The sequence below is a fragment of the Magnolia sinica genome, chromosome 1 (assembly GCF_029962835.1).
Source record: "Magnolia sinica isolate HGM2019 chromosome 1, MsV1, whole genome shotgun sequence".
In the NCBI taxonomy this organism is placed as follows: Eukaryota; Viridiplantae; Streptophyta; class Magnoliopsida; order Magnoliales; family Magnoliaceae; genus Magnolia; species Magnolia sinica.
The window spans coordinates 10,747,796-10,856,999 of NC_080573.1; the positions used below are offsets into that span (position 1 = coordinate 10,747,796).

Here is a 109,204-nt window from a genome sequence, read left to right on the forward strand (position 1 = left end):
TATATTATTTATTAAAATATTTACACTAATTTATTTTCCGATTAAGCTGATCATAATACTCAGATTCTAGTTGTGTTATCCAAGTCATCATGATTTTGGAACATTAACCTATGTGTGGAATTTTGAAGCTTGGGTGTTATTTTAATTCAGTTGAATTATATCCATTCAAAAATCTCAAAATTAAATCATCAGTTTAGTTTTTTATTACTTAGTTTTACATTTGATTTTTTCTATATCGCAATTCATCTCCATGTGATATCGACCCTATATTCACAGTATATTACTTATGAACCTCTATACTTATTGGCAAGCAATCAATCAATCCAAGCCAAAACGAACTCAGACCGAGTTAGGCATGCTGGACTCAGTATTGAGTCGGATCAAGTTGAATAATCCCTAACTCGGTTCGACTCGACTCGATGCCCAGCTCTAATCACACACACACACACAACGAAGTTGGATTCGGTGTTCGTGGTGGTAGATCGTTTCTCCAAGATGACGCACTTTATCCCATGCAAGAAGACTTCGATGCAACACATGTCACGAATCTATTTTTCAGGGAGGTCGTACGGGTACATGGGGTCCCCAAGACCATTACTTTCGATCGTGACACGAGCTTCGTTAGTCACTTTTGGCGGACTTTATGGAATCGATTCGATACACGACTTCAATTCAGCAGTGCTTACCATCCACAGACTGATGGGCAAACCGAAGTTGTGAATCGCACGTTGGGAAACCTCCCTCGCTGTATTTTAGGAGAAAAACCGAAGCAGTGGGATTTGGCCTTGTCTTAAGCAGAGTTTGCATTCAATAACATGGTGAACCGCTTGGCCTTGTCTTAAGCAGAGTTTGCATTCAATAACATGGTGAACCGCTCGACAGGGAGATCACCGTTCTAGATTATTTACGGATAGGTACCCTCGCTATACACTTGACTTGGTCCCTCTGTACAACATCCAACCCGTCTAAAAGATCGATCCCATCACAAAGAACCACTGGCGCAAAAATCATCCCAATCCACTCATCAAGTGTGCTACACCAATAGAAAACAATGGACAACCGCACATTTAGTCCAGAGTACACGTCCGGCCCACCTAGGTAATCTTCACGGAGGGACCAACCCATTGAACGGTATGGATTTCACACGTAAAAACATATAACACGTGGGTAACTATGCGACCGTTGGATAATAATCGCTACCGTCCAAGTGAAATGCATTTTTAGTCAACCATATTATTTTTCAATTATAACAACGAATTAAAAGGTACGGATTCAATAATATCTGTTGGTACAGCAATAGGCCCACTCCACGTGTCACATCATCCAACCTAGTGCAAAGAGCTGTCTAATAAACGTTGATCGCCACTTCGTACACCGTGTATTCTTAAGTGCCCTATCTGGGCCGTTCATTAGTTAGTACCTAATGTGAATATGTCATGCCCCAAAAATCAAGCCAATCCACACTTCATGTGGGCCACACACGTGAAAAGAAAAAAAAAAAAAAGAAAAAAAAAAAAGACGGTTTCAAACTGATGCCCGACAATCACATTGGACTTTCATGGAAACGGATTGGCTACTCCCCCTGACACCAGCCAATGGCTGATGGTCGGTGCTCTTTGGGGCCCACCATGATGTATGTGTTTCATCCATGCCGTCCATCACTTTTTACAGATCATTTTACTAATTGAGACCAAAAATGAATATATCCCAATCTCAATTGGACCACATTACGGGAAACAGTGTTGAATGAGCGTCGACAATTAAAAACATTTTGAGGGCCATAAAAGTTTTGGATCAAGCTGATTTATGTTTTTTCCCTTCATCTAGGCCTGTATGACCTAATCAACAGATTGGATGTCAAATAAACAGTACACTGGGCCTTAGGAGTATTTTAATGGTGGATATCCAATCACTATTTTTTTCATGTGGTGTGGTCCACCTGAGATTTATATACCTCTCATTTTTGCGATCAAACCCTACAATGATCTTTAAAAATGGATTAACGGAATGGATGAAACACATACATCATGGTGGGGCCCACAGAGCATCGACCATCAGCGACGGGGGAGTAGCCAATCCGTTTCCGACTTTCATGTGCGGCTATTATGCGTGTACGGCACATGTACGCCACGTGTATGCCCTATGTATGCCACGTGTCACTTAGGGAATGAATCCGTACAGAACTTTAACCTTGGTGGTGCACTGCGCGGGAGCGGATTAGGTGAGAACCGGCCTCACCCAAGACGGTGCGGCCCTTATGGTGGGGCCCACCTTAATGTATCTATTCTGTATCCACACCGTCCATCCTGTTTATCAAATAATTTTAATATGTTATTCCAAAAATTAAGAAGATCCAATTATCAGGTGGACCAAACCATAACAAAAATTATTAATTGGATATTAATGAGCCACGAAAGTATTGGATAAGCTGATATTTGGTTTTTCCCTTCATCCAAGCTTATGTGACCTTATCAACGGATTAGATGGAAATTAAACACCACGGAAACATTAAGATGCACCTTAAGAATCTTTTAATGGTAGGGCATTAAATCACCACTGTTTCCTAGATTATGGTACACCTGAGATTTGGATCTTCTTCATTTTTGGGTTCATGCACTAAAATAATCTATAAAAACGGATGGACGGAATGGATATAGAATAAATATATCAAAGTGGGCCCCACAGTAAGGATCGCACCGTCTCCAAACTCTCTCTCCGTTTTTCTTCCATCAAGTGCACATATACGGATCCCCTGCAACGACTGTAGGAAAAGCTCAACGTACAAATCTGCTTGTGGGGCCCACTGTAGTGTGTGTACGGAATCCAACCGTCCACAACAGTCACCCTAGCAAAAGGAAAGGACGGCTCGAATATAAGTCCAATCCAACCATCACGTTCACGTGGGCCACCACACCCAAAGCCCATATAATGATTTTATTCTTATTTGATGGGATTTTACTCATCATGGTGGAGCCCACACAGATGACTGAATGACATTTACGACCGAATAAGTTCAACACATGTTCATAACTTTTACGGGATGGTGAATAACTTTTACATGTACCTTAATTAGTTTAGCACCATTTCCAAGAAATGGGATTGCCCAACTCAGTGTGCTTTTATCGTACCAAGTGAACTCTGTTGGGCCCACTGTAAATGTATGTGGTTTATCCACGCCTTTTATCCGTTTTTCAGCTCATTTTAATGGGTGAGCCCAAAATTAAAGGGTCTATTCAAATCTCAAGTGGATTGTATCACATAAAGTAGTAGGAATAATGATTTCCACCGTTGAAACATTGCTAAGGCTCACAATGGTGCTTATTTGTCATCCAACCTGTTCATAATATCACATGGATGTGGATGAATGAAAAACACAAATATCATCTTGATCTAAAACTTATGCACCCTAAGAATTTTTCAATTATAGAAGTTCAATTCACACTGTTTCCTGCGTTGTAGTTCACTTGAGTTATAGATACGCTTTATTTTTAAGTTCAAGCCTTGAAATTAGGTGGTAAAATGGGTGAACTGAAGTGGATAAAATACATATATTACAGTGGACCCAACAGAGTTTACTCCGTACTCTTAAGCTAACTGTCAGGGGTTCGAGTACCCATAGGTAGTGAAATCCCACTACGCCGTGAGTGTGTAGGGGGTGTGCGTGTGCTTAAATAAATAAATTAATTAATTAATAATAATTTTAAAAAAAGACTCATCCTCTCCACGCACCGACATACAGCCATCCAAACCCTCTAAATGTAAGTAGATAAAGCATATCTTCAAAATCAAGCTGATCAGGAAATTTTAACAATTTAATTAATTGCTATGAAGTACATGGTTCATAGTAAAATATTGAGCAGTCCAAATTCTAAGAGAGAGAGAGGTTGAAAACTAATGTGGTCAATTTTATATTCATTAGATAGCATGTTTTGTGTCCAATTCTTTCTTTATGACAAGTTTTTAATATCTTTAAAATTTTAAGAATGTGAAATAAATTATGAGGCCCAACTTATTAAGTTCATTAAAAATATTGTATATCATGACCAATGAATAAGTTAGTACAATTAACTCCTGAGCCATTATACATGATATCACTTTTGTATGCGCATGCTTACTCTATACCATTGTGCGTAGTCCCACACATGTAAGTGTGTGCATATGTATGAATTAGGGCCTGTTTGGGAGCGTGGATTTGGAACCCCTGGATTTAAAATCCTCCTACTGTGTTTGGCACCATGGATTGGGAATCAACCTTAATCTGAAAGTAGCTATGCATGGTATATTTACCGGGCTTTGAATTTTATTAATAAAACAATTTTAGTATCTCTAGTTAGTTACATATATAATGTTTGACACATATTGGACGGTTTAGATTTCATACACATATAACACGTGGGTAAATATGAGCTAGTTGTATAATAACACTATCGCCCAACTAGTTTTGTCGTGATAGGCATTTTAGTCAACTATATATTTTAAGGATTTTTACATGAACGTGTTTTGTGAAGAATGAAATTATAAAAATGCCCTCATCCAACTGTCTCTCAAAGGTAGTGAAAATCAAGATTTGTGAGCCATGTTGTATGTGTATAACATCCAAGCCATCCAACATATGCATCCCATCATGTTGATCACAAGGACAAAAATTCAGAACAATCAAATCATCATATGGGCTACACTTAAATTTGGATGTTTTGAATGATGTATATTATTTTTTACAAATTGGTCCCATCTTATAATTGTATCCACCATATATTTGGTTTGCTAATAATCATGTTGGTTTTGAGTTGTTGCATGGGTTGGATGTGGGCCCCACAATTTTGGATTCTCTAGTGTAGACTGACACATACCATGTGGGCACCAGGCCTTAAACTATTCTTCATTTTCCTAAATAAAGTAATTAGGTAATACTTGAATATGAAAGAAAGTAATAAAATAAAGAAAAATCTAAAACTACCTACATAATATAAAATTTACATTTAAGTACCTTTTAAAAAATATTTAATAAGCTACTTCATTAATCTAAGTAATGAGGGGTGGGCCATGCAGGGTTGCTGGCTTGGGTGGGCTCCATCCTGATATTTATGTGAAATCCACCCTGACCACTAGGTGTATCACCCCCCTTTTAGGCTTAGGGCCAAAACTTAGTTCCATCCATTATTCAGGTGGACCAAATGATTAAAAATAGTATATGGGACAATATTTACTCTCTAAATTATTTCCCTTGGTGTGGCCCACCTTAATCACGGATGAGCCTCGCCTAAATTTTGATGTGGCATCTGATGGTTGGAGTGGATTTCATATGATCATCATGATAAGCCGCGTAGAAATTAAGAATGGACTTCTTTTTCCCAAATATTTCCTTTAGTATAATCCACCTAAATCATAAGTGAGCCTTTTTTTATTATTATTGTTAAATATATTATAGAAATATTATTTTTAAGTAAGGAGGAGGAGTCACCTTTATTTTTAACAAGCCCACCAATACCATGATGTATATATGAAATCCACTCGAGTATTAGATGGTTCAAGGGCCAAAAAAAATAAGGTTGGCCTGTGATTCAAGTGGGCCATACATGGAAAGAAACACTTGGTAAAGACATCCTTATTTTTTACAATGCTCATCTTGATGATTATATGAAATCCACTCCAACTAATGCCACATCAATTTTCAACCGTGGGGCCCAAAAATCAGGTCCATCCATGATTCAGGTGGGCCACACAAAGGAAAATAGTTTGAGAGGTGAACGTTGCCCAATACACTGTCACCAATCTTGTGGTTCACTAGAATCACTGATGGAGCTAAGTTTTGGACCCTAGGTCTAACATAGGGTGGTGAACCTGTTGGTCGGGGTGGATTTCACACAAACATCATGTTGGGGACCACCCAAGCCACCTCGTTTCCCCACATCACCTTTAAGAAATCCGAGGGAAGGTATTCTAACAACGATTATTTACATCAATGAGATAGATGATTGAAAACCTTTTGAAAAAGGTACCGAAATGTAAATTCTCTATTAATCAATTGGATTTCCCTAAATAAATAGACCCTCAAAGAGTGGGCCGTAGCATCTGAAGTAAGATGTGAAGCCGCAAAGCATCGGACGTGGATTGGCTACTAGCGAGTCGCTACTTGACCTTGCTCTGTGGGCCCCTCAATGATGTATGTGTTTTATCCACGCCGTCCATCCATTTTGGATTATTATTTTAGGGCATGATTCCAAAAATGAGGCAGATCTAAATCTTAGGTAGACCACACCACAGGAAAACAGTGGTGATTGAATGCCCACCATTAATGAGGAAGATCCATTAAAAACTTCTCAAGAGAATAATAGTTCATACTGTTCCTACTTGCATAAGTCATTTGGACACTCCCATTGATTAATCTTAACCGTTTATTAAGTTGAGGACACATTTGATGGACTAACATGTAAAAAATCACATTGATCAGATGATCTAAACCATCCTTGATTTGGCCTTATTTTATATATCCATCACATTTAGGGTATGAACCCAAAAATGAGGCAGATCCAATGCTCAAGTGAACCACAATGGCAATTGAACACCTACCAAGAAAAAGCTCATTGGAATCCACCGCAGTTTTGGATCAAGCTGGTATTTGTGTTTTCCCTTCTCACAAGTCTATATGACCTTATGAACAGGCCTGGAAAGGTTTCAACAGTGGGTGTCATTATCACTGCTGCTTCCTGTGGTGTGATCCACTTGAGCTTTGGATCTTCCTCATTTTTGGGCTCATACCTTGTAATGACATGGAAAAATGGATGGATGGCGTGGATAAAACCCATACATCATGATGGGCCTGTGGAGCCCCTGCCTGGATGGATTACCGCCCACGTGATGTGGGTCCCTATTTTAAGGCTGTTTGGGTGGCCTAAGTATCATATAATTCCACCTAAGCTCTGTGAGACCCACCGCGATGTCCGTGGGATATTCACTCCATCGTCAATTTCACTAGCTCATATTAGGATGTTAGCCCAAAAATCAGGTAAAATCAGGCAGACACAAAACTCAAGGTGGGTCACAAAGAAAACACAAATATCAGCCTCATCTAAAACTTTCATGGGTCCCACAAGATCTCAATGGTATGCACATAACCACAAATTCATGGACACATGAGATGTGGGTCCCAATAAAAACCAATGGACACAACATATGGGGCATCCCTCAATCTACATTGGCACTTGGGTTATGTCATGTGGGGTTGGGAAGAGAAGTGTGTTATTTTAGCAACCATCTCATATGGGAAATGGAAATTGCGCAATGAGTCAATGAAAAAAAGGGCAGATGGGTTGGAAAAAGGTTCTCTCATGGTTTTAAATGTGCAGCTACTCTTATTTGGAACTTGTGGACAGCATTAAAACAATTACTAATACCTAACATGGCATCTGCTATCATTATAATGTCATTAAATGCATAGGACATGTACGCTAACGCTCATTTACCACATGCGTCCTGCCCCATCAGTAACAGGTGGGCCACACATCCTAGTCAAGAGAGACGAGCATTAGCGTACATGTCCTACGTATGGGAATACAAAGGGGTCATCCACAGTTAAAAAACCCAAAAACTCAACTCGACTTGATGTCCATCATAGCCGGGTTTGACCCGAAGAGTCGGACCAAGCCTTTACTTGAATTGACTCGGTATTTAGATAACTAAAGCACGAGTATTTATGGAATAAATATTTGAGAGAGTAATGGTTAGTGTAAAATATATAAAATAGCTAAAATAGCCAATGATGTGTTGATTAAAGACCTCATGAGTAAGTCTCTTTTCGACTCAGCGCGAAATCTCATCGAGTTGAGTTCTTTGAGCCAACTCACCAAGTTTTAGGACCAAGGTGTTGTCTAACCATGCTCCCATGCATGAGATGTAAATAACAGTTCGCGTGCGGGTGCGAAGAACCCTTTCGAACCCTTAATGTAAGTCTCCACCTTGGTGAACCTAGAACATGGCTGTGAGAAATGGAGGGTTTTATATGGGTGGTTTCTTTCCTTTCATTTTCATAAGAGTTCTTGAGAAATGAAAATTTCATTTATATAAGGAATCTTTCAGAACACCAAAGCATGTTTCAAAACAACTAGGAAAAGTAGGCCCACATTTTGATAGATAAACTCCAAAACATGTTTTCATTTCAAAAATTCCCAACATTAGGGAAGGTAAATACATCCATGAGAAATCATCAGACGAAAGTAGATTTGACAAAGACAATTCATTTTTGAGCCAGCAATGACATAAAATCACCAGCATCAACCAGCCACAAGCCGTGGGTTGATGAAGGGACGTGACAATTAACCAAGACTCAGTGCAGCCATCTAACCACAAGATGTGAGATGACATGTCCCACATGTTTCGGGTGATGTCAACATCAAATTCTAGCTTATTGGTTCTTAATCCACCAATCAGATGATTAGAAACTGGCCTAAGGGATAGAACCCAAAAGCCCATCGACAATGGACCATGGTCCAATCCGTCTCCAAAAACAAAAAAAAAAAAGAGGCAATGGGCCAAAATCACCCCATCTAGATAAATCCTAAATAGTCAGCAGTGGACAGTTAAAAACAAAGATGGCCAGTAATTTATATTAAAGGGGAAATTTTCCATTGATTGAATGGTTATGATCACTCAATCTCTAAAACATGCAACAGAGCAAGAATCTTGGAAGAGAATTAAAAAATAAATAAATAAATAAAGACTTCATGCACCATCACATGCGAAAGATATTTTACATGCTTCATTTATGACAGCAAGAACATGTGCATCAACACACACACACACACACACACACACACACACACACACACACACACACATATATATATATATATATATATCAGTTCATATTCTACATGATCTTCTAAAGACAATCTCGATCTGATAATTTATGACAAAATACTCTTCAGATAATGAAACTTTGTATGTACACTTAAAGAAAAAAGCTGACCAAAGCCATGGACAGAGAGATCATACTATCGATCAGCTTACCTGAGGCTCAGTACTCTCGTGCTGCTTGAACATGTTCTTTATAGCTTCTTCTTTCTCGTCAATGAAGTCAAAGAAGCGGTAGATGACCTGTGAAAAGCTAGCCCTTGTCGATACTTCCGGCATGTTAGAGTGAACTCTTTCTTTCCGTCTGTAGCGAGCAAATTGACGGACCGATCGTAGTAGAAACACGAAAAACGCGATGAGGGTGGCGACCCCACAGAGGAGAAAGAGTCCCCAGAAGCTGTTTATATGGAGCTGGTTGGGGTCAGATCCTCGACGGTTTTGTTGGATTTCGCAGCTCATCCCATTACAAAACCACTTCTCGTGCAACTCCTGAAGCTTCCCGTTCTCAGACAGTCTCAGGATTGCACTAGACATGTCTACAGCAAGGGGAGAATCTCGCTGGAAAGCCTGTTTTAGTTTCAAGAAGAGAGAACAAGGCAGAAGTCAATATGTGAAAAAGACGGGATGGGATTGAAATTCTACCAACCTATAAGAACAACAAAACAAGTATAGAATTCATTGCTAGAAAGAGATTCAATCTTCAAGTATTTGTTTATCATTTTATCGATGGTAATTTCGATTATCTCGTTCTTAAGTATTCGTTTATCATTTTATCAATGGTAATTTTGATTATTTCGTTCTTCAAGTATTCGTTTATCATTTTATCAATGGTAATTTTGATTATCTCGTTCTTCAAGTATTCGTTTATCGTTTTATCAATGGTAATTTTGATTATCTTGTCGAGAGGTACATTGTACTATGTGGGGTCCAAATCACTCACATTTTTTTCCAGCTTGCATTACGTACAAAAGGGCCTGGCCCACCTTCCAGACTGTTCATCTAGTGAACCCCACACGTGGATGTGAGATGGACCAAGAAACTTTATTCAATAATCATATCCGTCAACTGGGGTTCTTTTCCATTGCGTATGGGTTATTGGATATGTTTTATTTTTATCATCCCTTTGCTGGCTGACATTGAACGGCTAGGATTGTGCACAAGTTCTTTTTTTTTTTAATCCTTTTTTCATTCCAGCGCTGCCCATTCATGGAGGACTAACCAGATGAACTGTCTAAATCACTGGAAGGTGGCCCCACATGTATAGAATGTTGGCCCAAACCAAAATGCTGCCAGTTTGTGGCAAGGAATCTATATTTCTGCCTTCTTCAATGGACAGGGTATGATCAGGGCCGTTGGATCCAGAGATCACTTAAGAGTTGCATGGATCTGACCAACACAATGCTGTTTGCATGCATGACTTCCAGTGAGCCCATCATCCCCAGACCAATACTCCAACAGTTCAACTTCATAGTCAGATGATAAATCCACATGACTATGGAATGAGTTAGAAGACTCCAATGATAGACTGATATCACTAAAAACTATGTTACTCTTTTTGTAATTGAAGAAAGAAAATCATCATACATGGTTATCCAAATAGTCATGGTATTTGCAATTTTCAAATTTACCCGTACATGTATGCATGCGTATACATAAAAAATATACATGTACAAGGAGTGCTACAGTGACGGTCCCACATGGTGTGTGGATGACATCCAGCAAATTCGCTGCACCATGATGGTCAAACACCCTGAAAATCATGCCAATCCAATCATCGACAGGCCAAACCTTAGAAAACAATGTAAAATCACCCAAAAACCAAAATCACGTGGTGAGGCCCACCTGATGATTTGATTGGCGTATTTTCGGGGCATCTCATAATCATGGTTAGGCGATACTGTTTGTGGGTTGGATGCCATACGCATACCAAGCAGGCCCCACAACTTGAATTTGAAGGTTTGTTCATGGTTGTACCTGTTCTATGGTGTGGGCCTCCTGATGATTGGATTTGCAGCTGGGTGCACATCGTTGTGGAGTGAACCTGTTGGATGGATTGGATGTCATCCACACACCATGTGGGCCCCACAATAGTCCCCTACCACCATTACTTATGGTGCTATGGTACCACTAGAGCATTCCTCCTACAAATATGTGGCCCATGTGCATGTGGATAGTACGTATGTCATGTATGTAGTATATGCATGTGAATGTGTGTATTTATGTGTTTATTCAAAATATGTTCATGCAACTAACTTACAAATCCCCATCCGCTCTTGGTGAACATATCCCCAATGATGCCAAAACCATCCCTCTTCGACAGAAAGAGTTCTACATATGGAAGCTCGTCTACAATTGCAGCTACACCCCCTTCAACCTTTGGTCCAAGCCGCAGTGCTCTTTCATATTCTTCTGGGTTGTCAAGTACCACGAGCCTTGATTGAGGTATGTTAAGACTCTCTATCATATAACTCCGAGCAAAAGATCCCACTTGATATCCAATGCGCTCGTTGCTTGCTATCAAACTATCAATCCCTGTGATCGGCGATGACAGCTGTTGGATTGTAAGGATCGAAGTCAAGCTGGCCGTGTAGCTCGACGTGATCACCATCAACAGGAAAAGCCATACCATCATCACCATGCGTGCAAGAGTGGTCAAAGTTTCTTCTTCTGCAATGTTTTTTTCACACCATGAAACAAAGATGTCATACTCATCAATCCACTGGACAGTGGTTTTAGATCTTTATTTGTACATTCTTCATCAATATGGGTGGTCCTACAAGTGAAAATGTAATGTCTACTGGTCAAAGTATGAATCTTAATCCTTCTCTCCCACACATGCCAGAGCTAGAACCAGGATGTTGATCTGGTGGGGCCCAAAAGAAAGCCGATCTGGTCATGTCATATACGTCCATGAAAAAAGTTGGCCAGTGATCTCATTCAGTTTGTCCCACCCGACGACCGTACCAGCCTGATTTTTGGGCCGGCCCATATGATGGATGACCCAGATCACAGATGGGAGAGTAGGATTTGAGATCCTGCAATTAGCCATAGCAGTGCTCCCAAGCGAATACAAATATGCTTGTTGGTTCAGTAGGAATTTAGAGATGAAGAGTTTGCTAAGTATACAAGGGTTGCAGTTTCTCTTACGGTTTGTCTTAAACAGCGTTGAGAAGCTAAACCTGCAATAAAAAATAATGGGCTGAAATTACATTTTAAAAGTGACACAAAACATAATTTGGTATTAGAGAAATGTAATGGAGAGGCTTTATTGGTTTTTTGCATCTGGACCAAGATATTTTGTAACGGTAATGGTGGCCATAACGGCCACGACCGTCATTCATCTCTTCCTCCTCCGTACACTCCAAACTCTTCTGGTCTAACCACCTTTCCTAAAATTCCAAAAAACCAAAAAATGGGTATTAGCCCCACAATGGACCATTATGGGGCCGTTATGGCCTTTACGAGGGGCGTAACGGGCCGTTACAGGGGCTATAACGGCCGTTATAGGTCATTTTTTCCATAACGGCCGTTACGGCTGTTACGACCCCGTAACATGTAACGGTAAAGGCCTTTAGGCCCCATAACAGCCATTACGGCTGTTACAACCCCGTAACATGTAACGGTAAAGGCCTTTAGGCCCCATAACTGCTGTTAGGGCACACCATGATCTGGACATAAGCAATGCCCCGTTGCACCAAAAGTGTACAAACAGGACCCACAATTTGGAAATCCAGATAGATGATCTGATTGAGCCCACTGTCAATGGGAGATGCAACAAATTTCCCGGATTGGAACATCCTAAAGATTCCCTCATTGGCTCCCAAATAACCGGGTTAGAAAGAAATTATAACAATGATTGGGAGAAAAACCAAATATTGGATGGCCAGAATCTTATAATCTGAATAATCTTTTGGGCATTTCCCGTCGACAATAACGTCTATCCAATCCTTTCATTGAATGTACTAATAAGGGCAAGTTTTTCACCCTTCTAGCAAAAAATTCAAGATTCTAAATCATCAGATTTTGCTTCCGTTATTCTAACAAATAGAACTATTCCAAATGGAAAACAAATATCAATACAAATTAAAAATTGGGTATCCAAAAATAATTGATCGATTTCATCACAAATAACCCACATCAGCGACACAATGCATACAAACTTACAGGAGCATGGTTATGAACTGTTGCCTTGGTGGGCCACGGAAATCATCGTTTGTCCGATGCTCAAGAAGCCAAATAACAAATCCGATTAGGAAGAAGAATGCTCCAGTGACACACCACATTTCCACTGTAAATGGTTGGAGAAAAACCCAAGCACTTGACTTTGAACTTTTGATGGGAGCCACGATCACGAGACCAGTAGCAATATAAGGCTGAGTGAAATCCACAATTTTCGTACGGTTCGTAACAATTGTAATGTCTCCAACAGCTGCTTCAAATTCCTAAGAAGAAAATCATTGTAAGAAGAATACCTCAATACCATACACAAAGAAAAGGTGATGAAATTCTCTTTCTAAACTCTTTAAGGAAATTCAATTTCTCTTTTGGAAGTGACTATAAATTTGGGTACGTTTGGATGCTCAATTGAGATGGATTGCAAAATAACTCAATTAAATAATGCACATGTAAAACCCAACTGCATCCATTACGAATGACACGCCCCAAAATTACAGTTACTATCATTTCAAAGTTCAAATTGAAATACATGGAATTGCAATTTGATGTGCCTTTGTCGTAATGGATTGAAGTGGCAATAGCCCCATTTCGGTTATTGAGTAATTATCTCTCAAACAAATCTAGTGGGCTAAGTGCACTGAAACCTTCCCATGCACATAGCTCCATTTGAACTTATTGGCATTCACATCATCAATCTGAACCGTCCATTAGGTCCAGTCCCCTTTTTTTTCCGCTACTGGGTAAAAACAACTGCAATCAGATAGTTCTAAATATCCATGACTGGGCCTATCTTCCATGAACAAGCTTTCATGCCCATTTTACATGCCATGATTTGGACTGTTAGGATCATCCAATCAGTGTGAATTTTTAAAGGCAGCCTATGAAGAGTGCAGCGGACCTAATGGGCGGCCCACATAGATGATGTGTATGCCATCAAATCCAAATGAAACCATATGCATGGAAAGGTTCCCATACACTTATCCTTGGTTGTGTCCTCTTTATTGATTTGATTTCTTGCGTTTAAAATCAACTGAGCATCCAAATGCACCCTTAAAGAGGTCAGTGGTGTGTATTTACCTCTGTTTGAACCCTATGCACGAGCTCATCATAACTGGGATTGGTCCGGCCATCCCCGAAAGGCACGAACTTGTATGGGAGAGGATAAGGAAGTAATTTCTGCGCCTCCTTAAACACATCAATACAGTATCCTTCGATGTCACCGGTGTCATTTCTTACTATCACAAATTCGACAAAACTGGCTCTTTTCGGCACTCCAATGATCAATGGTCTTTCATTGGTTGCAAGCACCCAACCCCGTGGCTTCTCTGTCTTTCCACCAGGCCATGTAACCTGCCCAAGCTGCTGATCCGAGCTAACACTGTTCTGTGGTTTGCCATTCAATCTCTCGGGAGGTAAAACCGACAGACCCGAAAAATTAGACCAGTAACCAACCCTACGGATCACTGTGCGATCGACATTAACGACCTCATAAGAACCATTCATGAGGTTATGATCATGATCAAAATGAACGGGACCCGTCAAACCTGTGAAACTCGTTTGGAGTAATTTCTCAAATAGCAGTTTCCCACCATCAAAGACTTTGAGCTTTTCTAGATGCAGCTTCGTGCCTTGAAAAATGTCTAACTTATCGTTATATGAGAAAGAAATATTCCCATTCTCGTTGAGGAACTTGTCAATAGCATGAGCAACCACCCAAACCGTGTCATATGCATAAAACCCATATGCATTCAATGTCGAACTTACGGTACCTTTTCCAATCAATTCCCTCCACCTCGACACAAAAGCAGTTTTGCGGGATGATTCTGGAAAATGTTGGCGAAAGCCTACTACTCCTTGCAGAAGATTACGATCAAAAGCTTGGGAAGAATCTAAAGCAGTACAAAGCCAATCAGTCACCAGCCATGCATAGTCAACGGTCACCATTTCAAGTTGATGAGCTACCGATAAAATCTCAAGCCCCATATTAGGATTCACATGGACGACATAAACGCGTGGGCCAATCAATTTGGATTCCTTCAGTTTATTCATGAGATAACTACGAGGTGCATGAACTGGCAAAGCTATCTTAGAATGGATCCTTGCCATTCTCTTCGCAAGTATGTCTTCTAGAAAGGCTATCCCGTTCCTCCCGTGATCATCATCCACAAAAATGGCAATTACTTCCCGCCAGTTATAGTGAGCAATCAAATCGGCCATGGCGGTCATTTGGTAAGAGTCGCTCAGTGCTGTGCGGAGGAAGAAGGGGAATTGAAGCGCAGACAGAGTTGGGTCAGTGGCCGCAAAGGATACGAGTGGTACTTGGAGTCCATCAGCTATAAAAGAAATCATATGAGCAATTGAGGAGGACTGCGGCCCAAGTACCGCCACAGCACCATTCTCCAGTACCTGTAAAGCTGCAAAAAGAAATGTGAAGCAATCAAAATCATCTCTATCTATCTATCTATCTATCTATTTCACACCAAAAACTGCTGATGTTAACCTGATTAGTTTTAGCAGCTCAAAATGACCCAGAGTGCTGTTGAATTTTTTTAAAATGATGGGTGCAATTTGCACAACTCTCGGCACTAGGATTTTGATTCTGGACTACTGCTACGTGTGTACATGTGTTAAGGGTGCAACTAGGGTGGGTTGGGTTGAGGGTCAGCACAGCCCGACCTGCTGAATTCCAACCCAAGGTGCCCAACCCAAACCCAACAAATCTTCTATATTCGACCCTACACCGACCCAACCCGACCTGAATACACGTGATTATTCCCAAGCCGACATAACTAAACCAAATTGCTCAACCAGAACCCAACCCGATCTCAAATCGGGTTGGAGTTTTCCAACCCTACGAGCCTAACAACCTGACCCGAACTTGGGTTGGGTCAGTAAGGTTCTGGTTGACCCAAACACAAGTTGCAGTCCTAATATGCATATGCATATATATCCGCTCTCTCCCAACTAACATGTGCACATGCACAAACACTAATAGACATGGAAATATTATTACTATGATGAATGAATGATATGATGCACAGTATAAGGATATCTATCCTTGTCTTGGGACCATGAGTCAAAAAAAAAAAAAAAGAAGAAGAAGAAGAAGCAACAAAAGGCTCCATTCAACGAAAAGAATGCTGACTAAGAATTTTGAAACCACAACACATTCCTAGTGTTGAGATAAATTAAAAGAATTGTGATCAGATACAAGACCCTTATGTGGGTCAAAAATAATTTCATCATCTAAGCCTTATTCCAACTAAGGGGCCGTTTGAATTTTGATCAAACTTGTTTTCAGCACTTATCACCAAATTTTGATATTTTCAGTGATTTCCACTGATTACGATCATTTGGAAAATCAAAAGTATTGAGTGCTTAAATTAATTTTCACTGAAAATATGGGTCTTTTTTTCAGCTCCCCTCCCTTCACTTAATGTTGACGGTTGAATGCTGAAAGTGCTGGTGGATTAAAATTTCCTTTCAATTTTGACTAAAATATCTCTAAAATTACTACAAAATTACAATTCAGCACTTAAATTAATTTTCAGAGCTTATTTTTCAATTTATCGAATGGCACCTAATTGGGGTCAGCTACATGAATCCTTTTCTACCATTCCACTCTATCAAGGGCCATACTTCAATTAGACCATAGGTTGTCTTTTCTTACTTCCTCCATCCATGTCCTTTTATCTTCGTCAAATGGGTCAAAAATAATTTATAATGTACAAATTCATCCAATATAACATCATACCAGCATATGAGGATGGGACTTCGTAAGCATCTTGAGCATATTCCCAAATACCTAGTTAATTATCGAATAATTCATGAATTTATATGAGCATTTTAGTAGTCTAAAGAAATTCAATGGCTTTCTTCAAAAAACCTTTTCTTTAAAAGAAAAAAGAAACAAAAGATTTTCCCAACGCATGACCAATTCCTGGTTGAATCATTCATGAATCTGAACTTCATAACAATGGTTTTGGATACAAAGTTAGCATAACAATACAGAGTATTAAGAAAATCCCCAAAATAGAGATTCAAGAACTTCACTAGAATTCAGGTTCACATGGCAACAAATTGTCAGATGAATTGAAGTAGAGAACAATAAAAAATCAAACCCAAATCATATCATAATCATCAGAAACTTCATAACTCATCCACAACCCCAAACCATTTATCTGCAAAATCCTGAATATTTGTTTGATGGATGACTACACCGGATTCTTTCTCATCACTTCTACCGTTGTGTTTTGATTGTTGTGATAAACCAAAACATAAAACTGTAATTCAACAAACCAAATTTTAAATGAAGGTTCAACGAGATTTCCATCCTAACCGCAAGAAAATAAAAGGACAGAAGTCAGATATGCATATAAGAAAATGAGTACCTCCAACAGCTCCAGTGAAAACGTTACAATTTGAATCCTCCATGGTCAAATTCAGTTTGGTCCCACTGAGAATGCTTGAATCTGCATTGACATCGGCCACGGCTGCTTCAATGGCCACCTTCGCAACCATCCCAATCGTTGAATTGTAAGTAAAAACGGCACCAATGTTCACAACATCAGGTCTTCGGGAATCAACACAACCGATAAGGGCCCAGATCAAAACGGAAACTGATACAAACAGAGTAACTCCCATAACTGAAGCTTCAACAGATCCAGAAACAAAAGCCCAATCAGTTCATCCAAACACCCATTCCATTTTCCATGGATTTACAGCCTCCTTTCTGCAACTGAAGGCGAAAAAGGAAAAACTTGTATTATCTGCAACTCCACAAAAAAGACTGAAATGGAAGAAGATACCAAACATGCCAACATCAAAATAGCATAGAAAAAGAACGTGGCAGACATGGATTTTCCAATGGAAAGTTGCACCTAACCTTATAAGGCCTTTGCTTCATGAACAGGCAACTACCCATTTGAAATTGCAGCTTTCTTTTGCAACTGCCCACAACAACAGAAAACGTGATAAGCAAAAACCCAATTCAAATTGCATCTCTACTTGCAAATTCTTTCGGGGAAAAAAAAAATACATTTAAGGCCTTTGAATGATAATCAGAAAAAAAACCCACCCCAATTAAAACTACCAAAAATACTAATAATAATAATCTGTTTTGCAGCCTTCTTTTGCAACAATCCAAAAAACCACAAAAAGAAAAATAGGCAAAAACACAAATGAAATTGCTTCTCTACTAACAAGCTCTTAAACAAGTACCTTTTCAAGGACTGTATTGATGATTAGACAAAAAACCAAATTCAAACTACCAAGAGAGAGAGAGAGAGAGAGAGAGAGAACTTTGTTTGGCAGCCTTCTTTTGCAACTACTCAAATAAAAGATCCCTTAAGGCCTCTGATTCATGATCAGACAAAAACCCAATTGAAATTGCAGCTTTCTTCTCTAACTACAAGATTTTTTTTAAATTTATAATGCATAAAATATAAATAAAAATAAAACCTCAAAGCCTCGTGGTAACCACAGCAAATTGCATCTTTCTTTTGCAACTAACCAATATAAAAATGCCATCTTTTCATTTGTTTATACAAAAGAGAGAGACAGAAAATGAACCTGACCTCTGCATTAAAGTGGGCCATGTGGGCCATGTGATCAAAGACCAGCAAACCACCCAATTCCCACTCAGTCCCGTTTTTGTACATGGTATCCAAAAAAACCCAAAATGGAGGGTCAGATTTTCTCCAATTGGGTAGCATTGATGAAGGAGACTGGATTCTCTGGTAAAAAATTCCATGGAAGTAGGTGACTTTTTTTTACTCTTTGTTAGGTTGCAGTATAACAGAAAAAATGAGAGTCTGGAAAGCGTCCCTTCCATCCACAGGAGTAGATACTCACACCCATTTTTTGATAGATACACCCTTTATTTTCTCCCTTTGCACCCTGTAATGCTAGGAGATATCGTGGATGGCACGAGGTTCAAAAACCACTTGTGTTGGAGAATCCTAGCCATCTCTTTTAGCCATGTTTTTTTCACCGTCTAAATGACAATGATCAAATATGCATGATTCAATAGTTTCATTTTTTTTCCATTTATACATAAAAAAGTATATTTACACTAGATGAACGGTACAGATCAACGATATCCCATATCCACATGTAAGATGGAAGAAGATTTCTATGATACTTCAGTATTCCCTTCTCTATCATATTATTTCGGTAAAAAAGGTGTTTCTACCCTGCTGACGTGATTTTTCCACGAGAGTGGTTGTAGACAAACCGTGCAATAAAAAGATCAGTGGGGTCCACTATGATGTTTATATTAAATCTACTCCGTCCATTAATCTTAAAATATGATTTCAGTATAAGAAGAAAAAATCATAGTAGAGATGGGAACTTACCATTGAAACCGTACTAATCTTAAATCAGTACGGTCCATAACATCAAAAAACAAAGAGAATGGTAGAGATGGGAACTTACCATTGAAACCTTCTTGAGGCCCACCTAAGTTTTGGAGAAAACTTATGTTAGGTTTTCCCCTCCATCATGGTGTGATAATAACCTTTTGAACGGGTTGGATGGCATATAAGATCATAGTGGGTTAGTGGGCCTTCCCACTCCCAATGTCTCATCTGGTGTGGTCTAATTGATTTTTAGATTGAAATTATTTTTTGGATCAAAGCATAACATTATCTTTCTCAAATGATATACGGATATGATTTTATAAAAACATCACTACAGGGCCCACAAAGGTTTTCGTTGCACGGGCCATGTACAACCATTGTTGTAGAAAATCCTCGTAGTGCCTCCGTAGCGGGGACGCGGATTGCGTCCTACCGTCCGGGCAGGGCTCTGTGGGGCCCACCTCGATGGAAGTATTTTATCCCGCCGTTCATCGCATCTATCAGACTGTTTTAAAATATTATTTTAAAATTGAGGTAGGTCCACAACTCCAGTGGACCACACCAAAGGAAGCTGCAGCCTGCAGTGATAATGACACTCACCGTTGAAGCCATTCTAAGGGGCACTGTAATGTTTTTTTTACCATCCAACCTATTAATAAGTTCACGTAGACGTGGATGAAGTGAAAACAAAAATATAAGCTTGATCCGAAACTTCTCCACCTCCCAATAACTTTTTAATGGTGGATGTTCATTCCCCATTTTGTGGTCCATTGGAGGTGTAGTCCTGCCTCATTTTTGGAACTTTTTAATGGTGGATGTTCAATCCCCACTTTTTCTGATAGTGTGGTCCACCTGATATAAATCCACCTCATTTTTTGAAATCAGGCCCTAGAATGAGCTCTCAAATTGTACGGACATCAGGGTGCTCCATGGTCAGGCCCTCACCAACTAAGCGGAAGCGGATTGCGCGGTGTACTTTCTGAGTAACCCACCTAATCCCTTCTAATCCCACCGCTATCAAATTTCGGTGACTCGATTACCGTCTGAGTAAACTCTTTGAGGTCCACCGTGATTTGTGTACTTTATCCGTTCGGTCCATCCATTCTAACAGATAATTTTAGATCTTTATCCCAAACATTAAGCATATACAATATTCAAATGGACAACACATAAGAAACAGTTGAATTGAACGTCTACTGTTGAAAATTTCGTGGGGGTTATAGAAGTTTTGGATAAGCTTATATTTGTGATTTCCCTTCATCAATGTCTGTATGATCTTGTAAACAGGTTGGATAACAAATAAACATCACTATGGGGCCTAGCTAGCTTTCAACGGTGGAAATCATTATCCTCATTGTTTCTTATGTTATGATCCAATTGATCTTTGGATATGCTTAAAATTTGGGCTCAACCTCTTAAATTAGATAGAAAAAAAGGATGGACAGTATGGATAGACCATATACATTCAGGTGAGCCCAACTAAGTTTACTCGGTACAATAAGAGTACGCAGTCCAATTTTGCCACTACTACCTCACCTAGTACGCATAGGGGTATACATCGAGTCGAACCGAGTCAAGCTGGGCTCAGCTTGAACTCGGCTCGGCCTAGTCCTCGAGCTTGACTGGCCAACTCGGCACAATTCGGTCAGCAGCTTGGCACGATTCGAGCCGAGTTCGCTTATGCAGCATTTTCACAAATAATTGAACTATACTTTCAAAATCTCACCATATTTAAGATAACAACAATAGATATACAAGTATTTTATCAAATACCTTCTAACCAACATAAAAATCAACAAAAAAAAGTATTGATTTCATATACATAGCTTCCTTGCCTCCCACCACACTTCGTTGAGTCATTTCATTAAACACTTGGAGAGCAACATCAATATTAAAGTAACCGAGTCACCCAATTGATTTGATTCGAGTCAATTTGAGCTGGCTTTGATTCGAGACGGGTCGAGCTGGGGCAGCTCAAACTTAACTCCAACTCATTTTCGAGCTAAAAAATCAGTTCAATCAGCTCGAACTCAACTTCAAATCGAGTCGAATTAAACTTTTTCGAGTCTAGTTGAGCAAACTAACCGACGGTTCATGTACACCTATTGATACGCGCCCATACGCATGCACATACTATGTACACGTGGCACCCACGTACATAGATGAAATCATTCAATACGTGGGATCCACCATGGATAGAACATAGCCGGATATCAGACTGATTTAATAATCCTTCGCATGCACATACTATGGACATTGGTTGTATTCATCTTTTGAACCGATCGCGACTGGACATTGGATGATGTAATGGAACCCGACTATTCATCTTTTGATCCGATCGCCACTTGGCTGCCTGGGGTGCGACGCTGACCGTAGGGCCCACATAGATACATGCAATGTATATCCACGCCGTCCATCTGTTTTCCCAGATTATTTGAGTACATGATCCCAAAAATGAAGTAGGTATAAATTTTAGCTGAAATACACCACAGGAAACAGTAGCGTTGAACGCCCACCATTAAAAACATCCAAGGGTCCGCTGTAATGTTTTTTGACCATCCAAAGTCACACAGACCTTGATGAAATGAAAAAATAAGTACCACTTTGATACAAAAATTTGGTGGCCCACAAAATGTTTTTAATGGTCAATAGCTTCTGTTTCTTGTGATGAGGTCCACCTGAAATTTTTATCTGGTTCGCTTTTTGGAATGTATTTTAAAATATTCCAGAAAAATAGATGGACGGCGTGGATATATATTGTATAAATTGAAATGGCCCCTACAGTGAAGGTTGCAACTAGGGTTGCACATGTAACCGGAACAACCGGTGAATCAATTGGACTAGAACCGACCAAACCGATCTTGGCTCCGATGTTGTTGGTTCGGTTCCGGTTCCAAAAAAAAATCAACTGGTTACTCCGATTTGATTCTTAGTTTGGGTCCGAGTATAGTTGAAGTGAACTGAATTGAATTGAGACCCTGTAACGGAACTTAGAACCGAATTTGAAACCGAACCATCCAGTGAATGAACATTTAAAATTTTATATATATATATATATATATATATATATATATATATATATATATATATATATAAAATTTTAAATGTAAAATAAATAAAAACAATAATTTCTCATGCACCTCACGCTGCCCAACTTCATTCTCATCATTCTAAAAAATTAGCATGGTTTTAATTTTGTTTTTTTAATTTAATTTTATTTTTTATTTAATAGCTGACAACTTATGTCATTAAAGTAAAATTTTAAAGTATGGAAAGAAGGTTTTAACAAAAATATTTTTAGTTTTAAGGTAAAGTAGCTAGAAAAAATAAAGGTATTTTTATTTTTATTAGTTTGTTTATATGGATAGATGTCTAGATTGGTAAAATAAATTTTATTCGGGTTAAGAAAAAAAATGGATAGCAGGTGAGGTATATGGTAAAAGAAAAAAAAAAAAAAAAATACCCTCATCTTTCTCATGGGCTAGACATGATATCTAGACCATTTATCATATGGATCACAACATGAATGCACGTAGGCTTAGATTATTAATATTTATAAAACCATGCAATTAGGTCGGAATATAAAAAGCCTATGATCTAAAACCGAATCGCTTTTACGGCGAGGTTTATAGGTGCAAACAGTCTACTTCTGAGTTCCAATTTTCTTGGAACTGGTAGGAGTGGTTTGGTTCCAATTTCACCCCAGAATCGGACCAGCATGCACCCCTGGTTGAAACTACATCACTGGTTCCGGGGTGGCAGCCAAGTCACGCTCTTATGAACCGTTTATTTATAACCACCAACTAGACGGTTGAGATCATAACTTAGTATACTCCTTGTGTGGCCACCAAGTGAAACCCATATGCTTAGATTTTTCCTATGATTTGAAACCGTCCGTATTTTATCTACTGCCATAGATAAGATAATTTCCATAATCACGCTTCATATATGATCATCCTAGCGTTTGATTTTTAAAGTTGAATGGAAGCCATTGAAATATTCTCATCATTGTTCTAAATTCATCTATTGATGGATATGGTCACAATCATCCATTCCATACGAATTTCATATAGTGGCCTGTAGAGGATACATTCCACAGAATGTTCGGTTCAGATCTTCAGATCACTCAGCATGTGGGCCCAGTGAGTGGCGACAAACGCAGGATTCCAGTCCGACAGAGGCAAAAGGAACTGATGTTGACTTCAGTGGACTCGCCCACCCACTAAAGACGGCAAGTTGGATTGACGAAGAATAGGGACTGAACTTTGAAAATTCCACACGTGATTTGCATTGGGGTGGGCCCCACCAATATGATGATAGGAACGTACCTGAATTGAGTGGGGCCCACCTCGTAGATTTTATGTTTGGCGTGGATGAGTTGAATTCCCTGATGGTGGGACAAGTGATTTACACGAGATACCATCCAATGCTTGGCCGAGTGATTGTACAGTGTCTTTGGGCTTTAATTTTTGTACAGTCGAGTCAATGGTTGAGTGGGTGAGTCACTGACCATGGGGCCCACCTTGATGTATGTGTTTTATATCTACTCTTTTCATCAGTTTTTCTAGCTTACTTTAGGGCATGATCCAAAAACAATGACAGAGATCAAAATCTTAAGTGGACCACGCTACAGAAATGGTGATTATTGAAGGCCCACCATTACAAAATTCTAAGGGACCACCGTAATGTTTATTTGCCATCTAACATGTTGATAAGGTTAGATAGGCTTGAATGAGAGTAAAACTCAAATTTTTATCTGTTTCAAAACTTTCATGACCCACGAGGAGTTTTTAATAATCAATGGCTATTGTTTCCTGTGTTTTGGTCTACTTGAGATTTATATCTTCTTCATTCGTCATAAAATAAGTGAAAAGAATAGCTGATGGAGTGGCTATATATCAAGGTCCGTCCCATGGTCCGGTGATCCCAAATGTTGGCATGATGGGGCATGCATGGACAGCCAGTGGACCAAAATCACTAAGATTAGAAAATCCCAGTTGTTGAAAATAGTATTTTTATTGGATGAATGGGATATGCTCAGGGGCGGCTCTAAGGGGTAGGTAGGTGAGGCAATTGCCTAAGGCTCCCTAATTATGAAGGTCCTATGTCATAGCAAAATTAAAATTTTTTAATTATAAAGGTCCTATGTTATAGTAAAATTAAAATTAAGAAGAAAAAAAAAGTTTAAAATTTTTGAAATAAAATTTGTTAAAAGGCTACAAAATAAGAACATCTAAAAATTAATTTACAAATTTGAAATTGAAAATAAAAAACAAATCCTAAAAACTAGTATTATCAATAACAACAGTCTAACTTTATCGTCTCTTTTAAAAATAAGATCATCATTTTCAATAAATTCTTCTCCTAAAACCTAGGACTACAACTACCTACTTTATTGCTAATTAAGTTCTCAAAAAATTATTTTTAAAAAAACTAAACCTCATTTTTATGACTCGCCTAAAGCCCCCCAAAATATTGAGCTGCCTCTGGATATGCTTTGTTGGCCACATATTCAGAATCACAGGATTTATCCTCTCTCGAGAATTATGGTGAATGAATGATGTTTACGGAGAATTGTGGTGCGTTGATGTTTACAGTGGCATGAAATTTCAACGGCTCTCTCGCGTTCTGACTTCTGATAAGATGATAAAGGACATGATAAATAATATGTGAGTGCACTTAATTAATTTACTCATTTGTTCATGCACTTTACGAAATTGTGTATTGTGAGACACCTGCTATGCATGTGGAAACTTGGCAGAGTTACGCAACGAATGCTATGTCTTAAAATTGAGTAATTAGTATCAAATAAAATTTATACCTTTTAACACACAATTATTTATTTAAATTAATTTCTAATTAAATCTAAGTAAGATAATTAAGTCTTTACATCAGTGATAGAATATGAGGAGTTTCATCTTGGGTTTGAAGCGCCTGGTACATGTGTAAAAAAAATTGCACTTATTTAATTATATCTTTGTCAGATTGGTGGACATTGATCGATCATTTTAAATGAAAAGCATCCAATGGTCCAAATTCAATATTTTTTTTCCAAAAAGGGCAATTAATTTGGTTTAATTTGAGTTAATATATGTCACATGTACAATTCTGATTGCCAGAATATCAAGCTTCTTACTTTACCAGAGTATCAAATAACTCGACTTTCTTAAATGGCGGTGATCCACCATCCATGCACATTCCATACATGGAACGTCAATCCAAACCCTTAACCATTCTCAAAGAGTGGAACTCCTGCCCTCCCAATTGGTGGCAACAAGATGGATGTCTCCAAATAGCAGAAATCATGGGAATCCTACTCAAAAGTCCCACGGAGAGAATGACCCTGCTCACCCATTTGGTAGCCACAAGTCAAATGCTTCAAAAGGAAAATCATCAGTGGTCCAGAGAGAGAGTATCAACAAATAACTAAATATATATATAATCCAGCTACCTAGTCCAAGTTTGCGGACAGTTGTACTGTATCCATACACCACTCTATTTACTAATGCTAGAAAATATCATTATTAATATTTCTTATATCAAGTGATCATACGGATACCAAAATGGTAGTAACTTCAACTACCATCACCACCAAAAGCAAAGACATGAACCTAAAAAAGAGAAACATTCACACACAACTAGTTGTGCATTAATATCACCCGTCCAACAAAATTGGTGTGTGGGGCCCACCACGGTAATTGCATGATATCTCACCCATCCGACAAAATTACCTAGCATACCTCAAGACATCTATTTATAAGAAAAAAGGGATAGAAGCTTACCCACACTTCTTTCCTTTAGGGTCTTCATACCGTAGGTTTCCATATATAGGTTAATAACCGAGTATAGGGACTACGGTTCAAGCGTCCCTCCCCAAACCTATCTACAATGATCACAACTGAAGTGGGGCCCACTGAATTGCTCAATCTGAATAATCCAACGGTCAGATCTGAACCAATGATCATGTGTGACCCACCTAATAGAAGTCTTACATATCTCACCCGTCCGACAAAATTACTTGGCATACCCCAAAAATTAAGTGGAACATACTATAGAAAACAATGAACGAAAAAAATAATAATAAATAAATAAATCATAATTATGTGGGTATCATCCAATAGCTGGATTGACCTGATTTTTGCGGCATTCCCTTGTCATTGTGGAACAACCTTATTGATATAGGTGAGAAGTCATCCAAACACCATGGTGGATCTCACACGCTGACTAGTTAGTCATATAAATAGTGTTGGAGCATTTCTCCCCAAAAATTGACCTGACAAAAGTGAAGCACTTATCATTGCAATATCATTTCCAAATACAGCTTAATGCACTTTCATTGAGTGGTTTAAAGTGAGGTATATATGATATATCCATCAGATAAGGCTAAACTAGTGTCACGTCCAAATTCAACTTATGCAATTTTAAGGTACAAAAGTGAGCGCAAAAGTAGAGCATTTCTCACTTTTAAATTTGTCCACTACATGATTTGGCAACTTGTTCTTGGCAATGTCTTAGTCCATAAATTTCTTGGGAGGTTTTCAAATCTTATTATGAAAATCTCAACGGTTTTTAAAATATTTATTATGTATTGTTGATTTATTAATATAACAATTTTTTAATGGTTTTAGTATTTTTGAATTCATAATATGATAATATGTGATAAAAATGTAACATTTTAAAATTTACCAAGACTTTGAAGATCTCGCTATAATATCATTTAATATTTTTTTACAATATTATCACAAAATTTTCAAAATCGAAGCAATATTTCTTACATTATTATACATTGGTATTCAATCTTAGCTATTGGGTTTTTCTTCAAAATAAATAAAGGGAATGTTATGGCTTTTAGTGATTCTTGGTAACCATTGGTTATGAAGCATGCATGATGACCCTTAGGAGTAACTTTTAAATTTGAAATGTGGTGAAAGTTATCATTAATAAAAAGGCATCATAAAAGATTATGTCATTTTATGAAAGTGATTTAAAGTGTTCCTTATATGTTTATAAATTTCTTCTTGGATCATTAAAAAAAAAAAAAAAAAATCATAATCAACATCAATCTCCTCTCTTCATTTGATTATTTGAGAGATTTGAAAATCTACAAAAATTCCAATGGTGTAAATTACAAAAAAGAAATAAAATAAGTAGACACAAAAAATTAAAAAAAAAAACAAAAATAAAAGTATATACTCTAAAGTATGTGTAGAGTGTTGTTTTTCAATTTTGTTGGTTGAAGCCCACATTTATTTGTTTCAAGAGAAGAAGGCTTAATCTTAAAAGTAGATTTGTTATAACTTTTTTATAAATTGGTTTAAACCCAAGAAAAGTGCAAATATTGCCTTAAAGATGATGACACTCGCTTTAAAGATAAGGACAAGTTATGGTAAGGACAATGTGATTTACATTAAACAGATTTTCAAGTGTGTTTTCTTTTATCTCCACCTCTTTCATAGGCCTTTCCACTTTTACTAGCTAACAAGAAGTGTCGTTGTGCAATACTTTGGAGGAGTCATATGTTGTGTCGGACAATGAATTTACATACTCTAAAAGCATCACGCATTGTAAGATTCTTTGGACCGATCAAGAGTTTTTTTTTTTTAATAGAATCTATACCTTTGTTGTATTCTGTTCTTAACCATTTATAAGTGGGCAATAAACGAACAAGATTGACCAATTGAGGAGATTTTTCTTTTATTGTCAATTCATGATACAAGGTAATATATTGATGGCCTAGGTTATTAAAACATGGTCCCCATTTATCATACTTGAAAACAAGTGTGCAATACACAAAGATGTTGTGGGTCCACCTTTGCATATGCATGTGAGGGAGGTAAAAGCTTAAAAGATGATTTACCTTAGTAGTCTGAAAGGTTACCTAAAGTTGTTGGTTCATCTAGTGGACCCCTATCGACTACAATGGAAGAAATTGAGTGGATCATAAATTCTCAACCACATAAATAATAGACTTTTACTTTTTGAGTGAGTCATTATTTCTTCATTTTCATCAATTTCAGGTTCTTGTGGGGCTAACCGATCCATCAATGGGTTTTAAACACTATGATCCAATCCTTATAAGTGAGGTCTATTAAATGAATAATTCTCATTACTTCATATGGCCCATGTGTAGAGGATGTGGATTGTATAGTGAGGAGCTCACCACGTGTGGCCACCATGAAGTTTGTTTTCCACATTGTTCACTAATTTTTTTAACTCATTTTAGGACATGATCCTAAAATTGAAACATATCTAAAACTCAAGTGGACCACACCATAAAAATAATAGGAATTGAACAACTGTCATTTAAACTTATTGGAGAACACAGAAGTTTTAGATTAAGCTGATATTTTGTTTTCCCTTCATCAAAGTGTGTGTGACCCTATGAATAGTTTTAGATAACAAATAAACATCGTTGGGCCCTATCAAGGTTTTAATAGTCGTTTTCTGTGGTGTGATTCACTTGAACTTTAGATATGCTTCAATTTTGGGATTATACCCTAAAATGAGCTGGAAAAATGAATGAATTGCGTGCTAAAAACACACACATCATAGTGGGCCCCACATCGTTATATGGGAGCCTTATGTAGCCACACGATGGTGCATTTCTTACGAGTGCCATATACTGTTTAGGGCCTAATTGTTTTGTCAATTTCTATGGTAAATATAAACAAGTAATCATCAACATCTAATAATATTTGTTTAAGCAAGTATTACAACACATAATTTAAGAGTCATATTCAGATATAATAGAAGATGAGTAAAGAAATTTGTAATTATTATAATTTTACATTATAAAATTACAATCTTTATAATTTTACTTAAATAAAATAAATAAATAAATAATACCATACTACATTTAAATGTTATTGATGTGATCGGATAAGTAAAGTAATTTATAATTATTATTCATTTCTTTTACTTTGGTGATTCAGTAAGTAAAACAAACACATCCCTATGTCTATTGGCTTGAAACTCAATTCATCCATAATTGAAATGGGCCCACCATATAAAAATAAATGAACGGGTAGAAAAAGAATTTTACCATCAATTTACTTTACACGTTATGCGTTATGTCTCACATGAAAGTGAAATGATATGGCTTTGCAAGTATCATTTCCAACCTGATGGAAATCTCATATTTCACACACGTGTTTCATATTTGCATGTGTGCTTGCATGAAAGCAAACATGTATTACCTTGTAGCGTGTGGAATAAAAGCGGATTGCGTCGACCTGAGTAAACTCTGTGGGGTCCACCTTGATTTAAACATTTTATCTACTCCGTCCATCCATTTTAACAGATAATTGTATAGCTTGAGCCCCAAAATGAAATATATCCAAATCTCAAGTGGACCTCACCACGCGAAACAGTGTGAATTGAAATTATGCCGTTGAAAATTTCTTGGGGCCCACAGAAGTTTTGGATCAAACTGATATTTGTTTTTTTCCCTTCATCAATGTCTGTGTTATCTTATGAACAGGTTGGATGAAAAATAAATATCATTGTGAGCCCTAGAAAGGTTTCAATAGTGGAAGTCATGATTCCCACTGTTTCCTTTGGTGTTGTCCATTTGAGCTTCAGGCCTACTTATATTTTGAACTCGACCACTAAAATGATCTGGAAAAACGAATGGACGGTATGGATAACACACATACATTCATAGTAGTCCTAAGTCAGCTTTATCAGTACGATAAAAACGTGCTGAGTAACTCAGTAGGCAATCCTATTTTGCGTGGAATCAGTAAACCTCTCTTTCATGGCGGCTTCTTTTTCATGCAGTGTGTTTTCTACGGTCTAGCGAGTAAGAACACCGAACCTTTGTGGGCCCACCAAATTGCGTATGTAACATCCACTCCCTCAATCAGGTTAGAACCATAATCTTAATAGTATACAAAAGATCGGATGGATAAAATTCTTATATATATGGGCCAAACCAATGGAATTACACTGTAAAATTGGTGTGGCCCACCTGAGTTTTGGTACACTCTGACTTTTCTATTTTCCTTCATCCTGTTGAGCTACACATGGTTAAAAGGTTTTATGAAAGATAAATTCCATTGTTAGCTCTACACACAAAGCTATCATGGACATCAAATCCTTATTATTCCCGGTGGTGTGGTCCACCTGAGCTGTTTCTCTAGCTGATTTTTGGGCCCAGAGCTCAGCATCGAGGAGATCACCCGATGAACGGAGTGGATGTTACGTACACAATATAGTGGGCCCCACAGAGTTCGGGTGTTTTATGCGCGTGTTAAACAGGTGGGTGGAGGATTATGGTCCCAATCAGAGCTGAGTCAGCCGGATTTGCCCGAGTCGGGGGAAACGGATTGGCTACTCCCCTGCCACCAGCCCGGTGGATGATGCTCGGTGCTCTGTGGGCCCCACCTTGATTAATGTGTTTCATCCAATCCGTTCATCCATTTTTACAGATCATTTTAGGTTTGACACAAAAAATGAGAGGGAAATAAATCTCAGGTGGACCACACATCAGGAAAACAATAGTGATTGGAAATCCACCATTAAAATCCTCCTAAGGCGTACCGTACTGTATATTTGACATCCAATCTGTTGGTCAGGTCATACAGACCCCGTTGAAAAACAAAGATCATCTTGATCCAAAACTTTTATGGCCCCCAAAAAGTTTTTAATGGCCAATGTTCATTCAAAACTGTTTCCTGTAATGTGGCCCACTTGAGATTGGGATATATCTCATTTTTGGTCTCATAGAACAAAATGATCTAGAAAAATAGATGGACAGCGTGGATGAAACACATACATAATGGTGGGGCCCACAGAGCACCGACCACCAGCCATTGGCTGGTGGCAGGGGAAGTAGCCAATCCGTTTCCCAGAGCCTCGGACCGGATGATCGTACAGAATCCGAGTCGACTCGGAGAGTCGTGTTGGACACGTCCGACTCTTAAAATCGTGGATCTAATAACATCCACGTCCCAGAAAAGAAGTCTAATCACATCGCACGATCCCAAGATAAGGGTCAATCCATTACGTGGGGCCCACCATAAACATGTCCTGCACGCAGATAAGAATGGTCTTACGGTCATTGGGGGCAGCTTTACATGGGATGTAGAAAGTTGGTTCTTTTTCTTATAACCGTCCATTTTTCTTTTTATACACAGGCGGTCCCCTGATGAGTCGACTAATCTGATTTTTGGGTAGAGGCATTTTCACGTTGGTTCCCACCTGATGAATGGTCCAGATGTCACAGAAATTGCCACGTGGACATGGATATGGTACTCGCCAACACGTCCATTGGGGAACTCTTTCTTAAAGTCGAGTACGAAAAGCTGGAATGTCCTTTTTCTTACGTAAAACGCTTGCGTCACCTGTCTTGTCACACATGGGGCGTGACTTTCGCTGACGTGGATTAATGAGTTGATGTGCGTGAGATCTACCCCGTCCATCACGTGAGAGACACTCTGTTCGTTCAGTGGCTAAAAATCAGGCCGACTCAGAACTCATGTGGGCCACACCATTGGAAACAGATGGCATGGAATCCTACCGTTAAAATTTTCCAGATTTGTGTGTGGGATCCAAGATAGAGCGTATATTCCATCCAATCCACTCATCTGACGTGAAAAACTAATGTAAAGGAATTGGAAAAGAATCAGAACATTCAAACACTCAAGTGGGGCATAGCTCGTGGCTTTAGAGTATTTACTAATGATTTTTCACGATGCCCTATTTTGTGGTCCAAGTAAATAATAAATTGAAACGATTAATGTAATCCATGGTCAAAATGTGACGGTTCACCTGATGGACGGAGTGGATCTGCTGTATATTTCTTCCACGTGGCAATCAGTCAGTGCAAGTCGCGGCCTCGATATACTGCGCGTAGGCAGTCTCGCGAAGTGCACGTCCATCAGTCGTTGCAGGCCGGTACACATGACCAGATGGCCAGCTTCCAGCGTCCGTAGATTTTTGTCATTTGATAATTGATTTGCCAGGGATTTGAAAAGTCATCCATGCGAAATGGGACGTTGATCGCCTGCAAAAGGCTTTTCGGAAAGGCGAATTATAATGTTTGATAAATCTACTCCTGTTTCCGTCGGCCAGATTGAATGGGATTAGGAGGCTTTTCGGTAATTACGTTGTTATGGCTTTCTATATCCAGGGATTGCTATATCGAGTCTGTTTGGCGGATTGTCTTAAGATTGTCCTAAGGTAAGGATGGTGGTGCCAGCGGATTGGTTTAAGATCCATGGGACTGCTATATCCTGGGACAAGTTCACTGTGTCTATTTAGCACGTTTGGCATGTCCCGAGATTTTACCTTTCAATGCCTTCCGGTTCATCCATCCAAACACGCCCTAGGCCCCGATTGATAGGAGGGGTGGGATCAATTTTAAGGTATTGATGGTGATGTCAGTGGAGTGGTTTAAGATCCATGGGTTTGCTCTATCCCGGGACAAGTTCATCGGGTGTGTTCGGCTCATTTGGCATATCTCGGGATTTTATTATCCAATCACTTCCAATCCGTATGTCCAAACACTCCCTTACGATGCGTTTGGCACATGGTAATATATGAGATTAGGTGAGATAGAATTGCATTTGGTCCCATGGAATTACATTTGTCCTGGATTTTTGTGGATTTTGAAATCCACTTCACATGCTTGACTTACATTGATGAACATGCTTATGCAAGCCGTCTATCCATACACACCGCTTACAAGCGACATTTTGGTTATATATGTGTACCAGTGAACGAATTTTATTGTGAATTGGGCTTGTAGATTACAAGTCTATGGTCCACCAAACATGATTTTGCTTAATCTTGTATTATTAATAGCAAAAATTTTATCCTAAACATGAAATTGGATGGACACGATATCATGATATTTCTAGACATGCAATCATTATATAGTTACAAAGTTAATCCCATCTAATACAATTCAATACCATTTAAGTCCATTGACCAAACACACCCAACTTTCCCATAGTCCACCTTGATGTTTATATGCCATCCAAACCATCTATAAGGTCATCTCCGCTACCATGGATTAAAATAAAAAAAAAAAAAAAAAAAAACACTAATACAGGGCTTTTGTGGTTGTACATATGTTTCAATGATGGACCGCACCGCAAGAATTTCCCTCGGTGTGATTTTTAAGCCATGACACATCTATAGTAGGCCTACTGTTTGGACAGTTAAACCACATGTGTAGAATTTATGTGCACGTGGATGGATCATCACACCTATGTCCAACGGTCCCTATTCAACACACTTATATGTGCATCTGACGAGTGAGCCATCTTGATTTTAGGTTATGGAATGTTGGTAGAGGGACCCAGCTGATGACTGGCTCAAATCTTGCATGTTAGGGATACACTGGGTGTGCCGCAATGGACGGCTTGGATCCCTTTTGGCTAAAGGTGAAAGCAGGTCGAGCTGTCCTCGGCAAGGAGACCCAGCCCTCTTCCCATTTTAATTAAGGGAAGCAATAGGTAGCGGGCCAACCCTGTAGAGCCAGTGTTTCCATGTGAAACCTGGCCTGAGGGTCGCCTAGGCTTGAAATTAGCCTGGTGCCTGGGCCAAGTTGGGTCTAGCCCAATGATGCATGGCCCTGCCTAGTCTGTTGGCAATGTCCATTCGTCAAACAGGCCACAGTTGCATAAAAAATTGTACAGTTTAAAATTAGTAGCGACTCATTTTCTTTTAATGTACTAGTGTAGTTTAAAGTCATTTAAATTTAGAGACATTATTCAATGATCAAAACCATTTATATAGTAGTACTCACAACAGCGGATGAAGGATTACAAATAAAAGATCATCCATTAGCTTGTTTTTAAAATATTTGATCATTTCACTCTTTCTTGTATAAGATTGGCCCGGCCTAGCTCATAAGACTAAGTCTAAGGACAAGACCTTTTGGTCTAAGGCTAGGGTTGGGGTAGTACCCTAACATTGGTCTAATCAAGGTTAGGGCTAGGGTTGGGCTAGTCAGCCTTAGCCCTACCCTAACATTGGTCTAATCTGGGTTAGGGCTATAGTTGGACTAGTCAGCCTTAACCTTACCCTAACATTGGTCTAATCAGGGTTAGGGCTAGGTTAAAGCTAGCCCTAGCCCGAGCCCTAGCATTAATCTAATTAGGGTTAGGGCCAACCCTAACATTAGTCTAATTAAGATTAGGGCTGGGCTAGGGTCAACCCTAACCTAGTCCTAACATTTGTCTAATTAGGGCTAGGCTAGGGCCAACCCTAACCACCTAACATCAGTCTAGCTAGGGCTAGGGTTAGACCATTTACTCTGTTAGAACATGGTTTTAAGATACTCAACTATGGGGACCTATTTGTTTGATCTCGAATCAGGCTGCGATAAGCCAAGCTGAATCACCCCCTTTTCTTCGACTTGATCTGCACTGCCCAACTGGACTAGACTGGACTGTGAGCCCGAGTCGAATTCGACTGCCTGCCCGTTACAAGTAGGCCTTGGGCCCGTAATAATCAGGCCAGATTTGACCGGGCCAGTGTGGGTTTTGCAAAATGTTCTCCCAAGCCATGGCCCGGCGTGGGTCCAGCTCTGAATGTTGGGCCTCTTTAACATTTTGCCACAAAAACCCGGCCCAGCCCATTGCCATGTTTAGACTTTTATGAAAGTTTACCACCATTTTAAAATTGCGGTGAATCTTCAATTGTACACGCGACGTGCTTTCATGAATCCCAGACCTACTAAATCTGAGATCCAATTTCGAATGGGGCACAATAAAAAAAAATTACAAAAAATAAAAAATAAAAAAATGATATAAACCATCTGATTTTGTCCTCTGGATTCAGGCCGCTTGCTATTTTATTTTAAACCACTTATTTGTTAACCAACAATTGGATGGATAGCATTCATATATCAATGTGATCGTAGATATATAATCCATCCAGTTCTCCAATATTTGGACGGTCTGGATATCCGTACATGAGTCCCACGTGTGAACAAAATGAGACAACACCATTTTTAGAATGGTGGGGAACTATCACGGGAGCCTAGACCCCATGATAAGGGCAATTCGGTCTTTTTACTGAAAGAGAAATGATATAGTACGCTCAGCGTATGGAAACCTTTCCATGCACCCAGTTGTATTTGGATCCATTGATATCCATATCAAACATCTAGACCGTCCGTTGTATTTCAATCTACCCTTCCTGCAATAATCAGCCGTGAATATTCTCCAAATTATATGGTGCATCCAGTTTTTCATGCCAATCAATATATGTTTTAAATCATCAGATCAGTATCATTTTCTTAATTCAGCATATTAAAGATCGAATGGATATAATGGATGGTCCAGATAGATTGATTTAGATTCTAAGAATTCAGAAATGCAAGTATGTGCATAGAAATAATTGCCTACATTAGTGCACTGGATCATTTCTCGTCATGAAAGGCTTTCTATGGATAAGAGAAAATTACCACTGTCAACCTAACCTTTTATCCAGCGTCTTTTATAAAGAATCTAAAACTTACCTTCCCAAATTGGACCTTTCACGTACGGACAGAGCATTTGAAGACAAAATACCCTTACGCTACCTATAGCTACGGTTATAATCCGTAGCTATAGGTCCACAGAAACGACAAAGCAGATGTATTTTCGTCCTCGTCCGCAAGTGCAAGGTCTAATTTGGAAAGGTAAGTTTTGGATTTATCATAAAAGACGCTGGATAAAAGGTGGGTTCTACAATGGTAATTTTCTCTATGGAAATGATTCAAAAGCTGGGAGCAACACAAAATCCATCCATGAAAAAAAAAGAAGTAGCTATTTTGGCTCTAGAGATAGCCAAATCCATGGCTTCAATTACCACCTCTTCTACCCATTCCTGGTAAGAAAAATCAATTCCATTTCATGTATTTTCTTTTTCTGAAGAATATCAACAAAGATTTCTCATGGTTTTCTTTTGCATAACTGAATTAGAGACAATAAATAAATAAAAATAAGATCACAGACTAGAAAAGGGGGAAATGGGTTTTTTCATTCTAATTATTCTGAACAATGTCAAATCTTTACAGGTGTAAATAAGCTTGAAGGATGATTTTTATTTATTTATATTTTTTTTCTGTAATAAGGAAAAAAAAACATGGTTTGGTAGGTGGAAATGTTTAATAAAATCATGAAATTCCGAAATGGGTTTTCTTCACAAGGTACCGGATTTTTGGTATTTTGATTGGTTGGAGTGGTTTAAATTTGGAAGTTTTTAATTGGGTTTGTTTCTCATTTAGTGTTTTGCTTGGATATAAAGTGTTTGATATTGTTTTCTGGAATTAGACCTGGGAATTATCATATCGGTTTTGGAGGTATCGAGTCGCTCACATGGCTCCATGCATGCCAATGTGGCATATCTGTGCTTGTATCTAATTTTCTGAAAATTTCGAGGTGTAAATAAGCTTGGAATCTGGTGTTTTCATCTACATCAAGCAAAAGAAGAAAAAAAGAAAAGAAAATGAAGAACATGGTTTAGTAGGTGGAAGTGTAAAATCATGAAATTCTGAAGTGGGGTTTCTTCATGAGGTACCTGATTTTGGGTTTTTTTATTGGTTGGGATAATTTAAATTTGGAAATTTTACATCGGGTCCGTGTCTGATTTAGGGTATTCAGTCGCCTACATTCATCCACGCGTGCCAATGTAGCATCTGTGCTTGTATCTAATTTTTTGAAAATTTCAAATCTTTAGAGGTGTAAATAAGCTTGGAATCTGGTATTTTCATCTACATCAAGCAAAAGAAAAAGAAAAAAAAAAAGAAGACAAGAAAAGAAGAACATGGTTTGGTAGGTGGAAGTGTGGTAAATCATGAAATTCTGAAGTGGGGTTTCTTCACAAGGTACTATATTTTGGGTTTTTTGATTGGTTGGAATAATTTATATTTGGAAACTTTGAATCGAGTCCGTGTCTGATTTAGGGTTTTGCTTGGGCGTGAAGTGTTTGATCTTGTTTCCCACAGATAGACCTGGTATTCATTGCATCAGTTTTGGAGGTATTCGAATTCCGCATGCTTTTACCCAACCCTGCTCGTGCCTCCACATGTACCAATGTGGCATGTCCGGAACATCTGGGCCATTTATAACCCTGGCCCAAAAAGTCAGGCCAGCCTACTCATCAGTTGTTGCACAGTATATGGAACAAAATGAAGGTTAAAATACTTCGTCTAGCCTTCCATTTCGTTTAGTACACTGGTCCACCTGATGAGCGGATCAGTCTGACTTTGAGTGAGGGCATCTAGAAGGTGGGGCCCACCTTATAGATGGGTCAGGTGTTTCACATTTGTACCTTGTCGGCACGGCGTGGCGATATAGGCATGTGGGATTCACAGACCTCCGGGTTTTATATCTAATTTTTACTTTTATAAGAACATAGACTGATGGTTTTAAAATTGGCGTGAAGCACTTACAATGGCCACTACCTTTAACAGGCAATTCAAAATAAACTTGAAAGAATGCTTGAAAGGTCACTACTATAGTGGCTGCTGTAACATCTTCTGTTCTGTGAACTCTGTTATATGAACCATTATAGTGTTGCATAATGTAACACTTTGGGCCCATTATATTTGTCGTTATAACTTTTTTTCCCCTTTCTTGGGGGTGTGTTTGATTGCACCAAACATCATGAAATTTCGTTATTAATCATTCTAATTTGGTGCAAAATATTATGAAATTTTGTGATATTTCGGGCTACCAAATGCACCCTAAACCATGGATGGAATGATTAGTGGATTTGAGTAAGACTACAGATTCTGTGCTGGTTTTGGAATTGAGTGGTTTATCTTTGTATCTTTGTGGCGCGCGGGCTTCTTGCATAAATTGTTTTGTTGTCAATAAAGAAAAATACATAGAATAGTCTAAATCTAATACTTTAATACGTAAAGGTGAGGAGAACTTTCTAACGATACATGTCACATTGGGTATTTTGATTTGCTTGATTGATTGGACTAGTTTGAATTTTAAAATTTTGATGTCGGTCTTATCTGATTTGTTCTTTTTGTTTCATATGAAGTGTTGGATCTTGTTTTCTGAAATTATACTTGAAAACCATGTTAAGGGCTTTTGTATACAATGTTTAAATTTATAGCAAGATAGACCAAAACCAATAGTGGAATCTGTAAAACCATCATTCTGCTTCATGCATCTCCTTTGGAATTTGTAAATTATTTAATTACTCAGAGTAGTTTGATTACTCACGGTCCAATCCGTTTCTAGAAAACCAAAAAAAAAAAAAAACACACAGGCAATGGGCCAAAATCAACCCATCTAGATAAATCCTAAATAGTCAGAAGTGGACAGTTAAAAACAAAGATGGCCAGTAGTTTATATTAAAGGGGAAATTTTCCATTGATTGAATGGTTATGATCACTCAATCTCTAAAACATACAACAGAGCAAGAATCTTGGAAGAGAATTAAAAAATAAATAAATAAAGATTTCATGCACCATCACACCCGATAGATATTTTATATGCTTCATTTATGACAGCAAGAACATGTGCATGAACATACATATATCAGTCCATATTCTACATGATCTTGTAAAGACAATCTCGATCTGATCATTTATGACAAAATACTCTTCAGATAATGAAACTTTGTATGTACACTTAAATAAAAAAGCTGACCAAAACCATGGACTGAGAGATCATACTATCGATCAGCTTACCTGAGGCTCAGTACTCTCGTGCTGCTTGAACATGTTCTTTATAACTTCTTCTTTCTCGTCAATGAAGTCAAAGAAGCGGTAGATGACCTGTGAAAAGCTAGCCCTTGTCAATACTTCCGGCATGTTAGAGTGATCTCTTTCTTTCCGTCTGTAGTGAGCAAATTGACAGACCGATCGTAGTAGAAACACGAAAAACGCGATGAGGGTGGCGACCCCACAGAGGAGAAAGAGTCCCCAGAAGCTGTTTATATGGAGATGGTTGGGGTCAGATCCTCGATGGTTTTGTTGGATTTCGCAGCTCATCCCATTACAAAACCACTTCTCATGCAGCTCCTGAAGCTTCCCGTTCTCAGACAGTCTCAGGATTGCACTAGACATGTCTACAGCAAGGGGAGAATCTCGCTGGAAAGCCTGTTTTAGTTTCAAGAAGAGAGAACAAGGCAGAAGTCAATATGTGAAAAAGACAGGATGGGATTGATATTCTACCAACCTATAAGAACAACAAAACAAGTATAGAATTCATTGCTAGAAAGAGATTCAATCTTCAAGTATTCGTTTATCATTTTATCAATGGTAATTTTGATTATCTCGTTCTTAAGTATTCGTTTATCATTTTATCAATGGCAATTTTGATTATCTCGTTCTTCAAGTATTCGTTTATCATTTTATCAGTGGTAATTTTTATTATCTCATCGAGAGGTACATTGTACTATGTGGGGTCCAAATCAGTCACATTTTTTCCTGCTAGCATTATGTACAGAAGGGGCTGGCCCACCTTTCAGAGAACCAGACTGTTCATCTAGTGAACCCCATATGTGGATGTGAGATGGACCAAGAAACTTTAGTCAATAATCCTATCCATCAATTGGAGTTTATTTTTATCATCCCTTTGCTGGCTGACAATTGAACAGCTAGGATTGTCCATGATTTCTTCTTTTTTCTTTCTTTTTTCCTTTTTTCTTTCCAGCACCGCCCATTCATGGGGGACTAACCAGATGAACTGTCTAAATCATTGGAAGGTGGCCCCACATGTATAAAATGTTGGCCCATACCAAAATGCTGCCAGTTTCTGGCAAGGACTCCATATTTCTGCCTTCATCAATGGACAGGGTATGATCAGGGCCGTTGGATCCAGAGGTCACTTAGAGTTGCACGGATCTGACCAACACAAAACAAGTAAAGAATTCATCGCTAGAAAGAGATCAAATCTTCACAGGCAGATGATAAATCCACATGACTATGGAATGAGTTAGAAGACTGTATGGGGATCACTCCAATGATAGACTGATATCACTAAAAACTATGTTACTCTTTTCGTAATTGAAGAAAGAAAATTATCATAGATGGTTATCCAAATACTCATGGTATTTGCAATTTTCAAATTTACCCATACGTGTATGCATGCATATACATATAAATATATACAAGGAGTGCTCCAGTGAGGGTCCCACAAGGTGCGTGGATGACATCAGCAAATTCGCTGCACCATGATGGTCAAACACCCTGAAAGTCATGCCAATCGAATCACCGACAGGCCAAACCACAGAAAACAATGTAAAATCGCCCAAAAACCAAAATCAAGTGGTGAGGCCCACCTGATGATTTGATTGGCCTATTTTTGGGGCATCTCATGATCATGGTTAGGCAATACTGTTTGTGGGTTGGATGCCATATGCATACAAGCCCCCTACCATGATCATGGTTAGGCAATACTGTGTGTGAGTTGGATGCCATAGAAAACAATGGATGCGACACACCATGTGGGCCCCACAATAGCCCCCTACCACCATTACTTATGGTGCTATGGTACCACCAGAGCATTCCTCCTACAAATATGTGGCGCATGTGCGTGTGGATGGTACATATGTCGTGTATGTAGTATATGCATGTGAATGTGTGTATTTATGTGTTTATTCAAAATATGTTCATGCAACTAACTTACAAATCCCCATCCGCTCTTGGTGAACATATCCCCAATGATGCCGAAACCATCCCTCTTTGACAGAAAGAGTTTTATATATGGAAGCTCGTCTACGATTGCAGCAACCCCCCCTTCAACCTTCGGTCCAAGCCGCAATGCTCTTTCATATTCTTCTGGGTTGTGAAGTACCACGAGCCTTGATGGAGGTATGTTAAGACTCTCTATCATATAACTCCGAGCAAAAGATTCCACTGGATATCCAATGCGCTCGTTGCTTGCTATCAAACTATCAATCCCTGTGATCGGCGATGACAGCTGTTGGATTGTAAGGATCGAAGTCAAGCTGGCCGTGTAGCTCGACGTGATCACCATCAATAGGAAAAGCCATACGATCATCACCATGCGTGCAAGAGTGCTCAAAGTTTCTTCTTCTGCAATGTTTTTTTCACGCCACGAAACAAAGATTTCATACTCATCAATCCACTGGACAGTGGTTTTAGATCTTTATTTGTACATTCTCCATCAATATGGATGGTCCTACAAGTGAAAATGCAACATCTAAGTATGAATCTTAATCCTACCCTCCCGCACATGTCAAAGCTAGATCCAGGATGTTGATCTGGTGGGGCCCAAAAGAAAGCCAATCTGGTCATGTCATATACGTCCATGAAAAAAGTTGGCCAGTGATCTCATTCAGTTTGTCCCACCCGATGACCATACCAGCCTGATTTTTGGGCCAAGGCACATACACAGATGGTGGGGCTGGCCCACATGATGGATGACCCAGATCACAGATGGGAGAGTAGGATTTGAGATCCTGCAATTAACCATAGCAGTGCTCCCAAACGAATACGAATATGCTCATTGGTTCAGCAGGAATTTAGAGATGAAGAGTGTTTGCTAAGTATACAAGGGTTGCAGTTTCTCTTACGGTTTGTCTTAAACAGCGTCGAGAAGCTAAACCTGCATTCGAAAATAATGGGCTGAAATTAGATTTTAAAAGTGACACGAAACGTAATTTGGTATTAGAGAAATGTAATAGTGAGGATTTATTGGTTTTTTGCATCACGACCAAGATATTTTGTAACGGTATTGGTGGCCATAACGGCCACTACCGTTACCTTTACATTATGAGCTGCAATGGTCGTTAGTCCGTTACAGTCTCTCTCTCTCTCTCTCTCTCTCTCTCTCTCTCTCTCTCTCTCTCTCTCTTCGAAAAAAACCCAAAAAACCGGTATTAGCCCCATAATGGACCATTACAGGTCCGTTATGGCCTTTACGAGGGGCATAACGGGCTGTTACAGGGGCTACAACGGCCATTACGGGGGGCTATAACGGCCGTTACAGGTCATTTTTTCCATACGGCCATTATGGCTGTTACGACCCCGTAACATGTAACAGTAAAGGCCTTTAGGGCTGCATAATGGCTGTTAGGGCACACCATGATCTGGACATAAACAATGCCCTGTTGCACCAAAAGTGTACAAACAGGACCCACAATGAGCCCCCTGTGGATGGGAGATGCACCAAACTTCCCAGATTGGAACATCCTAAAGATTCACTCATTGGCTCCCAAATAACCGGTTGCAAAGAAATTATAACAATGATTGGGAGAAAAGCCAAATATTGGATGGCTAGAATCTTATAATCTGAATAATCTTTTGGGCATTTCCCGTCGACAATAACATCCATCCAATCCTTTCATTGAATGTACCAATAAGGGCAAGTTTTTCTCCCTTCTAGCAAAAAGCTCAAGATTCTAAATCATCAGATTCTGCTACCATTATTCTAACAAAGAGAACTATTCCAAATGGAAAACAAATTTCAATACAAATTAAAAATTGGGTATCCAAAAATAATTGCTCGATTTCATCACAAATAACCTACGTCAGTGACACAACGTATACAAACTTACAGGAGCATGGTTATGAACTGTCGCCTTGGTGGGCCACGGAAATCATCGTTTGTCCGATGCTCGAGAAGCCAAATAACAAATCCGATAAGGAAGAAGAATGCTCCAGTGACACACCACATTTCCACTGTAAATGGTTGGAGAAAAACCCAAGCACTCGACTTTGAACTTTTGATGGGAGCCACGATCACGAGACCAGTAGCAATATATGGCTGAGTGAAATCCACAATTTTCGTACGGTTCGTAACAATTGCAATGTCTCCAACAGCTGCTTCAAATTCCTAAGAAGAAAATCATTGTAAGAAGAATACGTCAATACCATACACAAAGAAAAGGTGATGAAATTCTCTTTCTAAACTCTTTAAGGAAATTCAATCTCTTTTGGAAGTGACTATAAATTTGGGTACATTTGGATGCTCAATTGAGATGGATTGCAAAATAACTCAATTAAATAATGCACATGTAAAACCCAACTGCATCCATTACGAGTGACATGCCCCAAAATTACTGTTACTATCATTTCAAAGTTCAAATTGAAATACATGGAATTGCAATTTGATGTGCTTTTGTCGTAATGGATTGAAGTGGCAATAGCCCCATTTCGGTTATTGAGTAATTATCTCTCAAAAAAATCTAGTGGGCTAAGTGCACTGAAACCTTCCCATGCACATAGCTCCATTTGAACTTATTGGCATTCACATCATCAATCTGAACCGTCCATTAGGTCCAGTGCCCTTTTTTTTTTCCACTACTAGATAAAAACAACTGCAATCAGATAGTTTTAAATATCCATGACTGGGCCTATCTTCTATGAACAAGCTTCCATGCCCATTTTACATGCCATGATTTGGACTGTTAGGATCATCCAATCAGTGTGAATTTTTAAAGGCAGCCTATGAAGAGTGCAGCAGACCTAATGGATGGCCCACATAGATGATGTGTATGCCATCAAGTCCAAATGAAACCATATGCATGGAAAGGTTCCCATACACTTATCCTTGGTAATGTCCTCTTTATTGAATTGATTTCTTGCTGTTAAAATCAACTGAGCATCCAAATGCACCCTTAAAGAGGTCAGTGGTGTGTGTTTACCTCTGTTTGAACCCTATGCACGAGCTCATCATAACTGGGATTGGTCCAGCCATCCCCAAAAGGCACGAACTTGTATGGGAGAGGATAAGGAAGTAATTTCTGTGCCTCCTTAAACACATCAATACAGTATCCTTCGATGTCACTGGTGTCATTTCTTACTATCACAAATTCGACAAAACTGGCTCTTTTCGGCACTCCAATGATCAATGGTCTTTCATTGGTTGCAAGCACCCAACCCCGTGGCTTCTCTGTCTTTCCACCAGGCCATGTAACATGCCCAAGCTGCTGATCTGAGCTGACACTGTTCCGTGGTTTCCCATTCAATCTCTCAGGAGCTAAAACCGACAGACCCGAAAAATTAGACCAGTAACCAACCCTACGGATCACTGTGCGATCGACATTAACGACCTCATAAGAACCATTCATGAGGTTACGATCGTAATCAAAATGAACGGGACCTGTCAAACCCGTGAAACTTGTTTGGAGTAATTTCTCAAATAGCAGTTTCCCACCATCAAAGACTTTGAGCTTTTCTATATGCAGCTTCGTGCCTTGAAAAATGTCTAATTTATCATTATATGAGAAAGAAATATTCCCATACTCGTTGAGGAACTTGTCAATAGCATGAGCAACCACCCAAACCGTGTCATATGCATAAAACCCATATGCATTCAATTTCGAACTTACGGTACCTTTTCCAAGCAATTCCCTCCACCTCGACACGAAAGCAGTTTTGCGGGATGATTCTGGAAAATGTTGGCGAAAGCTTACTACTCCTTGCAGCAGATTACGATCAAAAGCTTGGGAAGAATCTAAAGCAGCACAAAGCCAATCAGTCACCAGCCATGCATAGTCAACGGTCACCATTTCAAGTTGATGAGCTACCGATAAAATCTCGAGCCCTATATTAGGACCCACATGGACAACATAAGTGCGTGTGCCAGTCAATTTGGATTCGTTCAGTTTATTCATGAGATAACTACGAGTTGCATGAACTGGCAAAGCGATCTTATAATGGATCCTTGCCATTCTCTTCGCAAGCATGTCTTCTAGAAAGGCTATCCCGTTCCTCCCGTGATCATCATCCACAAAAATGGCAATTACTTCCCGCCAGTTATAGTGAAGAATCAAATCGGCCATGGCAGTCATTTGGTAAGAGTCGCTCAGTGTTGTGCGGAGGAAGAAGGGGAATTGAAGCGCAGACAGAGTTGGGTCAGTGGCCGCAAAGGATACGAGTGGTATTTGGAGTCCATCAGCTATAAAAGAAATCATATGAGCAATTGAGGAGGACTGCGGCCCAATTACCGCCACAGCACCATTCTCCAGTACCTGAAAAGCTGCAAAAAGAAATGTGAAGCAATCAAAATCGTCTCTCTCTCTATCTATCTATCTATCTATTTCACACCAAAAACTGCTGATGTTAACCTGATTAGTTTTAGCAGCACAAAATGACCCAGAGTGCTGTTGGATTTTTTTTTAAATGATGGGTGCAATTTGCACAACCCTCAGCACTAGGATTTTGATTCTGGACTACTTCTACATGTGTACATGTGTTAAGGGTGCAACTGGGGTGGGGTGGGGTGGGTTGGGTGGGGTTGAGGGTCAGCACATCCCGACCCACTGAATTCCAACCCAGGGTGCCCAACCCAAACTAAATCTTCTATAGTCAACCCTAAACTGACCCAACCCAACCTGAATACATGTGATTATTCCCGAGCCAACATAACCAAACCAAATTGCTCAACCGGAACCCAACCCGATCTCAAATCGGTTTGGAGTTTTCCAACCCTAACCCAACCCTAGAAGCCTAACAGCCCAACCCAACCTGACCTGAACTTGGGTTGGGTTAGTCAGGTTCTGGTTGACCCAAACACAAGTTGCAGCCCTAATATGTGTATGTATATATATCCACTCTCTCCCAACTAACATGTGCACATGCACAAACACTAATAGACATGGAAATATTATTACTATGATGAATGAATGATATGATGCACAGTATAAGGATATCTGTCCTTGTCTTGGGACCATGAGTCCATACAAGTGGAGGCTGGAGGTTGGTGGTCTAGAATGTCAATCTAATGGGCCTACCTCAGAAGGACCATACCCGAAAAATATCCTTGATGAGATAATCCTAACCTTCAATCTGTGGCCCCTAATAGACAAAAAAAATTAAAATAAAAATAAAAATGCAGCAAAAGGCTCCATTCAACGAAAAGAATGCTGACTAAGAATTTTGAAACCACAACACATTCCTAGTGTTGAGATAAATTAAAAGAATTGTGATCAGATACAAGACCCTTATGTGGGTCAAAAATAATTTCATCATCTAAGCCTTATTCCAACTAAGGGGCCATTTGAATTTTGATAAAACTTATTTTCATCACTTATCACCAAATTTTAATATTTTCAGTGATTTCCACTGATTAAGATCATTTGGAAAATCTAAATTATTAAGTGATTAAATTAATTTTCGCTGAAAATATGGGTCTTTTTTTTCAGCTCCCCTCCCTTCACTTAATGTAGACAGCTGAATGCTGAAAGTGGTGGTGCATTAAAATTTCCTTTCAATTTTGACTAAAATATCTCTAAAATTATTACAAAATTACAATTCAGCACTTAAATTAATTTTCAGAGCTTATTTTTCAATATATCGAACTGCACCTAATTGGGGTCAGCTACATGAATCCTTTTTCTGCCATTCCACTCCATCAAGGGCCATACTTCAATTAGACCATAGGTCATCAAGCCTTTTCTTACTTCCTCCATCCATATCCTTTTATCTTCGTCAAATAGGTCAAAAATAATTTATAATGTACAAATTCATCTAATAAAATATCATACCAGCATATGAGGATGGGACTTCATAAGCATCTTGAGCATATTCCCAAATACTTAGTTAATTATCAAATAATTCATGAATTTATGTGAGAAATTCAGTAGTCTAAAGAAATTCAATGGCTCTCTTTAAAAATGCTTTTCTTTAAAAGAAAAAAGAAACAAACGATTTTCCCAACTCATGAGCAATCCCTGGTTGAATCATTCCTAAATCCGAACTTTGAAACAGTGGCTTTAGATACGAGGTTAGCATAACGATACAGAGTATTAAGAAAATCCCCAAAATAGAGATTCAAGAACTTCACTAGAATTCAGGTTCATATGGCAACAAATTGTCAGGTGAATTGAAGTAGAGACCAATAAAAAATCAAACCCAAATCATATCATAATCATCAGAAACTTCATAACTCATCTACAGACCCAAACCATTTATCAGCAAAATCATGAATATTTGTTTGATCGATGACTACACCGGATTCTTTCTCATCACTTCTATAGTTGTGTTTTGATTGTTGTGATAAACCAAAACAGAAAACTGTAATTCAACAAACCAAATTTCAAACAAAGGTTCAACAAGATTTTCATCCTAACCGCAAGAAAATAAAAGGACAGAAGTCAGATATGCATATAAGAAAATGAGTACCTTCAACAGCTCCAGTGAAAACGTTACAATTTGAATCCTCCATGGTCAAATTCAGTTTGGTCCCACTGAGAATGCTTGAATCCGCATTGACATCGGCCACGGCAGCTTCAATGGCCACCTTCGCAACTATCCCAATCGTTGAATTGTAAGTAAAAACGGCACCAATGTTCACAACATCAGGTCTTCGGGAATCAACGCAACCGATAAGGGCCCAGATCAAAACGGAAACTGAAGCAAACATAGTAACTCCCATAACTGAAGCTTCAACAGATCCAGAAACAAAAGCCCAATCAGTTCATCCAAACACCCATTCCATTTTCCATGGATTTACAGCCTCCTTTCTGCAACTGAAGGTGAAAAAGGAAAAACTTGTATTATCTGCAACTCCACAAAAAAGACTGAAATGGAAGAAGATACCAAACATTCCAACATCAAAATAGCAAAGAAAAAGAGCATAGTAGACGTGGATTTTCCAATGGAAAGCTGCACCTAACCTTTTGAGGCCTTTGCTTCATGAACAGGCAACTACCCATTTGAAATTGCAGCTTTCTTTTGCAACTGCCTACAACAAAAGAAAACGTGATAAGCAAAAACCCAATTCAAATTGCATCTCTACTTGCATATTCTTTCGGGGAAAAAAATACTTTGAATTATAATCAGGAAAAAAAAAAACCCAAACCCAATTCAAATTACCAAAATATATATATATATATACATCTGTTTTGCAGCCTTCTTTTGCAACAATCCAAAAAACCACAAAAAGAAAAATAGGCACAAACACAAATGAAATTGCTTCTCTACTAACAAGCTCTTAAAAAAATACCTTTTTAAGGACTTTATTGATAATTAGACAAAAAACCAAATTCAAACTACAAGAGAGAGAGAGAGAGAGAGAGAGAGAGAGAGAGAGAGTTTTGCAACTATTCAAATAAAAGAACCTTAAAGGCCTCTTCTCTAACTACAAGATTGCAGCTTTCTTCTCTAACTACAAGATTTTTAAAAAAATTATAATGCATAAAATATAAATATAAATAAAACCTCAAAACCTCGTGGTAACCACAGCAAATTGCATCTTTCTTTTGCAACTAACCAATATAAAAATACCATCTTTTCATTTGTTTGTACAAAAGAGGGACAGAAAATGAACCTGACCTCTGCATTAAAGTGGGCCATGTGGGCCATGTGATCAAAGACCAGCAAACCACCTAACTCCCATTCAGTCCTGTTTTTGTACATGGCATCCAAAAAACCCAAAATGCAGGGTCAGATTTTCTCCAATTGGGTAGCATTGATGAAGGAGACTGGATTCTCTGGTTAAAAAATCCATGGAAGTAGCGACTTTTTTACCCCTTTTTTTGGTTGTAGTATAACAGAAAAAATGAGAGTCTGGAAAGCGTCCCTTTCATGCACAGGAGTGGATACTGACACCCATCTTTTTGATAGATACACCCTTAATTGTCTCCCTTTGGCACCCTCTAATGCTAGGAGATACCGTGGATGGCACGAGATTCAAAAACCACTTGTGTTGGAGAATCCTAGCCATCTCTTTTAGCCATGTTTTTTTCGCCGTCTAAATGACAATGATCGAATCTTCAGGATTAAATAGTTCATTATTTTACTATTTATGGATTATCCATTGTAGTCCACTATATGAACGGTACAGATCAATGATATACCATATTCACATCTACGATGGAAGTAGATTTCTATGATACTTCGGTAGTCCCCTCTCTATTATATTATTTCGGTAACAAAGTTGCTTCTGCCAAGCTGACGTAATTTTTCTACAAGAGTGGTTGCAGCAAACCCGTGCAATAAAAAGATATGTGAGGTCCAATGTGATGTTTATATTAAATCTACTCCGTCAATTATTCTTAAAATATGATTTCCCACTGGTGTGAACTGAAAACACAAAAAATTATCCTGATCTAAAAATTATATGGCCCACCGAAGTTTCAACGGTGGAATTTAGATATCAGGTGCACAGTTTCAAAATTATGATAGATCAGATCTCAGGTGCACCACACAGTAGAGATTGAATTCCAACCATTAAAAAAGTCTTTACGGCCACAAAAGTTTTGAATAAAGCTTTTATTTGTTTTATTTCCCTTCATTCCGGTCTGCGTAACCTTAGCATGTGGTCCACCTGATATGCGAATCTACCTTATTTTTTGGAATCAGGCCCTAAAATAGCTCTCAAGTTGTACTCCTCACCGACTGAGCGGAAGCGGATACTGAGTAAATTCTGTGAGGTCCACTATGATTTTTGTATTTTATCCGTTCCGTCCATCCATTTTAACAGATAATTTTAGGTCTTTAACCCAATAAAAAAAAACACATATAATGTTCAAATGAACCATACCATAGGGAACAGTTGAATTGATCTTCCACCACCATTGAAAATTTCACGGGGCCACAGAAGTATTAGATCAAGCTTATATTTATTCTTTCCATGAATCCATGTCTGTATAATCCTATGGCTATGAACAGGTTCGATGACAAATAAACATCACCGTGGGGCCTTAAAAAATCTTCCAACGGTGGAAATCATTATCCCCACTGTTTTCTGTGATATGATCCAGTCGATCTTTGGATATGCTTCAATTTTAGGCTCAACCCCTTAAATTAGATGGAAAAACGGATGGACTGCATGGATATACCACATACATTGAAGGTGGGTCCAAATGAGTTTACTCAACGCGATAAGAGCGTCGTCCTGAGTAACTCAGTACGCAATCCGATTTCGTCCGTTACTACAACCTCACCTAATACGCGCCCATACGCATGCACATACTATGTACACGTGGCACTCACGTACATAGATGAAATCATCCAATACGTGGGATCCACCGTGCATAGGACGGAAACGGATTGGCTACTCCCACTGCCACCAGCCCGGTGGCTGATGGTCGGTGCTCCGTGGGCTCCTCCATGATGTATATTTCATCCATTCCGTTCATCCATTTTTACGGATCATTTTAGATCTGTTGATCTCAAAAGTTAAGGGATATAAATCTCACGTGGACCACACCACAGGAAAACAATAGTGATTGGATATCTAAAATTAAAATCCTCCTGAGACCCACCGTACCATTTATTTGAAATCCAATATGTTTATTAGGTCATACAGACCCAGATGTAGTGAAAAAACAAATATCAGCTTGATCCAAAACTTTTATGGCCCCAAGAGGTTTTTAATGGTCGAAGCTCATTCAACACTGTTTCCTGTAGTGTGGTCCACTTGAGATTGAGATATATCTAATTTGTGGTCTCATACCATAAAATGATATGTAAAAATAGATGAACAGCATGGATGAATCACATACATCAAGGTGGGGCACAAAGATCACCGACCATCAGCCATTGGCTGGTGACAGGGGAGTAGCCAATCCGTTTCCTAATAGAACATAGCCGGAAATCAAACTGATTTAATAATCCTACGCATCGCATTTATCATGGACATCGATTGATGGATTGGAACCGTTGAGTATTCATCTTTTGAACCGAGCGCGACCTGGCTGCGTGGGGTGCGACGCTGACCGTAGGGCCCACACATCGATGTATGCAATGTATATCCACGCCGTCCATCTGTTTTGATAGGATATTAGATTGCATGGTCCGAAAATGAAGCAGCTATAAATTTTAGCTGAACTACACCACAGGAAACAGTAGCGTTGAACGCTCACCATTAAAAACATCCAAGGGTCCACTGTAATGTATTTTGACCATCCAACCTGTTGATAAAGTCACAGAGACCTTGATGAAATGAAAAGATAAGTATCCGTTTGATACAAAAACTTGGTGGCCCACAAAATGTTTTTAATGGTCGATGCTACTGTTTCCTGTGGTGAGGTCCACCTGAAATTTTTATCCGGTTCATTTTTTGTAACACATTACAAAATATTCTGAAAAAATAGATGGACGGCATGGATATATATTGTATACATCGAAATGGCCCCTACAATGAGGATTGCAACTAGAGTAGCACATGGAACCGGTACAACCGGTGATTGGAAGTGACCAAACTGGTCTGGCTGCGAAGTGCATCGGTTCATGTTCCCAAAAAAAAAAATTGGTTAGCTAGGTTTGATTCTTGGTTTGGAGCTACGCGGAATCGAACCGAACCAAACCGGATAATCGAACTTGGAACCGAATTTGAAACTGAATCATTCAGTCAATAAATATTTGAAAAAAATAAAATTAAATTAAAAATAATTTAAAATTTAAAATATAAATATAAAAATATAAAAAAACTAATTTCTCAATCACCTCACTCGGCCCTAACCCGTTCTCATCTTCCTCATGGACTAGATTATAACATGGTATGTTGACCATTTATCAAATGGATCGTAACAGGAATAGACATATGTTAGATTTTTTTATTTTATTATTATTATTTTTTAAAAAAAAAGCAATTAAGCTGGAATATAAAAAGCCGGTGACCGTAGAACCGAATCAGCTTTACGGTCAAGTTCGGATTCGGTTCCACCGTGCAAACCAATCTGGTTGGAGTTCCCATTTTCTTGGAACCGGTAGGAATGGTTTGGTTCCGATTTCACCCCCGGATAGGACCGAATCGACTAGCGTGCACCCCTGGTTGAAACCACATTGCTGGTTCCTGGGTGGCGGCCACGTCGCGCTCTTTTGAACCGTTTATTTATAACCACTAATTAGACGGTTGAGATCATAGCCGACTTAGATTGCTCTCTGCGTCGCCACCAAGTGAGACCCATATGCTTAGATTTTTCCTATGATTTGAAACCGTCCATAATTTATCTACTACCATAGATAAGCTAATTCCTATAATCACGCTTCATATACGATCATCGTAGCCTTTGATTTTTAGAGTTGAATGAATGCCATTGAAATATTCTCATCATTGTTCTAAATTCATCTATTGATAGAGATGGTCACAATCATCCATTCTATAGAAATTTCATACAGTGGCCTGTAGAGGATACATTCCACAGAATGTTCGGTTCAGATCTTCGGATCACTGAGCATGTGGGCCCAGTGAGTAGCGACAAACGATAGATTCCAGTCCGACAGAGGCAAAACGAACTAATGTTGACTCCTATGGACTCGCCCACTCAATAAAGACCGCAAATTTTCCATGGCTTTGATTGACGAGAATAGGGACTGGATTTTTAAAATTCCTCACATGATTTGCATTGGTGTGGGCCCCACCAATATGATGATAGGAACCTATCTGAATTTGAGTGGGGCCCACCTCTTGATTTTTATGTTTGCCGTGGATGAGTTGAATTCCCTGATGGTGAGGCAAGTGATTTACAAGAGTCACTATCCAATGCTCGGCCGAGTGATTGTACTGTATCTTTGGGCTTTAATTTTTGTGCAGTGGGGTCAATGACTTAGTGGGTGGGGCTCACCTGATGTATGTGTTGTATATCCACTCTTTCCATCAGTTTTTCTAGCTTATTTTAGGGGCATGGTCCAAAAAATGAAGGAGATCAAAATCTTAAGTGGACCACACTATAGAAACGGTGATTATTGAATGCCCACCGTTACAAAATTTCAGAGGCCCACCGTAATGTTTATTTGCCATCTAACGTGTTGATAAGTTCAGATATACTTGAACAATAGTAAAACTCAAATGTTAATCTGTTTCAAAACTTTCATGGTCCACAAGAAGTTTTTAATAATCAATGGCTATTATTTCTTGTGTCATGGTCCACTTGAGATTTAGATCTTCTTCATTAGTCCTAAAATAAGTGAAAAGACTAGCTGGTGGAGTGGCTATACATCAAGGTCCGTCCCATGGTCCGGTGATCCCAAACGTTGGCATGATGGGCCATGCATGGACGGCTGGTCGACCAAAATCACCAAGATTAGAAAATCCCAGTAGTTGAAAATTCGTACTTTTATTGGATGAAAGGGATATGCTTTATTGGCCACATATTCAGAATCACAGGATCTGTCCATCTCCCGAGAATTATGGTGCATGATGTTTACGGTGGGGTACGAAATTTCAACGGTTCTCTCTCTCTCTTGATTAGTCAATTTCCTGAGAATTCTGGGGTGTGGATGTTTACAGTTGGGCACAAAATTTCAGATGCTCTCTCTCTCTCTCTCTCTAAGGAGTTGTCGATCTATGGAGAATTGTGGTGCGTTGATGCTTACAGTGGCGTGAATTTTCAACGGCTCTCTCTCTCTTGATTCGACTTGTGACAAGATGGGAAAGGAAATGATAGATGACATCTGAGTGCACTTAATTAATTTACTCATTTGTTTACGGACATTATGAAATTGTGCCGGGTGGGATTTTGATAAAGCTATGGAATGAACGTTATATTTTAGAATAAGATAATTAGTATCAAATAAAGTTTACACATTTTAATGTATAATTATTTAAATTATTTTTTAATTAAATCTAAATAAGGTAATTAAGTCTAAGGTACTTAAGTTAATAGAGGGTCTAATATTTATAAAATATAATAGATGTAGTAATAAAACAATTAGTTTATAAACATGATAGTATATATGTATGTGTGAAATGTATTACCTATTAACTCATAACATTCATCTAATCATGTACACATATAATTCAACTTATTAATTACATGAGTATAATTAAACAAGTGCTCAAAAGGCAATCTCAAACACAACTATGTATAGTGGTTTGGTTTTCCTACCCCATTTTTTATGGACACACTTAATCCATTAGTGTATCCGATTTTACTATCGGAAGTTTTAAATCAAGTTCACCTATAACCCTTACAATCCTTCATAAGGATCAGTTCCTTTAGAGACTTACATAGTTTTTTATAAGCTTGTCATAAACCTCAGTCATACACAAGAACCTAATCGAGTACGACAATCAAACTTTGACACTAAATCCTATACGAGAAATGAGTATATATGGAATTTACAAATGACAACTTTATTTGTCGAATTGAGCCCTGTTAATGCATTAATCTTAAGTCGCTTATTCAAATCTCTCTCGTGCTTGAATCCACTCCTTAAATACTCTCTCAAACATGATGTTGATACGTTGTCAATGCTTCAAGTTCAAGATTAAATATGTTACATATGATGCTCCGATGCGGTGACCAAAGTGATGGGAGGTTAGATGAATCTCATACAACTAATAGAAATGATCTAATCCTAGGAGATTCACCTAAATAGTTATTCTAGAAGGTTTAAACAAGAATTTAACTATTGGTTCAAATATAATCTTTAGAACAATTTGGAAATCATTGGAATCCTCTTTCAAGTGATGAATTGCATGGAAGGTGATTTAGATCTCGTGGACTTAGAGGTTTAGAAGAGGGATATGATCATAGAATCACCTAAACTTCTATTAGACAAAAAAACATATCAAAATGCCAAAAGACCGAATCTTTTTTATAAAGGAAAAGAGTTCCAACAGTCATAAAACTGGCAAAAATGGCTAGTTTTTGGTCGGGCCGAATTGGGTTTCAGTCGCACCGAATTAGATAGGAAAAGCCGCTAGACAAATTTTGACAATTTCGATCACACTAAATATGGTCTTCAGTCACACTGAATATGGTCTTCGGTCACACCGAACATGGTCTTCAATGAGACTGGCCAAATTACTTGAATTTCTATCATAGCATGCTGACTTGTTTTATCCTGTTTCAGTCGGACCGAATGTGGGTTCAGTGGGACCAAAGGTTGCTAAAATTGTGTAATTTTTTCAGTAACTCGGGACCTTTAAAGACAATCTAAAGATGTTCAATTAAAGCTCTTATGGATAATGGATAGTCAATAAAATATTTACCTATTAGAGTTAAAATCATTAAGAGGTTTAAGTTATTTTGGGTCAAGGGTTGGGATCACCAAGGCACCTCATATATATGTTCGCTCCTTAATGTTTCATATCCTCTTGTGTCTTTGATCTTCAGCTTTCACGGGCTCAACTAACAAATTATCTTTGAAAATCATAGCTTCTTGTCGGACCATTCTGAGTATATTCGGTTAGCCCGAACCAACTTAGGTGGGACCGAACAGTCTCTTATTTCTATAATTGAATTGTGTGATTTTTTCAATTTTTTCTTCATCACTTGTACTTAGTTTCCTTAAATCTTTGGCATGAGAATTCTTTAATAATAACTTTTAAATATTCAAGTCTTTACTTGATTAATCTTTGAGCTTTAACCTTCTTTCTTAGGCATGATTTTGTCTTTGTCATTCAAATTACCTTGAATGTACAAAACGTATGTTAGTGAATCAATTAAATACTTGAATACATGTAAACTAATGTAATTGAGATGATAAATATACATTATTTAGATGTTATCATATTTATGTGCTTCCACACTTCCCAATAAGTGGTATTAGAGCTAACGTTTGGAAGCAGATTAAATCTGAAAGCAATGTATCAATGCCATCTAACATGAAGTTCGATGTAGATAAATATTTCAGCAAAAAATAATAATAATAATAATTATGAAAAGTTAAGATGAATGGTGGAACGGATTGGCTACTCCCTCTGACACCAGCCCCGTGGCTGGTGTTCGGTGGTCTGTGGGCCCCACCATAATGTATGTATTTCATCCAATCCGTTCATCCATTTTTAAAGATCATTTTAGACCTTCATTATAAAAATAAGAGGGATATAAATATTAGGTGGACCACACCACAGTAAAAAAATAGTGATTGGATATCTATCATTTAAATCCTCCTAAGGTCCATCGTACTGTTTATCTGACATCCAATCTGTTGATTAGGTCATAAAGGCCCAGATGAAGGCAAAAAACAAAGATCAGCTTGATCCAATAGTTTTACGGCCCCCAAAAAGTTTTTAATGGTCGACGTTCATTCAACACTTTTTCCTGTAATGTGATCCACTTGAGATCGGGATATAACTAATTTTTTGTATAATATCATAAAATGATCTATAAAAATAGATGGACGGAATGGATGAAATACGTACATCATGATGGGGCCCACAGTCCACCGAACACCAGCCATTGGCTGGTGGCAGGGGGAGTAGCCAATCCGTTTCCGATGAATGGCATCCTAGTTAAACAAGGATTGGAAGATGCATTCTTTGAAAAGCAACTAGAAACTATGAAAGAATGAGAATAAAACAAGTTAGATAAAAAGGCCAACATCTCAATCCAATTGTGTTAATGAATAAGGTCCTTAATAATGTAATAAGAGAAAAAACTATAGCAGATACATTGGTGAAACTAGAGAATGTCTATGTGAAGAAGTCTTTTGAAAATCGCTTGTATCTAAAGATACAATTGTTCAATCTGAATATGATGGAGGGAGCTGGCGTTGAGGCTCATATCAGTAACTTCAATATGCTTATTTATAAATTGCTGGATGTAGATAAGATGATAAAAGATTAAGATCAAGCATGTATTCTGTTAAATTCTCTTCTAAAATCATACGGATCGTTCAAAGACTCTTTGTGCACCAATAAGACAACCATTAAGGCCTGTTTGGCCGGATCGATCCCACGGTATTAGGAGGGATGGGATCGTGATATCCCGGGATATGCATGACGAGCCAAACAGACCCAGTGAACTTGTCCCGGGATATAAGCAATCCCATGGATCTTAAAACAATCCACTGACATCACCATCATTGCCTTAAAATTGATCATGTCCCTTGGTTGGACGGATTGGAAGGTAAAATCTCGGGATACGCCAGGCGTGCCAAACAAACCCAGTGAACTTATACCGAGATATAGCAATCCCATGGATCTTAAACCAATCCACTGACACCACCATCATTACTTTAAAATCCATCTCATCCCTCCTAATCCCATGGGATTCGCTCGGCTAAACAAACCCTTAGTGCTGAGACCGTTATTTCAAAACTTCAGTTGACGGCAATACGAAAGAAAAGCAGTGACATGGGTGCTTCTACAAATGCATTGGTTATGATGGGGAGAAAATTTGAGCAGGATAGTAGATATTCACAATTGATATCTAAATCCAAGGGCAAGGGCAAGGGCAAGGGCAAGGGCAAAGGCAAGCTAAAGTACTGAAATTGTGGCATGATAGGGCACATGAAGAATGATTGTCATAATCCTAAGTCAATGAAGGAAAAATAAGAGAATTCTTTCAGAGAAGCCAAATTTGTATAATCCATTGAGGAGGCAAGTGGTAGTGACATGCTTACCGCATCAAAATCTGGGTACTTTGATGGTGAATGGATTTTGAATACAGGGGCTTTGTATCATATGACCCATCATAGGAGTTGGTTCACCAGTTACAGTGAGTGCGATGGTGGCTAAGTGTTTATGAGTAACGATAATGTTTGTAAAGTGGTTGGTGTTGGATCGGTGCGCATCAAGATGTTTGATGGCATTAAGCGCATCTTGACCGAAGTAAGACACATTCCTGAGTTGAAAAAGAGTCTGATATCTCTAGGTGCACTCGAGGCATTAGGGTGCAAATTTATCAGGTTTGATTGTGTTCTTAAAGTTTCCAAGGGAGCACTTATAGTAATGAAGGCACATAGGAATGGTACCATTTACAGGTTGATCGGGAGTACTTCTTCAGGCAGATTTGCAGTGTTTGTAGCGGATTCACATATGTGGCATGCGCGTATAGGCCACATGAACGAGCGAGGCATGAAGGTGTTTAAGGAATGAGGCATGACTCCTAAGAAGATACATGCAAGCGTGAATTCGGCTAATGCTTACGAATGTAGTTCTTATAGAAAAATTCAAGTTCTGTGTAACTTATTTGGGCTTGACGAAGGCTTAATGAGAACAGAGTGTGCATGAAAAGCGGTGATGAAGCTATGATGGAAGGCAATTAGATATGATGATGGCAAATGAGTAATAGAGAATGAAGATTGAAGACATGGTGGAAATTGTTGTCAATATCTTAAATTCGTAACAGGGTTTGTCGATGGCATCAAAAAATCACTCGATTCTATCGAAAAGATGTCGATGTCATCAACAGATGCTCGATTCCATCGAGAAAATTCAGAAAAAAATCTGACTTGATTGTTGGACAGTTTTGGAGGTGCTACTCGATGGCATCAAAGGAGGCTTCGATGTCATCGATAGGTCATCAATGTATGTCAATGCCATTGAAGGTCGCGCAGAACTGCATAAGTATGCAATTTGTTTATTATTCCAGTTGTGATAGTGTATATATCGGGTGTAATTGAGATTAGTGTATGATTGAGGCTTTTTAAGACGTTCCTAAGGGTTCAAGGTCATAGTTAAAGATTCAAAGGAGATTCAAATGGTTGTTTGAATCAGTAAAATCATATATCTCTTATAATATTGCTTTCATGGTGCATTACTTGTCGCTTTATGCCATAGTTTTTTCTTAGAAGAGTTTTTTCACATAAAAATTGAATTATTCTATATTTGGATTTGCTTATGCGATTGTAATTACTTTGCTTGATTCCGCTATGTATGTTTTTGTGGTTCCCAACAAGGTCACCACTTAATCAGCGTCGTCAAAAATTACACTTATTCAATTATCTCTTTATCAGATTGGTGGACATTTATTGGTTAGTTTAAATTATGAAAAGCATCCAATAGGTCAAATTTGAGATTATTTGTTTTCCAAAAGAGGCAATTAAATCGGTTTAATTTGAGTTATTATATGTGACGTGTACAATTCTGATTGCCTGAATATCAAGCTTCCTACTTTGCCAGAGTATCAAATAATTCGACTTTCTTAAATGGTGGTGATCCACTATCCATGCACATTCCATACATGGAACGTCAATCCAAACCATCAACCATTTTGACACAGTGGAACTCCTACCCTTTCAATTGGTGGCCACAAGATACATGTCTCCAAATAGTAGAAATGATAGGAATCCTCCTCAAAAGTCCGTCAGAATGACCCTGCCCAACCAATTGGTAGCCACAAGACAGATGCTAATAATATATAAATCTAACTACCTGTGTAGTCGAAGTATATGGACAGTTGTACTGTCTCCATACAACACGCTCTATTTACTAATGTTAGAAAATATCATTATCAATATTTCTTATATCAAATGATCATACAGATACCAAAATGGTAGTAACTTAAACTACAATCACCACCAAAAGTAAAGACATGAAAATAAAAAAGAGAAATGTTCACACACAACTAGTTGTGCATCCAGATGATTGGTGTGTGGGGCCCACCATGGTGCTTGCATGATATCTCACCTGTCCAACAAAATTACCTGGCATACCCCAAAAATTAAGTGGAGCATAACATAGAAAACAATAAATAACCACAAAAAATAAAAATAAATGATAATTATGTGGGTTTCATCCAATGGTTATATTGACCTAATTTTGGTGGCGTCCCATTTTCATTGTGGAACAACCTTATTGAACAGGTAAGATGCCATCCAAACACCATGGTGGACCTCACACGCAGACTAGTTAGACATATAACTAGTGTTAGAGCATTTCTCCCCAAAAATTGACCTAACAAAAGTAAAGCACCTATCATGCCAATGTCATTTCCAAATGCAGCTTAATGCACTTTCATCGAATGGTTTAAGGTATATATCCATCAAATAAGGGTAAATTTGTGTAACTTCCAAATCCAACTTAGGCAATTTTAAGGTACAAAAGCGAGCAAAAGTGGAGCATTTCTCACTTTTAAATTGGTCCACTACACGATATGGCGATCTTGTTCTTAGCAATGTCTTGGTCCATAAATTTCTTGGGAGGTTTTCAAAACTTATTATGAAAATCTCACCGGTTTTTAAAATATTTATTACGCATTGTTGATATATTAATATAATAAATTTCTTAATGTTTTTACTATTTTTGAGTTAATAATATGATAATACGTGATAAAAATATAACATTTTAAAATTTACCAAGACTTCGAAGATCTCTCTACAATATCATTTAATATTGTTTCGCAATGTTATCACAAAAATTTTAAAATCAGAGCAATATTTGTTACATTAGTATACACTGATATTCAATCCTAGCTGTTGGGTAGTTCTTCAAAATAAATAAAGGGAATGTTATGGCTTTTTGTGATTCTTGGTAACCATTGGTTGTGAAGCATGATGACTCTTAGTAAATAGAGTAACTTTTAAATTTAAAATATGGTGAAAGTTATCATTAATAAAAAGGAATCATAAAGGATTATGTCATTTCATGAAAGTGATTTAAAGTGTTCCTTATATGTTTATAAATTTCTTGTTGGATCATTAAAAAATAAATAAAAAATCATAATCAATAGCAATCTCCTCTCTTCATTTTACTATTTTGAGAGATTTTGAAAATCTACAAAAATCACAATGGTGTAAATTACAAAAAAGAAACAAAATAAGTAAAAAAGTATGTTTAGGGTGTAGTTTTTCAATTTTATTTCCACCTCTTCCACAGGCTCTTCCCCTTTTTACTAACAAGACGTGTCGTGGTGCAATAATTAATTTGGAGGAGTCATATGTTGCGTCGGATGATGAATTTACATGCTCTAAAAGCATCACATGTTATAAGATTCTTTGGACAGATCGTGAGATTATTTTTTTAGTACAATTTATACATTTGTTGTATTCCGTTCTTAACCATTTAAATGTGGGCAACAAACGGACAAGATTGACCACTTGAGGAGATTTTTCTTTTATTGTCAATTCATGATGCAAGGCAATATATTGATGGCCTAGATTATTAAAACATGGTCCCCATTTATCATACTTGAAAACAAGTATGTAATACACAAAGATGATGTTGGGTCCACCGTCTTTGCATATGCTTGTGAGGGAGGGAAAAGCTTAAAAGATGATTACCTTAGTAGTCTAAAAGGTTGCCTAAAGTTGTTGGTTCATCTAGTGGAACCCTGTCAACTACAATTGAAGAAATTGAGTGGATCATAAATTCTCAACCACATAAGTAATAGACTTTTAATTTTTGAGTGAGTCATTGTTTCTTCATTTTTATCAATTTCAGGTCCTTGTGGGGCCAACTGATACTGTGTTTTAAACACTATGATCCAATCCTTAGTTATGAATAATTCCTATTACTTCAGATGGCCCATATATAGATGATGTGGATTGTGTAGTGAGGTGCTCACCACGTGTGGTGGTATGGATACTTATGGGGCCCATCATGAAGTTTGTTTTAAATTTTGTCCACTAGTTTTTTCAACTCATTTTAAGACACAAACCTAAAATTGAAGCATATCTAAAATTCAAGTTGACCACACCATAGAAATAATGAGAATGTAACAGTCCATGTTGAAACTTATCGGAGGCCACGGAAGTTTTGGATCGAGCTGATATTTTTGTTTTCCTTTCGTATAAGTTTGTCTGACCCTATAAATAAGTAAGATGACAAATAAACATTAGTGAGCTAATGAAAGTTTCAATAGTTGTTTTATGTGGTGTGATCCACTTGAACTTTGGATATGCTTCAATTTTGGGATTACACCTTAAAATGAGCTGGAAAGATGGATAAATTGTGTGATAAAAACATACACATCATGGTGGGCCCCACATCATGATATAGGAGCCTTATATATCCACACGATGGTGCATTTCTCACAAGTGTCATATACTGTTTAGGGCCTATTTATTTTGTAAAGTTCTATGGTAAATGTAAATAATTCATTATTAATATCTAATAATGTTTATTTAAGCAAGTATTATTACACATAATTCAAAAGTCAAATTCATATAAAATAAAAAATGAGTAAAAAAATTTATAATCATTATAATTTTATATTATAAAATTACAATCTTTATAATTTTACTTAAATAAAATAAGCAAGTAAGCAATATAATACTACGGTCAAATGTTACTGATATGACCATATAAATAAAGTAATTTATAATTATTATTCATTTCTTTTACTTTGTTAATTAATTCAATAAGTAAAACAAACACATCCTTATATCCATTGGCTTGAAACTCCTTTCATTCATAACTTAAATGGGCCCACCGTATAAAAATAAATGAACGGGTAAAAAAAGAATTTTTACTATCAATGTAATTTACACGTTGTGCATTATGTCCCACATGAAAGTGAAATGATAGGGCTTTGCAAGCATCATTTCCAACCATATGGAAATCTCATATTTCACACACGTGTTTCATATTTGCATGTGTGCTTGCATGAAAGCAAACATGTATTACCTTGTTGCGTGTGGAATCAGCAAACCTCTTATTGTGTTTTAAGCATGGGCGGCTTCTTTTTCATGCAGTGTGTTTTCTACAGTCCAGCCGGTAAGAACACCCAACCTTTGTGGGCCCACTATATTTCATATGTAACATCCACTCCCTCCATCAGGTTAGAACCATAATCTTAATAGTATACAAAAGATCGGATGGATAAAATTCTTATATATATGGGCCAAACCAATGGAATTACACTGTGAAATTGGTGTGGCCCACCTGAGTTTTGGTTCACGCTGACTCTTTTTTTTAATAAAATTTTCTTCATCCTGTTGAGCTACACATGGTTAAAGATTTTATGAAAGATAAATTCCATTGTTAGCCAACACACAAAGCTATCATGGACATCAAATCCTTATTATTCCCGGTGGCGTGGCCCACCTGATCTGTTGATCTGGCTGATTTTTGGCCCAGGATCTCAGCATCGAGGAGAGCATCTGATGAATGGAGTGGATGTAACATACACAATATAGGGGGTCCCACAGACTTCGGGTGTTTTATGCGCGTGTTAAACAGGTGGGTGGAGGATTATGGTCCTAATCAGAGCTGAGTCAGCCGGATTTGCAAACAGATTGGCTACTCCCCCTGCCACCAGCCCGGCAGATAGTGGTCGGTGCTTGTGGGCCCCTCCATGATGTATGTGTTTCATCCATTCCGTTCATACATTTTTACAGATCATTTTATGAGTGGATACCAAAAATGAGAGGGAAATAAATGTCAGGTGAAACACAGGAAAATAATAGTGATTGGATGTCCACCATTAAAATCCTCCTAAGGCCCACTGTACTGTTTATTTGACATCCAATCTATTGATTAGGTCATACAGACTCAGATGAAGGTCAAAAAACAAAGATCATCTTGATCCAGAACTTTTATGGCCCTCAAAAGGTTTTTAATGGTCCACATTATTCAACATTGTTTCCTGTAATGTGGTCCACCTGAGATTGGAATATATCTCATTTTTGGCTTCTTTCCATAAAATGATCTAGAAAAAGATATGGACGGCATGGATGTAACACATACATCATGGTAGGGCCCACAGAGCACCGACCACCACCTGATCTGACCGGTCAGAATCCGAGTCGACTCGGAGAGTCGTGTTGGACACGTCCGAGTCTTAAAATCGTGGATCTAATGACATCCACGTCCCGGGAAAGAAGTCTAATCATATCACACGATCGCAAGATAAGGGCCAATCCCTCACGTGGGGCCCACCATAAACATGTCCTGCACATAGATAAGAATGTTCTTACGGTCGTTGGGGGCAGCTTTACATGGAATGCAGAAAGTTGGTTCTTTTTCTTACAACCGTCCATTTTGCTTTTTATACACAGACGGTCCCCTGATGAGTCGACTAATCTGATTTTTGGGTAGAGGCATTTTCACGTTGGTTCCCACCTGATGAATGGCCCAGATGTCACAGAAATCTGCCACGTGGACATGGATATGGTACTCGCCAACACCTCCATTCGAAACTCTTTCTTAAAGTCGAGTACGACAAGCTTAAACGTCCTTTTTCCTACGTAAAATGCTTGCGTCACCTGTCTTGTCACACAGTACCTCACACCAGCTATATAGCTGCTGTCTTTACGTCAGCAAGTTGTGTGGGTTTGATTCACAACGCATGTGTTATATCCAAACCGTCCATCCATTTGGCGAGCTCGTCCTAATGCTTGAGACGAAAAATAAAACAGATTTAATTATCAAGTGGACTACACTGCCAAAAGCAATGGACGATTGAATGTCTACCATTAAAACACTTTTTGGGGTCATCGTAAGTTTTGGATGAATATGAAATTTGCTTTTCCCCATCATTCAGGTCTTACCTGACCCTATGAATAGATTGGATGGAAATTAAACATTATGGGAAGTTCGATAAATTATTTAACAGGAAAATCATTATCTCCGCTATTATTTACGGCGTGTTCCATATAATTTATAAATATGATATGCTTTTTTTATAATGCCCATATGATATGCTTTTTTATAATGCTCTGAAATGATTTCTAAAGATATATAAACAGCAGGGCTCATTGAACTTTGATCCCTTTGAACCCGGAGCTCAAGGAGCGTCAGTGCCCGTCTACCTACAGACGCTATATGGCTAATGTACGGTACACCAGCCAATCCGCTTCCGATGGCTGGTGTACCTAGTACCGGTTATATAATTGCTGTACTAACGTTAGTAAGTTTTGTGGATCTGATCCTGAGGTATATGTTATATTCAAACCGTTTATCCATTTGGCGAGCTCATCTCAAGGGTTGAGATGAAATATTAGATAGATCTAATTATCAAGTGGACCACACGGTAAAAAGTAGCGAGGGATTGAACGTCTACCATTGAAACCCTTTTTAGGGTCACAGAAGTTTTGAATCAATGTGAAATTTGTTTTTCCTTTTCATTCAGGTCTTCGTGACCTTATAAATAGATTGGATGGAAAATAAACATTATGATGGGCCCCACAAAGTGTTTAACGGTGAAAATCAGTATCTTCGCTGCTATTTGTGATGTGGTCCAAATGATCTTTAGATATGATTTATTTTTTTACATAATGCTCTAAAATAATTACTAAAAATAAATGAACAATAGAGATATAATAAATACATCACCAGTTGTCGTCCTCGCACGACACGTACTGCTATATAGCTGTACACCAGCCGATCCGCTCTCCATTCTCTAGGGAATCCAGCGTCCAATGGATAATCGATTTGCCAGGGAGTTGAAAAGCCCTCGGTGCGAAATGGGAGGTGGATTGCCCGCTAAAGGCCGTTGGGAAGCTAGGCTGGTGGTCAGTGATCCGTGGACTCCACCATGATGTATGTATTTCATCCATTCCGTCCATCTATTTCTCTAAATCATCTTATGACATGAGACCAAAAATGAGATATATTTCAATCTCAAATGGACCACATTATAGGAAACATTTTTGAATGAATTTAAATCATTAAAAACTTTTTGGAGGCCATAAAAGTTTTGGATCAAGCTAATATTTGTTTTTCCCCCTCATCTAGGTTGTATGACCTAATCAACAGGTTGGATGTCAAATAAACAATACATTGGGTCTTAGGAGGATTTTAATGGTGGATGTTCAATCGCTGTTGTTTTCATGTGGCGTGGTCCACCTAAGATTTATATCCCTCTCATTTTTGGGATCGAACCATAACATTGATTTATAAAAATGGATGAACAGAATGGATGAAACACACACATCATGGTGGGGCTAGCGACAGGGGAGTGGCCAATCAATTTCCGCAGGGGGCGGGGCGAATTATGATATTTGATAAATCCAGTCCGTTCATTTGTTTCGGCTTTTCATCTTTAGGGCGAATAAGGCGCAGGGTATTAGATGAGATTAGGTGAGATGCAATTGCATTTGATAATGCAATTCCTCCTAACATTTGGAGAGAATGCAAAAGGCTAGAATTAATTTGGTGAGTTGGAATTGCATTTAGTCATGTGGAAATGAATTTGATCTCATGCACGATTTCTGTGGATTTTAAAATCCACTAGACATGTGGGCCCCACATTTTGATACATGTGTTTATCCATGCCGTCCATCCATATACACCGTTTACAGACGACATCTTGGTTATATATGTATACAAGTGAATGACATCTGTTGTGAATTTGGCATGTGATTTACAATTTTATAACCCACCAAACATGATTTTGTTTAATCCAATGTTTTTCCTTGTAAAATTTTCATCCCTAACGTGGGACTAGATTTCTAGATATACAATTATTGTGCAATAATGATGTCAATCCCATCTAGTTCAATACCATTCAACTCCACAGTCCGCCTTGATGTTTATATGCCATCCAGACCATTTATATGGTCATCTCCGCTGCCATGGATTTTTAAATAATAAAAAAACACTAGTACGGATCTTTTGTGGCTGTACATATGTTTCAATGATGGACCGCACCACAAGAATTTCCCTCGGTGTGATTTTTAAGCCATGACGCATCTATAGTAGGCCCACTGTTTGGACAGTTAAACCACATGATGGATCATCACACCTATGTCCAACGGTCCCTATTTAACACACTTATAGCCGCATCTGATGAGTGAGCCATCTTGATTTTAGGTTACGGCATATTGGTATCGGGACCCAGCTGATGACTGGCTCAAATCTTGCACGTTAGGGATACACTGGGTGTGCCGCAATGGACGGATTGGATCCCTTTTGGCTAAAGGTGAAAGCAGGCCGAGCTGTCCTCGGCCAAGAGACCCAGACCACTTCAGATTTTAATTAAGGGTAGCAATAGGCAGCGGGCGAACCTTGTAGAGCCAGTGTTTTGATGCAAAACTTGGCCTAAGGATCATCTAGGCTTGAAATTAGCCTAGTGCCTGGGCCAAGTTGGGTCTAAAGAGACAGAGATTAGAGAAGGAGAAGACACTCGCGCAAAAATGGGAGAGGAGCGTCCCGCTCCCCCCTCTATAGCCGTGCCATGTGGCTAGGACATTTAAGGAGTTGAATCAACGGCTGCTTCGACTCTCCCACTCGACACGTGGCGCATTTCGAAAGACGCAAGAGCCGCCCACGCCACGCGTCCAACGCTCATAAGCGAGAAAGGCGCTCTGACGGCTGCCCGCTCGTGCGGCCTCGATCAACGAACCGGCGCGTGCTCTGGACGACATAAGATTCCTGCGAGCATTAAATGGTCCATCATAAAGTAGGTCTCAGTCCAAGCCGACTCAACGACTTTCTACTCCATAGCGTCAACAAAGTTGATACAATGAATAGGGGGGCTTACTGTTGGAGAGAAAAAAAAGACAAGTCCGGGGACTCGGATATGGAATGGACCAACTCTACCAACACTGCCCAGGGATCCGAGGCAATAAGCCCGACCGAGGCAGGTAAGCTAAAAGCCTAAGGGAGAGACTTAGCTCAGATTCTGAGGAATGGATCCCAACCGAGACTTACAAAGTCATGAGCCACAAGGCAAAGTATATAGGATGCATAAAATTGACTCGGCAAGCGAGGCAGCAACATCCAAAGAGGCCAATTAAGGCCTGAAGCTCAGAAGCCACCCGATCGACCATAAAACCAACCCATATTTAAGTAGGTCACAGAGTCGGCTATCGGAGCCAGACCGGATATTGATTATGGATAGGGTCCGTTTCGTCCGACAAAGGGCAAGAAGCATGACCCTTTATAGCCAGCCAAGACTCGCTCATCAGTAGAGTCGGTCAAGCCTGATCTAATTGGCAAAGTCTGCCGAACAAGGAAAAGACGGTGTAAAATGGAACACCTTCCCGAAGATCCAGTAAAAAGATCCCCGATCCCGAGAATCTCGGGATCGGCTGGAGTCCTAAATTGGATTCACAACAAATCTCCAAAATATCAAGAAAAGAATCCTTGCACAATGGGACCCTCCGATTCATTTAAATACAGGAAACCTTCAAGGTGAAAGGTACGTAGAAAACTCTCCTAAAAACCTTCTACTACATCCATCATATTGACTTAAGCATCGGAGGTTCCCCGGCTCTAGCCAGGGTCTTCGTTGCTTTCTTCTTCGTGCAGGTGAAAGGACGGAAGGAGACGCACCGATTTTTTGCATCAACAGTTTGGCGCCGTCTGTGGGAAACGATACGAAAGGCTGTTTTCCAAGCTTTATCACGGATCTCCAATGGCGAGAACCAGAATAACCACTCAAAACGAGCCCAATGAGGTCGCTATCACTGGACCTCCGGCAAGAGAAGGCCCACCAGGAACAAACAGAGCCCAGCACCAACCCGATAACCGACAAGACTCTACAACCCGTCCAGCAACCTCTGTTTCGACCAGGCATACTCAGCGAAACCAAGAGAACGGGCGGTTAGATAAAGAGGTTCATGAACTACGAACAGACATAAATTTTATGAAGCAAATGCTAGGGCAGATTCATCACCAACAAGTTTAGCTACCCCAACATGATGAAGGACGGGTGACAAACGCCCCGCAACAGTTCACAAATCCTCAGCATGTCGCTCATCGATCTGTCCCTCAGCAGAGTCAGCACCAGAGTCTAGCCGAGTCCGCACTCTCTTAGTCTGTGACCGCCCCGCTGCCTGCCTCTGATCTTCGACATGAAATAGATCAGAGAAGGCGCAGCAGGCCCCCAGCCGAGGGTACGACTGATAGCGACGAACCCTGGAAAGCCGACCTACAGGACTTTCGGAAAGAAGTCCGGGAAGAGATCGCGGACATGAAGCAAAACCGTGACATGCGTCAGACGAGGCCCAAGGCAAAGGCGTCCCCGTTCACAGAAGAGATTATGCAAGCTCGGTTACCGGAACGCTTCCACCTTCCGCAAATTGCGCCTTTTATTGAAAAAACTGACCCGATCAAGCATATCAAATCTTATCAGACGTACATGGAATTGCACGATGCCTCGGATGCCATGATGTGTGGGCCCCACGGTCAAGGATTCCCCCACCTCGGTGGATACGGATCCCCAGTCTGCCTTATTACCGAAGGGTGGTCCATCCACAGTACTGAAGAGTGGTCCATCCACAGACCAATGATTTGGCTCAGTTAACCACGGGCTGTTCCTCTTTCCCAGGTACAAAAAAAGGAGTACACTGCAAGTGAAAAAAACAAGTACGCTTCAGATCAGTGCTGTCAGAGCACTACTAGGTTATAGTGCTCCTAGTTGCATTGAAACGCCAAGACAGTCCAATTCATTGACCTCACTGCTCACCCGGTCCAGCATACATTTTATGAGCTACCATGCAGACAGCATATTGAACTAACAGATATTAACCATTTGATCAGTGTCCTTAGACATGGATGGTCAAGATTATTTACATGAATAGAGGGTCTAATCAACAATATGATCCATTCATTTCTTAGAGACCACCATGGTCTAAAGAATCACATTTGTTCAGCAATCTTAATCATCTCACCCATGGTTTTTAGAAAGTATTTTCATTGGAAATAGTGCCAAATTAAGGATGGAATGGGGATTAGGTGGTAAGGATTTGCATTTGGTCCTATGCAAATTTCATCCGCGTTAAAAACTATAGAAATGATTGAATTAATTCAGATTTCATATCATCTCCATTAGTAGATATAGTGGGAATTCATGTGGATTTCAAAATCCACTATATTCGTGGGGCCCACACTGTTGCATGTGTTTTGTCTGCCCTGTTTATCTATACGCAACTTTTATATTGACATTTGAGATGCACACCTATATAGGTGACTAACATCAGCGGAGAATTTGATCCGTTGATTACAATTATGCATGTTTTGTTCAACACATTGTTTTTCTCATAGGATAATTTTTATCCCAATCATTTGATTAGATGGTCAAAATACTATAATATTTTCATATATATACAATCATTGTGCAATAACTGGGTTTGAGTCCTTACCTTAGTGGTAGACTCTAAGGAGTTTCAACACGAGGTCTTGGGTTGGATACCCATAGGTGGTGAAATCCCACTACTGCATGGGCGGGTGTGTGTATCAGGTGCGTAAAAAAAAAATAATAATAATAATAATCTTTGTGCAATAACCATATTAATTTCATCTAATGCAATTACATTCCATTTAAGCAAGTGAACCAAATAAAAATAAATAAATAAAAGCTAACCAAATAAGCCCTATAGTTTTTCATGGCAGCCCATGAAATGTGTCCTGACCTTAACAACAGTTCAAACGGGCAGTTCAATTGGGTAAGGAAGAGTATCCATGCAACTAGAATCATTATAGCTTATAATGCTTTGAGAGCACTAGAGAATTTATCTTCTCTTATGATTGCGACCATTTCATGGTTGTGATGCTCTCTTTTTTCCTCTTTTCTTTTCCACAGAGCACATTCAAAAAAAAAAAAACCAGAATGATTGCTGTGATTTTAGAAATATGCTCCATCCACAATGTGACCTCATCACATCCATTATATGTGAGCTCCCATTTAGTCATGATGCCAAAATCCATCCATATTATGTGGTTTCACAGGGGTTCTACCATGTGAGAAAACTCAATGGGGTCTACCATGATTTATGTCTTTTACCCACTCCCTTCATTTTATGAGTTAATTTTAGAGCTTAAGCCCAAAAATAAAGCATATACAAAGCTCAAGTGGACCACATTATAGGGAACATTGTGAATTGAACTTCTATTGTTGAAAAATTCTAAAAAGCCACAAAAGTTTGAGATCAAGCTATTATTTGTGTTTTCCCTTTGTCCATGTTTATATGATCTTACGAATAAGTTGGATGACAAATAAATATCATTATGGACCCTAGCAAGGTTTCAACATTGGAAATCATCATTCCTACTATTTCATGTGGGGTGATCCACCTAAGCTTTGTATATGCTTCAAATTTGGGCTCAACTCCCAAAATGAGATGAAAAAAATCGAGAATCACATGCATTAATGTTGGATTGTTATGTGAGGTCCAGTGTCATGTGTATGACATAAAACCCATTAAGCAGATGAGCCCTACTAAGATGGAGTTTGAATCCGTGTTAAAAGCTCCATTGAGCAGATGAGCCCTACTAAGATGGAGTTTGAATCCAGGTTAAAAGTTGATTGGTTGACTAGGTGAGTGACACTGTTAATATCACCACACCAGATCCTTACTGTTGCTCTGGTGGTAGACTCTCCGGAGTTTCAACACCCAGTCAAGGGTTCGAGCATCCATAGGTGGTGAAATCCCACTACGGCGTGAGTGTGTGGATGTGTATGTGTTTTAAAAAAAATAATAAATAAATAAATAAAATATATCACCACTAGTCAAATTGAGTTAATTGAGTTTTAAGGTAGATTCCCATGTCACCAAGCCGGGCACATTGGATATTACCCCAGCCAGGACCTCACTAGAGAAGGGCTAGAGAAGAACAGACAGTCCTGTCAGGGGTTTTGTGGGGCTCACATCAATGCTTATGTTTCATGGTCAAACCGAGTTAATTGAGTTTTCAGGGGTTTTGTGGGGCTCACATCAATGCTTTTGTTTTATAGTCAAACAGAGTTACTTGAGTTTTCAGGTAGATTCCTTGTGTTGCCCAGCTGGGCGCATTGGACACTACCCTCATCAGGAACTTGTTAGAGGACAGTCCGGTCAGGGGTTTTGTGGGGGCTCATACCAATGCTTATGTTTTACTTATGCCTTCCATCTATTTTGATAAATAATTTTGGAGCACGAACCCAAAATCTTATTATTTATAACCTTATAAGGTTTATAGTGATATTTAACCTGCCCATAAGGTCACATAAAACTGCATGAAGGAAAAATAAAAACATCAGCTTGATCTAAAACTTCTGCTAACCCTAAGGAATTTTCAATAATCAGCTTTCCAGCCCCGCTGCTTCTCATGGTGGGGTTGACTTCCCTCTTTTCGATCTGTCAAAATAGATGGATGTCGTCCATAAAACATATACATTATGGTGGGCCCCATAACTCCTGACAGGACCGTCCCTCTATAGTTAGGTCCGGGTGGGGGAAGCGGATTGTGTCCTGCCCGCTTGTACAAAAATCCGTCCATCTGTGGGGCCCACAGTGATGTATGGGATTTATCCATGCTGTCCATCCATTTTTCCAGATCATTTCAGGGTAACAGGAAACAAACCGAGAGCCAACCAATACAACCTTCCCCACTATTTGTGGGCCCCAACATGTGTTTTTTTTTCACATATGCCGCTGGGAAGAAAGGAAACACCAAAAAGCACGCCATTTGAAAACCCAGGTGGAGCCTATTGTTAATTGATCCAAATCCTCAGCCTATTTGCATACCACCATCACACAATGGATGAGGCTTAAACTTTCTAACTAATCATGGATCCTTTTTAAAAAAATTTTAAGTTGAATAAGAACTGTTGCTTTATCTTGGTCATTTATTTCTAGATTTTGAATACAAGGGTTGTCCTGGCAATCGGTGAGAAACAAACTAGGGGTGGGGACCACTGAAAAAACTACCCCACCTGTCAAACTTAAAATATTTTGGGAAATGACGTTATCTGATGATACTCTGGCTGCACATGACACTTGACACGCAGGCACTTCGAAATGTCACACATGTAACTCAAAATTTACCAACCGTATTGTGGAACCCCTGTGCTTGATAACATTCCAAAAATCAGATTGGTCAAACAATCCAACCCTCGTGATTCATGGAGATTTACCCAAATCCGTCTCTTGGATATTCTTCACTTTTAACCGTCCGCCAATCATATTTGTTTCATGATAGATTTAAATTTAGGGGGTTTAGTTTTGAATATCTTACATGCCATAAATCCAATTTTTTTAGTAATTCATGTGCTAGATGATATACAGGCACTTAAAAATTACTCTGGTGGAGTGTGATGGATGCTAAACAGGTGATATTGAACTAGTCTGGCTCAGCCTTCATGCCGGCCCTGTTCAAATTTTGTTTTGATAGCCCAGGCTCAGCCCATTGCTGGCCTTGGAAATTACATAGAAATTGCATGTGAGATATAAGTAATTTAAATTAAACCATGCAAATTGAGGGTCTCAACTTAGATGCATCATAAACAAAAATTGCAATTAGTTGCTTAGCTGACTCAGATTGTGGGCTCTTACTGGACGATTAAAAACAATACGAATGATATCCAATGGTCCTACTTCAACTAACAAGTGTCCACGAATCAGAGATTAGGATCTGATTTGCATTGCTTGACCAATCTGGTTTTGGAACCATGACTTAGCAACAGTGGGTTCCACAATTTCGTTGGCTTAATTTGAGATAATTGCCGCACGTACAATTTCTGAGTGCCCACATATCAAGAATCATACGCTGCCTGAGTATCAAAACAACTCTTCATGGTCTCCAGCCCGAAAATGTAGGATGAAAAAAACAGCCCATCTCAGCCACTGGATTCAAAGATTATTAATGTGCATTGAGATTACTTGGATAACATAATCTGAATAGGTCGAATTGCAAACTCACCTGTGCTAATGTTAGGATGTCCAAGAACGTCCTTAGCAGCCCCTATTAAAATCAAGCCATGAGAGGGGTCACAACAAAATTCAACTAATATGATAATTTTCAAATAAAACTACAGGTGATAAGATCCATTTCCCAATATTGAAAAATAAATAAATAAAAACTATGAACATCCACGGGGGGAAAAATGCATAAGAGAATTCATATCTGGATGCTTGATTGCTAGAGAAACAAAACTGATGCTTGATTGCTGGAGAAACAAAAATCTTCTGGGTGGCTTTAAGATGGTAGTATAAGAGGATGAAAAGCCATTAAAGCATTTCATCTTACCCATTGAGAGGATCATCGCAGCCTTCAAAGTCCCTATGCATCTATCTCAATGCCAGACATCAGCGCCTCACCATTTATCTGACCATCACCGTCACCATCAATTTTCTTGTCCTCATCACCATCTTCATTGTCATCTTTATCGACTGCCTTTCTCACATAATCCACCTTGAAATCATAGTCAGCATCCATCATGGATGCTTTGCGAGCTTTCCTCCATTTCTTCTCCGCTCTTCGAACCCGTGGATCAAGTATGCCCTCAGCCATGTAAAGCTTGTCATTTTGTTTGCCAATGGTCTTAGATTTAGTTCCTGTGGCATCCTTATCATCACAGGCCATGGGCTGTTCTTCTTCCTGGTTTGCTTCTTGGGGCTGCACATCATCCTGCATGGAACAAATTAGGTCACAAGGTACGAAAAACAGATATTTGATCCTTTTCAGAAGGATGAGAGAATTCAGGGAGTAAATGTCCAACTCAGTCTCAGTCTGTAACATCATGTTTTCTTATCGTGCATTTGGATGCGCAGCCAAATTGAAATGCGAATTATTGGATTAATAGTAGGTCAAATTAGGAAATATCATTAACTGGTGAATCCTATATGCATTTGCTGCATCCCAATGACAGAAAAAATCGAAGGAAAACAAACCTCCACCATCTGCTCATCCAAATGTAGCGGGGAACCCGGGAGAACCTCAACATGACGGAAATCTTCAACAGATGCAAGGCTGCCTATGAATGAAGACTCTTCCTTGTAAACCTCATCAACATTGAATTCTTTCCCAAGTTCAAACACAATCGCTGACTCCAAATTTTCTCCTTCATTTCTAACTGGAGGCAATGTATAGTACGGAATCTTACCTGACAAAACAACACTTGGAATTTACTTCATGGGTTTTGCAAAGTTTCATCTAATTAATTAATAAAAAAATCAATACCCTCATTCCAATCACGCAGCACTATCCTTGCAGCAGCTTCTACGTCCACAACACCGCCCTTTTTTAGCTTACCCTTAATGGTAGCTACCTTCTGCAGGAATTCATCAACCGAGCTGAAGCTCGGCAGCTTGTACAGTAACATCAGCTTTTCAGCGGGACACAGCTTGAGAATTTCTTTAACTACAATGTTCCAAATGCAAACCAAAAAATATAGTAATGATGCTAATACCAGCTCAGAGGTCATGACAATAAGGAGGATTTCCTATCAAATGGAGCTTCATATTTGATGATTTCTTGCTCATTCAGTTCTCTAACACATGTACCACTGTGTTGTATGCCTATTAATGCCTTACAGCTTGAAGAATTGCTTTAATTTCTTTTATTGGTAAGAGTCAAAATTATTAAAAAGAAAAAGATGGTAATCCAAACGATACATCAGGTGGCCCCACTATGTAAATCAGGCTGGTCAACTCATCAGGCCGATGTAGCTCATGGCCCACTGTAGAGCCAGCATGTGCTTGTTTAGGCTGTTTGTGGCAAGATTTGGAGCCTAATTGATGCGGACACAAGCGCATTCAAGGTGTACCAACGAAGAAAGCGCCAACCACAAGTGCCGTCCTTGTGGATAGGCGACTATTGAGGAGCTGAAGACCTTTCACATATAATTGGACATATAGAAGACCCCACTTAGGGAAGACACATGTGAAGGAAGATTAGAGAAAGAAGACCGAGCGCCCAAACTTTCTCATACTTATGTTATTTGCGCGTTTTTGACTTAGTTAGGGGTCTTTTAGTAATTTTATGTCTTTATTTGCTTATCCTAGGGGTATTTTAGTAATTTTACATCTTTATTTGCTTATTTAAGTGGGCTAAAACCCTAAACTCGAATTTTAACTATTGATTAATGAAAAGCAAACCCTTTGGTTGCCTCCTTCCTCTCTTCTCTCTAATGGTGCTTCTTCTCTTTCCTTGATCTTCTTCTTCTAATTTCTTCTTGTGCCCCACCAACTTCTTCAAGGTAATAATTTCTTTCTTCTATTTTCTAGTTTTGGCTAATCCTTCTTCAATCAAAATCTTGAGAACCGATCGAAACCCTAAACCCCCAAATTCTCAAATCCCTAATCCGAGAAACTTCTTGGTTCTTCGGACTAGTGATCTTCGTTGATCGATTGGGTGTGACCATGCAAGATCGGGAGGTCTCATCCCTCGCCGGATCCAACCTAAGTAGTAATTGAATTCCATAATCCATGGTTGTGGTGATGGCCCGCTCCATTGCATGTTTCCTTTATGATTTTCTCAGTTATTATGATTACTGTTAGAATTTTAGATCATTTATTCCTTTTATTTCCGCTGTTTAATTGCGTCCATGAGCATGCATCATAATTAGGGCTGTCCTGCGTCACTAATAAATGCCAGAGATCACATTTGCCATTTATTTTTTATCATAAATAAATTATAGATTGATTTGAAATCAACCTAATAGTTGGAGGATTTTCATTAAAGATTCATAAGAAATGTCTTTAGGGTCTAAATTGGGGGGTGGGAGGCATTCCACATTTTCTGACTTAGTGAGTTTTGTTAAGTACTTGTAAGAGAAGAAGTTTGATATCAATAAAGTTTCTCTTTCGACTCAAATATTCTTGCGGGTATACTGCCATCCGATTCTTTCTTATTTGGTTATCAAGATCTCGTTGATTTGATAACTCGATTGCACCATAGGCACACCAGACACATCAAATGTGGATGCTTGGCAATCTGTTCCAATACATGTTTACCCATCTAGAGAGTTGACCAGCCCAATTTCAGGCCCAGGTTATCTACATGGCAGTGCCCAACTGATGCATGGCTCTAATGTTACATGCAAATGCCAGGTTGGCATGTGTGGCTAAGATGTTCCACACATATTCTGGGGAGCTTGAGGAGTTTCTTCCCCTTTGTTCTAACTGTGACGATGCCTTGTCATCCTCATTGTAATAGCTTTTACTCCATTTTCTAATAAAAATTTTGGTCACCACTAAAAAAAGGGCAATTGTTCAATGGTATCACTTCATTAATCTTGTGCTCCTCAAACAAACAAACAAAAGTCAACCCATTAGAGGGCCAATGCCACCCTACAAATGACATCACAGTGCCATTTATAGGTCAAGTGTGTCAATTACACAATATCAAGTGATGTAATTTTTCTCACTTTCTTTTAGTGAATAATTTGATCCTTGTTTTAATAATCTTTCAATTCCATGCAAGCTCCATCCCAGTATCCCCAATTCTCCCTTCTTAGCCGTAGCAATAATGCAGAACTTTGAATCCCGATAAGAAATTATTATTATCATTATTACTATTTTGAAAGATGATGTCTTATTGATCCCGATAAGAAACATTACACATTGAGCACAACAAATGTATCTTTCTTTGAAGATTACAACAGATGTATCATTGCCAACAGCTCATAACAGATATATCTTTTTTTGAAGATTACAACAGATATATCATTGCCAACAGCTCACAATTGTCAGAGTAGGGTAACATGTTCCACTTTATTCAGATTCGTTTTATCTTGAAGGATAACAACTTAATTCTAGGAAAAGATTACAATAGATGTATCATTGCCAACAGCTCACAATTGTGATTAGGGTAACATGTTCCACTTCAATCGGAATCGTTTTATCTTCAAGGAAAACAACTTAATTCTAGGAAAAGCTTTACCTTCCCCTGAAAGCAAAAACCTTATTTTGAAATTAATATCTTTTAGTCTTATTTTAACTTTTTGCATCTTCTAATTTTAGCTAATGGCAATTTGGATCACCCTAACCTTGAAATAAAGCAAGGAACTTAATCCTACTTTATCATGTTCTAATCAGTGTCCCCGGTAGCAGAAACATATTTCCACTACTTTCTGTAATTATATAAAAATAAAAATAAAAATCATTTCAATGGCAATAGAAATGCCTTCCATCATGATTATGGCCTTTTTAAATCCAAACACAGCTTCATTGATAACGAATGGCTGAATGATTTCTTTTCTTTGCTTTGCTTTTATGAATAAGAGCACTTGATTAAATGTATGAGAGGAATTGAACGAATGAATTCATGACAAACAAGACGGACACAAAATACCTGGACCAATGGGATCATCTAACTTCTCAATCCTTTTGCAATTGCGGAGAGCAATAGACACGTCACTTTCGCTGGATCTAAGCATTACAACTCCAGGGCAATCCAATAGTTTCACATTCTTATCCAGCTGAATTTCTTGCATAGTTCGTGTCAGTCCCGGAGTGGCACCGACATTGACAACATGAGATCGCTTCAAGCTATTGATCAGACTACTCTTACCAACATTAGGAAGGCCAACAACACCCACAGTAATCGACTTCTTAAGCTGCAAAACATGAGAAGAATCTATAGACTTAGGCTTGCAATAAAGGAAACACCCGATTTGTGTACACACCAGAACCTAAAAATACATTGTAGCCTACAGAAGTCGCCCAAAATTCAAATGCTTAGGTACCAAAAAGACCTTTAAAAATCCTGTATTAAAGAAGTTTGAATTAATATATCATTTGTATAGCATTCTCTCCTTCAGTAATGCCATATGAACATCAGAACCCTGTGACGGAGTCTCAAACAACACTTGAAATACCCAATTGTATCAGGAAGCAACTAGTATGCTGTTAACAAGAAAGCAGAGAAATACCTCATGGCTTCTAGAGTAGTTCTTTAGCAATTTTATAAGAGTTTCAGCTCCAAGGCAATCACTAGTTTGCAAAATGTTGCTTGGTTTTGCAGCCTTTTTGGCAGATTTCCACCCTAAATTTGACCTCTGTTCTTGGGTGCTGCACCTGAATGCAACTGCAGGCAATTCTTCTCTAAGATATTTGAGCCACTTCTCCACAGCCTCTCGAGGAACAAGATCTGATAAAAAGGCAGAACAGAGATTATCAAAGGGGACACTATCCAGGAAGAGTGGGAACACAACATAACTTCCAAAAAATTTGTTTATTTTTCTCCTCTCAACTATAACAGCAACATTTGGTGTTATTTCCATAAAGAAGATGAGTGCCACAAAAGGGCAGTGACTACTTTTCATAAATGAAGGTCTAAAGATCATATAGAACAAGAGACAATCCATTCTTCAAATTCTTGAAGAGGGTGTTGTCCTCAAATGAGGAGAGCTGTGGCACTATAGCCAATACAGGGCTAAAATAAAATATGTGCTTACCACAGCTTTCTAAGTAAAGCCACTCACTTAACTTCAGAACCTTTTCTACCTTTCACAATTAAAGAAAAAAGAAAAAAGGAAAAATGAAAAACAAACACAGCATTACCTATTTTATTGAGAACCAAAACTAGATGCTTGTCAGGACCAGCCTTCAGAACCATCTTTTCCATATCAACACAACGGGTACCGAGGGGATCTCGTGCATCAATAACCTCTAAAATGACATCTGATGCTTCTATGACCTTTACCAACTCCTTGTAAAAAGTCCTTTCAGAATTATCTGTGGACAGAAAGAAGTCTGTTAAAAGAATATAGAAGAGAAGGGAAAGAAACCAAATAAAGAAACAACTGATCTGCTACTATGAACGGTGACACGGCTAATGTGCAAATCAACTTACCGTGGCTTTTGCTAGTTCCTGAGGAACTTCCAACACTGCTTCTTTTTGCAAATTCGTGTTCATTAACAGAAGCAGTATCAGCCAGTTTGGCTATATCATCATCCTCTACCAACCCCAATTTTCTCTTTTGGGCCTGCAGAGACAGCAATTGTTGCTCATTTAGCAATCATAAGTAATAGGATCTTTGTTCTAACTAATAACAACAGTTTTTATGACCAATAATAACAAATGTTAACCATAAGGGCATAAAATGAGGCGAACAATTCATATAATCCAAGAAAGTTAGGATTCCATCCACTAGAAACTTTGAAAACCGATTGTTTCCGACCAGTAGACCATGGGAAATAAACATGCTTCACAGAAAAAACTTGGACCTGAGTAAGTTGGCAAGCATGTCCTTTGGCACCTTAATAAATGGGCATTTCGTATTTCATGATTCATTCACCTAAAAAACTTGGACCATTCACCTTAAAAGATATGGAGATAGTTGTTGTACTTGTATCTAACTTCCGGTGAAGGAAAAGCCATTTCCCTACAGAAGGCAATCTTAAGGCAAAATGCCAAAGAACAGCCTATGCATGGAGCTGACTTGTCAAATTTGGCAAGCCATCTAACTTGATATTTCCGAACCCATCAAATACATGCTGCAGACAATGGATTACAGCAGGACATGCATAATACTCTTACACACAGGTAAAAGAGAAAAAATCAAAAGCCCATCTCATTTCAAAACACTAACAATACTCTAAGATAAAAAGGGGAGAAAATCAGTCATCAACTAAAATGAAAAAGGTAATAACTAGAAGAATAAGAAGAAGAAGCATACCCTCTCTTTCCTGGCAGCCTTTTTCTGCTCCAGTTCCTCTATTGCGCGGGCCCTCCGAGCTTCGAGAGACTTGAGCTCTTGTTCCTTGAAAGGCCAGTTATTGGGAATACCTGGGTCCTTCTCAACTTTCTTCCTCTGCGTCCCAAGCTTCTTTGCCTCCTTTGCCTTCTTCTTATGGTGTTCTTTCACTTTCCTTATAATCTTATACTTCTTCTTCAGAGGGACTCTCTTACTCTTACTCTCTAAATTACAAAAGGAAAATTGAATAAATGAGCAGGATTTGAAATGTGTGTGTGTGTGTTGGCAACATAAAATAAAATAATTTAAAAAGGAGCTTTTTTCAAGGATTGCTTACTTTTACTCTTCTTCACCATTGTTGCTTCTTAGAGAACTACACCTAAGGACAAAAAAGATCCTGGTTAGTTGTCCTTTTTCCCTTTTTTTTTTTTCTTTTGTAATGGAATGAATTGAGTGTTAGCAATAGGTGAAATGGTCAAATCAATGCTCAAATTCAAGATCTTTTGATTGTAATAACACCTGTAATGGTGTTATCAATTCAATTTGCATCTGAAACCACTAAAAAAGAAATAACCAGGGTGCTTCTGGTGCTTCCATGGAATGGAACGTTCCCACCCAAATTTCCAGGACATGCACCACCGAAACAACATTTTTCTCTAATCTGAATCTCAAAGAATTGCTGGATCCACCCAAATCAGGATTTGAGTGAATATCGACAAGTCCCCTTAAAAAACACAAATCACTAAGGTCCTGTTTGGATGCCTGTAAGTTGGGTAAGTGGGAAGTCACTTACAGGTAGTGTTTGGGGGAGAAAATTCACCTGTAAGTAATTACAGGCAAATCTACCAAAAACTGCAGGGCGATGGGGGTGAAAAGTCACTTCCCTGTAAGCCACTTACAGGCTCAACGGTCGGATTTTTAAAAAGAGGGGAAGATGGAGAAACGCACTCTCCCTCTCTGCAATCTCTCTCCGTCTGCAACGACCGACCTCCGTCTCTGCAATCTCTGTGTCTGCAACAACCGCCCTCCCTCTCTGCAATCTCTCTGTTTGCAACGACCACCCTGCCTCTCTGCAATCTCTCTCTCTGTCTGCAACGACCGCCCTCCCTCTCTACTCCTCCCCAAAACGGTAGGGTTTGATCACAATGTTTCCTTTTCTGCTTTCAAAATGGGAGTGGATTAGGTGTTACTCGTACGCATGCTCACCTGTGCACGTGCGCATGTGCGATACTTTCCACACGTGTCATGGGACTCTAATCCGAATGGTTCATGTGATGAAACATCCCATTAAACCCCCAGGGACTAATTTTCACTCTAATCTAAAACTCCGTGGGCCATATAAAAGTGATATGAAAATCAAAGGAGAAAACTGTTTTCTTTTGTCATGGCCCACGAAAGTTTTGGATCAATGTAAAAGTTGAGCCCCGTGGGTTTCATGGGATGCTTCATCACGTGGACCATTCCGATTTTAGACTAACATGGCTTATTATGAGTTCTCAAAAAGTTCTCATAAGAACTCGTGCCAACTGTGCGGCTATGCATTTTGATGGTAGGGGATCGGGTACTGAGTAAACTCTGTGGGATCCACCGTGATTTATGTATTTGATCCACCCCATCCATCCATTTTGATAATAAACTCTGTGGATGGTTTAAAGTAAGACATGTCTAGTGGTATATATACAATGGTACAATGTACACTCATTAGATGGCTGGTTTGTTTGATGGAGGTTACCTTTATTCATGATCCATTCATAGTGCACCAGAAATATGATCTGGATTAGTAGAAGGCGGGTGCACCTACATCGTATGCTACTTACATATTGTGTTGCTGCTGTGGTTTGAGAACAAACTGCCAATTTACCTTTAAAAATTTATATGTTTTTTCAAGCAAAAGATAGTACAGAACGAGTGTGTACTCATTTTAGGATTATCCAAATCTCATGTGAACCCGACCACAGAAACAGTTGTGACTAGTTTAATGAACCCATGGGCTGTTTGCCTATTTCTAATGGTGTGGTCCACCTAAGATGGATTCTTTTTTACATTTATTTATTAATATATTAAGGTGGGCCACATATGGATTCTTTTTATGCATTTATTTATTAATATATTAAGGTGGGCGGCACAAATCTTATCCTAAAATGCTCCCTTGGATTCTTTTAATGCATTTATTTTTAAATTTTTATTTAATTATTTTCATGCATTTGGATTCTAAAAATTGGACGATAATGATAATTCTGATTTTGTTATATATAGATCATTTATGCTTAATGGTATGTATTTCATCCACTTTTATGGCCCAATTGATAATTAGTTTGGCCTAAGAATTAGCTTAAATATTCATCTTGATGGGCTTAGTAAAATTACATATTTGATCCCATGCATTTTTATATAATCATAACATTTTGAAATAATTTCCTAATCTAAGTTCTGCTCGATGTGAATATACAATTTTTTACCTCTAAGTAACTTACAGGTTACCTAAACAGAAAAACTAACTTACCTGTAAGTGACTTACAACTTACATCCAAACATGTTCCTGTGAGTAACTTTCACCTGGTAAGTCACTTACAACTTAAAAGAACTTACAGGCATCCAAACAGTACTTAGCAAAACAAAAACTTAAAATTAAAATTATTTTTTTTTAAAAAAAAAAAAAAAAGGAAATAGATAGCACACATTTATAACATAAGAAAGCAAACCCCAATACTTGATTCAATTCCACTTATAGCTTTCTTTTGGTCGGACATTTCTTACTAGGGGTGCAACTTGGGCATGTTGGGTCGCATGGGCTTGAAGCTCAATGCAAACCCAACCAAACGTCAAGAAAACCCAGTATACAACCCATCCTAACCCAAATTCCAACCTGTGGTGCCCAACCCAAACTCATCTGAATTCCTCTAAACTCCATCAAAAACTCAACCTAACCCAACCCGAATAAATTTGATTATTCTCAACCCAATTTCAAATCAGGTCGGAGTTTTCCAACCCTAGCCCGACCTGAACTCGGGCTTGGTCAGTCAGATTTGGGTTGACCCCAACCTAAATTGCAGCCCCATTTGTTCAATTTACATAGTTAGGATTATGAATACAAATACAGCCTCGTCTGCAACTATGAAAACAGAATCCTAGAAATTTAAAGCCCCTGAATCATGAATTGATACCTACACCGACCTTGATAGATACTGACACCCTTCGTTTATATTTTTAGTGATAAAACGGAAGAATTATGTACTACTGGATCATCAAAAGGTAGAAAGAAAGGTTGTTGATGTCAATCATGTTGCACGTTAGCAGTTGCTCGCTTTATTTTATCTATGAATCGCATTGAACAGTTGAAGAGGAGAGAAGATGGCGAATCTCTCGCAAAGATAATCAACTGCAGGAATACATGAGATTGTTTGAGAGAATTTACTTAAGGAAATGATGGATTTTTGTACCTTGTTAGATGCGGTAGAGATCGATACTTGAAGCAGCAGATGTGCAAGAGAGTGAGAGAGGAAAAGCCTTGGATTTTGAAACTCAGCTGAGAGAGAGAGAGAGAGAGAGAGAGAGAGAGGCGTAGAGGGGGTGTGTGTGTGTGTGTGTGTGTGAGAGAGAGAGAGAGAGAGAGAGAGAGGGTGCGACGGGGGGTTTAGGGGTTTTTGAGGGAGCAGATTAGCTGTTTTCCGGGTAACACCTTAGTGGGTGTTACCCTAACTTTGTGGGGTCCATCGTAATGTATTTTTTGTATATCCACACCGTCCATCTGTTTTTTAAATATCATTTTATTAGTCAATCCCATATATTAAGAATATCCAAATCTCAGATGTATCGTACCACTAGAAACAGTGATGAATGACCATTGACAACTTTTTGTTGGCCAGAATTGTTTTGGATCAATCTGATTTTTTTATTTATCCTTCATCCATATCTTCTTGAGATTATCATGTCAAATAAATATTACTAAAACCTTGTACGGGTTCTTTGGAATTTTTAATGGTGAGGCATTCAAACACCATTGCTTCCTGTGATTTGGTCCACCTTACATTTGGATCTGTGAAATTTGAATAAACTCCTGAAATGGGCTGGAGAAACAGATGGACGACATCGATATACAGGTGGCCCCACATTAAGGGCGGGTAACAGCTAATCCGCCGGAAGCGGATTGTGTACTGAGTAACTCAGTACGGTAAGCGTACTGAGTAAACTCCATGAGTCCAGTGTCATTTATACATTATATCCACTCCGTCCATCTCTTTTAAGACATAATTTTAGGATTTTATCCAAAAAAATGAATTATATAAAACCTCAAATGGACCACACCACCGGAAACAGTGTGAATTGAACATCTGAATTGAACATCTACCCTTGAAAATTTCCTGGGGACAACAGAAGTTTTAGGTCAAGCCAATATTTGTGTTTTCCCTTCATCCATGTCTTTCTTATCTTATGAACAGGTTGGATGACAAATAAACATTACTGGGGCCTTAGAAAGTTTTCAACGGTTGAAATCAGTACTTCCACTTTTTCCAGTGGTATGGTCCACTTGAGCTTTGTATATGTATCAATTTTGAGTTAAACCCATAAAATGATCTGAAAAAACAGATGGACGGCGTGGATAAACCACACGCATTTGCGGTGGGCCCAACCGAGTTTACTCAGTGCGATAAGAGCGTACTGAGTAACTCAGTAAGCAATCCGATTCCTAATGAAAAATTTGTGACTGTACGGCCCATTTATGGCCCATTTAGGAAACTAAGCCCACCTCATTTTCCTTTGCGAGAATACGACCCAGCTGTACGGAAGGCTTGCCAAAGGTCGAAAATGCCCCTGCTTGTTCCTTAAAGCGGATATGTGGTGCTCGAAGACGAGCGCTGACACTCCTCGAACTTGAGTTGTACGAACGGTTCAAAAGATGTCAAAGTTACATGGGCCCCACAGTTACGTATTTATTATATCCACCACGTTCATCCATATTTCGAGATGACTTGGGAGCATTATTTAAAAAAAAAAATCCTATCCAAAGATCAACTGGACCACACCACAAAGAGCAACGGGAAAATTGATTTTCACCGTTAAAAATTTTGTAGGGCCCACCATAACATTTATTTTCCATCCAATATATTCGTAATGTCACAGAGACCTGGATGAAGAGGAAAAACAAATTTTGTAATGATCCAAAACTGAGACCCTTAAAAGGGTTTCAATGGTAGACGTTCAATCTTCCACTGCCTTTTACAGTGTGGTCCACTTGATAGCTAAATCTATCTTATTTTTCTTCCCAAGCGTTAGTACGAGTTTGCCAAATTGATGGACGGTTTGGATATAACACATACCTCGTAAAAGGACCCACAAAGGCGGTGGAGATTACAACAGGGAAAAAAAAGAGCTGGTATCTATTGCTACAGATTATAACCATAGAGATAACCGCAGCCAATGCTTTTTCAATATGCCCTCTACTATACATCGAAGGTCTTTCGATATGTACTTCGATATATCGAATGTCTTTCGATTAATCGAAAAAGGTCTAAAACTGTCCAACAACTTTCCATAAAAAATCCTGCAATTTTCGATTAATCGAAGTGTATTCGATATGTATTGAAGATATAGCTACAAATTATAGCTGTAGCCATAACTGTAGTCCGTAAAAGTCTATGCAAATTTTTTTATTTTTTTATTTTTTTATTTTTTATTTTTTACGTGGAGAACTTTATCCTACCTACAATTTTCTCTAATACATATTTATATAAATATGTATATATAGGCATATAAAAAAAATTCTCTCTTTTTTTCATTTATTTCTCTATTCATTTAACAAGAATATCTTCTAAACCGAAATTAGTTACTTGATGTGCCCTATATGATTTTGGGGTAGGAGAAGATACTTTAGCCAACTAACCTAGTTATTTTCCAAGATTCCATTAGGTCGATGGTCAAAAATCCATTTCATTCACTTTGCGGACAATTTCAATCAGTTCGTGGTCATTTCCATGCATTTCACCGTCAATTCCCTCCACTTCACGGATAATTCCATGCATTTCACGGTTATCCCAAACTATTTCGTGTTGATTCACGGTCATTTCGAGGCATTTCACGGTCAATTCCCTTCACTTCACGATCATTTGCATGCATTTCACGGTTAATTCGCATCAATTCATAATCATTCCCATGCACTTCACGGTCATCCCAAACTATTCTGTGTTGATTCACGGTCGTTTCGAGGCATTTCGCGGTCAATTCCCTTGCATGCAACTGACCGTGAAGTGAAGGGAATTGACCGCGAAATGCCTCAAAACGACCGTGAATCAACACGGAATTGTTTGGGACGACCGTGAAATGCATGGGAATGATCATGGTTTGAAGCGATTTCACCGCGAAATGCATACAACTGACCGTGAAGTAAAGGGAATTGACCGCGAAATGCCTTGAAATGACCGTGAATCAACACGGAATTGTTTGGGACGACCGTGAAATGCATGGGAATGATCATGGTTTGAAGCGAATTGACCGTAAAATGCATGCAAATGACCGTGAAGTGAAGCGAATTGACCGCGAAATGCCTCGAAACGGCCGTGAATTAACATGGAATTGTTTGGGATGACTGCGAAATACATGGGAATGATCATGGTTTGAAGCGATTTGACCGCGAAATGCATGTAAATGACCGTGGAGTGAAGGGAATTGACCGCGAAATGCCTCGAAACGACCGTGAATCAACACGAATTTGTTTGGGATGACCGCAAAATGCATGGGGAAGATCATGGTTTGAAGCGATTTGACCGCAAAATGCATGCAAATGACCATAGAGTGAAGGGAATTGACCGCGAAATGCCTCGAAACGACCGTGAATCAACACGGAATTGTTTGGGATGACCGCGAAATGCATGGGAATGATCATGGTTTGAAGCGATTTGACCGCAAAATGCATGCAAATGACGGTGGAGTGAAGGGAATTGACCGCGAAATGCCTCGAAACGACCGTGAATCAACACGGAATTGTTTGGGATGACCGCGAAATGCATGGGAATGATCATGGTTTGAAGCGATTTGACCGCGAAATGCATGCAAATGACCGTAGAGTGAAGGGAATTGATCGTGAAATGTCTCGAAACGACCGTGAATTAACACGGAATTGTTTGGGATGACCATGAAATGCATGGGAATGATCATCGTTTGAAGCGAATTAACCGCGAAATGCATGCAAATGACTGTGAAGTGAAGGAAATTGACCGCAAAATGCCTCGAAACGACCGTGAATCAACACGGAATTGTTTGGAATGATCGCGAAATGCATGGGAATGATCATGGTTTGAAGCGATTTGACTGCGAAATGCATGCAAATGACTGTGAAGTGAAGGGAATTGACCGCGAAATGCCTCGAAACGACCGTTAATCAACATGGAATTGTTTGAGATGACTGCGAAATGCATGGGAATGATCATGGTTTGAAGCGATTTAACCGCAAAATGCATGCAAATGACGGTGGAGTGAAGGGAATTGACCGCGAAATGCCTCGAAACGACCACGAATCAACACGGAATTGTTTGGGATGACCGCGAAATGCATGGGAATGATCATGGTTTGAAGCGATTTACGAAATGCATCGATACGTGAGTGAAGGATGCCGAAATGCCTCGAACTGCAATCAACAGGAATTTGGATGACCGAAATCATGGGAATGCATGTTACATGACGAATCATGATGAGAGTGAAGGGAATTGATCGCGAAATGCCTCGAAACGACCGTGAATCAACACGAAATTGTTTGGGATGACCGCGAAATGCATGGGAATGATCATGGTTTAAAGCGATTTGACCGCAAAATGCATGCAAATGACCGTGGAGTGAAGGGAATTGACCGCAAAATGCCTCGAAACGACCGTGAATCAGCACGGAATTGTTTGGGATAACCGCGATATGCATGCAAATGACCGTGGAGTGAAGGGAATTGACCGCGAAATGCCTTAAAACGACCGTGAATCAACACGAAATTGTTTAGGATGACCATGAAATGCATGAGAATGATCATGGTTTGAAGCGAATTAACCGCGAAATACATGCAAATGACCGTGAAGTGAAGGGAATTGACTGTGAAATGCCTCGAAACGACCATGAATCAACATGGAATTGTTTGGAATGATCGCGAAATGCATGGGAATGATCATGGTTTGAAGCGATTTGACTGCGAAATGCATGCAAATGACTGTGAAGTGAAGGAAATTGACCGCGAAATGCCTCGAAACGACCGTGAATCAACACGGAATTGTTTTGGATGACTGCGAAATGCATGGGAATGATCATGGTTTGAAGCGATTTGACCGTAAAATGCATGTAAATGACCGTGGAGTGAAGGGAATTGGCAGAAATGCCTCAGCAGTGAATCAACACGGAATTATTTGGGATATGAAAATGCATGGGAATGATCATGGTTTGAAGCGATTTGTGCAAATGCATGCAAATGACCGGTCGCTTCACGGTCAATTCCCATGCACTTCACGGCCATTTGCATGCATTTCGTCAAATCGCTTCAAACCATGATCATTCCCATGCATTTCGCAGTTCATCCCAAACAATTCGTGTTGATTCAGGCGTTTGAGGCATTTCAGCAATTCCCTTCGCTCCATCATTTCGCATGCATTTTCTGCAAATCGCTTCAAACCATGATCATTCCCATGCATTTCGATATCCCAAACAATTCCGTGTTGATTCACTGCCTTTGAGGCATTTCGTGGTCAATTCCCTTCACTTCACTGGCCATTCGCATGCATTTCGTTCAATTCGCTCAAACCATGATCATTCCCATGCATTTCACGATCATTCCAAACAATTCCGTGTTGATTCACGGTCGTTTCGAGGCATTTCGCGGTCAATTCCCTTCCCTTCACTATCATTTTGCGCTCAAATCGCTTCAAACCATGATCATTCCCATGCATTTCATGGTCATCCCAAACAATTTCGTGTTGATTCAAGGTCGTTTTGAGGCATTTCTGGCCAATTCCTTCACTTCACTGGTCATTTGCATGCATTTCGCGGTCAAATCGCTTCAAACCATGATCATTCCCATGCATTTCACGGTCATCCCAAACAATTTTGTGTTAATTCACGGTCATTTCGAGGCATTTCGCGGTCAATTCCCTTCACTTCACGGTCAGTTGCATGCATTTCATGGTCAATTCGCTTCAAATCATGATCATTCCCATGCATTTCACGGTCGTCCCAAACAATACCGTGTTGATTCACGGTCGTTTCGAGGCATTTCGCGGTCAATTCCCTTCCCTTCCCTTCACGGTCAGTTGCATGCATTTCGCGGTCAATTCACTTCAAACCATGATCATTCTCATGCATTTCATGGTCATCCCAAACAATTCCGTGTTGATTCACGGTCATTTCGAGGCATTTCGCGGTCAATTCCCTTCACTCACTTCATTGCATGCATTTCGCGGTCAAATCGCTTCAAATCATGATCATTCTCATGCATTTCGCGGTCATCCCAAACAATTCCGTGTTGATTCATGGTCGTTTCGAGGCATTTCGCGGTCAATTCCCTTCAATCCACGGTCATTTGCATGCATTTCGCGGTCAAATCGCTTCAAACCATGATCATTCCCATGCATTTCGCGGTCATCCCAAACAATTCCGCGTTGATTCACGGTCATTTCGAGACATTTCGCGGTCAATTCCATTCACTCTACGGTCATTTACATGCATTTCGCGGTTAAATCGCTTCAAACCATGATCATTCCCATACATTTCGCGGTCATCGCAAATAATTTCGTGTTGATTCACGGTCGTTTCGAGGCATTTCGGGTCAATTCGCTTCACTTCACGGTCATTTGCATGCATATTACGGTCAATTCGCTTCAAACCATGATCATTCCCATGCATTTCACGGTTGTCCCAAACAATTCCGTGTTGATTCACGGTCATTTTAAGGCATTTCGCGGTCAATTCCCTTCACTTCACGGTCAGTTGCATGCATTTCGTGCTCAATTCGCTTCAAACCATGATCATTCTCATGCATCTCACGGTCGTCCCAAACAATTCCGTGTTAATTCACGGTTGTTTCGAGGCATTTCGTGGTCAATTCCCTTCCCTTCACGGTCAGTTGCATGCATTTCGCGGTCAATTCGCTTCAAACCATGATCATTCCCATGCATTTTATGGTCATCCCAAACAATTCCATGTTGATTCACGGTCGTTTTGAGGCATTTCGCGGTCAATTCCCTTCACTCCACGGTCATTTGCATGCATTTCACGGTCAAATCGCTTCAAACCATGATCATTCCCATGCATTTCGTGGTCATCCCAAACAATTCCGTGTTGATTCACGGTCGTTTCGAGGCATTTCGCGGTCAATTCCCTTCACTCCACGGTCATTTGCATGCATTTCGCGGTCAAATCGCTTCAAACCATGATCATTCCCATGAATTTCATGGTCATCCCAAACAATTCCGTATTGATTCACGGTCGTTTCGAGGCATTTCGCGGTCAATTCGCTTCAAACCATGATCATTCCCATGCATTTCGCAGTCATCCCAAACAATTCCGTGTTGATTCACGGTCGTTTCGAGGCATTTTGCGATCAATTCCCTTCACTCCCACGGTCATTTACATGCATTTCGCGATCAAATCGCTTCAAACCATGATCATTCCCATGCATTTTGCGGTCATCTCAAACAATTCCGTGTTGATTCACGGTCGTTTCGAGGCATTTCGCGGTCAATTCGCTTCACTTCACGGTCATTTGCATGCATTTTACGGTCAATTCGCTTCAAACTATGATAATTCCCATGCATTTCACGGTCGTCCAACAATTGTTGATTCAGGTCGCATTTGAGCATTCGCGCATTCACTTCACTTCACGGCTTCGCATGCATTCCGCGCTTAAATCGCTTCAAACCATGATCATTCTCATGCATTTCACGGTCGTCCCAAACAATTCCGTGTTGATTCACGGTCGTTTCGAGGCATTTTGCATGCAACTGACTGTGAAGTGAAGGGAATTGACCGCAAAATGCCTCGAAACGACCGTGAATCAACACGGAATTGTTTGGGACGACCGTGAAGTGCATGAGAATGATCATGAATTGATGCGAATTAACCGTGCAATGCATGCAAATGACCGTGAAGTGAAGGGAATTGACCGTGAAATGCCTCGAAATGACCGTGAATCAACACGAAATAGTTTGGGATGACCGTGAAATGCATGGAATTGTCCGTGAAGTGGAGGGAATTGACGGTGAAATGCATGGAAATGACCATGAACTGATTGAAATTGACCGCAAAGTGAATGAAATGGATTTTCGACCATCGACCTGATGGAATCTTGGAAAATAACTAGGTTAGTTGGCTAAAGTATCTTCTCCTACCCCAAAATCATATAGGGTACATCAAGTAACTAATTTCGGTTTAGAAGATATTCTTATTAAATGAATAGAGAAATAAATGAAAAAAAGAGAGAAATTTTTTTATATGCTTATATATACTTATTTATATAAATATGTATTAGAGAAAATTGTAGGTAGAATAAAGTTCTCCATGTAAAAAATAAAAAATAAAAAATAAAAAAATTTGCATAGACTTTTACAGACTATAGTTATGGCTACAGCTATAATCTGTAGCTATATCTTTGATACATATCGAATACACTTCGATTAATCGAAAATTGCAAGATTTTTTTATGCAAAGTTGCTGGACAGTTTTAGACCTTTTTCGATTAATCGAAAGACATTCGATATATCGAAGTACATATCGAAAGACCTTTGATGTATAGTAGAGGACATGTTGAAAAAGCATTGGCTGCGGTTATCTCTACGGTTATAATCTGTAGCCATAGATACCGGCTCTTTTTTTTCCCTGTTGTAATCCCCATTGCCTTTGTGGGTCCTTTTATGAGGTATGTGTTATATCCAAACCGTTCATCTATTTGGCGAACTCGTACTAACGCTTGGGAAGAAAAATAAGATAGATTTAGCTATCAAGTGGACCACACTGTAAAAGGCAGTGGAAGATTGAACGTCTACCATTGAAACCCTTTTAGGGGTCCTAGAAGTTTTGGATCATTACAAAATTTGTTTTTCCTCTTCATCCAGGTCTTTGTGACATTATGAATGTATTGGATGGAAAATAAATGTTATGGTGGGCCCTACAAAATTTTTAACGGTGAAAATCAATTTCCCCGTTGCTCTTTGTGGTGTGGTCCAGTTGATCTTTGGATGGGATTTTTTTTTTTTTTATAATGCTCCCAAATGATGTCGAAATATGGATGAACGTCGTGGATATAATAAATACATAACCGTAGGGCCCATGTAACTTTGATATCTTTTGAACCGTTCGTACAACTCGGAGTTCGAGGAGTGTCCGCGCTCGTCTTCGATCACCACATATCCGCTTGAAGGAACAAGCAGGGGCATTTTCGACCTTTGGCAAACCTTCCGTACAGCTGGGGCGTATTCTCGCAAAAGGAACATGAGGTGGGCTTAGTTTCCTAAATGGGCCATAAATGGGTCGTACAGTCGCAAATTTATCGATTCCTAATCCGCCCCCTTTGTAGGAGGAGAGCGGATTCGATCAGGTCTGGAGAACACCGAATTCGGTCAGGCCGTGACAGTGGGGCCACCTTAATGTATGTGTTGTATAATCCACGCCGTTCATCCGTTTTACTATCTCATTTTTATATATGGTCTGAAAAATAAAGCAAATCTAAATGACAGGTAGATCACACTATAGGAAAAGATAGTGATTGGCCGTATGGAAAATCAACTTTACGGTGGCCCAAAGAAGTTTTTAACGGTGGGTGTTCAATAACCATAGTTTCTTGTTGTGTGGTCCAGCCGAGCTTTGGAAATACTTCATGCTTGAGCTCATGCCCCAAAATGAGAGGATAGAACATATGGATGGCGCCGATATACAACACAACATGTGCATCAAGGTGTTCTAGACACTAACATTGACCAGACTTTGAATTGCCTCTTCTGATTAATGTCAAAATTATAATTTGCATTTGAGTTTCTTTTTTTATTGATTGTCTGGTTCATTTTTTTTAAAGATTTAAAAATATATATATATTATTATTATTAGAAGTTAGGGTTTCGAAAATAATGGGCTTGTCATGAATAGAGTACAGGCATTGATTGATGATCTTAACCGTTCTTGCTAGCCCAATGAATTTGGAGCACTGGCCATTTTAGTACCAATGGTTCAGTCAGTCCAAATTTCTTATGGTAAGGATCTTCTGATAAATCCAAATTTTGGGTCGAGTCAGATTGATTCAGATAAGCCCACCTGATTTTGTCCTCAGATTCAAACTTTCATGAATCCAGACCGTCTAAATATCAGATCCAATTTCCAATGGGGCACAATAAAAAAAATTACACAAAAAATAAATGATATTAACCATCTGATTTTGTCCTCAGGATTCAGGCCGCTTGATATTTTATTTTAAACCATTTATTTGATAACTAACTATTGGATGGACAGCATTCGTGGATCAATGTGATTTTATATATATGATACATTCAGTGGTCCAATATTTGGACGGTCTGGATATCCGTACATAAGTCTCACGTGTGAAGAAAATGAGACAACTCCATTTCTAGAATGGTGGGAAACTATCACAGGAGTCAAAACCCATGCTAAGGGCAATTCGGTCTTTTTATTGAAATAGAAATGATATAGTACGCTCAGTATATGGAAACCTTTCCATGCACCTAGTTGTATTTGGATCCATTGATATCCATATCAAAAATCTAGACCGTCCATTGTATTTCAATCTACCCTTCCTAAAATATATATATTTGAAATATAGTAATCTGCAGCCGTAAATATTTGCAAATGATATAGTACATTAATTTTTTCATGCAACTAATTATAATATTTAATCATCATATCAGTATTATTTTTTCAATCCATCATATGAAAGATCTACTGGATATAATGGATGGTCCAGATAGATTGATGTAGATTCTAAGAGGTCCAAAATGAAAGTATGTGCATAGAAATACTTGTATACATTAGCGCACTGGATCGTTTCTCGTCATGAAAGGCTTTCTATGGATAATTCAAAAGCTGGGAGCAGCACAAAATCCATCTATGAAAAAAAAGCTACTTTGGCTCTGGAGATAGCCAAATCCATGGCTTCAATTACCACCTCTTCTACCCATTCCTGGTAAGAAAAATCAATTCCATTTCATGTATTTTCTTTTTCTGAAGAATATCAACAAAGATTTCTCATGGTTTTCTTTTGCATAACTGAATTGGAGACAATAAATAAATAAAGATAAGAGCACAGACTAGAAAAGGGGGAAATGGGTTTTTCATTCTAATTATTCTGAACAATGTCAAATCTTTACAAGTGTAAATAAGCTTGAAGGATGATTTTTTTTTTTTTCCGTAATAAGGGAAAAAAAAAAACCATGGTTTGGTAGGTGGGAATGTTTAAAATCATGAAATTCTGAAGTGGGTTTTCTTCACAAGGTACCAGATTTTTGGTATTTTGATTGGTTGGAGTGGTTTAAATTTGGAAGTTTTTAATTGGGTCTGTTTCTCATTTAGTGTTTTGCTTGGATATGAAGTGTTTGATATTGTGTTCTGGAGTTAGACCTGGGAATTATCATATCGGTTTTGGAGGTATCGAGTCGCTCACATGGCTCCATGCATGCCAATGTGGCATATCTGTGCTTTGTATCTAATTTTCTGAAAATTTAGAGGTGTAAATAAGCTTGGAATCTGGTGCTTTCATCTACATCAAGCAAAAGAAGGAGGAAAAAAAAAAAGCATGGTTTGGTAGGTGGAAGTGTGTAAAATCATGAAATTCTGAAGTGGGGTTTCTTCATGAGGTACTGGATTGTGGGTTTTTTTATTGGTTGGAATAATTTAAATTTGGAAAATTTGCATCGGGTTCTTGTCTGATTTAGGGTATTCAGTTGCCTAATGCATCCATGCGTGCCAATGTAGCATACGTGTGCTTATATCTAATTTTCTGAAAATTTCAAATCTTTAGAGGTGCAAATAAGCTTGGAATCTGGTATTTTCATCTATATCAAGCAAAAGAAAAAAGAAAAGACAAGAAAAGAAGAACATGGTTTGGTAGGTGGAAGTGTGGTAAAATCATGAAATTCTGAAGTGGGGTTTCTTCACAAGGTACCACATTTTGGGTTTTTTGATTGGTTGGAATAATTTAAATTTGGAAATTTTGAATTGGGTCCGTGTCTGATTCAGGGTTTTGCTTGGGTGTGAAGTGTTTGATCTCGTTTCCCACAGATATACCTGGAATTCATTGCATCAGTTTTGGAGCTATTCTAATTCCGCATGCTTTTACCCAGCCCTGCTCGTGCCTCCACATGCACCAATGTGGCATGTGTGGAACATCTGGGCCATTTATAACCCTGGCCCAAAAAGTCAGGCCAGCCCACTCATCAGTTGTTGCACAGTATATGGAACAAAATGAAGGTTAAAATACTTCGTCTAGCCTTCCATTTCATTTAGTACACTAGTCCACCTGATGAGCGGATCAGTCTGACTTTGAGTGAGGGCATCTAGAAGGTGGGGCCCACCTTATGGATGGGTTAGGTGTTTCACATTTGTACCTTGTCGGCACGGCGTGGCTATATAGGCATGTGGGATTCTCAGACCTCTGGGTTTTATATCTAATTTTTTCTTTCATAAGAACATAGACTCATGGTTTTAAAATTGGCGTGAAGCACTTACAGTGGCCACTACCTTTAACAGGCAATTCAAAATAAACTTGAAAGAATCCCTGAAAGGTCACTACTATCTTGGCTGCTGTAACATCTTCTGTTCTGTGAACTCTGTTTTATGAACCATTATAGTGTTGCATAATGTAACACTTTGGGCATATTATATTTGTCGTTATAACTTTTTTTTCCCTTTTCTTGAGGGTGTGTTTGGTTGCACCAAACATCATGAAATTTCGTAATTAATCATTCTAATTTGGTGCAAAATATCATGAAATTTTGTGATATTTTGGGCTACCAAACGCACCCTAAACCATGGATGGAATGATTAGTGGATTTGAGTAAGACTACAGATTCTGTGCTGGTTTTGGAATTGAGTGGTTTATCTTTGTATCTTTGTGGGGCGTGGGCTTCTTGCATAAATTGTTGTGTTGTCAATAAAGAAAAATACATAGAATAGTCTAAATCTAATACTTTAATACGTGAAGATGAGGGGAACTTACATGTCACATTGGGTATTTTGATTTGCTTGATTGATTGGACTAGTTTGAATTTTAAAATTTTGAAGTGTGCCTTATCTGATTTGTTCTTTTGTTTCATATGAACTGTTGGATCTTGTTTTCTGAAGTTATACTTGAAAACCATGTTAAGGGCTTTGTTTACGATGTTTAAATTTATAGCAAAATAGACCAAAACCAATAGTGGAATCTGTAAAACCATCATTCTGCTTCATGCATCTCCTTTGGAATTTGTAAATTATTTGATTACTCAGAGTAGTTTGATTAGAAAAATAAAAACTGTTTTCTTTTTCTTTTTTCTTTTTTTTCCTTTTCTGTTGTACATTCGAATGATGGGGATTTTGGTTTGTTTCGTTACTTAAGACTAATTAGATTTTGAAAATTTGGACTGGTTTTTTATTTGATTTTCTCTTTTGGTTGTACATGGTTGTGTTCAATATTGATTTCAGAAGTTAACCTTGGAGGCCATACATCAAGCTGTGTATCTAACTTTTAGGTGAGAGCAACCCCATTGTCAACATCATAGCCTTGTCCCAACAAGTGTTTCAATTTCAAAAGTGAACCTTGAAATCCTTCCTTCAATGTCTGCTAAGGGGTTCACTTCCCTAGAAACTTGTCTGAAAAGTACCTGAAAAGGAAGACGTAAACACCTTGATCTCATTCGCTACATATCCAACTTCCAAGGGGTAGTATGCTACCCAGACACCCAATGACCCAAGCAATTGCTTTTCTTAAGTCTCCCTCAACAATAAGAAGCGCTGTAAAAGACTCCTTGAAGAACTTCATGCTTCTTCTTCTTCTTTTCTTTACTTCTTTTTTTATATATAAAGAAAACAACTTTGAATTGTTCAATTACTCAGTGTAATTGCAAAATATGAATTGGTTTTCCATCTTAGCAATTTTTCTTTTGTATTCTTTACAGACTCTAATTTTCTTTTATCTTGGGTTTTTCCTCAAGCTGATTACTGAAATTTATTATTGAATTCTGAAATGGACCCCTTTGTGTTTGTTTCTCATTATGGAAAACCAAAAGTTTATTTTAGAGTATCATTAAAATGAAAAGAAGTGATGCGGGTTTCATTATCTGTGGTTTCAGCCATTTGAAATCTGTCTTTTTGGGTGAGAGAAGCCGGATCCACGTTACTAGTGCTCCAATCACTAGGATAGGGTTTTTGAAGAAGACTGTGGAGTGCAAGGAATCAAGAATCGGAAAGAAGCCAATAGAAGTGCCGCCCAATGTGACCATCACGCTCGAAGGGCAAAATTTGAAAGTGAAGGGTCCTCTGGGAGAGCTTTCAAGAACTTACCCACGTGAAGTAAAGCTTGAGAGAGAAGAATCTGGGATCATAAAGGTCTCTAAGGCTATGGAGACTAGAAGAGCCAACCAAATGCATGGGCTTTTCAGGTAAACTCATCTCATTCAACTCCATAGTGTGGAAAGTTTGGTGTTATAGTTATCTTGTTTTTGTGTCTCTTTTGGTTTTCTTTTTCTGAAACCTTTAGCCCATTTAAGTTGGACATATTAGATTTAGGTTCTCTCTCAAAAAAAATATTAGATTTAGGTACAATATGTCTAACATGTAACAGCAGTACAAAAACATTCTTCTATGTGGATCTTCTTCCACCTGTTATTTGGAATATTGTTGCAACTTGTAGTAGAGGTTGTTGGACTGAGTACTCTCCGAATATTATGATGGATTCTATGATTTCACCAGACTGGAATCATCTAAAACACTTATTTTACGCAGTTGTATAAAACACCCAAGCTCTGTGTGGCCCACCATGTTGTATATGTAAATTCACTCCGTCCGCTAGGTGGGAACCATTATTTGAACCATAAATAGAAAAGATCGGTCTGATAAAAACTCTAATGAGCTACACCAATGAAGACACTGTAAAACTGCTCCTAAAACTCTAGTTCACACTGTGTGGCCCACCTGATATTTGGATCAGGCTGATTTTTAGATTTTCACCTCCATCCTTGTGAGTTACACTTGATTAATGGGTTTGATGAAAGATACACACCATGGTGACCCCACACACAAACCTATGGTTGGCATCCCATCCCCACTGTTCCCATGCGTTGTGGTGCACCTAAGTTGGGGATGTCATTGATTTTTTGCCCTGGGGAGCGTCATTTCACTCTCATAACGAGAGTGAGTGCACAGCAAGACCGGCCAATTTACATATACAACATGGTGGGTTCCACAAGCCTGGGTGTTTTACGCGTTGCATAAAACAGATGTTGTAGAGGATTCTGGTCTGATTTTACCTGTGCATTTTCAGTCTTACTCATGGTCTTTCATTTATAAATGTTTTTGCTTCCATGCTTTTCTAAATTATTTTACTTCCACACCTCAATGCAACTAGTTAGGGAATCGTTGGGTAGAATACTTCTTTAGAAGTTGGAACATAGTTCGTAAGTGTGTGGCCCACCTTTAGAGTAGAGCTGCCTTGTTTTGGAAGAGGACACATTCACTGTGGTGAATGCCTCCAGTCTCACACACATGTGCCACGTTGGTGCATTTGGCACTTCAGCTTTTGCTGATGGGTGATTGTGAGCAGCATTCCTCTTTAATTGTTTCAATCAGACCATATCAAACAGTCCAAACAACTCTTGCCAGATTGCTTGGGAATTGACAATGTAAGAGTGGATGATTAACTGTCTCCCCATGGCTAAAGCATAGATTGCAAACATTAGTGATTACCATCTTCCTGTGCCTCAAATGGTCAATGGTAAGGCTTTTGTCCCACCCCACGAGCCAGCAAAAGGCAATGACCCTAAGGTCTATTTGTTTTTCCATTTTCATATGAAATGCAAAGTAAATGAGTCATCATTATCATTTCCGGGTGTTTGTTTAAACAAGAATTATGGCTCGTAAATCAAGAGTCAAATGCACTTGTAAAGGAAGTAGGTGAAATAAATTGTAATGATTTCATTGTCACACTATAAAACTAATGTAGGGGCATTTTCACACTGGGCTCGAGTGGGGTGGCCTGTGAGATGCAGGGGCACACTCGGAGTGGGTGGCTCATGTGAGGCGGAACCCATGTGATGTGGGGTCCACGAGGGGGGTTCAACCGATGACCTAACCCATTGGATGTGTGGCTTGGGTTATGAGATAAAGGGATTGATTTTCCATGCTCTATCAATTCGATCTTTTAGAGCAAGTGATTAGTTGTCATGCATCAAAGTAGTATCAGAGCGTGAGGTCTCATTTTCGAGACTCTTCACCTGGGCTATGAGATAAAGGGATTGATTTGTCATGCTCTATCAATTCGAGCTTTTGGAGTAATCGGTTAGTTGTCCTGCATAAAAAAAAGTATCATTTTTATAGTGATTTCTGGGTGAAACAATCAATGTAGCAAAATCATCATTGCAGTCAAATGTAAGTAATGTTACCACACAATTACAAGAGTAAACAATCATTACCCATTTACAACCATTTATTGTTGTAATTAGCAAAATCATCATTGCAGTCAAATGTAAGTGATGTTACCACACAATTACAAGAGTAAACAATCATTACCCATTTACAGCCATTTATTGTTGTAATTGAACAACCAAACAGGCCCCTAGGATGACTGGGTCTGGAATATTGCCAAACAAAAATTGTCGGAGATGGATCTTACCAATTTGGGGGTCCCTAGACACAGGTACTGCAACTTGGGTTCAAGTCAATTGACCAAACCTAAGGTTGGTTCGGGTTGGGTCAGGTCCTCAAGGTCCTCATGTTGGATTTAGGTTGGAAAATGCCAACTCAATTTGAATTCAGGTGGGGTTTGGGTTGAGTAAATTCAGGTCGAGTGAGGTCATGTTTGGAATTACCGCATGTATTTGGGTTGGGTCGGCGTTGGATAGTGCATAGAAGACTTTGGGTTGGGTTCAAGTCGAGAATTTGGGTCGGGTTGGATCCTCTTGATGTCAGGTTGAGCTCTGGTTAGCCCACAACCCGACCCAAACTGCCCAAGTTGAGCTCTGGTTAACCCACAACCCGACCCAAACCACCCAAGTTGCACCCCTGCTAGAAACACGGTAGCTTGTTGGGATTATAGATTGAAACCCATGGACACACACGCCCACCACATGTGTACACTCGCACGCACACATGCACCCACACATGCATACACTCATGCACGCATGCACAATTGCCTGCCTACCCGCATGCTCACAAGCCCAACCACGCCACAGACACACTCTCCCTCATGCACAACTGCACACATGCGCGTACACACCACCCACTCACGCATGCATGCACCCCCATGCATGCACCCCAAAATATCATTTAACAGCTTGTACTTGTTAAGATTGTAGATTGACACTACACCAAGAAATTCAAGGAGTTCTTTACAGTGTGGCATATGGAGTGAAATCCTTGATATTTCCACCGCTAGAAGTCTCCCCTCAATGTTTTAAAATATTCACTACAAGAGCATGAATAGGACAGATCCTGAAATAGCATGGCTCTATCCTGTGCATGTCCACAATCGAAAATTTCAAGTGTCAACAAACCATCTATGATCCATCCTTGTCGTAAGCATCCGTTTCTTTTTATGTTCTAAAAGCCCAAACTATATAGCAGACCACATTACCAAGATGGTGCAGGACTTTGAAGGTCTTCTCTATTGGGCATATCTTCCTTTCTGATTTGTTATTGGATCCTTTTTACTTGTTTTCCTCTTCTGTCTCTTATGCATTCTGGAAAGGAAACAGAATGAAGATTATCCTGTCTTATTGCTTGGGTGCGTTTGGTTGCAGCAAATATCATGAAACATACCCTCATTTATAAGTTAGTTTCAAACGCTCGTATCTTCTATTAGCCTGGCATGTGTGTATGGATCAGCATATTTTTCTGCTGGCCCTGCCATGAATGGACTGTCCCCAAAAGTCACACCAGTTAAGGACTCGTTTTCTTCTCCAATTATTATAAATAGACCACTCCACTAGAGAAGTCCTACCACACAACCTCCAATTAGGTGCTCTGATCATTTGAGTATTGTGATTTTCTGCAATGCGATCAATCCATGGTGGGGCCAACCAATGGACAGCCCGTATCTCATGCATTTGTTCAAGATCTCTTTCTTATGGCATTCTCTCTTAATACTAGTTTCCTCATCTTTCAATGCAGAACTCTTACCGACAACATGGTTGTTGGTGTATCGAAGGGATTTGAGAAGCGACTCCAGCTGATTGGGGTTGGATATCGTGCAATGCTAGAGGGCAAGGACTTGGTACTCAATCTTGGGTTTTCACACCCAATCAGGATGGCGATTCCTGATGGCATACAAGTGAAGGTGGAGGAAAACACCCGAATCGCCGTCAGCGGTTACGACAAGTGTTCCATTGGAGAGTTTGCTGCTACTGTCAGGAAGTGGAGGCCACCCGAACCGTACAAAGGGAAGGGCGTCAAATATGCTGATGAAATCGTGAGACGGAAAGAGGGTAAAGCTGGGAAGAAGAAGTAAAATGGGTAATTCCTTTTCCTTTGTCTTGCATTCTTTCAACTGTATTTGGAAACAATACATTTCTGAAAATTTGCAATTTTGTTGAAATTGAATCTGTGGTGTGGATAAACTAGGCTAACTTGAAATACATTCCATTTGCAACTCAAAGTGGTGCTTTGCGCAAGTCTGGCTAGAGAAGTTGAAATCTCTCTAACATCTCCAGCAGATATGTGGCACATGTCTATTGCAATCCACCCCATCGACGGACCATATCCTATGAGTCACAACAATTGATAATGCTAGCCGTCTGATTGGTCTGTTTTCTTTTTTAACGATCGAATGTGAACTCGACTCAGTTTTTGGGTCTAACTGAGTTGTTTGAGTTTCTCAAAAACTTGTCTTAGGCAAAGAAAAAAATCATCAGAATCAATTGAAAAGCCATCTGAGTTAGTTTTCCTAGGGCTCTCTACAAGTCCTGATATTCAAACACAATCAAGTTGATTGTGTGCTTGTTTCCTTATACTTGCACCTATAGGCAACAACACCACAACTTGTGGTACCGTGCCATTCTTCCCACCAATGTGGAGCTAGTGTTCGAAGTATCGGTATTGCTACAAGCTTCGCTAGCAAAGGATATGGAAATAATATCAATTCGCCGATAACTTGAAATGCAGGCACGTGGGATTTTTCAATGAAATTTCAAGAGATTCTAAAATACACACTCTCATATTGAAGAATAAAAATTTGCAAAACTAATGCATACATAATAAGTTTCCTCATTTGGGAGCTTGCAAATGGAGGTAAATGGGAAATGGAATTGGAGGTAAATGAATTAAGAGTAGATGTCCTACTTAGTTGTGCTTTGATGGGAGTAAATGAAATGCATTTGAAATCTAAATATTATGTTTGGATGAAAGTAAATGGAGGAATCGAAATGCGTGAGAATTTTTTCAATATATTCACGAGAACATATGTGATATTCTAAATCAGCTTTCATATCTCAAATTAGTATATGTCTATGATATTGCCATTGAAATATATACTTTAGTCAAAATCGGGAAAATTTTGAGCCTTGGGTGGGCTACAAACATAATGATAACAAACAAGTCACTTGCCAATGCTTTTTAACCATCCATTTAGATGGTCAACCTTTGGATGGTTTGGATGTAGTCGGTAATTGAATTATTTTGGAGTATCATTGGCATGCTGTGTATGGCGGATATGTGCGTAGCGCTACCTTCGTTTACTCGCGCAAATCTCCTAGGGAGCTCAAAAAGGCATTTAACCCCATTTACTTCCAAATCCTCTCTCGTGGAGAGGATTTCACTTACATGCCCATTCACTCTCATTTCATTTCCATGCATTTATTTCGATCCAAACATACCTCAAATACCATTTACCTTCATGTACTCCCAATACCCCTAATTTAGCTTCTTTTATTCCCATCCAAATGGCCCCTAAAAGCATGTGCTATCATAAGAAATCAATTCATCCATCCCATCTTTCTCATATATTCATCTTACCATCCCATCTATCCATATATCCAACATTTTATTCAAACATCCATTGATATTTGAAAATAACGACAATACAATATTTCGCTGAGAAATTGTTGACAACTGAAAAGGTAATGAAAGATTGTGGTCTCGATATCACCTGTGGTTGCGATGACAATAATATCACGATATTATCGTCGACATATTGAACATTTGCATATAACCATACGCCCATAAAAATAATTGAAATGGTAATTTTTTCTAATAAACATATTTTTCGCAATATCGATACGTTGGCGATCTTATCGAAATATTGCCGGTACACTAGTGATACAAGCGACACCTGGAATTTACAGTGTAAAAAATATTAGCGATACGTTGGGGATATCGATACATTGGTAATACACGCGACACCTGAAATTTACATAGTTGAAAATATTGGCAATGCGTTGGAAATATTTAGCAATGCATCGCCGATACCTGAAATTTTTTATACTACCAATGTTATTGGCCAAGATGGAGATACAAATAATATCCATACTATTTCGATAATATTAAGAATGCTTCGAACAATGGTTGCAATATCAATACAATCACAATATTATCGTCAATAAATTAAACGTCTCATGCAACCATGTGCTTATAAAAGAAAATTTGAAATGGAGAATTTTTTAATAAACAAAAATTTGACAATATCAATACATTGATGATATTATCGAAATATTGCTGATAAATGATGATACAAGGGAAACTTGAAATTTACACCGTCAAAAATATTGGCAATACATTGTCGATACAGGCAATACCTAAAATTTAGGTAGTTGAAAATAGTGGCGATACATTGGGGACACTTAGCAATACATTATTGATATCTGGAATTTCTTGTACTACCGATGTTATCAGTCTTGCTACCGGTATTATTAAAGCTAGAAATGCAGATGATATTGGGGATATTTGGATATGGAAATACTTTGAACAATATGCAGAGCTTGTGTAGAAAATCAGGAACCCACCATGTCACACTTCTTGTGCATCAGGATGATTTGATAGCTTGGCCACGCCTATACGTTGAGTCACGGTTATCTATTGATTCCAACGGTGTGGCCCACCTGATGAGTGGAACGGCTGATTTTGGAACCATGTGATCTTCATGGTGGGGCCTACCGGTTTAGTGGTACTAATGTCCTCTACAAGTGGCATGTAGGTGAAACAATGGTGCAGTACAGAATTTTTGTGGGGCCTTCCCTTTAGGTGATCAGCTATCATCTGGAAGCTTTGTTTATTTAATTAATCTGTTATGTTCTTCTGCAATCACATTTTTCTACTAGAAATACAGACTCCAGATTCATTTGACCCCTTGCTTGCATGAAAAGATAGATAAATAGACACATCCCATTGCCCTTGATTTGGGGTGGGCCATCTCACTGTATTCTAATTTTTGTGAGCTTAAAGGGAGTAAAACCATCTAAAAGATTTAGGAGGAATGATACAGGGCATAGAGTAAAACCATTGATTTTAAGATTGCCTGTTTTTCAGATTAGGTGATCATCGTGGTGTGGCCCACTTTTTGCATGGGTTTGATATTCTACAGGTGTGACATATTGGCAGGAAAAATGGTTGTATGAAAAATACAGCAACTGTATCAGATCTGAGAAGGGTAGTTCTTCCTCTGGCGTTTGTTTGAATGATATCAGATTTGTCATAGGGTCTTTGATTTCCTTCAATTATACAGAGGTTTCAACAAATTCCAATCGTAATTTTGTAATTTCATCAAGCCGTTCATCTGGTGGGCCTGACCGTTTATGTACCATGCACCGAATTCCTCGCCAATTGGACAACAATAACTGTTATCGCTCGAATCTAGTTGAATCAGCAGCTTTACCTATAGGCTACCAAGTACATGCACCAGTAGAGAACAAAAGACGATGGGAGCGTTGGTTGTGGCTAAGGGTATACATTGAGTTGAACCGAGTCGAGCTGGCCTCAGCTCAACTTGGCTCAGCCACTAGTTGACCTCAGCTCGAACTCGGCTGAGTTCGGTCCTCGAGCCTGACTGGCCAGCTCGGCTCGGGTGAGTTCGAGCCGAGTTCGCCATTGCAGCATTTTCACAAACACCTGGACTGCACCTTCACAGCACCTTTAAAATAGCAATGGTTTTACAAGTATTTTATCAAACTCCTTCTAAGCAACATAAAAATCAAGAAAAAATGGTGTTAGTTTCATATACATATCTTCCTTGCCACCAATTACACTTCTTTGAGTCATTTCATCAAACACTTGGTGAGCAACATCAATATCAAAGTAACCGAGTCACCAAACTGGTTTGATTCGAGCTGGGTTCAATCCGAATCAAGTTGAGCCGGGCAGCTCGAACTCATTTTCAAGTCGAGTCGAGTGAGCTAACGAAGCTAGCTCAGTTCGTGTACACCTCTAGTTGTGGCTGGGACCTTCAGGTAAATAAACCTAGAGTAGGTATGGCTAAAGATATAATTTTTATGCGTATCTTTTACCTATAGTGGGGGCATTTTTATAGTTCTTTAGGTGTGTATCTCAGTAGATCTGGCAGATACACTGAAAGGGCCCATTTTGGATTAGAAATCTGCTTCCGAGAATATTTCCAATTTTATCTTGATCAGTGTAATTTTTTACTGGGATCTCGTCGGATCAGTCTCAGCTTGATATGCCGAGGGATTCTCTCCGAGCATTTATTTTCCAAGATCAAGATTAGGATGATCAGGTCAGCCAATGAGTTCCATTACCAAGTTCTAAGCTTGACCAATTTAGCTCAGCAGGTGAGTCATTCATCAAGGGTCTGCTTGGCTTCTCCAATGGTCAGCATGTCAATTGCTTATGAAAGTTGCTCCGTCAATTCTTTGCCACGTCTCATATGACTAATCAGGTCATTTTTTCCCATAACACTAACCATCTAATATATGGTCATTTTACTATAGCCATATCATAGTTCAGGCGTCCATTCATGGGCCGGCAGTTGGACCATGATTATGGTCATGTGATGGTTTGTTTTTGGGTTATGGTATGGATCCATGGACAGAGGGACCCACATGAGTGTATGGATTGACCATGAGTCAATTCGTCCAAGTCGACTTGGACTCAGTATCTGGTTAGCATGAGTCAGTAGTGAAAACTGGCCAACTGCAACCGAGTCACTCCTCCCTGACTCGGCTGAGCTGTAACTCGACGCAAGAGCAAATGAGTCTGGCAAATCTCTACGGAGGGGATTCTGTGTGCGGCCCATACCGTGGGTCCTATCTTAATGTATGTAAAATGAAGCAAATCCAAATCTCAGGTGGACCATACCATAGGAAACAGTGGTGATTGAATGCCCACCGTTAAAAACTTCCCTTGGTCTAATGTAATGTTTATTTTTCCATCCGATCCGTTGATAAGGTCACATGGACCTGGATGAAGGGAAAAAAACAAATATCAGCTTGATCTAAAACTTCTGTGGCCCACAAGAAGTTTTTAATATTCAATCACCACTGTTTCCTGTGGTGTGGTTCACAGAGAGTTGGATCAGTTTTATTTTTTGAATTCATGCCATAAAATGAGCTAGAAAAACGGATGGATGGCATGGATGTAAAGTACACAGATGACGGGGCCCACTGTCAGAGCCACACCTTGTTTGGTGAGGCTGGGGCCCACCTAATCCGCTGCCCTTCAAACCATGATTACATGACACCCAAAAATCAAACGGATCGAACAAACTGGACATACATAACGGTGGGTCCCACATAGTCTGGTCACCAGGGATATGGATGGTGCTCCCCTTCTGTCGCGATGGGCGACATTTTGTCCGTCTTGGACACAAAAATGTGAGTGTCCGCAACCTAAAATAGGAAGCGGATTGGCTGGTGTGTGGTACGTGTCGTGCGAAGACGAGCACTGACGCTCCTCGAGCTCCGAGTTGTACGAACGGTTCAAAGAAGATGAAAGTTACATGGCCCACTATGTATTTATTATATCTACACCGTTCATCTATTTGTCGAGATTATTTTAGAGCATGAGGCAAAAAATGAATCATATACAAAGCTAAAATGTACCACACCACAAACAGCAGCAGAGATAATGATTTTCACCGTTAAAAACATTCGTAGGGCTCACCATAACTTTTATTTTCCATCCCATCTGTTTATAAGATCACAAAGACCTGAATGAAGAGGAAAAATAAATATCATATTGATCCAAAACTTCTGTATCCCCAAAAGGGTTTCAATGGTAGACGTTCAATTTTTCACTGCTTTTTACAGTGTGGTCCACTTGATGGTTAGATCTATCTTATTTTTCTAGTCAAGCCTTAAAACAAGCTCGAAAAATGGATTGACAGTTTGGATATAGCACATACCTCATGATAAGACCCACGGAACTTGCTGACATCAATTCAGCAGCTATATAGCCAATCCGCTTCCCCTAAAATTAGGGCCCGGGTTGGTGCTCAACCCTAACCCAACCCAAGGTTCCTATACCTTAATCCTAACCCAAGCTAACCCAATCTCGGGTTAAGAATTCTCAACCCAAGCGGGCTCAGTCGGGTTAATCGAGTTGGTCGGGTATTTACGTGCTAATATTTTCGTTATTACATTAGTTTATTATATTTCAATATAAGACTTATTTTTTGTATCTATGATTTTATTAATTATATATGTGATTATTCATCATAGAAAATTTCATTTTTTTTTCTTAAAAAAAACAAGCTAAAATATAGGACAACTACTCCTTTAAAAGTCATGTAGCATAACGCGGAATCTATTTGGAAGAGAAATCCGGCATATCCTGTTATCTTGAGTCCTTAGAAATGACGTGGACAAATGAGACCCGACATCACTAATGTGCCTTCGACACAAACGATCCACACTCAATTATAATTTATAAGTAACTTATATATTGATCGGGTTCGGGTTGGGTCGGACAACCCGAGACCTCAACTCGAGCCCATCCCAAGTTTTATCGAGTTAGAGTTTATATAGCCCAAGCTTGAGATCAGACCCGATATATCCTGCCTGAGCCCAACCCAATGTCGGGTCGGTCACGGGTCAGTCGGGTTGAACCCGCCTAACTTTCAACCCTACCTAAAATAGCGGCATATGCCCGAGAGAGAGATCCGAACCGTTCATCAGGTGTGGCTAGCCCAGAATCCATCTGTTGGCTACTGATTGGAGCATCGTATCTCCCTGGTGGGGCCCATCAGATAAACGTTTGGATCTCGTGCATGTGATTCTGCATTGAAGAGTGTGTGAGGATGGCCCAAAAAAATCAACCCGATTGGACTAACCGCTATTCTATTTTTCTTTCTAACCATCCATTTGTAGGCCACTAATCCTATGGTTAGGATCATCCAATAAATGTGACCTTGGGGACTACCGTAATTTACAGTGGGGCCCACAAGTTGAGCGATCATTACATAAAGACAGACGGCTGAAATGCACCAATGGAAACAAGTCTAATTTTATTTTATTTTTTTCTCTCAAATGATCCTTACCGTTAAAACGACTATATGTCCCAGATCAGAACTTTCCCTTAAGGATGCACAGATTAGAAGATCCTAACCGTCTGATCAGATTTCTATAAGTAGAATGTCAACCATCGACCATCTTCTTTTAGACGACATTTTGCCATCAGGTCCGTTGGTTGGCCCATTCGTAGAGCGGCTACATAGCTGCATGGTTTGAATGGTTCGTCTGGTGGGCCTCTACCAAGATCACATTTCATCAGAAGATCCTGATCATCCAACTGGCAAAATTCAAATGGATCGTTAAGCCGATGTGATTTTAGCACTATTCCATCCATGGTAAGGCACAAAGATGTACGGTCCAGATCACACATCCATGGGGCAACATGAGCCGCACGATGGATGGGTTGAGGGCAACGGAAATAGGGGAATGTCA

General features: G+C 39.0%; 4 protein-coding genes and 1 long non-coding RNA gene across 14 annotated transcripts; 2 read left to right on the plus strand and 3 right to left on the minus strand.

Annotated features, from left to right (window-relative positions):
* Positions 1 to 8,832: 8,832 nt before the first annotated feature.
* LOC131239566 (glutamate receptor 3.7-like) lies at positions 8,833 to 18,517 on the minus strand. 4 transcript variants are annotated; one of them, XM_058237343.1, is made up of 8 exons: positions 18,328 to 18,517; positions 17,912 to 17,975; positions 17,418 to 17,764; positions 14,104 to 15,440; positions 13,015 to 13,292; positions 11,998 to 12,029; positions 11,108 to 11,517; positions 8,833 to 9,417 (listed from the first exon to the last, which is right to left on the minus strand). In XM_058237343.1, the coding sequence occupies exons 3-8, from the start codon at positions 17,668 to 17,670 to the stop codon at positions 8,998 to 9,000; spliced, it is 2,730 nt and encodes a 909-aa protein (XP_058093326.1). In that variant the 5' UTR covers positions 17,671 to 17,764; positions 17,912 to 17,975; positions 18,328 to 18,517; the 3' UTR covers positions 8,833 to 8,997. The 4 variants fall into 4 exon arrangements, with proteins under 4 accessions (XP_058093326.1, XP_058093334.1, XP_058093343.1 ...); XM_058237351.1 differs by having other exon boundaries at positions 17,844 to 17,975; XM_058237360.1 differs by having other exon boundaries at positions 18,487 to 18,508.
* Positions 18,518 to 35,403: 16,886 nt separating this feature from the next.
* Positions 35,404 to 48,518, minus strand: LOC131239587 (glutamate receptor 3.7-like). Of its 3 annotated transcripts, none has more exons than XM_058237379.1 (8): positions 47,934 to 48,083; positions 47,440 to 47,786; positions 43,959 to 45,295; positions 42,870 to 43,147; positions 41,886 to 41,917; positions 40,976 to 41,385; positions 39,034 to 39,444; positions 35,404 to 35,537 (listed from the first exon to the last, which is right to left on the minus strand). In XM_058237379.1, the coding sequence occupies exons 2-8, from the start codon at positions 47,690 to 47,692 to the stop codon at positions 35,529 to 35,531; spliced, it is 2,730 nt and encodes a 909-aa protein (XP_058093362.1). In that variant the 5' UTR covers positions 47,693 to 47,786; positions 47,934 to 48,083; the 3' UTR covers positions 35,404 to 35,528. The 3 variants fall into 3 exon arrangements, with proteins under 3 accessions (XP_058093362.1, XP_058093355.1, XP_058093352.1); XM_058237372.1 differs by lacking the exon at positions 35,404 to 35,537 and adding an exon at positions 48,478 to 48,518 and having other exon boundaries at positions 38,826 to 39,444; positions 47,934 to 47,997; XM_058237369.1 differs by lacking the exon at positions 35,404 to 35,537 and adding an exon at positions 48,263 to 48,343 and having other exon boundaries at positions 38,826 to 39,444; positions 47,934 to 47,997.
* Positions 36,123 to 101,973, plus strand: LOC131239627 (large ribosomal subunit protein uL6c). 2 transcript variants are annotated; one of them, XM_058237436.1, is made up of 3 exons: positions 36,123 to 36,212; positions 97,457 to 97,765; positions 101,490 to 101,973. In XM_058237436.1, the coding sequence occupies exons 1-3, from the start codon at positions 36,130 to 36,132 to the stop codon at positions 101,824 to 101,826; spliced, it is 729 nt and encodes a 242-aa protein (XP_058093419.1). In that variant the 5' UTR covers positions 36,123 to 36,129; the 3' UTR covers positions 101,827 to 101,973. The 2 variants fall into 2 exon arrangements, with proteins under 2 accessions (XP_058093419.1, XP_058093413.1); XM_058237430.1 differs by lacking the exon at positions 36,123 to 36,212 and adding an exon at positions 94,162 to 94,314.
* On the plus strand, positions 39,444 to 41,461 carry LOC131239643 (uncharacterized). Its single transcript, XR_009168307.1, has 2 exons — positions 39,444 to 39,631; positions 39,733 to 41,461. It is a non-coding gene; the product is annotated as an uncharacterized LOC131239643 (long non-coding RNA).
* LOC131239607 (guanine nucleotide-binding protein-like NSN1) lies at positions 73,344 to 83,738 on the minus strand. 4 transcript variants are annotated; one of them, XM_058237392.1, is made up of 11 exons: positions 83,606 to 83,738; positions 80,503 to 80,544; positions 80,148 to 80,389; positions 79,322 to 79,454; positions 79,030 to 79,203; positions 78,399 to 78,616; positions 77,819 to 78,083; positions 74,705 to 74,884; positions 74,416 to 74,627; positions 73,772 to 74,152; positions 73,344 to 73,486 (listed from the first exon to the last, which is right to left on the minus strand). In XM_058237392.1, the coding sequence occupies exons 2-10, from the start codon at positions 80,519 to 80,521 to the stop codon at positions 73,805 to 73,807; spliced, it is 1,791 nt and encodes a 596-aa protein (XP_058093375.1). In that variant the 5' UTR covers positions 80,522 to 80,544; positions 83,606 to 83,738; the 3' UTR covers positions 73,344 to 73,486; positions 73,772 to 73,804. The 4 variants fall into 4 exon arrangements, with proteins under 4 accessions (XP_058093375.1, XP_058093391.1, XP_058093400.1 ...); XM_058237408.1 differs by lacking the exons at positions 73,344 to 73,486; positions 83,606 to 83,738 and adding an exon at positions 81,065 to 81,280 and having other exon boundaries at positions 73,515 to 74,152; XM_058237417.1 differs by lacking the exons at positions 73,344 to 73,486; positions 83,606 to 83,738 and adding an exon at positions 81,114 to 81,279 and having other exon boundaries at positions 73,515 to 74,152; positions 80,503 to 80,538.
* Positions 101,974 to 109,204: the final 7,231 nt, after the last annotated feature.

Bases quoted from the DNA above. Each gene is read 5' to 3' on its own strand.
- LOC131239566 (XM_058237343.1), bottom strand. From the start codon at position 17,670: ATGGGAGTTACTCTGTTTGTATCAGTTTCCGTTTTGATCTGGGCCCTT. The intron at 13,293-14,103 runs GTAAATACACAC...TTTTCTTCTTAG, and splicing joins TGCATAGGGTTCAAACAGAG to GAATTTGAAGCAGCTGTTGG. The intron at 9,418-11,107 runs GTAAGTTAGTTG...AAACTAAAACAG, and splicing joins CCAAGAGCGGATGGGGATTT to GCTTTCCAGCGAGATTCTCC.
- LOC131239587 (XM_058237379.1), bottom strand. From the start codon at position 47,692: ATGGGAGTTACTATGTTTGCTTCAGTTTCCGTTTTGATCTGGGCCCTT. The intron at 43,148-43,958 runs GTAAACACACAC...TTTTCTTCTTAG, and splicing joins TGCATAGGGTTCAAACAGAG to GAATTTGAAGCAGCTGTTGG. The intron at 39,445-40,975 runs GTAAGTTAGTTG...AAACTAAAACAG, and splicing joins CCAAGAGCGGATGGGGATTT to GCTTTCCAGCGAGATTCTCC.
- LOC131239607 (XM_058237392.1), bottom strand. The intron at 78,617-79,029 runs GTAATGCTGTGT...CCTTTTTATCAG, and splicing joins TTTGGTTCTCAATAAAATAG to ATCTTGTTCCTCGAGAGGCT. The intron at 74,153-74,415 runs GTTTGTTTTCCT...TGTTCCATGCAG, and splicing joins TGGATGAGCAGATGGTGGAG to GATGATGTGCAGCCCCAAGA.
- LOC131239627 (XM_058237430.1), top strand. From the start codon at position 94,199: ATGGATAATTCAAAAGCTGGGAGCAGCACAAAATCCATCTATGAAAAA. The intron at 94,315-97,456 runs GTAAGAAAAATC...CTGTGGTTTCAG, and splicing joins ACCTCTTCTACCCATTCCTG to CCATTTGAAATCTGTCTTTT. The intron at 97,766-101,489 runs GTAAACTCATCT...CTTTCAATGCAG, and splicing joins CAAATGCATGGGCTTTTCAG to AACTCTTACCGACAACATGG.